The sequence below is a fragment of the Schistocerca piceifrons genome, chromosome 3 (genome assembly GCF_021461385.2).
Source record: "Schistocerca piceifrons isolate TAMUIC-IGC-003096 chromosome 3, iqSchPice1.1, whole genome shotgun sequence".
Classification (NCBI taxonomy): domain Eukaryota; kingdom Metazoa; phylum Arthropoda; class Insecta; order Orthoptera; family Acrididae; genus Schistocerca; species Schistocerca piceifrons.
This window is the reverse complement of record NC_060140.1, coordinates 454,333,641-454,477,819: the sequence shown is the minus strand read 5'-3', so window position 1 is coordinate 454,477,819 and position 144,179 is coordinate 454,333,641.

Here is a 144,179-nt window from a genome sequence, read left to right as displayed (position 1 = left end):
ATGGTGCGAGATCGGGGCTGTAGGGTGCATGAGGAAGAACAGTCCACTGAAGTTTTGTGAGCTCCTCTCGGGTGCGAAGACTTGTGTGAGGTCTTGCGTTGTCATGAAGAAGGAGAAGTTCGTTCAGATTTTTGTGCCTACGAACACGCTGAAGTCGTTTCTTCAAATTCTGAAGATTAGCACAATACACTTCAGAGTTGATCGTTTGACCATGGGGAAGGACATCGAACAGAATAACCCCTTCAGCGTCCCAGAAGACTGTAACCATGACTTTACCGGCTGAGGGTATGGCTTTAAACTTTTTCTTGGTAGCGGAGTGGGTGTGGCGCCACTCCATTGATTGCCGTTTTGTTTCAGGTTCGAAGTGATGAACCCATTTTTCATCGCCTGTAACAATCTTTGACAAGAAATTGTCACCCTCAGCCACATGACGAGCAAGCAATTCCGCACAGATGGTTCTCCTTTGCTCTTTATGGTGTTCGGTTAGACAACGAGGGACCCAGCGGGAACAAACCTTTGAATATCCCAACTGGTGAACAATTGTGACAGCACTACCAACAGAGATGTCAAGTTGAGCACTGAGTTGTTTGATGGTGATCCGTCGATCATCTCGAACGAGTGTGTTCGCACTCTCCGCCATTGCAGGAGTCACAGCTGTGCACGGCCGGCCCGCACGCGGGAGATCAGACAGTCTTGCTTGACCTTGCGGCGATGATGACACACGCTTTGCCCAACGACTCACCGTGCGTTTGTCCACCGCCAGATCACCGTAGACATTCTGCAAGCGCCTATGAATATCTGAGATGCCCTGGTTTTCCGCCAAAAGAAACTCGATCACTGCCCGTTGTTTGCAACGCACATCCGTTACAGACGCCATTTTAACAGCTCTGTACAGCGCTGCCATCTGTCGGAAGTCAATGAAACTATACGAGACGAAGCGGGAATTCGTATTTACGTTAGTGACTCAGTTGTGGGTAATTCTTGTTGTTAGTTTGCCCAACGTGACATTTTTATAGAAAAGAAAAAAAAACACTATAAGAACACAAAATTCCACATATGTAACTGTATTATACTCAAATTATGTCTATTTACTTTTATGAAAATGCTGTGTTAAGGAGATTTTCATGGTATCGGTAAGAGGGGATCATTAAAGGTAGTTGAATTCACGTTAGGGAAAAAAACTGATTACTTTTATGGTTTTAAAGGAAGAAAAGTTAAGTACATTTATTTTTACTTGTCAAAATTAGCTAATCTTGAGATATTTATCAAGACTCTGGGTCGTTGTCATTAAGTACCATAGCGCTGTCCTCTGCGCCGATGTTCCCATATAAAATTTGCGTAAGGTCTTTAAGACTGTCACTTCATTAATGTGGGAGCTGGTAGGGGGGGCGGGGCTTGTTACAGAGAAACACTTTTAAGTTATATTTGATTATATTTCGGCTAAATATTACATGAAACTTACACGTTTAAATGCCTCGTCACAAAATATATTCCTACACTACGAAGAAACAAAAGGGAATAGAGATCGATCTTTTTGCAAAAGAACACATATTGCAGTTATATTCTCAATCCTTATTAATTAACTGCAGAGTCTTTGTTATTTTTCTGCGATACTATTTATTTCGTTACGACGTCAGTTTTGGTATTTTTGGGAAGTTATTCAATATCATTTTTATCACGTTATCTCGCGTACCGCCACGTCGTTACTGTTACTTCCGTGTTACTTAGATTTACTCACACCCTTATTCTGTACTCATTCCGTTCAACAGATAATGTAATTTTTCCTCACTTTCACTGAGGATAGCAATGTAATCAACCAATCTTATCATTTCACATGGAATTAGAATCCAACACGTGAACCTTTCTTTTACATACGTTATTGCTTCGTCAGTGTTTACACTGAACAGTAGGGGTGAAAGAATACATACCTGTCTTACAACCATTTTAATCCGCAAAGACTGTTCTTGATTTTCAATTCTTGTTGTTCCCTTTTGGTTCTGTACGTATTGTATACTGCCCGTCTTTCCTTATTGCTTACCACTATTTTTCTCAGAATTTCAAATAACTGGCACCGGTTTACATTGTCGAACGCTTTTTGTAAGTGGGCACATCCAACGATCGTGTCCTGATTTCTCGTTAGTCTAATTTCGATTATAAACCGCAACGTCAGAACGCCTCTTTGTGACATTACCTTCACTAAAGCCAAACTATCATCTAGCAGATCCTTAATTTTCTTTTCCATTCATCTGTATATTATTCTTATCAGCTAGTTGGATACATGAGCACTTAAGCTGATTGTACTGTAATTCTCGCACTCGTCGGTACTTAACATCTTTGAAATTGTGTGGATGATGATCCTGCGAAAGTCTGATGGTATATCGCCAATCTGATACATTCTACATCGCCAGTGTGATTAGTGGTTTTGTTGCCACTCCCCACAAACGTTTTTGGAATTCCAATGGAACATTAACTATCCCTTCGGCTTTAATTGATCTTATGCCGTCCAAAGCTATTTTAATTCTGACTTTAATACTGGATCCCCTATCTTTTCCCTGTCCACTCCTGTTCCTTCTTCCGCCAGGTGACTTGACAAATTCCCCATCTCACAGAGGACATGAATGTACTGTTTCCACCCATGCGCTTTGCGCCTCAGGGACAAATAGTTGGATTCGCATTGCGCCCTTAATGTTACCATCCTTTGCCGGCTGGAGTGGCTGAGCGGTTCTAGGCGCTACAGTTTGGAACCGCGCGACCGCTACGGTCGCAGGTTCGAATCCTGCCTCGGTCATGGACGTGTGTGACGTCCTTAGGTTAGTTAGGTTTAAGTAGTTCTAAGTTCTAGGGGACTGATGGCCACAGCAGTTAAGTCCCATAGTGCTCAGAGCCATTTGAACCATTTACCATCCTTTCTTTTAATTTCGCCGAAGGTTGTTCTGGCTGTTCTGTACGCGAAGTCAATTGCTCGGACATCAATTGTATTCAGTTTCCTTACATTTCTCATGCAGCCGTTTGGCCTTAGTTTTCCTGCATTTTATTTCGTCCAATGTGTTTTTTATTTCTGTATTCGCTATTGCCCCGAACGTTTTTAAAGATGTCCATTCCTGTTCAGCTGAACTGCCCACTGAACAATTCATTATCGCAACAGAGAACTTCAAGCGTGGATCTTCATTCTTCAGTACTTCCGGATCTTATTTCTTTTCGCATTGATTCTACCTAACTAGTCTCTTAAACCTCAGCCTACTGATCAGCATTATTAAATTGTGATCTGAGTCTATATGTGCTCCTGCGTACTCATAATCCAGCACCAGATTTCGGAATCTCTACCAAGACCAGATATAATTTAACTGGAATCCTCCCGTATCTCCTTTGCCTGGTGAGCTACCCAGCTACCATCAACTCAGGACAGAGTAGTAGTCGCGCCCCATCCGATACCCTCCGCTGACCCGCATCTACGAGTAGCTACCGGCGTCACTGGCTATTCTCTTGCTGAGAGCCCGCGAAGTACTTGTACACGACTACGGCCAACTTGTGCAAGGTTGCTGGGTGATTTTCTGAGTCCCTGTCTACGACGTCAACAAGAGCGCCTTGGTATCTTGCTACCCATGTTGCTGGCCACTGGGACACACGTACAATGTCAGCGGAGCATTCTACAACGTAGCAGCCCGCTACGTGCACAGACCCACCTAGCGACGGCCAACTTATCCTCAACCAGTTACTGTCGGCGGTAGAAAGAGACAACTTTATCCGTGAATAATAAATGTGCATACTGTTAACAAAATTTTACTAGTTCCTCCAGGCACTCAGCAGGTCCTCACGACTGCACTAAGCTCCATGCCTTCATGCAAATTGTAGAGGCCACATCTCTGGCACTATAATATCCTATTATAAGCAAATGACCAAATAATAATTCAAGAAAATGAAGACAATTTTCAAAGAGCTGTTTATCATTTTAATTTGTTGGCTTCCAAACATAAAAAGAAAATCTCCACCAATAAATCAAAGTGATGGCATTCAAGGGAAAATCACCTATAAGATCTAAAACTGTAATAAATAATCTAATATTTAAAAAGTAACCCACTTTCAGTATCTTGCCTGACACAAAGCTTCGCCCATGAGATTGAGAACTAGATCATAAAATTTAGCACAATCTGTAGAATAATTACAAATACGCTACAAAAGGAAGTCATGAAAGAGACAATGCTGAAGGTTTACAAATTCGTGGCAGTGCATACAACACTCCAGGGTTATGAAAACTGGGCTCCCACACAGAAGGATATTGACTGGATCGAGGCTGCAGAAACGAGATTTTTCCGTTGTGTTAAAGTGTGCACCAGAGAAGATCGCTTCTGAAATTAAGACATTAGGAATGAATTACAAGGTGATTCCATGCACAACAAGGAGACCTAAATACAAAAGCTGTTTGGAACATATAGATTGAGTTCCTGAAAATAGTTTAAGCGGTAGTTTAAACAATGTTCGGTAAAAAATGAATCTGAATCCTTTAATCTACAGCCTCTATGGTGTTGTTGGTGCTTAGTACAGTTTCATCTTCCAGTCTGTCCAATAGAAATATCAAAAGGCCACAAATATACGTCAGACCTTGTAAGGAAATGTCTACAATTAACCGTACAGAATGAAATAACTACGAAACTATAGTGTGCAGAAGAAATTAAGCAAGTTGAGCAACAACAACTACAACTTCAATATAGGAAGAACATCGAATTCTTAGTCATGAAAAATTAAGCAGGTTGAGCAACAACAACTACAACTTCAGTATAGGAAGAACATAGAATTCTTAGTCATAAAAAATCTTAAAACAAGGACAGAAATCGGTAACGTAATTTTGATTGTAGTGCTGTTAAATAAAACACGTTCTACAAAGAAAATGGAAAAACCATAGAAAGATCCAACAGTTAAATATAATGATCAAGCTAAGCAGTTAGTAAACAAGAGTTTCAGTATTGGTCAGAATAAGTTGGGAATTGTATTCTTCAAGTTAGTCCTACGGCTCCACAGCCATATGGCTTCCCAAACTCCAAAAACCAGAAGTGCCAATACGTCGAGGGTTTTATGCAATAATGGAATCAGAGCACAATATTGCTAAGAGAATCGACATCACCATGACGAAAAAACTGTTCATTTGTTTACTAAATCTAACTCTTCCTAATGCTTCATTTCCCCTTGAAGTATAGTTTTTTCTTCATGATGATGTACACTCCTGGAAATTGAAATAAGAACACCGTGAATTCATTGTCCCAGGAAGGGGAAACTTTATTGACACATTCCTGGGGTCAGATACATCACATGATCACACTGACAGAACCACAGGCACATAGACAAAGGCAACAGAGCATGCACAATGTCGGCACTAGTACAGTGTATATCCACCTTTCGCAGCAATGCAGGCTGCTATTCTCCCATGGAGACGATCATAGAGATGCTGGATGTAGTCCTGTGGAACGGCTTGCCATGCCATTTCCACCTGGCGCCTCAGTTGGACCAGCGTTCGTGCTGGATGTGCAGACCGCGTGAGACGACGCTTCATCCAGTCCCAAACATGCTCAATGGGGGACAGATCCGGAGATCTTGCTGGCCAGGGTAGTTGACTTACACCTTCCAAAGCACTTTGGGTGGCACGGGATACATGCGGACGTGCATTGTCCTGTTGGAACAGCAAGTTCCCTTGCCGGTCTAGGAATGGTAGAACGATGGGTTCGATGACGGTTTGGATGTACCGTGCACTATTCAGTGTCCCCTCGACGATCACCAGTGGTGTACGGCCAGTGTAGGAGATCGCTCCCCACACCATGATGCCGGGTGTTGGCCCTGTGTGCCTCGGTCGTATGCAGTCCTGATTGTGGCGCTCACCTGCACGGCGCCAAACACACATACGACCATCATTGGCACCAAGGCAGAAGCGACTCTCATCGCTGAAGACGACACGTCTCCATTCGTCCCTGCATTCACGCCTGTCGCGACACCACTGGAGGCGGGCTGCACGATGTTGGGGCGTGAGCGGAAGACGGCCTAACGGTGTGCGGGACCGTAGCCCAGCTTCATGGAGACGGTTGCGAATGGTCCTCGCCGATACCCCAGGAGCAACAGTGTCCCTAATTTGTTGGGAAGTGGCGGTGCGGTCCCCTACGGCACTGCGTAGGATCCTACGGTCTTGGCGTGCATCCGTGCGTCGCTGCGGTCCGGTCCCAGGTCGACGGGCACGTGCACCTTCCGCCGACCACTGGCGACAACATCGATGTACTGTGGAGACCTCACGCCCCACGTGTTGAGCAATTCGGCGGTACGTCCACCCGGCCTCCCGCATGCCCAGTGTACGCCCTCGCTCAAAGTCCGTCAACTGCACATACGGTTCACGTCCACGCTGTCGCGGCATGCTACCAGTGTTAAAGACTGCGATGGAGCTCCGTATGCCACGGCAAACTGGCTGACACTGACGGCGGCGGTGCACAAATGCTGCGCAGCTAGCGCCATTCCACGACCAACACCGCGGTTCCTGGTGTGTCCGCTGTGCCGTGCGTGTGATCATTGCTTGTACAGCCCTCTCGCAGTGTCCGGAGCAAGTATGGTGGGTCTGACACACCGGTGTCAATGTGTTCTTTTTTCCATTTCCAGGAGTGTATATCTTCTGAGCAGTATTGTGCAGCTTTGCTTCTATTGCACATACAACTAATCGGATTGACACTTTTGGTCTGACTGTCAACAAATGCAAAATTACCCTTTTTCGATGTACACAACGTAATCTAAAGCTTTCCTGCGAAAGACTCTAAAAAAATTATATCACAATAATTGTATCTGCATAGCGTTAGTCAGAGAAACAGCAAAGCATATGTTGGTACAGAAGGTTGTGCGTTAAATAGAAATTATTGTACGTCTACATCATACTCTGCAAGCCACCTAACAGTGGTGTGGCGGAAGGTACTTTTGCTGCCAGTATTTGATCCCCACTTCCCTTCTCCCCTCGCGAATGGGGCGTGTGATTAATGGTTGTCGGTAAGCACCTCTATTAGCTCTAATTTCTGGAATTATTTCGTCGTTGTTGTTTCGTGAGTTTTATGTGGGCGTAAGTAATATGTAGCCTAGCTCTTCCTGAAAAGTGTTCTCGCGAAATTTCAATAGTAAACATTTATGTGATCTACAACACACCTCTTGCAGCATCTTCCACTGGAGTTTGTCGAGCATTTCTTTCACTCTCTCGCGCCGATTAAATGATCCTGTGTAGAAATTTTGTCTGTCTCTTCTATCAGTCCTACCAGCTAAGGGTCCCATGCTTCTGAACAGTACTCAAGAATGGGTCGAACAGACGCCTTGTAAGTCACTTCCTTCGTGGATGAGTTGCATTTCCTTGAGATTCTTCCTTTGAATCTCAGTCCAGCATCTGCTTATCGTACTAATTGTTTTATGTGGTCAGTCTACTTAAAGGCCGAGCGGTTCTAGGCGTTTCAGTACGGAACCGCGCGACTGCTACGGTCGCAGGTTCGAATCCTGCCTCGGACATGGATGTGTGTGGTGTACTTAGGTTAGTTAGGTTTAATTGGTTCTAAGTTCTAGGCGACTGATGACCTCAGAAGTTAAGTTGCATAGTGCTCAGAACCATTTGAACGATTTTTTTGGACTGATGACCTCATATGTTAAGTCCCATAGTGCTCAGAGCCATCTGAACCATCTCCTTGAATTCGCTCTGTATTGTTGCTCCTTGATATTTTACGGTAAGTACATTTTTCCTGCACTTTGTCGTCAATAGTATAGCGGTACCATAGTGGATTTCGTATCCTATGTAGGCATAAATGTTACATTTATTCATGTTCATGGTTATCTGCCAGAGTCTGCAACGTTCATCAAACCTCAGCTTGTCATTCTGCAAATCGATGCTGGTTTCTGGCGTTGCTACTTTCCTATAGACAGCCGCATACCAGTCTTAAAGAGCTTCAGACATTTTCTTATAGAACATTTATTACACTGTAAACAGTAATGGTCCTGTCACACTTTCTTCGTGTACTATGGATATTTTCCTGTGATAAGACAGTCATCTGTTGTTATTTGGAGAGAGAAGTTTGATCGCGAATCGCGCTTAAAGGACAACCTCACGGCAACCGGCGAGCCGCCTCAGCCAGGCAGCGGGAGAGAGCGGGATGGAAGACGGCGGCGAGCGTGTGGTGAGGCACACTCGACTGAAATATCCAGAGAAGTCGGCGGTAGCAGTGCACTGTTTGTCCGAGAAAAACGAGATGGATTATGAGGGCAGAGCACTGTTTGTCCGAGAAAAACGAGATGGATTATGAGGGTACGAAGATCCTGGCTCAGACCTCTAAATATTGGGACAGCTTTATAAGGGAGACTATCGAAAGTCGCACCAGGGAAGATCTTATCAACTGAGATTGCGGCTACAATCTCAGCAAGGCTTGGGACCCGGCACTGAATGAAATTAAGAAGACCCTCAGCAAGAAGTTCGAACTGGCGACCAGGGCGGACGTAGCAAGCACGTCGACGCTACGACATATCCGACGCCCACTTCTTCGCGCCCCCAGGCGCGCGGGCGCGGGCGCGGACGGCGAAGAGAGCGGCCCGCGGGTGGAGGGGATTTAAATCGGCCGCCGCCTTCAGGTGCTCAGTTCACGCACGCACGCACAACACGTACATTACGAGTTGCGATGTCGAGGCGGGAGGACGTGTTTGACGATCGAGTGAAGGGTGTGGCGGATCGCTGCCCGGCGGGGTCAGCTCAGGCGACTGAGTTGCTCCCGTCGGCGGCCCCATCCTGCCCCCCACTTATTGCGAACCGGCGCCGACTACCTAACACTGACTTGGATATCTCTTCTGGCGACGTTTCTCGCTCTCAGGAGCGCATGGTCGTGTGAATGCAAAAGCTTGCTCATGGGGGTGACTACCATGGTCGTGAGGATGATGTAGCAGCCGTGCTTGCATACTGCAGGATCCGGAAGGCTGCTGCACTGCAGGGCACGGGGCGACAAGAGGCATGTGAGCCGGTGGGGGCCTCACCAGGAGCAGTCTGCGTCCCTGGCGACGGCGGTCTCACTGGGTGCGCCACAGGAGCCGGCCATCCAAGAGGTCGGTTCGCTCCTGGTTGCCCCTACGGCCCTGCGACAGCCAGTTTCTGCCCCGCCCTGCGCAAAGGGCACTACCGCGGTCTGGGCGGGTGCAAAGAGCTCAAGAGAACGCCGTGATCGCAGGTGACGACGAATTGCCATACGCAAATCTCACGGAGACAATTGCCGACGCTGACAGACGTGACGCTGACGATGCCCGTGCACTCCAGAAGCGCCGGGCTGACACGGCTGACGACTCTGACGTCCGCTCCCAAGCCTCCGACACTGCTCGGCCGTGGAAGAAGGCCCCTAAGGTCTCCCGCGGCACCGCTGCCGCCGCGGCCAAGCCGGCCGCGAAGACGACGCGCGCGAGGGAGCAACGCTCCACCACAGGGCAATAAATGGTTCAAATGGTTCTGAGCCCTATGGGACTTAACATCTGTGGTCATCAGTCCCCTAGAACTTAGCACTACTTAAACCTAACTAACCTAAGGACGTCACACACATCCATGCCCGAGGCAGGATTGGAACCTGCGACCGTAGCAGTCCCGCGGTTCCGGACTGAGCGCCTACAACCGCTAGACCACCGCGGCCGGTACCACAGGGCCTGCTCCCGTGCGCTACCCTGACGAGGACGGGTTCATCACCTCTGCCAGGCGGCACACGGCAAGGGTGGCTGTCCTACAGCCTGCACTGCCGCTGCCGACCGCCAACCACTGTCGGGAACTGCCGTGCAGTAATGGATGTCATCTGCCAAGATGGCCTCCACTGCTACACGCACCCGTCGGAACAAGTCAAGCTGTTGACGGTGGTGTTCCGCCGCCTCCCCCTCCAGTTAGGGGCGGATTTCCTCCATGAAGAACTGGAGGACATGGGCTTCGGCATCCGCCACATGGGGCTCATGAACTCCCCACGCACCCACCGCCCCATGCCGCTGTACCAGGTCGTTCTTGTCGACAACCTGGAGAATCGCAAGATCTTTGAGGTGTGGCGGGTAGGGCGGGTTAACGTCGAAGTGGAGCCACTGCGGGCCAAAGGCAAGAGGGCCCAGTGCTTCCCTTGCCAACAGCTCAACTACGTGTCTCGTTACTGCTCGATACAGGCGCGCTGCGTCAAGTGTGGGGCCCAGCATCAGAACAAGGAGTGCACAGTCCCACGCGAGGATAAACCGACGTGCTGCAACTGCAATGGCGCGCACGTCGCGAGCTACCGAGGTTGTCCGGCCTTCCAGCGTGGCCAACATCAGCACTGTGGCTGGGCTTCCTCTTCCCGCAAGGTACAGCCTGGCACCAGCTTCGCTGATGCCGCCAAGGGAGGGGCGTCCGCCCCCTCCCCCCAGCGGCCTGCTGCCACTGATAGCGCTGCACAGCAGCGGCCTGTCTCGTCTGAGGCTACTTCTGCCCCTGCACCCACGCCTACCGAACGAGCTGCCGCCCCATGCAGGCGCCGCCGACGGCTACACCGGACCGCCCCTGCGGCGGGACGGCTGACCACTGATGCCTCATTGGCACGGCAACAGTCCGCCCCTCAGACTGCGCCGCTGCGGCAACCGCCTCCTGCCGTCCCTCCCCAACCTGCTGTTCCTGCCATGGAGGCCGCCCCAAAGGCCCCCATGGCCCACGATGCGGCTTAGCTCCGTTCACTCCTGCGTTCTTTGAGCCAGCTGCTCGAGCAGCTCCCGGTGCTCGTCACCGCCGTCACGTCCGCCCTCCAGGCCGGCGTTGTTCCTGCTGCCCATCTGGATAATGTGCATGTCAATGGGCTCACAGTGTGCGGTTTTAACGCACGTGGCTTGGTTTCCCAACAAGGGGAATTCCACCAATTCCTACGTGATGAGGCAATAGATATTTGTCTCGTTTGCGAGACGTTCCTGAAACCTGGTGTGACCGTCTGCGTGGCGAACTACTGCTGCTACCGTGCCGACCAGCCCACCCATTGGGGTGCCACCGCCATTTACGTGAAGAGTTCTCTGAAGCATCACGGTATCAAGATGCCGCCTCTTGCTACAGTGGAGGCCACTGGGGTGGCTGTCACCACCACGGCGTGAGTCATTACCTTCGTCGCAGTCTACAGGCCGCTGAGGGGCCACCTCCTGGAGGCCGACTTCGACGCACTGCTGACGCTGCGTGGGAAGCTATTCATTGTGGGCGACTTGAACGCCAAGAGCCCGCAATGGAACTTACGCGTCACCAACGTCAGTCGGCGGCGCCTTCTTCGCGTCTCCACTGTCACGGCACTGTCGTCGTGGGTCCATATGACCACACCTTCTTTCCGAACAGAGGCCAGTCCGACGTGCTCGACATCGCCGTCCTGAAGGGCGTTGGGAACTTTACGTCGGCTACCATCCGGTGTGCCCTGTCCTCCGACCACCATCCGGTGATTTACGACGTGGACGTCGTCGACGCCTCCCTGCCGACTGACCGCCGCACCTTCCATGGCATTGACGAGGCCCGATTTCGGGCTGAACTGCTCGATCGCTTCGACGGTGCTCCCGACCTTGCCCTGAAGGGGGCCAATGTTGCGCTGGCCTCTTTCACGCTGTACACTCTCAGCGCTGTTGCAGCTGCGTCTCCCAGGCAGCCGGGGAGGCCTCGCGAGATGTCACGGCAGCTTCCGCCCCACATCTTGGAGGCTATCACGCCCAAGAACCGCCTTTTCCGTGAGTGGCAGCTCACTTGCCAGCCTGCGACCAAGCGCCTCCTCAATAGGGCACGGCACGACATCCAGGCTGCTATCGATGCACACCGGAACCGTGACTGGGCTGGCCTTGTGGCCACCCTGGACACGACCGATGGGAGTGCCTGGCGGACAGCCAAGCGCTTCCTCCGCCGCCATAGCGGGTTTCTCCGCTCCAAGTCGATGGCGAAGTTGTCTGTGCCCCAGACGCCAAGGCCAACGCCCTCGCCGACGTGTTAGCCGACAACTTCCGCCCCATCGTAGTTGTCTTCGATGCCGACCACGTTCATCTCGTAGAAGACGGATTTCCGGTTTTCATCGCCGCCAGGGCCGATGACGACGTGATCGCACCTATCACAGCGGCTGAGGTTGGACTCCAGCTCCGCCACCTCGACCCCAGGAAAGCGGGTGGCTCCGATGGCGTCACGAACCACCTCCTGAAGTTACTGCCGCCGGAACTACATCAATCGCTAGCGGACACCTTCAACTGCGTTCTCCACTCTGGGACCTTCCCTTCCGCGTGGAAACACGCGGAAGTGGTGACTATCCGCAAGGCCGGCAAGGATCCGCTCCGGCCAGGGCACTACCGGCCGATCAGCCTTCTCCCATCTCTCTCTAAGATCTTTGAGAGGCTGTACGTGGAGCGGCTGTTGCGCCACGTCACTGCCAAAGGGCTCATTCCGGAGGAGCAGTTCAGTTTCCGGATGGGCCACTCTACCACGCAACAGCTGCTTCGCCTCGTGGAACAGGCGATGCGGGCGCTGAAGACGCGGGAGTACCTTGGGGTGGTACTCCTCGACGTCTCCAAGGCGTTCGACTGCGTGTGGCACGAGGGCCTCCTGTAGAATCTCCTTGTAGACTAGGTCCCGACGTCACACGCCATTCTACTGCGGTCCTACCTCGCGGGCCGCACCTTCCACGTCCGGGCTGCCGGCGGCACCTCCACCGACGGGCCGATTCGTGCAGGGGTCGGTTCTCTGCCCGCTGTTGTACTCCTTGCACACCGCTGACGCACCGTGGGTGGCGGGCGTGGAGTTGGCTCTTTATGCCAACGACTTTGCGCTGTTCACCCGCAGCATGAACGTGGTCGCGATTTTCCGCCGTCTCCAACTAGTCTACGGCGTCCTGGGTGCGTGTTCCACGAAGTGGCGCCAAGAGCCAGGCGGTCGTCTTCACTCGGTGACGACGGCCTCCTGCCCTGCCGTCTGTCACGATCGCCGCGCGGGATTAGCCGAGCAGTCTCAGGCGCTGCAGTCATGGACTGTGCGGCTGATCCCGGCGGAGGTTCGAGTCCTCCCTCGGGCAAGGGTGTGTGTGTTTGTCTTTAGGATAATTTAGGTTAAGTAGTGTGTAAGCTTAGGGACTCATGACCTTAGCAGTTAAGTCCCATAAGATTTCACACACATTTGAACATTTTTTTGAACCTGTCACGATCTTGGGAGGCCCGATCCCGTGGTCGCCGTCCGGCAAATACCTCGGAGTGACGCTGGACAGGCATCTCACGTGGCTGCCGCACATCTGAGACATGAGGGGGCAAGCGATTGGGCGTCTCCGGGCCCTCTACCCGCTGCTGAACCCCGAATCTACCCTCCAACCTCGGCACGGCCTGACTGTGTACTTGGCCCCTGTCCGGCCAGTGCTAGAGGACGGCGCCATAGTGTGGGGGAATGCAGCCCCGTCGCACGTCGCGATGCTCCAGCGCGTCCTGAATCGGGCGCTCCGACTCGCCCTCCACAAGCCACCTTGTTACTCGGCGAGGCTCCTTCATGAGGAAGCGGGCGTCCCGGTGCTGAGGGATCGCTTCAGGCAGTCCGCCAGGGTGTTCTATGCCTCTGCCGAACACTCTGGCAGTCGCCTTATTCGTCGACTAGGACACCAAGTCCACCACAGGGCCCGCATATCGTGGTCGTGCGGTAGCGTTCTCGCTTCCCACGCCCGGGTTCCCGGGTTCGATTCCCGGCGGGGTCAGGGATTTTCTCTGCCTCGTGATGGCTGGGTGTTGTGTGCTGTCCTTAGGTTAGTCCCATAGTGCTCAGAGCCATTTGAACCATTCCACCACAGGCCGACCACGCATTGGCCTGATCTGCTGCGCGAGTAGTTTCTTCCGCAGCCCCGAAGCCACTTTTGACGAAGCGTCCGCTCCCAAGCGGGCGCTCACATAGGCCAATCCCGCCCATGAGGCCAGTAATCGTTCTTGAGGTCCACACAGGAACAGCAGCTTCGCTGCTTTGCCTGTTTCACTCCTGGCAGATGTCACCAGAGATTTGCAGTGCAGTGCAGTGCAGGAGCTCAGTTCGTCAGCGCACCTGACGATGGTGACATGTCTGATCGCCGAAATGTTGTGGCCGTTGGACACTATGAACCAGCAGTATACTCATGGACTGTTCGAGCAGTATAATTCTTGACCACAAAACATGTTTTAATGTTTCCACTTGCAAGGGAGATATTATAAACGAGCTGACCATCTGGTAAAGGGCTCACGGTTTTCCTCCTTACTTACTTACAGTACTGTTCAGAGAGAAGTCGGATGATATGTGATAAACTTTCATCAACATTGTATATAGCAAAGGACACTGAATTGTTTGCATGTCGTCCATCGCTTGCGACACCGTTTTCAATTTAAAGTTAAATATGTCATTCTTCTTATTTGTAACAAAAACTATTAATGTTATTTTTCTTGAATTTTTGTATAGTATTACGAGAACGCAGCATCATTTAGGCACCCTATAAGCGACGTGTGGGCAGGACCCAACATTTGGCGACGAGTATCCGCCGAACCCAGTGCCTGATGGCCACGAAATTTTCGTTGAAACTGTGCTGGCGCCTTAATTCTCTCTTTGCCTTTCCTTTGCAGGGGCGCTTCTATGCTTTAACAATTTCTTGTGGTTTTTTCTGATCAGTGTTTTCAGCTGGGCGTTGCAGAATATTGCGTGATTTAGCTTGCTTGCCTTGTCTGTTTATTGCATTTGTGTCTTCCAAAATGCCAACCCCATCCATCCAGCCCCCTCGGACGCCACAGCCACATCCATTAGATGCCACACAGCTAATGCAGATGTTTCAGTTCCAGACGCAACTGATCTCCACGCTATTCAACACCGCGCAGCAGCTAGCTGGCCAATGCCGCATGCACGATGGAACAAGCACCGCCTACTACAGCTGCTACACCACCTTTTCGACCGTTTCGTGAACCAGGAGAGGAACGGCACGAAGGGCTGTCCCAGGTTGTGGTCTACCTCCTAGCTCACAACGTCACAGGTACTGTCAAACTTCCATATCTGTTATCAACCATAGGAAGTGCAGTGTTCCGCCTCATTCGGAACCTCTTTCCTAACGCCACTCCGAGTGAACTTAGTTATGAACAGGTGGTAGAGTCGTTAACTGACTATTATGAACAATATCTGAATGTGGTAGCAGCTGGGTATTAATTCTTTAATTGCTAAAACTGTCAGAACAAACTTATCGCGAGTGGGTAACAGATTTGCAAGGTATGAGAAGGAAATGCTAATTCAAATGTGCTTGCAGAGCTTTATATTCAGATGTTGTGTGGCTTAATGCGATCGTGTACACTGTACCTGACGTCAAACTAAGAGAACAGATTTTGAATCAACCCAGTCAATCATTTCAGAAGGTAGTGCTAAAAGTATATCAGTACGATTCAGGTGCCTTGTCGGCTCATATATCTGAGCGGCCATCTATTCCTCAGGTTGAGTCCCTTGCTTGCGATCGCCCCATTCCGCACCGGCGGCATGCGTTAGTCACGCTGAGTAAACTACGCTACTCGTCGCATAAGGAGTTCGCTAAACAGGTGGTTACACAGGCGAACAGAATTAAGTCTTGCCCTCGGTGATATTCGCAGCACAAACGCCAAGACTGCCCCTCCCGTCGTCATGACCCACGGTAGCCCCATTAATAGGACCTTAAGAAGCGAGGTAGTGCTAAAAGTATATCAGTACGATTCAGGTGCCTTGTCGGCTCATATATCTGAGCGGCCATCTATTCCTCAGGTTGAGTCCCTTGCTTGCGATCGCCCCATTCCGCACCGGCGGCATGCGTTAGTCACGCTGAGTAAACTACGCTACTCGTCGCATAAGGAGTTCGCTAAACAGGTGGTTACACAGGCGAACAGAATTAAGTCTTGCCCTCGGTGATATTCACAGCACAAACGCCAAGACTGCCCCTCCCGACAAGCTCAGTGATACGCTTTTGGTAGGAAAGGAGATGTACAATCGGTATGTTTGCAACGGAACAAGTATAAGAATTTGGCCGACTCAGATAAATCCAGTCGCAAGGCCCATGTCAATAATGCAGCATATTCCCATCCTGCAACATACATTAGCAAACCTAGCAAGTGTGCAGTTTCTTCAGTGATACGCCAGTCAAAGATACTTTGTGTTCATTTACTAATTTGTGGGAGACGTGTGAAATTTTGGTTGGACATGGGTGCCTCTGTTACACTGCTCTATCGTCACACACATGTACAGTTAGGCTCCCCACGCCCGTCTAAATCTAGCATGCAACTGAAGTCTTATAATGGACAAGACATTCCCGTTCTCGGAAAATGTACATTTCCTCCATGTATCGCTCGCATACGTGAACAGCGACTTATACAGTGCTACAATCACGCGACTGTGAGAAGATATTTGGTGTTGATGCTTTTGATTTGTTTGGCTTTAACATTCAGGACAATGTGTTGTCAGTGTTTGCATTCAATGCAAAAGACAGTTTGCTAAAAGAATTACCGGAACTCTTTTCTGAAGGTTTAGGCAAAGCTAACAATTTTGTTGCACATATTACTATGAAAGACAGTGCTCTTCCGAAATTTTGCCGGGCCAGAACTGTTCGCATTGCATTACGGGACAAAGTCGCTGCTGAACCTAAGGAATTGCAAGAGTTATTGGACCTGTATACCTAGTCAATGGGCAAGTCCACTAGGTTTGCGCCCAAACCCTCAGGTCGCATTCGAATCTATGTTGACTTTAAGTCTACAGTCAACCCACAAACTGTCATTGATACTTATCTATTGCCACACACACAGGATCTCATTGACAGATTAGGCACTGGACGCTACTTTTCAATAATTGATTTGCGCGACCCAAATCTTCAAATACCACTCGTTGAAGAATATCGAAAGGTGTATGTTGTGAATACTCATCTGGGCTTGCTAAATATTTACATTTGACTTTTGGCTGTGCTTCCGCACCCGCCATTTTCCAACGGTATTTGGAAGAGCTGACTGCGCAAGTACCAAACTGTTCAAGGTATTTGGATGACATTCTCGTAGCAGGTCGTACACCTGAAGAACATATTGCAAATTTACGAGCTTGGTTTCGGTGTTATCTGATGCAGGACTAAAGTGTACACCAGATAAGTGTAATTTTTTTTTTTGAGCCTGAATTGCAGTATCTTGGTCATGTCATAAACAGTCAAGGTTTACATCCTCTTCAATTGCATTTGTTAGCCATACAAGACTTGCCAGTAGCTCGCAGCATCACAGAATTGCAGTCGGATTTTGGGAAAATGGACTATTATGCTCGTTTCATACCGAATGCTGCACAAATGCCAGATCCCTTGCATCGCTAGCATCGCAAGAATGTCCACTTTGTTTGGAGAGATGAGTGCCAAATAGCTTCTCAAAAACTTAAAGATGCATTGCTTAGTGATCGATGCTTAGTTCACTTTGATCCGGACAAACAGTTGTACTTCAAGTTTACGCTTCCTCTTACACACAGAATTGGTCATAAAGACAGGCGTATTGCTTTCGCATCAAAAGTACTGTCAAAAGCTCAGTGTAGCTATACACAGATTGAAATAGAAGCATTGGCTATTGTGTGTGGTGTCACCAAATTCCACCACAATTTGTAAGAGAGAAAATTCTATTTAGCAACGGATCACAAGCCTTGCAGTCCTGGTTCCATCCGACGAAACCTGTTCCTGTACGAACTAGCCAAAAATTGCAAAGATGGGCTTTGTTGTTGTCTCAATACCAGTACGAGATTGTGTATCGTCCGACAGCTCAACCTGGTAATGCGGACACACTTTCACGCCTTACGATTGGCCCTAACGCAGAGTTTGATGCTTCTCCTGCATCTTGCTGTCACATCAAAGTTCTGGATCTCAAATGCTTCAGTCTTTACCGCTGAACTATGTGAAAATTTCACTGGCCACGGAAGCCGATTCAGATTTGAACATTTTGCTAACATACATTTGCACATCTTGGCCTCATTCTTTGAATAGCGTAAAGAACTCTGCAGTGCGCCGATACTTTTCACGTCGGCATAGTCTCACTGTACAGAAGGGTGCAATTGTTGTTCAGGTTTTGTCCTCTATTTTTTGCCTCGAAGCTTTACCTGAAGTAATAGTGTCAGACAACGGCCTTCACTTCAAGTCAAATGAATCTGTAACATTACGAGAACGCAATGGCGTACACCATCTAACAAGTGCGCCGTTCCATCCTCAGTGAAACGGCGAAGCGGAACGTTTTGTTAGAACCTTCAAGATGGCCAAACATCGCTCCCCACACCAGGGACCAAGCATTCCAACTGTTTCTCGGCTCATATAGTTCGCACCCATGACATGGACCATCGCCGGCGGAATTGCTTCACGGCCGTCGCCATCGGACACTGCTCCACCTGCTCCACCCTCACCAGCATCTGGCGCCGAAGGAAGGCTGCGAATATCGCTTCGAACCGCATGATATTGTCTTTTACAGGGTTTCTAGCGGCTGCAGACGGTGGGCGCGAGGCAAGATCGTCCGTCGACTTTGCGCTTGCATATATCGTACTTCTGGTCCTGATGGCCGACGTCTAAATCAACTTCGCCTCTCTCATTTACCCGATGATCTTTCAGTCTTTCTTCCCCAGATTCACGGGTCCAGCCCCCAGAAGGTGTCCTCACGATATCGCGAGCAACCCGATGGAGCCTTTGCCTCCTCCACTGTCTCTCGCCCTACCGATGGAGCTGAACCCACGCACACGGCAGCAGTCGCCGCCTTCTTCATCTGGTTCGTGACATCAGGATGTGGACGCGTACCCTTCTGGACTTTTCCGGAGGACGTTTCTACCAGAGTGCATACCGGATGGCGGGGTATGGCCTTAAGCTTGACGTCCCCTGCAGCCACAGCATCTAGCCCGACTGAGCCGTGGTAAAAATTGCTGTTTTGAAGAGCGAGCCACAGTGCTTATTGTGAAGCAGTCGCCCTCCATTTCTGGCGGTGGCGCCGCTGTGGCAATCGCAGCTTTGCTGTCTACCTATGGTGGGAAAGGGGAAAGGTTGCCTGTTCACTTCCATTTAAGGGGCGCTATGAGCTCACCAGTGGGTCACTCTGGGTCAGTCTCTCGTCCCCAGCTTGCTAGTCTGTCTCTCGTCCGCATTTGTTAGGCAGTCAGTGTCTGTCTGTCGTTCGGATCAACCTTTAAAGCCGACAATATGAGAGTCTTTCCACTCCGCCAGTAAGAGAACTCAGCGAGTGGTCACCCCGTCGGGGCTTAGTTCCTGCATCTGAGTCTGCGCGTTAGGCCGCCAGTGTGCTCGAGTTTGCCCAGGCAGTGGAAATTGGCGGTTGGATCGATCGGTTGGTCGGTCGCGCGCTGAGACACAAGATGACTTGTCCATCTTGAGCGTCGGCGCATGTGAGGTCGCCACGTGAGTCCAGTGGGCTGCAGCGTATAGCGAGAGGTAGTGACTTCGCGGTCGACACAAGAGCAACAGGAGTCGACCCACGACATCAGTCTGGCCGGTGCGAGCTGCGACGCCGTGAGACGGGAGATCAGCGCGCCTTCCTACGCCCGTTGAAGCGGGTGGCAGCGGTCGGTTCGGGATAGAGATTTGGGGGTGCTGCTCCAAGTCTTCACGAGATATCGCAGTTTATTAGAAGTTAAATGATTGGTGATATGTTGTTTGATTTACTCTTGTTAAATTCTACTTGTTTCCTTGTCACCAGTCGTTTTGCTTTGCACCATTCTTCGCACTATTCTTCTCCGTTTTCCCACTCGCAAAAAAGTGGTTGTTTATAGATTGGGTGGTCCGTTTTTCCTTTGTGGAGTAGGGGCGGGTTAGAGCAACCTGCAGTTCGGGTTGTTCGGTAATCTCCCTATCAGTATACCTTACGTTAGTAGCTGCCTCTGTCATGTTTGTCGTATTTGGTGTGTTAACGAATTTATTGCTTGGAGTGTAACGGCCTAATACTCTAAATATGTTTTGATCTTTGGAGCTTCGATATTATTGCCTATGATCTTGAGAGGCGGTATCTGTGTACTGTAGAGCATCTTAACTATTGTTTGGTCAACTTTGTAGAATTTTATTTAAGATTGCATTTCATGGCCTTTTATTTAAATGATCATTGTAGTATATAAAGTTGCCACCCTTTCACTGTAAGACTTTTCTTAGAAGTTAAAATCAAGTTGCACCTTCGGTGGCAAGGTTAATATTTTAATTGTTAGTGTTTTGTACCATTTCCATCCCTCCTACGGGGGGTGTATACATTGTGTGCTTGGGTAAATTGTTAAAACTCTGAGTTTAAAGTTATCTGGTGTGTTGCAGATTTGCACCAGTGTGGTCTTTCAGAGGCTGTTGTGAGCGGTCGTAACTACGGCCGTGTCAAAAGGGAACGGCAAGGTTCTCTGCCCGAAAGCTCATAGAGTCAAAACGTATTTCTTTCTGCCTCTGAATAAATTGAAACTGTGATATTTAGAGGGTGCTTTCTGATTATAATTTTAAATCTGTTTCTTTATAAAAAAATGTTTTTAGGCGCTATTAAAGTGAATAAAATTCCCATTTGTTAAAAGGAATTTGGTTATGATTTCATCAGTTACTCCCTGGCAACTACTTCCATGCTTACATAGTGTGATTAAATGTGTTAATGTCCTTGATGAATCGCTAGTAAATAAAATAAATTTTTAAGAATATTCTTTGAAAATAAATCACAGTTGACCGACGTTGGACCCACACTCCTGCCTCCCCGTAGTTGCACTCCCTACACGACGACAGTCCGTCGTTTGTGGAAGGGAAAGGGGTGGGGTGCGGAATGTTCTGGCGTAATCACAAGCGTCGGGGCGAAGACGAAGACCGCAAGACCAGATATAGCGGTGAGACGAAGTCAGCCAATAGGCCACTGACAAGGACTGCACCATAACAGGAGCGCCCTCTAACCGAAGAGAATATAAGCGCCGCTCCTGCCAGACTCGGCTGGACAGTATTAGGACAGTATTCGACCGGCACTCCAATAGCAGTTATGAGTAATCCACAAACTGTGTGACAAACTTCAAACTTGCATGAACATTTCGTATAGCAGAGGACTCTGAATTGTTTGCATGTGGCCCATCGGTTGCAACACGGTCTTCAATTTCAAGTATTGTCATTCTTCTTATTTTTAATAAAAACTATTAAAGTATTTTGCTTGAATGGTTGTATAGCATTCCCAGAACGCAGTATCCCTTAGGCACTCTATAAGCCATGAGTGGGCAGGACCCCACGTATGAACCCAAAATTATTAACAATATTCTCAGTAAAAAGACTGAAGATGCAAGCCAGATGCTTACTGTACGCCGTGAACAACGTAGATAGACAGGAAAGGAAATCGAGCAGTTCATATTTTACAATTAAATTTTGTAATACGTTAAGGAACAATAGGTAGCCTGGCTTTAGTTCGAAAGATAAACGAACGAGCACGATGAAAAGTAGTGTTTATAAGATCATCGGCAAAGAATATCAGTCCTCCTGTGTAGGACAGACTCGGAGGTAAATCTATACTAGGCTAAAAGAACACCATAAAATCTGAAGATTAAATAAACCAGAATCATCCTTTGACGAATATTGCTTAAACAAAATCGACAGACGCGTAATAGATGTGAAATCTACGCACAGACGGATATGGTGCAAAGCTAACACAGATAGGAATATTAAAAAAAAAAAAACAGAAATGTGTATCTCCACATTTGCTACTGAGTGAGCAGACTCAACTCAGTTATTCACCTCATTTAGAGAATGGTACAACCTCTGACTGATTTCCAGTTACTCTGTTAATAAAAACGAGCAACACTGATAGAGCATACACTTCCAAATCTTTTGATATTTCAAGAAGCAGTTTCGACAACACACGATGAAAGAAAAGATAAAGTTCATCTACAAGTAGTTGAAATAAATAACTGAGACACACGAAGGTTCAAAACAGCTGAGTACTCGTCACAATTAAAAACGTATACGTGTTGGAACCACACTATAAATAAGAACATACAAAGACGGACATTATAAAACCACGACCATGCAGACTTGGGAAATGGGTAGTACTGTCGTCACGTTACAATAAAACGCTAGAGGAAAAGTACGAGTATAGCGACATTATGAAAGGAATTCTTCGTTGCGTTGCGCCAGCACCGAGCAATCGATCAGCAGGTGGGCGTTCCCGTCGTAAATAATCAGTGTGCCGGTACTGGGAACCTGAGCGGGAAGTGGAGTACAGTACTTATCGTTAATTAATGCAGCGGAACCTCTGTTTACTGTCGTGCTTTAGGCTTCAAATGGTTCAAGTGGCTCTAAGAGCTATGGAACTTAACATCTGAGGTCATCAGTCCCCTAGCCTTAGAACTACTTAAACCTAACTAAGGACATCACACGCATCCACTCCCGAGGCAGGATTCGAAACTGTGACCGTAGCAACAGCGCTGTTCCAGACTGAAGAGCATAGAACCGCTCGGACACAGTGGCTAGAGCCTTAGGTTTCGGAAACCCATTCGGATTTGTCATGTAATGGGTCGTTTTTCACTTCATGCCAGAAAGAAGTGACGAAGTTTCGCATGACATGCAATGTGCAGTATGTAAATCACTCATCAGTAAAAATATCTGTTGGTATTGTCTTTATTCTGAAGACTGGTCTGAGTCAGCTCTCCATCCGTAATCTATCCTGTGTAGGCCTATTCATCACCGAGTAACTACTGCAAACTACATCTTTTTCTATGACCTTATTGTATTCTTGCCTTGGTGTCCCTCTACAATGTTCACAGCCCTCGCTCCCCTGTATTACCAAATTGAAAATTTCCTGATGCGTTAAGAAGTGTCGAATCTACTAATCTCTTTCTTTAGTCAAGTTCCACAGTTTTCCCCCAATTAGATTCAGTATCTTATCATTGCATATTAGATGTAACCAGCCAATGTTCACCATACTTCTGCAGCACCACATTTCTAAAGTTTCTATTGTCTTCTTGTCCGAATTACTTATAGCCCATATTTCAGTTTCACACAATCTTACATTACCGAAAACACTTCCTAACCCTTAACTTAAATTAAATGTTAACAACTTCATCTTTTTCAGAAATAGTATCCTTACTGCAGCAAGAATGCATTTTACATTCTCTTCACTTCCGCCACCACCTGTAGTTTTACAGACCAAATAGCAGAAAGCTTCAACCACCTTTAGTTTCTCACATCTTAGTCTGTTTCACTCGTTATGCCGGGATTTAATGCTGCTACATTTCATTACTCTTTTTCTACTTTTTTATGTTAGTCTTACAACTACTTTTCAATAGTAGCCATTTCTTTCAAATACTTTACCTAGTCGTTTGCCGTCGCTGTCACAACTGTGATGTCATTAGCAAACCCCAAAATTTTCATTCCTTCTCTCTGAACGTCAATACCCTTACGAAATTGTTGGCTGCTTCCTTTTGTTGCTCACTCAATGAAGAGATTGGATAAGAGTTGCGATGGGCTACATCCTGGTCTCACTCCCTTCTCAACCACTGCTTCCCTTTAATGTCCTTCGACTCTCACAAATGCAGTCTGGTTTATATACAAGCTGTAAATAGCCTTTTGCTTCCTGTATTTTATAACTCCCTGCTTCATAATTTCAAAGAGTGCTTTCAACTTTCTTTAAATGTACAATCGCTATAAACGTCCATTTACCTTTCTTTAAACTGTATTTTAAGATGAGTAATAGGGTTGGTGTTGCCTCTCGTACTTCTACATTTCTCCACAATCCAATCCATCTTTCCCATGATCAGCTTCTACCAGTTTTTTTCCAATTCTTCTGTAAATATTAGGCTGGTTAATAAATTCATAGTGTGTTTGTTTTGCATGCTGGTATTCTGTTGGCTGTGGGTTCATTTTTCACTTGTTATTTTTCATTTGTGGTTCAGGTTGCTATTTGGATCTACATATTTTCCTTTAGTTGTCTGGAGATAGTGAGTGACACTGTGGATGCTAGAAAATTGAGTGCGAAATCGAGAAATCGGAATATTGTCGACATATTCCTCTGTTTCAGTTCAACAGAGGAGTGGATGCAGCAGTGGCCGTCACAGCCATTTGAACCGTGCATGCAGATAACGCCACTGGACAGAGCACGACAAGAAAATGGTTTTCTCGTTCTCAGCAGAATCATTTTCACATTAGAGACTCTAGAGGTTCAGAAAGACCGTTGGGTTTGAAGAAGATCGGTTAAACGCACTAGTCCACAACGATCCAAGTCAGTGCACTCGAAAACTGGCACGTGTCAGCTGAGATCATTCCACCATCGTGCGATATTTGCACGCAATTGGGAAGCTTCTAGAATCGAGCGAATGGTTACCGCATGCTCTAATCCAAAATCAAAAAAGTCGTTGGGTGGCCATATATGTATCTATCCTTGCTCGTTATCAGTTGGCTAGTGAACAACACCGACCGTTCTTAACCTGTAACGTTACTGTTCACGAGCAGTCGTGTCTTTACGCTAACAGAGGGAAAAGAAAGGACTGGTTGGGCCAAAACAAAGCAGCAACTTGTAGTGGAAAGACATGCACACATCCACAGGAGATAATGCATCTGGTGGAACAGCGAAGGTGTGATGTACTACGAATTGATTCACCGAGATGTTACGTTCGATGCTGACATTTACTGTCGACAACTGAGACGTCTTGCAGACGCAGTCCGATAGTAACGACCAGGAAGACAGCGCGAAGTAAGGGTACTCCACTATAATGCTCGTCCGCGTTCTGCTAGAATGACAAAAAACACTAAAAATGGGAAGGTATTCCGCGTATGCCTCACTCGCCTGACCTTGCGCCCTCAGATTTTCACCTTTTGCACGTGAATTCTACACTCGCGGAATCGAAAAATTATGCCAGCGTTCGCACGCTGTTGTAAATATATAGGAGAATATGTTACTGATGCGTAAAATCTCTGCTATATGTGTCTGTTGTGTTTATTAAATTAATGGGAAACGATACGAACTTACGCACCAACTCAATAGTTCGTCTCAGCATTTTGCGACTATGCGTGTTAAACTGATGGTTCCGTGATATTCTCACATGATAAACCAAATGCATTCCAAATCAGAAAGAAGAGTCGTAAATAAAGTACAACACATTACACTGAAAGCATGTTTATTACGAATACCAGAGTACAACCACAACAGAACAGAGCTGAACTGAGCTCAAGGACGGAGAGATTTGCTGTTTATATCAATATCGAGTATCCCAAAATAAACAACCGTAGTAACTTCGGAGAACTTTCCATATCTGATAAATTCTGCATATGAAATATCTGCCGATCACCGGGCTGAATTTGACGATCCGTAGACACCAGCCAACGACGTTAGCCGCTACACCACATGCAGGCAACACAGGACGACGTATTGCTTCCTCTCCTGGACATACAGCAACCCACTGTTTATGAAGTCCCATCCTAACTGAAAACCTCCTTCAAGAATGAGGAACCATCGAAAAGACAATCCCAATTTATAAACAGAACATTGTATAAGGAGACCTATGATCTGATGAGTTGCATGGATGCAAACTCTACGTTGAAAGGGAAAACGAGATGGCGCATATTCAAATAAAGATAGGAAATTACCTTTTGATGGATGATATGGAACAACAGCCAGCTATATAAGTAGGCTGTTTAGGTTGTTATGCTGGTAACGCCACATAGCGCTCTATATGAAAATCACTGTGCTGTGTGAAGTCTGTAGCTGGTTTGCATTGTTGGAATATTCGCTATTTTGAGAGCAGACGATCTGGACGAGTGTCCATCAGAAACAGTAAATTTGTAAGACTGGATGTCATGAACATATATATATATATATATATATATATATATATATATATATATATATATATGTTATGACTTTTGAATATTATTAAGGTAAATACGTTGTTTGTTCTGTACCAAAATCTTTCATTAGCTACCTATGTCTATCAGTAATTAGTGCCTTCAATAATTAGAATCTTTTATTTAGTTGACAGTATTGGCGCTCGCTGTACTGCAGTAGTTCGAGTAACGAAGAATTTTGTGAGGTAAGTGATTCATGAAAGGTATAGGTTATTGTTAGTGAGGGCCATACTTTTGTAGGGATGATTGTAAGTCAAATTGCGTTGCGTTAAAAATATTGTGTCTGAGTTTAGTGTTGATCAGAATTAGTAAAGAGCGAAATGTCTTAGTACGTTCAGTTCTGCTCAGTTGTTTGAAAATCAAATAACGTAGAGGTTTTCCAGCACAGGAAAATATAAATTTTCCTAAGGGGATGTTTCACATGTCGACCCTTAGCCGAGGATACATCACTGGAATCTTTTGAATTTTTCTTGTAGTTTGTGTAATTAGTGTAGATTTTGTTTATTGCTAGAGGGTAATTTAGAGAGAATTTCCTTTGTAGTCGTAGTTTTTCGTTGTTGTACAGTAAAAAAGTTGTGGCATGCACGTAGATTTGCACCAAGTATTTCTCAGCTGCGCTTGCAATTACATATTATTTTCAGTGATATGTTAATATGTTATCTTATTTTTGCTCTTCAAATTGTGCTTTTCTTGTTATCGTGTGAAATACGTAATAATTATGGCGTGTGAAAACGTAGCACTAGGTTCCGAAGTAAATTGAGAAATGATAGTGACGACGAGCTTAGCTTATCAGCACCACCGTGTAATGAATTAACAGACATTCAAAGTAGTAATTTGGTAATTGTGTATAGGGAAGTGGAGCGGGTGGCAGATAATGGTGTAGCCAGTGAAACAATTAGTGAACAGGGAAGCATTATCGATCGATAGGTCAGCAACAGCTCGCCTCAGGAATCTGAAATGACAGGACACAATCTTGCAAATGCTGTATATTCAGGTTTTGCGTCCTCACCGTTTTCTCAAACAAGTCAAGAGACATTTTCTGCTTTCCAAACTGCGAATATTGCCGGTTCAAATTCACTGAGGAATATGTTTCAGACACTAGTGCATTGTTATTACAGTTAATGTAACAAACTGGACAAAGGCTTCAAAAGTTAGACACAGTGGAACAAAATCTTGAAAAGTTAGACAGGATGGAACAAAATCTTCAAAAGTTAGACAACACGCTTGAACAAAGACGTGAAGGTTTAACTGCTGAGTTACTTAAAATCGAATCGAAATGCCAAAAAGTCTGTAATGACGTAAAAACACAAATTTCTGAGCATTTCCTACCTATTTTTGCGCGTCATGAAAATGCATTACAGAATCAAGAAGCAGCCATAATACAACTGCAAACTACTGTTCATGAAAATCACGACGCCTTGCAAACTAAAACTGACTCAGTTGCATCTACCGATTCGGTTACGCTACGTGCAAAAACTCAAGAAAACTTAAAGGACACAGTAGATACGGTTTCAACACAAATGGACACTCTGAAACTTGGTTCAGAAAAACACACTGAGGAAATCAGTTCATTATCGGAGAAAGTAGCCGAACTTTCGGATCAGTTCTTTAACATATCTGTAAGGTAGATGATGATCTGAATGACACAAGACCCGTAGCCTTCACTGACACAGAAGAGAGCGAACAAATTAAGAAATATAAACAAAATCATAATCAAAATAATACACAACTCAAAAGAGAAATCCGGGAAGTACAAGATCAATTCGCACAAGTAACACAAGAATTACATATTTCAGAGGACTTTCGCACTCCAACACGTGAAGAGGGACTTAGAAATACGGAAAAGCCACAAAATAATAACACAGGGCATTTCGGAAATTATGAAAGAAATTGGCAAGGTGCACCGAATTTTGAGATGGAACCGCCGACACGACGTAACAAATCCGAAAGTAGAGTCGTAAATAAAGTACAACACTTTGCACTGAAAGCATGTTTCTTGCGAATACCAAAGCACAACCAAAACAGAACAGAGCCGAACTGAGCTCCAGGACAGAGAGATCTGCTGTTTATATCAATATCCAGTATTCCAAAATAGACAACCATAGTAACTTCGAAGATCTTTCCAAATCCGATAAATACTGCATATGAAATAACTGCCGATCACTGGGCTGAATTTGACGACCTGTAGACACCAGCCAACGACGCTAGCCGCTACACCACATTACAGGCAACACAGGACGGCGTATTGCTTCCTCTCCTAGACAAACAGCAACCCACTGCTTATGAAGTCCCATCCTAACTGAAAACCGCCTTCAAGAATGAGGAACCATCGAAAAGACAATTACAATTTATAAACAGAACATTGTATAAGGAAACCTATGATCTGATGAGTTGCATGGATGCAAACTCTACGTTGAAAGCGAAAACGAGACGGCGCATATTCAAATAAAGATAGGGAATTACCTTTTGATGGATGATATGGAACAACAGCCAGCTATGTAAGTAGACGGTTTAGGTTTTTATGTTGGTAACGCCACGTAGCGCTCTATATGAAAATCACTGTGCTGTGTGAAGTCTGTGGCTGGTTTGCATTGTTGGAATATTCGCTATTGTAGTGTTGGGCAGTTGGATGTGAACAGCGCGTAGCGTTGCGCAGTTGGAGGTGAGCCACCAGCAGTGGTGGATGTGGGGAGAGAGATGGCAGAATTTTGAGAGCGGACGATCTGGACATGTGCCCGTCAGAACGAGTAAATTTGTATTACTCTATATCGCGAACTGATATATATACGATGACTATTGAATATTATTAAGGTAAATACATTGTTTGTTCTCTATCAAAATCTTTCATTAGCTACCTATGCCTATCAGTAATTAGTGCCTTCAGTAGTTACAATCTTTTATTTAGCTGACAGTATTGGGTCTCGCTGTACTGCATTAGTTCGAGTAACGAAGATTTTTGTGAGGTAAGTGACTCATGAAAGGTATACGTTATTGTTAGAAAGGGCCATTTTCTGTAGGGATTATTGAAAGTCAGATTGCGTTGCGCTAAAAATATTGTGTCTCAATTTAGTGTTGATCAGAATAAGTAAAGAGCAAAATGTCTGAGTACGTTCAGTTCTGCTCAGCTGTTTGAAAATCAAATAACGTAGAGGTTTTCCAGCACAGAAGAATATAAATTTTCCTAAGGGGATTTTTCACTGTCTACAACTTCAAGAACAATGCAGGGTTAACACCATGTAAAGGCCCAGTTTCGGATAAAATCTGGGAGTTAAATGGGCATGCCAAATCTAGCACCAGCCCGAGCTGATTAAAATCATTTGTGAAGGAACTGACACATACCCTCTAACGATTAAGCATTAAGAGTCTAGGATAGGGTCGCTATATTAACATAGAGTTCCTCTGCACGCATACTTAAAAGAAAAGAAGACGCTGTTTTGATCTACATAAATTTTAACTTTTGCATTCACTGTGTGTACAGTAGCTTATCGAGTCCTTCAGTGCAACCACCTCGATACCGCTGTCGGCAATGGGAAGCTTCGTCCTCTAGTCCATCAACTTATCTTTACAGCAAACTTACTGACTTAATACTTATTAACAACGCACGCCAAGTTGTCGAACTAGTTTCCGTGCCATAACCGGAACAGGTTATTCCTATTTTCACTTAACTATTCGAAGCGAGATACATTACTAGTTGATTAATTGAGCTCCATTTTTGATTTACTAAAAGTTATTTCACGTCAATCCATAGGACGCACACACACAAACACACACACACACACACATGAGCACGTGCGCACTCTTGCACCCACGCACACACGCACACACACACCCGGAAGAGCGTCTGCAAATACAGTAAACCTTAACTCTTTAAAATGTCGAGGAAATTAACTAAGAAAACAGTGGACAAAACAAACTACTGCTGCATTTACAACAACAGTCACTTTCCATAATTTATAGATTACTATTTTAATGTATTTTATGATTCAAAATGGGTGACTCAAAACACTTTTGTTTCACAGCATAAGATTCTATATTATCCCCCATAATTCTAAAGGACAAACGTCAGAAAACTCTGGTATTCTTCTAGGAAGGCTGAAGTGGTTGTAATACGATTCGAATATTGTTACGAAATACCAACTATCCGTTCAGTGGACAGTACCCATGTCCTGAATCAGATATCCTCAGCCCATAACCTAATAAAAGATTGTATGTCATGAGATATTATCTCGACATCTTCGACCAACTACGTTCCCTCATTTTCTCCGAGTGTCCGTTCTGGCTAGCACCAAGACCTCGGTAGTAAAATTCAGGCTAATCAGGCATCCAGCATCTGTTAGATCTTCCGCACTTAGTTTCTCTGCCTCGAAAAGTGCTCAGACTATGAGCAATGGCGTTAAAGCATTCAGACAATACTATTCTCCTGTGAGAAGCTTATGGTATTCCCAGTTCACTGTAGATTGTGCATCCCAAGTTTAGAGAGCGGCGATTCCACGCATGTCAGCTATTTCGTAGCCGCAGTAGATGCGGCTACAGAATAATCCCGTAAATGTCGCACTGTTTTGTGACTACCTAATTAAGTTCCGCATTACTGACATGCAGATATTGATATCTTGGCATAGATCAAAACCAACCAAAGAATAAAGACCAATGTTAATTTTCTCGTACACCTAAGGAAACTGAAAAAGCTGAGCATATGACAACGCAGAATTTCAGGAAACTGCGGAAACAAGCCACCTTATTCCATTCATTGTTTTGTCGGTTCATTTACTTTTCCTTATGTAAAAATTGCTTCAAATTACATCTTACTTTTGAACCGTGGTCGATTTCCTTAAAGCTTTAGAATCATCTTATGTTGTACTTTGATTACATTACTCAAATTGCTTACTTACTTCAGTTAATCACAAGCACAACAAAAGTACTTAATGCAAAGAGCAAAGACATAAGTAGAGTCACAAAATTAAAGAGAAAAGGAGCATAGAAATAAACGCTTAGGCTCAGTAGTGTAAGGTACTTAAACAGGACACCCAGATGAAACGAAGTTTGAATTCAAAAATTTATTACATAAAACATTTACAAAATTAATTAAGAGCTGAAACTCATGAAATTAAATCATTATAATATTACATTCAACCAATAATTCTAGTTACCAAAGCAACCAGCTACAGACCCTCGCTGAACACCAGCGCTGGCAGCTGAGAACAGTTTGCAACAGTATAGACAGGAATTTCTATAAAACACATAAAATAAAACAATTATAACACATAAAAAAATTTCAGTAGCCCTCCTAGTTTTGAAATCCACTCGGGCTTGAAACTACAATGCTGGAAAAAAGATGTTGACTTTGATCCGATGATGGCCGAAGATGGTGATGCTACCAGAGCGACATCTGTGTCCACCCTCGAACAGTGAATGCTAACAGACGAAAGGCTCATTGTGGTGAAAATGTGTGAAATAAGCAGGCAACTATGTCACGGAGACGCACTCGTGCTTCCTACACCCAACTGGGAGAGTTTGAAAGGGGTCGAACTGTAACCTTCCTGGTGGCAGGTTTGTCCTTTTGTAGAACTACCGTACTAGTTTGCACGAGCTGCGTCAGTTGTGCAACGACGCTGATATCAATGCTCACGTGAACATTCTCACACCCATAGACGAGACGTTGGAAGTCTACGAAGCACAGACACCCGCCAGGATCATCGTATTACAGGGCAACAATGGAATATCGTACAGCTGCCGTAGCACAGATAAGAGGGCTTATGAGTCGAGACGTGTCAACACCAGCTATTGCGTACCGGTTATTAGCAGTGGAACTACAGGAACTCCCACCTCTAGCCCGTCTTCTGTGCACGCCACAGCATCGACGTGCACGGCTCGACTGGTGCCGTCAGATGATCATCTGGAAGTGGGAAAGGCGTGCTGTGGTCTTCAGCAATGAGAGCAGATTCTGCACGCACACAAGTGATGCCCGCTTGTGCGTACGACATAGACCTGGACATGGTTGTCTTGCAGAGTGTATTCTTCCGAGACACACTGGTTCCATCCCAGGCCGGGGGTGCGGTAACCTACAACTCCCGTTCACCTTTGGTGTTTCTGGAGGGGATGCTAACTAACACTGGGTAAGTACAGAACGTCACTAGGCTTGTTTCTTCCGTCCTTACAACAGGAAGACAGTGTGTTTTTCCAACGGGCTAATGCTTGCCCCCACAATGCCCGTAAACCTCAACGTGCTCTGCAAGATGTGTAGTAAATTCCCTGGCCAGCAGATCTCCGCTTTGTCTCCAATGGAGCATGTGTGGGATATGCTGGAGCGACACGTGATTCGTGCGACTCGTCAACCAACAATTCTTACAGAATTACGTGAGCAGGAGAAGCAGGTGTGGCATAAAGTTTCCTATGGCAGTATTCGCCACCCGTACAATTGACTGGATGCCACTCAGCGGCTGCATTGCTGCCCGTGGAGTCTACACCACATACTAACGTGGGAGTTTAAGCTTGGGTCGATACTTGGAACCTCAGAACCGCCTGTGCTATTGATCTGTAAATGTAATCATTTCATGTACTTCGTATGAACTGTTGCTAAAATAAATTATGAGTTAATTCGAAACCTCTAAAAGGATGTAATAATTTTTTTCCGGAATTGTATATGCGACTTTAAAACCACAAACCCATAAATAACTCCATAACTCACTCCAGATAAATCACATATATTTCCCATACGTGCAGAGATTATCACCAGCTTAAAAAAGTTATCTATAAACAAATAAACTTTAAACCCTCGCTGCTGAGTGCAGCACTTAAAATTAACAGATGGGCTGTAAAATTTTAAGTAGCTACACAAATTCCTAGTGGCTCTGTTCTGAAACAGATTACGAGTAAGCACAGACTTGAATTAAATAAGCCAGAATACGCTTTAAATTAACGACAGATAAATAAAACTGCACACGGTTTGACACAGCTACTTCATGATTTCATCAGGAAATCAGTAATGCTGCAGAAGCAGCACAACATGGTGCCGTAACATTACACGAGGGGAAGTTGCTGACATCTCTTTACAGCTGAAGCGTAACACTGACGACGTTAAGGGAAAGTACCACTTTCAGTCTCACGGTGAAGGCAAGAAATCATTTACATGTAAAATGGTGAACGTAGACACATTTTTAAGTTTAACAATGAACGATTGCGTAACTAAGTATTTCATGGCAAATCGTCTTATTTTGTTTGTTTCGCTTTAAAATATAGCTAACTGTCATCATTACAATGTTTCAGCTCATTTATTAAATAGTTTCGCAACACATGTAACAGCATATGTCAGTCTCCACTCGTAGTAGAGTCTATATGACGGGCAAAAGCACAGACTCTTGTTCTCTCCGAAATCACACGGAAAACAGTTCCGTATATTACCTCAAGAACTCATGTGGCTTTTTCATTGTCTTGAAGTGATACTTCATGTTTTAAGCTCTTCAACGCAATACTATCTTCAGCGATGTCTTATGCTTTGGATCTTCAAACAATTCTTCCCTATTTATACTCAGGGCTCTTCTCTTGTTTTCTTCAATATTCCTTAACACTTACGAAATCCTCAGTGTCAAATTTCGAAATTAGTTTTATTCGAAATATCAATGAAATTTGTAATAATACCGAAGCAATAATGTTACAGGAAGTTCTGAGTTCTTCTCGTCTTTGTATGTAACTACTGCGTACTCATTCTCCATAAAGTGTTTCTACGGTCTTCATAACCTAGTTCACTAATCACCGTTCCCAAAACTGTCTTCCTCAAAATAATTCATTTTTACACTGACTAACTCCCCATTAATGACCGTTAGTTAACACATATCTCCTGACCAAGAGTGACTCAATAGTTTCAATTCTCTTCTCTAAATTTTGCTATCAGATCGTTAATGTGAAGGAAACATCTCCTCCTTACAAAATACAACAGATTTTCCACTAATAATCAGGCATATCACCTCTGTCCATCGTAACATTTGTGAGTACCATCTTAGATTGACGCTACTCCATTTGCCACTTCTGCACTTACAATACGTTATTGTTGTTGTGATCTTCAGTCCGAAGACTGGTTTGATGCAGCATTCCATGCTACTCCATTCTGTGCAAGCCTCTTAGTCCCCGAGTATCTACTGTTACCTACGTCTTTCTGAATCTTCTTACTGTATTCATCTCTTGGTCTCCGTTTACGGTTTTGACACCCACATCTCCCTCTAGTACTAAATTAGTGATCCCTTGATATCTCAACGTTGTACTACCAACCGATATCTTCCTCCAGTGAGGTTGTGCCATAATTTCCTTCCTTCGCTGTTCTATTCATTACCACCTCATTAGTGACATGATCTGCCCATCTAATCACATTTCAAAAGCTTCTACTCGCTTCTTGGATAACCCGTTTATCGTTCCTATTTCCTTCCATAAGTGGCTTCACTCCATATCATACTTCCAGGAAATGCTTCCCGGCAGTGATATATAAAATGTAGACTGGTAACGGCAAGGAAAGCATTCCTGAGGAAGAGAAATTTGTTGACGTACTTTGGCTGTCATCATTTCCTTTGCATCCCAAATATCAAAACTCATCTACTGCTTTATGTTTTTCTTTTTCTAATCTAGTTCCCTCAGCGTCACCTGATTTAGTTCGACTGCATTCCATTATCCTTGTTTTGCTTTTGTTGATGTTCATCTTATATCATCACTTCAAGATACTGTTCATTCCGTTCAGTAACAGATACTTTGGAGATAGCATGCTCCTCAATGCTCCTAAACTCTGCATATCTCAACGAAAGAAAGACAAAACAATCTTTGTGCTTATCGCATTGTAGTTACTGCAGTGCTGTTGTGATGTCTGAACGTCGATGATACAGAATATTCTCTCCGAATTCCAGGCATTGCCGGCGAATACATCCGATGTCAAATCCTCTGATGACGGTGTCCTAGAACACACTTCTGGCACCAATTTAGAGAAGGGCAGAGTGGAGACACGTCTGTGTCAATTCAGGGTAGCTGTTGGTAATCTGTGAAACGTCATCAGTGCTTGTAAAACAATCATGCATTCACAATATTTACAAGTCGTCTTTCCCCCACAACAGCCTCGGACGTCGTCCATTCTCCTGAGTGTTGGAATCCAGATAATGTCTGTCCCAACGCCCAGGAGAAAATGTTGTATACCCGGGCGCGACGGTTTGCTTGCGAACAGGTGCGGCCTTTGGCTAGCGCAAAGTGATGTCTCCAGGCTGCTTAAGTGTCCTCGGTGCCACTTCATACCGTGTGATTGTAGCTGTGTTGGTAGATACGTGGTCGGTTGGATTCCTCCCTACCATCCGGTAAGTTTCAACAGCCGGGACACGTGAATGTTGAAAAGGGAGAAGCCCTGTGGTTGTCTTCCACGCTGAAGTTTAGTGCTTGCAGCACCCTGTCGAGTTATGTTGTTAGAAGACAATCAGTTTCTCCATCAACTGATGACAGGCGTGAGTAGCATGAAATTCACCAGGTGAACACAATCATCTCGAGTACAATGTTGGCTAATTCAACTACTGCGTTGGAACATCTAGGACAGCATGAGACCTCCTTATACTCTTAAATTCACTTAACAAGCTGTTACAGTGCGCGCAGAATGCCGTGGCCCTAGATGTACAGACGCCAGGAGACACATGAGTGAGAGTGGTAGTGGTTACTGACAGGCGTTTTAGGCGAAATGCTGAGCGCTGGAGGCAAAGTGCCGTTTTAAACTGAAGCCTACACTCATATTTTCTGTAAATATTAAGTGGGGGCCCTCCACGCCCACACAGGCATGATATTGTTGTTGTTGTAGTCTTCAGTCATAAGACTGGTTTCATGCAGCTCTCCATGCTACTCTATCCTGTGCAAGCTTTTTCATCTCCCAGTACCTACTGCAACCTACATCCTTCTGAATCTGCTTAGTGTATTCCTCTCTTGGTCTCCCTCTACGATTTTTACCCTCCACGCTGCCCTCCAATACTAAATTGGTGATCCCTTGATGCCTCAGAACATGTCCTACCAACCGATCCCTTCTTCTGGTCAAGTTGTGCCACAAACTTCTCTTCTCCCCAATCCTATTCAATACTTCCTCATTAGTTATGTGATCTACCCATCTAATCTTCAGCATTCTTCTGTAGCACCACATTTCGAAAGCATCTATTCTCTTCTTGTCCAAACTATTTATCGTCCATGTTTCACTTCCATACATGGCAACACTCCATACAAATACTTTCAGAAATGACTTCCTGACACTTAAATCAATACTGGATGTTAACAAATTTCTCTTCTTCAGAAACGCTTTCCTTGCCATTGCCAGACTACATTTTATATCCTCTCTACTTCGCCATCATCAGTTATTTTGCTCCCCAAATAGCAAAACTCCTTTACTACTTTCAGTGCCTCATTTCCTAATCTAATTCCCTCAGCATCACCCGACTTAATTAGACTACATTCCATTATTCTCGTTTTGCTTTTGTTGATGTTTATCTTATATCCTCCTCTCAAGACACTGTCCATTCCATTCAACTGCTCTTCCAAGCCCTTTGCTGTCTCTGACAGAATTACAATATCATCGGCGAACCTCAAAGTTTTTATTTCTTCTCCATGAATTTTAATACCTACTCCGAAATTTTCTTTCGTTTCCTTTACTGCTTGCTCAATATACAGATTGAACAACATCGGGGAGAGGCTACAACCCTGTCTTACTCCCTTCCCAACCATTGCTTCCCTTTCATGTCCCTCGACTCTTATAACTGCATCTGGTTTCTGTACAAATTGTAAATAGCCTTTCGCTCCCAGTATTTTACCCCTGCCACCTTTAGAATTTGAAAGAGAGTATGCCAGTCAACATTGTCAAAAGCTTTCTCTAAGTCGACAAATGCTACAAACGTAGGTTTGCCTTTCCTTAATCTTTCTTCTAAGATAAGTCGTAAGGTCAGTATTGCCTCACGTGTTCTAGTGTTTCTACGGAATCCAAACTGATCTTCCCCGAGGTTGGCTTCTACTAGTTTTTCCATTCGTCTGTAAATAATTTGTGTTAGTATTTTGCAGCTGTGACTTATTAAACTGATAGTTCGGTAATTTTCACATCTGTCAACACATGCTTTCTTTGGGATTGGAATTATTATATTCTTCTTGAAGTCTGAGGGTATTTCGCCTGTTTCATACATCTTGCTCACAAGATGGTAGAGTTTCGTCAGGACTGGCTCTCCCAAGGCCGTCAGTAGTTCCAATGGAATATTGTCTACTCCGGGGGCCTTGTTTCGACTCAGGTCTTTCAGTGCTCTGTCAAACTCGTCACGCAGTATCATATCTCCCATTTTATCTTCATCTACATCCTCTTCCATTTCCATAATATTGTCCTCAAGTACATCGCCCTTGTATAGACCCTCTATATACTCCTTCCACCTTTCTGCTTTCCCTTCTTTGCTTAGAACTGGGTTCCCATCTGAACTCTTGATATACATACAAGTCGTTCTCTTACCTCCAAAAGTCTCTTTAATTTTCCTGTAGGCAGTATCTATCTTACCCCTAGTGAGATAGGCCTCTACATCCTTACATTTGTCCTCTAGCCATCCCTGCTTAGCCATTTTGCACTTCCTGTCGATCTCATTTTTGGGACGTTTGTATTCCTTTTTGCCTGCTTCATTTACTGCATTTTATATTTTCTCCTTTCATCAATTAAATTCAATATTTCTTCTGTTGCCCAAGGATTTCTACTAGCCCTCGTCTTTTTACCTACTTGATCCTCTGCTGCCTTCACTACTTCATCCCTCAAAGCTGCCCATTCTTCTTCTACTGTATTTATTTCCCCCATTCCTGTCAATTGCTCCCTTATGCTCTCCCTGAATCTCTGTTCAACCTCTAGTTCTTTTAGTTTATCCAGATCCCATCTCCTTAAATTCCCACCTTTTTGCAGTTTCTTCAGTTTTAATCTACAGGTCATAACCAATGGATTGTGGTGAGAGTCCACATTTGCCCCTGGAAATGTCTTACAATTTAAAACCTGATTCCTAAATCTCTGTCTTACCATTATATAATCTGTCTGATACCTTTTAGTATCTCCAGGGTTCTTCCATGAATACATTCTTCTTTCATGATTCTTAAACCAAGTGTTAGTTATGATTATGTTGTGCTCTGTGCAAAATTCTACCAGGCGGCTTCCTCTTTCATTTCTGTCCCCCAATCCATATTCACCTACTATGTTTCCTTCTCTCCCTTTTCCTACACTTGAATTCCAGTCACCCATGACTATTAAATTTTCGTCTCCCTTCACAATCTGAATAATTTCTTTTATTTCATCATACATTTCTTCAATTTCTTTGTCATCGGCAGGGTTAGTTGGCATATAAACTTGTACTACTGTAGTAGGTGTGGGCTTCGTATCTATCTTGGCCACAATCATGCGTTCACTATGCTGTTTGTAGTAGCTTACCCGCATTCCTATTTTCCTATTCATTATTAAACCTACTCCTGCATTACTCCTATTTGATTTTGTGTTTATAACCCTGTAGTCACCTGACCAGAAGTCTCGTTCCTCCTGCCATCGAACTTCACTAATTCCCACTATATCTAACTCCAACCTATCCATTTCCCTTTTTAAATTTTCTAACCTACCTGCCCGATTAAGGGATCTGACATTCCACGCTCCGATCCGTAGAACGCCAGTTTTCTTTCTCCTGATAACGACATCCTCTTGAGTAGTCCCCGCCCGGAGATCCGATTGGTGGACTATTTTACCTCCGGAATATTTTACCCAAGAGGACGCCAACATCATGTAATCATACAGTAAAGCTGCATGCCCTCGGGAAAAATTACGGCTGTAGTTTCCCCTTGCTTTCAGCCGTTCGCAGTACCAGCACAGCAAGGCCGTTTTGGTTATTGTTACAAGGCCAGATCAGTCAATCATCCAGACTGTTGCCCTTGCAACTACTGAAAAGGCTGCTGCCCCTCTTCAGGAACCACACGTTTGTCTGGCCTCTCAACAGATACCCCTCCGTTGTGGTTGCACCTACGGTACGGCTATCTGTATCGCTGAGGCACGCAAGCCTCCCCACCAACGGCAAGGTCCATGGTTCATGGGGTGAAAGATCTACTGCCACCTCTACTTTGGATAGTATCTAAAAGGAATTTCGCCAGAAATGCAGCGATTTATTTTCGTGTTGCTTGTTAAACATTTGTAACTTCCAGAGAAGAATCATACGAGACGAACTTTGAGTATACCCTACAAATTTCTTAAAATTTGCTTCTTTTGCTGAAACACAGCGGAGATTACACATTCTCACCCTACTAACACATTGTGCAGATGCAGTTGCAAAAGAATTGTGAAGAAGCGGTTTGTTAAATTTATTAATTGAGGAACTGAGGAAAAGTAAGGCCAGTAGCTTATGAAAAAGCACATTATCAGTACAAAATAAACGTATAATGTCTTTACTTATGTTGTTCCAAAACCGTAACATTTATCATTTCATCTGCTATCGATGGTCCTTAAAAACAGCATTCTTTCATCGAAAATGTCTATAGTTAGTCGAATAACAAGCTGGAAAATGAGTTTTTGCATAGTAACCATGGCGCAAAATAGTCTCCTCTTTGCGTGCTATTATTTGTTATTTATGAAATACGAGGAATGTTGTGGATATATCACTCTCCCTGTCGCTGGCGTGGCACGATTGCAAATGAGTATGAGGCGTCAGTTCAGTTTTCTCGAGATCAGTGACAGATAGAGAACTCCACTCAATTCTAAAAATTGCAGGGTGTGCACCTCGATTTTGTCGTCGTTGACCGACCGAAAACTTTTAGACACTGTGTAATGTAACTACAACAACATGTAACTTACCTACAACAAAAATGTCACTTACCTACAACAAATGTAGCCTATGTTCGTCTGTGGAAGTTTACTCCATAAGAAACCTGATCTATAAGTAATCGGAATCTAGCGTGCATAACACTGTGTGTGTGCGCTGTATGAGTGGCAGTTTCACTGTCATTTACAACCATTCGTTACATGAAAGACTTAAAACTAACATTTAGATAAGCGATCTGACTATGTATTTGAATATGAAAAGCTGCAGGAACAAATGAACCTGTAACAATGAATACCTAACCTATCTGACTGCGCTTTTGAACAAGAATTTACAAGTCATACAGAGTCTGGCTTGTGCAACGGAATTTACTTGTTTAGAATACATGACATATGTGGTGTGTCAGTGTCTCTGATTTGGCCCTAAGTTTGCACTCACCTCTTTAGATGACAGCCTTTTTCCTTGTGGTTTACAGCAATTGGCAACAGCATGCAGCAGCAGCGGCTAAAGCTTATGGTTACTAAGAATGAATTTAATAAAAAGGAGTTTGCTTGGGTCCTGTTAACTACTAAATAACAAGTGAGAAGGGATTTCATGAATTAAGTCTATTTAGAAACTTCATAAATCATCATGACCAACAATAGTTTGACAAGTGGTGAAATGCCTGACAATGGCTTTATAATAATCGATAGTGGCTGGGTGGTAGATTAACAAATTCTTTCAATGTTTCATTAACATTTAATAACCACAGCATTTTTCTGATTTAGATGTGGAGAATAATTATTGTTATTTTGAGGATAAGAAGGCTCCATTAACTGACAAGGAAAACATGACATTATTGCAAACACGGACTAACAATCACGAGCCTAACTCTGCAACAGCACTTTACACTACGATTGCGAATTTTACCTTGAATTCCATCTTCGAGCGTAGTCAAGTCGTCTAAATCTCTCCTGGCCACATGAAAGCATTCAGGCTTTGAGTGTGGTAAGATCTACCATTACCGACGTGAGGGCAGCGTGACATATCTTCTTTCTTGAAGGCCTTGACCAACACTACTGACTCATCCCATAACAACGCTTAGAATCGCGCTCCCATATTTCGGTCTCAGAATGTTACTGTCAATATCTAAGTGCTTATTTATTTCCAGTCTTGCACAATGCAAAGAACAGCCTTAAGTTGGCTACATTGTTTACGATATTCAATTTAATAGTTAATCAATGTAGTTGAGAGTTCTGACACATTCCTTACAATTGTCAGCCTCCACTTCCAAACAAACGAATGAACTCACCCTGCGCTTTGGACGAAAATTGGTCACTGTGCATCGGCCACACTATCCTACAAGGGCTATAACAGCTGTGTGGGTTCCTTGCTACATGTTCTTGTGTAACAGATGGAGTTTGTTGCACCATGTCTTACAAACTATCTGGCTCTGAGACCGTAAACAGACGCAATGTAAGGATCTGGGGCTCTGAGAATTCCCTTTTAGCGTAGAAATTGTGTGCTACGGTCCAGTAGTAAACTTGTGGTGCGGTCTGGTTTATGACTTTTTGGAGCATCATTCTTGTTTGCAGAGGCATCAGGAATCTTGACTGTTTATGTGGACTTTTTGGAACTGTCTGTATTTCCACAGGTTGAAGAAATGCAACCTAACATCTCGCTACAGTAAGATGGTGTTCCTCCTCATTCCTCCACGATCGTTGGAACGGCTTTGGAAGACACATTTGCAGGTCGATGGATTATCAGAGGAGGCCAACTTTAATACCCTTGAGCTATACTTGCATAATCGAACTGGAGTTTCTTTTTAGTCTTTGTGAAGGGTGCTTTCTCCAGCACGTCTGTGAGGCACCTGGAGGAACTACGATTTCACATCGCAGCAGCAACTGCACACATTGCTGAGGACGTGCTAAGCTGGAGATGGAAATAAATGGAATAAAACTCACATATCCTGCACACAAACTTAATGCCTAATACAACTTTAGATGTGTATCAACATTATGCCGCAAAACCACGCCTTCCTACCTATCCTCATTTCTGAATTATAGGTGTACTATTGTACTTCTAAAACACATTCGTCACATTCGTCAACGTCTGAAACATGGTCCGTGCCGTGTTTACTGGAATGTAGATAATATTTTCCCTGTTGATATTAGTTGACTGACGAGCAAGAAGTAACTAATATTGGATGTCTTTTGTTCCAGCTGGGGAAAGACACGATTTGTTTCAGAAGTCTGGAAAAGAGAAAACATATCGTACTTGCCCCTTCCCCCCTCCCCCTTCCAGAGAATTAAAATCAGCAGATGAAACGCCTGCTGTAGGACTACGAATTTTTCCGTTCAGGGAAGACGATTTCTCATCCTAAATATGTATGGCTAACTGCTGTGAATCACCATCAGCTCCTGTGATAGGTGAACGTGAAACCGTTACACATTCTGTAGATGAGGAAGTATCGTATAGTGAACAGCACCAGCAGGCATCTTGTTAGCTTTTAGGACTCTGGCCTTCTAGGTACTGGGTTCGTAAAAACTGAGTTAGTGACACTCAAGAACTGCTTATGAGTTCAACGAACTACCTATGACTCTTACTAATATGTGGTGGACACGAAATGTTCACCATTAACAGAAGGGGCTCGAGAGATAGAAATATGACTTCAGATCAAATAGGTAGATTTGTATTAACGTAACAGTGTACAAGAGTGTTTATAAAACAAGGGTGCTCAATAAGGCTTATAAAATGTCTTATATGTTTAGCTACCACTCCTTTTCCACACTATCTAACCCCCTATAATTAAAAAACCCAAACTCCTCCGATTTGTTCACAAGCTCAAACGACGCTGACATGCGCAAGAGGCGTTATCCATGGGTGTGAGTTACACCAATACTCTTAAATCCACCCATTCCTGGAAGACTGGGGGGTTAATATCACGTGAAAGTAGGGTGATGTTGCTGAGATTCCTCTACCACTCCATTGCACACTTAAGGTTCGTTATCTGTACTGTCGTAGGAAGAGTGAAAAACTGTACTATAACCCGCCTATGTAAAAAAAACAAAAAACAAAAAAAACTATCTGGTTCGTAGGGTTAACGGTCTCATATAACGAGCATAATCTGTTATGCAGAAATCGATGGTAAACAAGACCTGTTAGCTTGTTTAGTAAAGTGAGTGGCATTGGGTGTCGATCAGCAATGATTATTTCCCGCAATAAAGCGAACTTAATGACTTGCTTCACACGTGATTACCGTGCCCGTAACGTATTCAAACTGTTGTGTTATGATGTTGGCGTAGAACATTCATGAGCTCATTGAATTTCAGTGTAAAGTTGTCATCCAATGCTCACAGAATGCAAGGTTTTACTCTAGACGTCCCTAGTATAAGTTCCATTGCAACTTTACTCCATCAATGGTGAATAACAAGAAGACATTAGGTCCCTGAGATCAATGTCATTTTTTATTTTGGCGTACTCCAGTCGCTGAGGAATGAAATTAATAGAAAGTGCAGGGAAGCTAAGACGAAATGGCTGCAGGAGAAATGTGAAGATATCGAAAGAGAATTGGTTGTCGTAAGGACAGACTCAATAAACAGGAAAGTCAAAACAACTTTCGGTGACATTAAAAGCAGAGTTGATGAGAAATCCACTGTTAAATGTAGAGGAGATAGTGGAGAGGTGGAAAGAATACATTGAAAGCCTCTTTGAGGGGGAAGATACGTCTGATGTGATAGCAGAAGAAACAAAACTCGATTTAGGAGAGATAGGGGATCCAGTACTAGAATCAGAATTTAAATAAGAACTTGGAGGATTTAAGATCAAATAAGGCAGAGGGGATAGATAACATTGCATCATAATTTCTAAAATCATTTGGGGAAGTGGCAACCAAGCGAGTATTCACGTTGGTGTGTAGCATATATGAGAGCTTTAGGGAGAGACGTGTAATATACAGTATGTACAAGAGTCAAGAGGGAATAAGAAAAGTAGATGACCAAAAACGAAATGCCCGTACTAAAAAAGGTGTAAGACAAGGATGTAGCCTTTCGCCCCTACTGTTCAATCTGTACATCTAGGAAGCAATGATGGAAGTAAAAGAAAGGTTCAGGGGTGAAATTAAAATTCAAGGTGAAAGGATATCAATGATACGATTCGCTGATGGCTTTGCTATCCTGAGTGAATGTGAAGAAGAATTACATGATCTGCTGAACGGAACGAACAATCTAACGAATACAGAGTTTGGATTGAGAGTAAATCGAAGAAAGACGAAGGTAATGAGAAGTAGCACAAATGAGAACAGCGAGAAACTTAATGGTCACTTGATGGTCACGAAGTAAATGAAGTTAAGGAATTCAGCTATCTAGGCAGTAAAATAACCAATGAAGGACTGAGCAAGGAAAACATCAAAAGCAGAGCAGCAATAGCAAAAAGGCCATTCCTGGCCAGGAGAAGTCTACTAACATCAAATATCGAATTTAATTTGAGGAAGAAATTTCTGAGAATGTACTTTAAATGTACCTCTGGAGTACAGCATTTTATAGTAGTGAAACATAAACTGTGGTAAAATCGGAACAGAACCGAAGCATTTGACATGTGGTGCTACAGACGAATGTTGAAAATTAGGTGGACTGATAAGGTAAGGAATGAGGAAGTTCTGCGCAGAATCGGAGAGGAAAGAAATATGTGGAAAACACTGATAACGTGAAGGGACAGGATGATAGGACATCTGTTAAGTCAGGAGGGAATGACTTCCAGCGTACTAGCCGGTGACGGCAAAAACTGTAGAGGAGGACAGAGATTGGAATACATTTAGCAAATACTTGAGGACATAAGTTGGAAATGCTAATCTGAGTAGATGAGTTAGGTATAGGAGAGGAAGAGGGTTAGCACAGGAGAAGATTTCGTGGCGGGCCGAAAAAGAAAAAAAAAAAAAGAGAAAAAACTACAGCGCACAGCATTTCGCTTTTTCTAACTTTTCCTTTCTGTTCTTTTCACAGTGTCCTCCAAAACATTACTATGTCCAAGAACCGTTGAAATCATAAGAACTCTGTTTTTATCCACAAGTCAAAAATTCTGACACCGTTATCGTTTTCTCCTCCAGATATTTCCCTCTTCTTCAGCTTTTTCTTCACAATATTCTTTGGAAGTTCTGCATTGCTTGGACGATTTGTTCCACAGACCAGCATATTTTTATCTAACAACTTGGGCGCTAGAAAAATGCTTGTACAGAATTTGTCGGTATACAGAATGCAACCTTTTTCAAAAGAAGCTCACACATTTTCATAGTGATAGCCTCATCGCGACCTGCACCTTGTAGCTCGTCGTCTTTCCCTTGATAGATACGCAAGGCAAGAGCGAAACCTTCCTCTCTACAAATTTGGTACAGTTTTACAACATGTTTATGAGATGCGGATATACGGCCTAAAAATCAGTCTTTCTTTCCATGGAACCATAGATTTGTCAGTTGCCACATCTCTTCCAGACCTTAGAGCTATTTAAAAGTTGCTCTGTAGTTATTCAACTAATACCCGTACTTTGTAAGTCCTGTCGTTTACATTTCTAGAGACATTATTATCAACAAAATACCAGCAAACAACTATAGAAATCGGTTACAAGGCATAGTGGTTTCTATTACTTTATTTTTCGTACAGTGGATTCTCTGACCAATAAAGTAAATTTCTGGGACCTCATTTAACTCCATAATTAGTATAATGCCAAAAAATATGTCTATTTTTATGACAGACGTCAACGTAATTGGATAGTAGCGATATTGTTTTGCCTGACATTTTGACAGTTTCTATGGTACATGTTTGATTGTTTGCAAAACCATAATGTTATATGTGTCTTGTGTCTTGAACTTTTTGTAAGCGTCGGAATGAATGTCAAAATTGGTGGGAATAATAACTTTTGAATTCCAGTTAAATGTCACTTTTGTTACATATTGTTCATCAGGTTTCCAAATTGGGGTACGACTTTCATCAAAACCATTTTTATAATCAGAATTACATACAGTATCATGAACTTCATCAGAATACGAGTTATTATCACTTACATTTGAACCCGAAGAGACTCTTTAATCTTGGGTCTTGTAAGCTGGATCTTCGTCAGATGCAGGGGGGATGTCATCGTGTCTGGAGTTACTTTTACTTAGGTAGTAGCAGAGATGCAAGCGCAGTCCCTTATCATCTAATGAAGTACTACATTTTCGTTTCCCAGTTTCTGGCAGCCCAGAAGTAGAAGGATCTATTTTTTTTAGCTAAACATACAATGAAACGTGATTACAACTTGTGCCAGGCATAGCTACTGTAGAAGATAAACGATCATCTCATAACCGTGAATAATATTTTGTTACATACCTTAAAGCAACTATTCTTATCTCCTAGCACTAAAAAATGTCACTGTTGGTATTACAAAGCAGCTATTCTTCCCTGCTGACACGAACACGTGACGGTGTGTTTATTTTGATCTTCAGCGAACATGGTACAAATGGCTCTAAACGCAATGGGACTTAACATCTGAGGTCATCAGTCCCTTAGTCTTAAAACTACGTAAATGTAACTAACCTAAGGACATAACACACACTCAAGCCCGAGGCAGGATTCGAACCTGCGAACGTAGCGGTCACGCGGTTCCAGACTGAAGCGCCTAGAACCGCTCGGCCACACCGGCCGGCTGTTATTATCAAGATAAAAATAATACATATTGTGACCAAATAGGCATTTTAAACTTTAACTTAATGTCTGTGAATGACGAAAAACTCTCTAATTCTTTTCGTTTCAAATCACATATTACACATTTTCTAAACCTTAGACTGCAATTTGTACCATCTGAGGAAGAACTACTATTTTTTGGATTCAAAGCACAATTTGCACATTTTTCGTGCACATTCAAAACATATTGCACGTCTATCCTGCTGGCAAGGATCTTTAATCTTCTCTTCAGTTTCACAGGCCAAAAACTACAGGTTTTTCCGTTTTCAAAACTCTCATCAGGAGCCCGAAGTTGTGGATGTTCTACATCTGGTATATGCAACATGCGTCTGGTTAAAACAATAAGTTCCCTTGGCGGACTTTTTTGTCCACAGTTTGCGTGTCATAAGAGGATATGTTAGCGGCTTTGCTAACAATTTCAAAAGTGAAGGCGTGTTATGCCTGGGGACTTCTTGAAGGACTGGTATAGGGTAAAAGCGTTTACTACGCAGGCAGTGTCTACCAGAGCGAAAAAAATCACTACAGGCGATCGTGTTATACTTCGACTGAGGTATAAGAACCACATCTTTGATACAGGGAATCCACACGGCCTTTTGTTACAATGTGGAAAGAGATAATCTCTGGTTTACCACTCTCTGGATGCATACCGGAGATCACGATTACAGCTTTGCTCTTCTTCGAAATGTAACAGAACATTGACATCTCTTCCGTGAAGCCGGAGACAGCAGCCTTCTCGAGTCGCCCCCTTTGAGGAAGAAAGTTATTGGAAATTTCTGGTTTATTCTTCTTAAGAAGATGATGAACCAGTTATACGGACCAAACTCATATCGCTGTCACATTTCTATGAGTTTCTTCTATTTGTCTCACCAGTCTCATCACAGCTTCAGTTGGTATTTTCAGCCATTTATCTTCATTTGATAAATTGAAACTCTCACTCCTTCTTCCACAGAAGATGTATACGTTATCAATGTACTGAATTTTTCCACCTGTCAGAGACATTGTTTTTATGTCATATTTCGCCTATTTCTTGTGCATGTACAAGAAGGAAGCTGCAACGCCATCTGAACGTTACCAGCACCTCATCCACACTCACTGTAGCTCCCAAGGTAATAAATTGTAGACTGTTTCCAAAAAAAAAGGGCTATAAATCTTTGAAACTACTGCAGCTGGATCTACTTTCTTCTTTCAAAGAGCAGCCAAAAGAAACAACGTCTTATTTATTATCATGGTACATCTAAACATATCACGTCCTATGCTATCAGTTGCAAAGAGACACTCTAGAGACTCATTTTCTGATTTGAAAATCGGTGTATACGTAAGAAGACAGATGAATGTTTTTAGCTCGGTTATGTCAAGATCATGAGTATAAGTCAGTCCCTCATGCTGTTCATAATGTGTTCTCATTTTAGATATTTCTGTTTTTGTCCATGTGATTATTTCTGACGGGATATTTTCAGAAACCAGAAGTTCCCATACGGTTTCTATTTCTGAATTTTTTCCAAACTACTACCCAGTAATTGAAGTTCTTACATTCAACGTAAGTTGTTCCTTCCTCCACTTGAGACACTTATTTTTTCTGGAAAAGTATGTGTGAGAGTCATTATTCCTACATATACAGTATTTTCATTATCGCTGACATTACCACTACCATTAACAGTCCTTTATGTTCCAACTCTTGCTCATAATCTAAACTATGACTGCTTTCAATTTAAAACGGTTCCTTCACGTCACTCTTATTGTTTAGACACTCAGCAAGCCAAGCCTGAAGACAGACATCAAAATTTGCATCATTTCACTTAAAATTGTTCATTTACATGGTCTTGCTACCACCATTTCTGTAATGAATGTACCTGAAGATAAATTTCCTTTTTACACCATATTTGAAGTTAAAGAAATAAAAATTGATTTCAATATACAGAAAACAAACTACCTAAGAGAAGTTACGTAACTGCGGTGCCACGGTCTCACAGACTGTTTCACACAACCATGTGGAAACTAACAATGGCAGACACACAAGGTCTTAACTGCACGATCTCCACATTCAGGTTGAAAGGCAGGTGGAGGGTGGAGGTTGTAGCTAATTACTTCAACAAAGGGAAACGATAAGAAGTTGGTGTCAGTCTACGAGACTGCTGCATGTCAGTTAAGGGTTAGTGTCCAACAATAAGTGACCTGTTTTCTGTAGCTGCTACCGTTAAAAGAGCGCAGCAGAACCATTGGGACACAGGGTGACCTGAGAAATTGAAAACGAGAATGAAAAACTGTAATCATGTCACAGATGGGCCAACGGAGGTAATGACATATTTCAATTATTTATCTCAGGGTGAATAAATATATATTTTGGTGCCTTTAACAGATTAGAATTTGACGTACTAATCACCTCCGCAAATTTGGGATGTCGCCGGAATTTATGGCGATGGGCTGGAAAGAATTGCATCCGAACATGTGGTGGGCCGAGCCGTAGGGACCGTGTTAAGGATATGACAATGTTGCACAAAGCGAAAGATTTCATTCAATGATAATTAGTAAAGGCGGTCGAATCAAGCACAGAAATATGGGTATCACTCCACACATTGATATATTAATGAAAGGAAACTTTCAAGGAACTTATAACGGCGCATGGATACAACAGTGGAAATCGGAAACAAGGAAGATCACGAGATTTTAAGGGGCTAAGTAAGTGAATAAATGTCAAAAATTATTTTTTTAATATTTGTCTAAAGATATTCTCTGTAGTTTCTTAAACAAGAACAAGTTGAGAAAACTATACCATAGAAAACCCCAAAATTAGAGGAACTTCGAAGTGTCTGCACACATGACGACACCCTATGAGCTTTTAGTCCCTACTGTCATACCGACACTAGATTATTATAGCATTAAGTACATGGTACGGATCAAAACCAAATGAGCGTTTCAGCAAATGTTTATGGTAACGGCTACCAAAAACCGTTCTTGTATTACTAAAAACTTTGAAAATAGGTATGGTGCTTGCCCTGCTATGTTTCAGTGTTGGTGCAATGCCAAGAATTATGATTATGGAATTTCACTGGAGTGACTGGTGTACTAAATATGCAATTGACTTTAATTGCCATTGACAGCTAGAGACTCATCAAAGCAGAGATTGCAATGTTGGAAACCACCAGTGAAACCAGAATAAGAATAAATAGTCTAACAAAGAAAAGGGAATGAGAACAACACCAGAAACAAGGTGAATACCCACCTGGGATGCATTAGCGTTAAGCAGGGTAGCCAGAGAAACAAGTTTTAACTTTAACTTGAATTTACCAGTTCACCTTTTGGTGTTCTCGTATTCTTCGATTAAAAACTATTAAGAATAGAGGACTGAAATTTTGTTATACTGCATTAAAACATTCTTAACAAAAAGCTGACTTAAATATGAAAATTAAAGAATTTTTAAAAATCTGAGTTAATTAGTGATGTTTTTGATAATCATTATTAAAATCTATTATCCATACTTTACGACGGCAACATATTTTCAAACGTGTTCTTGAAACAGAATAGAGGAAAAACTTCTGGAAAAAAGAATCAATTTTCTATTCTATTTTGTTTGGAGATATGGTGTACATAAGCTGTACATAAATAATTAACATGCTTTATTTCACTTGCAATACAGAATACAATTAAGAAAAATGTGTAAGACCAAAAGCTTTGGTTGATCCATCATATTGTTATCAAAAGATCTACTAAAAAGTTGGAAAGCATTACATGCGCTTACAACTTTTATTCCTTAAGCTATACGATTTAGGAAACTGACAAATGTTTCAAAATTTCACTTTTGTTAACGAACCAGCCCCTTGCTGAATAGGTGTCACGTACGTATTGTGCAAATTGAAGGCTGTGGCTTCTGAGCCAAGTTTCGGCTCTTCGTAGACGCATGTGGAATCCACCGTGTTAAAACTGGGTCCCATTGGTATTAAATTTCCCACTACGTGTAATATATAAGAATTCACTACACCAACATTCGTTTATTTATTTCCTTACCTGAATAGAATTCATTTTGAACAAAGCTGTCGTAGTACTTGATTACCAATAATGAATTTTCAGAAAGGAAGCCCTTGTCGTTTACCTCTCTGCGGAAACGGGTCCTTATACCATAAGTAAACGGGATGACCGTGCTTTCTTTTCAGTACTTCCATAACAGAACTTCATGTCATTTCTAGTGAAGTGCTGAGATGACCTGTTTTACAGAGTTTTACGACATGACACGTTGCATCATATTCTCCTCGTCAACAGTCGTGTACGTCGGTTGCCGTCTCCAGCCAGTACGTCTTAGAAGCGTCACAACTGCGCTTTACTTTCTCAGTCTTCTGCTCATTGATTAAAACGCTTTTAAAGTTGACGTACTCCTGTTAGAAGTCTTTCTTCAGCTGGTTATCTTGAAAGCTGCCATCCACTGGTTCTGACCAAGGTTTTCGAGAGGTTCCCCTTGGTTGTAAGGCAAGTGCCAGGACTGTAAATCTCTTCCCAATTATTCCCATTAGAAATTTCCCATTTCACCTGGCATTTTGCTAAAAAGTCCCTATATCTTCAGTGGGTCACTACTCTAAAATCCCTTTCTACCTCTAAGAACGGGAAAGGAAAAGAAATTAAAAACATAGAGTACAGGTTTCAAATTCATGGTATGTCACATTCATACAATTCATTACACGTTACCTTTCCAGTTGCACACTGCGAGACTTTGCCCACTTGCTGTAGGGTTGACTCGGTGGTGATGGAAGCTGTAGAGGGATATCGTATGATGTAAGTAAACGTGTCCTTAAAAAATAATTATTGGTCAGCTCGAATTTGCATATGTGTATGCATATTTGCAAGTGGAACAGGAAAGGAAACGGGTGGTAGCGATGCAAGGTACCCACCACGACGTACTATACGTTGACTTGTGGAGAATTGATGTGGATGTAGACGTAGATAACACTACTAAGAACTAGTCAAATAGTCTTCACTTCGCCTGGTCTCACTTCATTGTGTTTCTGTTAATGAATATGATAACTGTTCAGTGCCAGTAATATGACCACCTGACAAAACCCTGAATGTTGTCGCCAAGGCTAAATGCGTGCTTGTATTGATGCGTTGTGCCTTACAGAATGACGAGGTCACCCATGGACTGCCATGAAAAGATTCCCCATACGATAACGTTCCCTCCTCCGACCTACCCTGCGGAAGATTGTCTCAAGGTGTTGTAAGTAGGCTGTTTAGGTTTTTATGTTGGTAACGCCACGTAGTGCTCTGTATGAAAATCGGTGACTGCGCTGTGTTCAGTCTGTGGCTGGTTGGACTCATTGTTGGAATGTTCGCTTGTGTAGTGTTAGGCAGTTGGCTGTTAACAGCGCGTAGCGTTGGGCAGCTGGAGGTGACCCGCCAGCAGTGGTGGATGTGGGAAGAGAGATGCCAGAGTTTTGACAGATTACGATGTGAGCACGATATGGACGTGTGTCCGTCAGGAAAAGGAAATCTGCTTAATTGTATGTCACAAAATATATATAACGACTTTTGAACTCTATTAAGGTTCAAATGGCTCTGAACACTATGGGACTTAACACCTATGGTCATCAGTCCCCTAGAACTTAGAACTACTTAAACCTAACTAACCTAAGGACAGCACACAACACCCAGTCATCACGAGGCAGAGAAAATCCCTGACCCCGCCGGGAATCGAACCCGGGAACCCGGGCGCGGGAAGCGAGAACGCTACCGCAAGACCACGAGCTGCGGACAACTCTATTAAGGTAAATACATTGTTCGTTCTCTATCAAAATCTTTCATTTGCTAACTGTGCTTACCAGTAGTTAATGCCTTCAGTAGTCAGAATCTTTTATTTAGCTGGCAGTATTGGCGCTCGATTGCGTTGCGCTAAAAATATTGTGTCAGTTTAGTGATGACCAGTATACGTAAAGAGGAAACTGCCTGAGTATGTTGAGTTTTACACAGCTGTTTCTGTATAAAATGACGTAGAAGTTTCCTAGCACAGTCACTCTTAATTTTTCAAAGGGAACGTTTCAGTGTTTGCTTTCAGATGTTTCATGCCGCACACGTCAACGGCCATCTGTTCAGTGAGGCATAAAACGTGATTCGTCTGCAAAGGCCACCTGTCGCCATTCGGTGGACATCCAGTCGAGGTACTGGCGTGTTCACTACAGCCTTTGTCAACAATAAGCAGCAGTCAGCACGGGTGCATAAACCAGGCGCCTGCTGCAGAGGCTCAGACGCAGCAGTTTTGACGAGGTGGTCGTTGAGGAGACACTGTTGGTAGCCCCTTAGTTCATCTGGGGGGTCAGTTGCTCAACATTTGCACGTCTGTTCGCCCGTACACGTCTGCGCAGCCATCGTTCACCCTTGTCATCTATGGCCGATGGTGCACCACAGGTGCCTCGGCGCAGGTTTAGGATAGTGCCGTTATTTTGCCGTACACGTTATACTGACTCTAACCACGGCAGCACACGGACAGTTTACAACCATAGTCGTTTCCGAAATGCATGCACCTCCACTGCTAGTGCTGCCTTCTGCCGTCTGTGAATGTTTATCGCTCATTGACGCCGAAGATAGGCGTCGCTCATGGAGAGGAGCCACTTTCAGTGGCGATTGGGATGGATTTCAGTTGGGTGCTATGATTCACGATATGATTACTTCATATGTACGTAGAAACGTGAAGAGTTCGTTATGTATTCTTCGTGTTTAAGACGTCATCCGTTCGAAAAGTTCCGGGACTGATGTTGCACCTGGCGTATAAGCGACGTCAGCGCAGTTACTACGATATCAGCCTGAACTAACAACTGTAAACAACCAGTCAATTGTGAGCAGACAGTGTCAAGCAGTAGACGTATTGAGAGGGCACAGCCCTCCACGAACTGTTGGAGACTGATAAAAAACACCCGCGACAGAGCGCGCTTGTTCTGTGTTACTGTGACAGTGGCCGCGTCTGTCCTAGCTCAGCCGTTAGAGAGCTAACAATGGCTGAGCTTAAGTGGAGCTGCGAACCGAAGAGCCTGCAGGCAGCACCGATATATAGCGGCATGTCTGGAACGGAGGCGTTGACGGACACAGTCGGCATCAGAAACACTTGTGTTCTGTCCCCTAGCTTTCGTAACGCTTGCTGGCTGCAAAAACTCGTTCAAAATCTTTATACACATTCTGTATCTCTCCATCTTCTTCATGCAACGCCAGCACGTATACCTAAACTAACGCTTGCTGGCTGGCAAAAACTCGTTCAAAATCTTTATACACATTCTGTATCTCTCCATCTTCTTCATGCAACGCCAGCACGTATACCTAAACTATCGTTGTTGGTGTTGGTTTCCTGTCAACCCTGATGAGAACAACACTATCACTGAACTGTTCACAATAACTCACTCCATGCCCCTCTTTCCTATTCATAAGGAAACATACTCCCGTTATTCCCATTACCATACACTTGTCTGACCAGGCAACATTGTCACTGATCTCCACTGTATATAGACTGGGGCTTAGAATTTACCTTTTCAGATTTTCTAGCATTTCTATCAAGTTCAAACTTCTGACATTGTACGCCTCGTCTCATAGAACGTTACGCTTTTGGTGGTTATTCCGTCTTTTTCTCATGGTCACCTTCACCTTGACAATCCTCTACCGGAGATCCGAATTGAAGAATGGTCTGAATTCTTTTGCCAATGGAGAAATAATTATGACATTTATTTAGTTACAGACCACATATCCTGTGAAGATACAATATGTCTCTTATATCAGTGGTATCAATTGCCTTCTGTATCCTAATGTTGTTGATCACTGCTGACTATTCCGCCTTTTATATCGGTTTCCAATCCCAGGGGCAAGAGAATCCTCTGAACCTCTACCCGTCCCTCCGCCCTCTTTGACAGGGTTATTGGCAGAACGCGGGTGACTTCCTATGCGGAAATCTTTGGCCAGCGTCGATTATTTTCATTAAAAATTCAAGCAGTCACGATTTACGGACCAGGGGCCCAAGACGTTTAATTGCCAGTCAAAGACGCTAGTACAGTCTGGAACCGCGTAACCACTACGGTCGCAGGTTCGAATCCTGCTTCGGGCATGGATGTGTGTGATGTCCTTAGGTTAGTTAGGTTTGAGTAATTTTAAGTTCTAGGGAGCTGATGACCTCAGAAGTTAAGTCCCATCGTGCTCAGAGCCATTTGAACCAAAGATGCTAGATCACGACTGCCTTACTATTCATAAACGCTATCCATAGACCATGGCTACGTGCCTTTAATCTGAGCAGTGTTTTTAAAGATATTTAGCTTTAAAGATATAGCGTATAAAATATAACGGAAAAGTTAACATCTCGGAACGCATAGCTTGATTTTCATAACGAAGTGTCTGTGGATAGGGCACAATGAGCAATATCGAGAGACACTAATGTAAGTTTGTTAAACTATATAAGTTTGAACTACACTGCGTAACATGCATTCTGAGCCACAAAAACCTATTACTTAAACAACACAAATATTGCTACCAGATAATGGTAAGAGTAACTATATACGTTTGTGTTATGTTCTTTTTATTTTATTACTAACTTTTTTGTAATGAAACAAGGGAAAGTAGTCCCAGCAGGGACAAATTCATTAATACTAAGGAAGATACTTATGTAAAATATATGTATATGTAAAGTAGCATTTAGTGTTTTAAATATTCCAGAAAATGAGAAATCGTTCATTTGGCTAGTGGTTCAGCGACATCATAAATAGGCGGCCATCAACTTTATCAGGAATTAGCACTTAATCCGTTGCAGTCTCTTCTGGACGGTTGTCTGAGTCGATCGTGCGTGTGCAGCAACGACCAAATCCCGTTTAGTTTAAGTGGTGAACTTTTATGGGCAGTGATTTTGAAACTTGTTGTTTTCCAATCCAGTACCGCGAAATACACTCCTGGAAATTGAAATAAGAACACCGTGAATTCATTGTCCCAGGAAGGGGAAACTTTATTGACACATTCCTGGGGTCAGATACATCACATGATCACATTGACAGAACCACAGGCACATAGACACAGGCAACAGAGCCGGCCGAAGTGGCCGTGCGGTTAAAGGCGCTGCAGTCTGGAATCGCAAGACCGCTACGGTCGCAGGTTCGAATCCTGCCTCGGGCATGGATGTTTGTGATGTCCTTAGGTTAGTTAGGTTTAACTAGTTCTAAGTTCTAGGGGACTAATGACCTCAGCAGTTGAGTCCCATAGAGCTCAGAGCCATTTGAACCATTTGAACAGGCAACAGAGCATGCACAATGTCGGCACTAGTACTGTGTATATCCACCTTTCGCAGCAATGCAGGCTGCTATTCTCCCATGGAGACGATCGTAGAGATGCTGGATGTAGCCCTGTGGAACGGCTTGCCATGCCATTTCCACCTGGCGCCTCAGTTGGACCAGCGTTCGTGCTGGACGTGCAGACCGCTTAAGACGACGCTTCATCCAGTCCCAAACATGCTCAATGGGGGACAGATCCGTAGATCTTGCTGGCCAGGGTAGTTGACTTACATCTTCTAGAGCACGTTGGGTGGCACGGGATACATGCGGACGTGCATTGTCCTGTTGGAACAGCAAGTTCCCTTGCCGGTCTACGAATGGTAGAACGATGGGTTCGATGACGGTTTGGATGTACCGTGCACTATTCAGTGTCCTCTCGACGATCACCAGTGGTGTATGGCCAGTGTAGGAGATCGCTCCCCACACCATGATGCCGGGTGTTGGCCCTGTGTGCCTCGGTTGTATGCAGTCCTGATTGTGGCGCTCACCTGCACGGCGCCAAACACGCATACGACCATCATTGGCACCAAGGCAGAAGCGACTCTCATCGCTGAAGACGACACTTCTCCATTCGTCCCTCCATTCACGCCTGTCGCGACACCACTAGAGGCGGGCTGCACGATGTTGGGGCGCGAGCGGAAGACGGCCTAACGGTGTGCGGGACCGTAGCCCAGCTTCATGGAGACGGTTGCGAATGGTCCTCGCCGATACCCCAGGAGCAACAGTGTCTTTAATTTGCTGGGAAGTGGCGGTGCGGTCCCCTACGGCACTGCGTAGGATCCTACGGTCTTGGCGTGCATCCGTGCGTCGCTGCGGTCCGGGCCCAGGTCGACGGGCACGTGCACCTTCCGCCGACCACTGGCGACAACATCGATGTACTGTGGAGACCTCACGCCCCACGTGTTGAGCAATTCGGCGGTACGTCCACCCGGCCTCCCGCATGCCCACTATACGCCCTCGCTCAAAGTCCGTCAACTGCACATACGGTTCACATCCACGTTGTCGCGGCATGCTACCAGTGTTAAAGACTGCGATGGAGCTCCGTATGCCACGGCAAACTGGCTGACACTGACGGCGGCGGTGCACAAATGCTGCGCAGCTAGCGCCATTCGACGGCCAACACCGCGGTTCCTGGTGTGTCCGCTGTGCCGTGCGTGTGATCATTGCTTGTACAGCCCTCTCGCAGTGTCCGGAGCAAGTATGGTGGGTCTGACACACCGGTGTCAATGTGTTCTTTTTCCATTTCCAGGAGTGTATTTAGAATGTGTTCACCAAGTGCCGTTGGCTGGCACATAAATATATTTTTCCAAAAGGTAAACTTTAAAATTGTTTGCAAACCGTCTAATGACTGGCACTTGTATTTAATGCCTCCAGTACGGCTTAACTCTGAGAATATTTTTCACCAGTGATAGGCTGTGGACTTCGTCGTATTTTTACGTCAGTTAAATACTAAATTCATTTTATGATTGATTGCTGACTTGCAATTACTGAGATTGATTGCGCATTGGGTTGCTTTAGGTTTAAGATTTGATCTCCGAAGAATTTTTCCGAACAGTTTGGAAATTTTAGGTGGGATAGCTGCTAGGTTAATTATGACCTCACTACTTAGTGATATTTGAGATGTGTGTGTGTCAGTTGATGTGACAATGCTCCAGAAGTGAAAAAAAAACGCCAGTTACTGTTAAAACTACGAACATTGGGAGTAGAGTTGTGATCTGCTCACCGCAATAATGTCGCAGTGTGACCAAAATGTGTGAAAACAGTTGTGTCCCGAATCACAATGGAGCAACATCTCTATATCAAGTGCAGAAGACATTCCACAGTATGTATCAGACGGAGAAAGAGGTGTGTGTAAAATTTGTCCGGTACACATTGATTCCTAGGCAAGAGCAACGATACAAAGATCTGACGCGACTTCCTTGAAACGAAAAACGCGGACAGTGCCTCCCTGGAAAAGAAATCATCACGGATGAAAACACTTGGTGTTACCGATACGAGTCGCAAATAAAGGTGTAGAAATCAGCATGAAGGGTCAACGCTTTCACGATGTAACTGACATTGAATCCAATGTGACGCGTGCGTTGAACAACATCGCAAAGTAGGAAGTTTCTAACAGTTCCACAAGGTCGTAAGCACGTTCAGTGGTTTGTAGCCAAGTCTGGGGACACTATGCAGAACACCTGAAGCATAAAAAGCACCATCTTAGCCGCTCTCTACATTTTTATTAATCCAGTGTCGAAAAATTTTTGACTTAAAAATTCCCAACATGTAATGTGTAGTTGTAGTTTATGCCATACGGTTACATAATATGTTAATTTGCTTTTGTGGGCATCTGGCGTTTTGCTTATTCGGTATATGGCGTGGTTTTTGTTGGAGCATACAACACTGGCACAAATTCTTAACTACAGATGGCCTACGACATTAACTGACAAATACAATCTGTAATGAGTTTCAGAAACGGTAGGGGAAGCTGTCCAAGTCATCCGAATGAAACATTCTTAACGAAATAGTTACACATATATTTCAATAACAATTATACACATAGATTTACATACATCGCCTGTTTATACATAGTAATTATTCACATTTATAGAGACGAAAAGATTCTTAAAATTCAAAGTGTAATTTGCACTCGCAACACACAGTTCAAAACGAACTGATCAAATAGCTACACGATAAACAGGATACAAAGCGGGTAAAGGGAATGCATGGAGTTACAAAAATATCCGTCTCTGCCGGGAGACGCGAGTCGAACTGGAGCTCAATCCTTCTCGTGTAACACTTGGGGCTCTGATTGAACTCCAGGGGGCGCGTCTTGCGGCAAAGAGAAGGGCTCGGTCAGCATCCTGTAGTTGTCAACTGCGGCTACGGGAACTTTTCCCGAGATGAGCGAGTCACTGATACGCTTAAAGTCTGTCGTCTTTCACAGTAAGGAGTGAGTGAGCACTAACATCGACACTATACGTAACACAGGTAGTTATAAACACATAAGTCTCATGGATGTCTATAATAAAACTGTTTGTGGATACTAAAGGGTTTAAATTTCCTCGGTTTAGCTTCCGTCACACAATAGTAATACAGGTACACAAAAACAATTTCCTTTCTCCACGAGAAAAAGCACTAAATTACTCTCCATCTTTTTAGCCTAATCCTGTGAAATATTACAGAGCGCGTTGGTAGAAGAGCAAGATACGATATCGTAATGTACTTGCCCATCGTAGGAGTTGTCACACACAGATCAATCACAATAATACTGCGTGCAGCTACAAAGACAAGTAGTTATGGATCTCGCTAACGGAACGTCTCACCGAACATTAATGTGATAGTCAAAATCGAACCGTGTAATACAAAGATATTGTCAAAAGGATTTGAATTAGTTGGGGCTGGCTAATTCTTTTTCTTACTAGAGTAACAACGGAACATAAATGCCGGAATTCTTAAATGTATGTGAGTCTGTCTAGACCTTAGAGTACCAAAAGCATTCTTTGCAAAGAGAGGAACTACGTTGTTGGCTTAGCCTCTGAAAAAGAATCTATCGAAGAGGATAGCACCACGATACAATCACACACATTGAACGCATTTCAAACACTTTTGATGTGGAGATTTTTGTTACAATTGTTCTTGTACTTTTAGACTTGTAGTTCACTACGTACGAAAATAAATCTTTGTTCACTGTGTTACACTTTACACTTTTTTGCGACATTGACAATTAAATCGTTGGAGCAGTCAGTCAGTCCGGAACGAAGACTCTGGAAACAAGACCTCTAGGGCGAAGGAGGTATTTTGAAACTCCGTGTTCGACCACTCAGCATCCGCTCTCCTTTGGAGTCTGCAAGCCGACCTGAAACATGGAAAAGAAATAAGTTTATACAGCGTGTCAACTTATTAAATCACGAAAAGACATCTAAGCATCTTAATTCGTAATACTTCCGCTCCCATTACGTTTTTAGAGTATTACAATAAAGATAGATGAAAATCGGTGAAAAAGTAACATCGACAGCTTAAACAGTATCTTGCAATGAGTTATAACAAGTAGAGAAAATGTAAATGTGTGTGGATGTAGGTCTGTAGATTATACAGATTACAGTTCGTGATTTTTTTTGGCATTTATTGCTAGAAACGCTTTTGAATCAACACGATGGTCGTTGAGGATTTTCATGGATCCAGAAGCTGCATCTTGTAAGAGTCACGTTTAGTTGTGAACAGTGAAAGTCATTTTGTTTCAGTTGCAGATATAAAAGGAAATGTCCTGACTGATTCTCTGGCTCATAACGGTGCAGACAAAACCGCTAAGTAGAAAAACCTGAAATTTAGAGACATTGATGACTTACACTGTAGGTTCCATTTAAAAAGGGAGTTTTTCGAAATATCAGTCCAAGGGGGCGAAAGAGAGCATGGCACGTTTTTCTCCAAATATCGCTATTAAAGAAATTTCAAAGCTAGAACTACGAAAATTTGTATTTGGTTTATAGGTCTGAAATTTGAAACATATACGTGTTTCAGCAGATTTTGGAAATTCAGGACCTCAGTGGGTGAAATATGGGATCAAAAATTTTATGAAAATATTTCTAAAGCTAAATCTTGATAACTGGTATTTTACTTAACGGTTAGAAATAAAGAATTATGTGTTGAAGGAAGTACAGAGGAAATATATGACTATATAAAAGCTAATGTGAAAATCATAGCAACAGAGGTGTTGGGTAAAAAAGTTAGCAACCACAACCGTGCAGCAGAGTGGTGGTCAGAGGAACCAGAGGTCCTCGTTAGAGAAAAACGAAATGCATTCCTTCAGTGGTTGAATGATAAATCAGAAGAAACAAGGTCAATATACAAGGAAAAGAAGAATGAAAAGATGAAAAAAATAAGGATGGCAAAAAATGAAGCATGGGAAAGAACATGTGCCAAGGTGAATAGCAAATTAGGATTTGGGAGAGCAAAAGAAGCATGGTTAGTATTGAAAAGACTTCGACAGGATACAAAAAGCAAAACTAATCTCCAGCTGATAACACAAAAGGAATGGGAAGAGTATTTCCAAAAATTATTAAATGAGGACAGAAAAGAATATCCAGAAGAAGGAACAGGGGCAGATAAAGGACATGAAGATGATGAGATCCAGATTTTAGAAAGTGAAGTACTTCAGGCGTTGAGAACAGGAAAGAATGGTAAATCACGGGGACCAGGCAATATCAGTCTGGAGTGTCTGAAATATGGTGGTGACAAAATTGTGAAACTGATAACACAGCTCTTCAACAAAATGATACATGGAGATTCAATACCCGACGAGATGAAGCTAGGTTACATTAATACAATATTTAAGAAAGGGGATCGCAAAATTTGTTCAAACTATCGAGGAATTTGTGTTACAAACACATTAATGAGAATTTTTGCGAAAGTAGTTAAAAACAAACTGGAAAAAAATTTTAGAACCCAAGAAGAACAATGTGGATACACGGCTGGGAGATCATGTGTAGACCATATTTTCACATTACGACAGATTTTGGAGAAACATATGGAAAAATCAAAAAATATAGGATTAATTTTCATAGATCTAGAAAAAGCGTATGATACTGTTCCAAGAAAATTACTTTGGAGAGCACTACATATGGCAAACATAAACCCTTCCTTGATTAAAATAATACAACAGATGTATAAAGATAACATTTGCCAAGTTAAAGTTGGTAATAAACTTTCACAGAAATTTTGAACAAGCAATGGCCTTTTACAGGGCTGTCCCATGTCACCATCATTATTTAAAATCTATATAGATATTAGCCTTAGAACATGGTCTCGTAAATGTAATAGTATGGGATTAGAAATAAGAGATGGAGTGTACCTACATCATTTATTATTTGCTGATGATCAAGTAGTCGTAGCACAAGATGGGGAGGATACTAACTATATGTGCAATCAACTAGCAGTAGCATACAAAACTTGGGGTTTGAAGATTAATTACCAAAGAACAGAATACTTGACTAATGATTCAGATGAGCCATACATTGAAGGAATGAAAATCAAAGAGATAAACACTTTCTGTTATTTGAGATCCATTTTAGAAATCGAGGGAAAATCAGAGTCAGAAATCAATAAAAGAATTAGTAGCGGACGGAGGGTCATTGGGTTGATAACTCAGTCTTACGGAGCAGGAATGTAATGAGCAGAACTAAAAAATTAATATACAAATCCATATTAGAGAGTGTGTTTCTGTATGGAACGGAGACCTGGACAATTAACATGAAGCACATTAAAAAATTACAAGCTCTAGAGATGGACTTTTGGAGAAGATCGGCAAGAATCTCCAGGAAAGAAAAGATAAGGAACACCGAAGTAATAAGGAGAATGGAAATAAAAGAAAGAATATATGACGTAATGGATAGGAAGAAATTACAGTGGTACGGGCATGTACGACGAATGGAGAAAACCAGAATACCAAAATTGGTACTAGAATGGGAACCGGAGGGGAGAAGAAGAAGAGGACGACCTATGACCACCTGGCTCCAAAATTTACAGCACACAATGAGGAGAATGGACGCAGAGGAAGAGGACACACAAGATCGAAACACCTGGAGAAATATTTTGAGAGTATAGTTTAAGAACGTTTATTGTTTGTATTGGAATTTCCAAGTAAATTATTATGTTGGAGACAAGCCTCTGTAATGAGGAAAAGCTCAAAAATAATAATAAAATAATAATGTGTTAGGCGGCATAGTTGCTATGGAAATAATACCACAAAAACTTAGAAGACATCGTTAACAAAAACCTCCGACTTTAGCTACCACAATCGATTTTTTGCCAGAAGCGCATTTGCAAAAGATCATGCGTCTAAGGCCTTAAATAGTGTATAGAGGTTTGAAAGTGATGCAGTTCGTGAACTAAAACAAAGAAAGCTACTTAAGAGCTGCCGCGATAAATTGGTTTTATCAAAGTTGCATAGGAAAAGAAGCGATATTTAATACATTAATTTTTCATTAGCCCTAATATCTTCTACGTAAATAAAAATGTAAATCTCTATTTATACAATACCGTGTACCAGCGAACGTTCTTGACCGATTGCTTTGAAACCTTCACACAGCTTTCTTGAGTAGTATGCTATATGTATTCAAAGTATATGTGTACAAAAATATACGTATTCCAATGCAACGTCGTGTTAAAATTTTGAAGCATTCTGTCAAAAATTGCCGCAGATTAACAGTTTCTGTGCAAGCACAATGTGGATATTCGTTTCTTCAGAAGCTCTAATTTCCAAAAATGATTCAATGATTGTTTGAAATTTTGACAAATCATTGCATTCGAATACTGACGTGTTTTTATATCATTCTGGAAGGCTATCTGCTGTATATGTAATAAAATGGGAAACGTTACAAAAATGTAAATGTGGATGGGTTCAGAATCTTAATCTCCAAATCTTCTTCACCGATTACTCTGAAATTTGACACAACGTTGAATTCTAAAATGATTACAATACTAGTAGCGAATCTGAATTTTGAAATATCAATAAATAAGACTCAAGGTCAGAGGGAGGAGGGAAGAGGAGATAGGTGTGTGAGAGGAAACAGACTTAGAAAACGGGAACTAGGAAATGTACAGAGAAAGGGGCCAGGGAGAGATAGAGAGAGAGAGGGAGAGGGGGAGAAGATGCACAAAGAGTGAGGAGTTGATGTACTGAGAGAGGGAGGGAGGGGAGCAGGAGGAGACAGAGGAAGGGAGGAGTAAATGGACATGGAGAGGGGGACGAGGTGAGGGGCAAAAAGAGGGTGAGGGAGAAGGAGATAGACCAAGAAAGGGGGAGGGGGGAGAGCTGGATAGACTGGGGAGAGAAGGAAATCAGAACGTACACTCATCAAGAAAAGTTTTGCATCACCTCGGTTCCGGAGTTCCGGCACCTATACAGAAAATTGGAAGAGGGATCAACATAAACATCATTTCCGCCCTTTTTATTGCTCATGAAAACCACACATTGCATGTTGTACCACCATACAGCGAGACCTTCAGTGGTGGTGGTTCAGATTGCTGTACACTCTGGTACCTCCAATACCCAGTAACACGTCCTCTTGCACTGATGCATGCCTATATTCGTCGTGGTATACTATCCACAAGTTCATCAAGGCACTGTTGGACCAGATTGTCCCACTCCTCAACGGCGATTCGGAGTAGATCCCTCAGAGTGATTGGTGGGTCACGTCGTCCATAAACAGCCCTTTTCAATATATCCCACTCATGTCCGATAGATTTCATGTCTGAAGAGCAGACTGGCCACTCTAGTCGAGCGATGTCGTTATCCTGAAGGAAGTTATTCACAAGATGTGCACTATGGGGGCACGAACTGTCGTCCATGAATACGAGTGCCTCGACAATATACTGCCGTTATGGTTGCACTGTCGGTCGGAGGATCTCATTCATGTATAGTACAGCCGTTATGGCGCCTTCCATGACCACCAGCGTCGTACGTCGACCCCACATAATGCCACCCCAAAACAGCAGGGAAGCTCCACCTTGCTGCACTCGCTGGACAGTGTGCCTAAGGCGTTCAGCCTGACCGGGTTGCCTCCTAAAACGTCTCCGACGATTGTCTGGTTGAAGGCATATGCGACACTCATCGATGAAGAGAACGTGATGCCAATCTTGAGCGTTCCATCCGGCACGTTGTTGGGCCCATCTGTACCGCACTGATTGGTGTAGAAGTTGCAAAGATCGAACTCACCATGGACGTCCGGAGTGAAGTTGCGCATCATGCAGCCTATTGCCCACAGTTTGAGTCGTAACACGACGTCCTGTAGCTGCAGGAAAAGCATTATTCAACATGATGGCATGTTTGACAGGTTTCCTCCGAGCCATAATCCGTAGATAGCGGTTATCCACTGCAGTAGTACCCCTTGGGCGGCCTGAGCGAGGCATGTCATCTACAGTTCCTGTCCCTATTTTCTCCATGTCCGAACAACATCGCTTTGGTTCACTCCGAGACGCCTGGACACTTCCCTTGTTGTGAGCCCTTCCTGGCACAAAGTAACAATGCGGACGAGATCGAACCGCGGTACTAACCGTCTAGCAATGGTTGAACTACAGAGGACACGAGCCGTATACCTCCTTCCTGGTGGACTGGAACTAATCGGCTGTCGGAACCCCTCCGTCTAATAGGCGTTGCTCATGTATGGTTGTTTACATTTTTGGGCGGGTTTAGTGACATCTCTGAACCGTCTAAGGGACTGTGTCTGTGATACAATATCCACAGTGAACGTCTGTCTTCAGGAGTTCTGGGAACCGGCGTGATGCAAAACGTTTTTTGATGTGTGTATAACCAGTTCCCATACATATTAGAAACGTGTGCTTTCACGTTTCTTACTTTTCCATTTAAGTAAACTGAGCCACATCAAGGCGTGGCCAGGTGCAGCTAGTATGTTCATAAAATGTTTTCTGTTGTTACTACACACACCTAACTGAAGCAGAGGGCGCTAAACCAGTAGTGTAATATGTATGAGTTTTACCGTTCTTCTGAATTTGTCACTAGTTGTTGTCCCTCAACGGAAAACTGCTACAAGTAGCGAAATGCAAGAAGACCTGCAGGGGGTGGTTACTCAGCTCCCACAGTTGACCTTAAACTTAAATAAGGTGTGTACAAGTAGCACAGATAGGTTGAACGCCCCATTATTGTTACATTAGCCTATTAGCGAACAATAGCGTGAATCAGAAACGATATCTAGAAGTATTTGCCAGGAGACACCTAAAATGGAACGACTGCATAATAGTAGAGGAAATGTTTTCGTAGCAGCGAATATCTGCTACCTGCGGCTTTATGTTGGAATGACAATATTGAAAGTTTGTGTCGGGCCGGAACTCGATACGGATTTCGCGCTTTACGCGCGTGGTCACCGTAACAGCTTCAGCCGTCCAAGCACGAATCACAGCCAGACCCAATCTTCCATACGCCGTCGGTCATGAGTCACAATCTGCACTCTTACTGTTCGTATATTCTCGTCCAGGAAGGATGCAATTATTTATATAGAGTATAGAACTTACTATTGGCGAATAAACATCAAATAGCATTTGGCCTGTAATTGAGAGCCGGCAGAAGTGGCCGTGCGGTTAAAGGCGCTGCAGTCTGGAACCGCAAGACCGCTACGGTGGCTGGTTCGAATCCTGCCTCGGGCATAGATGTTTGTGATGTCCTTAGGTTAGTTAGGTGTAACTAGTTTTAAGTTCTAGGGGACTAATGACCTCAGCAGTTGAGTCCCATAGTGCTCAGAGCCATTTTTTTTTTTTTTTTTTTTTTGTAATTGAGAAAACTGTCATGATGATCTCTCCATCAGCAAAAGATTCCGAAATAGTCCCTTATTCGTCTCTGCGGGAGGGGACTGCCAATGGGGACGTGACCATGAGGAAAAGATTCAATAATCAACGAAAGGGTAACGTTCTACGAGTCGAGTGTGGAATGTCAGAAGCTTGAACGTGGTAGGGAAAGGCTCAATCTAGATATAGCAGGGTCAATGAAGGGTAATGGAAAGAAGACAAGGATTTCTGGTCAGATAAGTATAGGGTAATATCAACAGCAGTAGAAAATGGTGTAACGGGAGTACGTTTCATTATGAATAGGAAGTTAGGGCAAAAGAGTGTTACTGAGAATGGTTTAGTGATAGGGTTGTTCTCATCAGAATCAACACCAAACTAAAACCGACAACGATAGTTCAGGTATACATGCCAACGTTGTAAGCTGAAGATGAAGAGATAGAGAAATTGTATGAAGATATTGAAAGGGTAATACAGTATGTAAAGGGGGTGAAAATCTAATAGTCATGGAAGACTGAAATGCAGTTGTAGAGGAAAGAGTAGAAGAACAGTTCGCAGGAGAATGTGGCCTTGTGTCAGGAAATGAGAGAGGAGAAAGACTGATTGAGTTCTGTAATAAATTTCAGCTCGTGATAGTGAATACTCTTTTGAAGAATCAAAAGAGGAGGAATTATACTTCAAAAATGCCGGGTGATACGGGAAGTTTTCAGCTACACTACATCATGGTCAGAAAGAGATTCCGAAATCAGATAGTGGAGTGTAAGGCGTACTCAGAACCAGCTACAGACTCAGAACACAACATACACACGTGATCAAAAGTACCCGGACATCCCCAAAAAACACACGTTTTTCATATTAGGGGCATTGTGCTGCCACCTACTGCCAGGTACCGCATATAACCGACCTCAGTAATCGTTAGACATCGAGGTAGAGCACGAAGGGGCGCTCCGTGGAACTCACAGACTTCGAACGTGGTCAGGTGATTGGGTGTCATTTGTGTCATACGCGAGATTTCCACACTCCTAAACGTCCCTAGATCCACTGTTTCCGATGTGATAGTGAAGTGGAAGCGAGAAGGGATACGTATAGCACAAAAGCGTACAGGTCGACCTCTTCTGTTGACTGACAGAGACCACCAAAAGTTGGAGAGGGTCGTAACGTGTAATAGCCAGACATCTATCCAGACCATCACACAGGAATTCCAAACTGCATCAGGATCCACTGCAAGTACTATGACAGTTAGGCGGGAGGTGAGAAAACGGGGATTTCGTGGTCGAGGGGCTGCTCATAACCCAGACATCACGCCGGTAAATGCCAAACGACGCCTCGCGTGGTGAAAGAAGCGTAAACATTGGACGATTGAACAGTGGGAAAACGTTGTGTGGAGTGACAAATCACGGTATACAACGTGGCGATCTGATGGCATGGTGTCTGTAAGGCGAAAGCCCGGTAAACGTCATCTGCCAGCGTGTGATGTGTCAGCAGTAAAATTCGGAGCCGTGGTGTTACGGTGTGGTCGTGGTTTCATGGAGGGGGCTTGCACCACTTGTTGTTCTGCGTGGCACTATCGTAACACAGGTCTACATAGATGTTTTAAGCACCTTCTTGCTTTCCAATGTTGAAGAACAATTCTGGGCTGGCGACTGCATCTTTCAACACGATCGGGCAACTACTCATAATGCACTGCCTGCGGCGGAGTGGTTACATGACAATAATGTGTGTATAACCAGTTCCCATACATATTAGAAACGTGTGCTTTCACGTTTCTTACTTTTCCATTTAAGTAAACTGAGCCACATCAAGGCGTGGCCAGGTGCAGCTAGTATGTTCATAAAATGTTTTCTGTTGTTACTACACACACCTAACTGAAGCAGAGGGCGCTAAACCAGTAGTGTAATATGTATGAGTTTTACCGTTCTTCTGAATTTGTCACTAGTTGTTGTCCCTCAACGGAAGACTGCTACAAGTAGCGAAATGCAAGAAGACCTGCAGGGGGTGGTTACTCAGCTCCCACAGTTGACCTTAAACTTAAATAAGGTGTGTACAAGTAGCACAGATAAGTTGAACGCCCCATTATTGTTACATTAGCCTATTAGCGAACAATAGCGTGAATCAGAAACGATATCTAGAAGTATTTGCCAGGAGACACCTAAAATGGAACGACTGCATAATAGTAGAGGAAATGTTTTCGTAGCAGCGAATATCTGCTACCTGCGGCTTTATGTTGGAATGACAATATTGAAAGTTTGTGTCGGGCCGGAACTCGATACGGATTTCGCGCTTTACGCGCGTGGTCACCGTAACAACTTCAGCCGTCCAAGCACGAATCACAGCCAGACCCAATCTTCCATACGCCGTCGGTCATGAGTCACAATCTGCACTCTTACTGTTCGTATATTCTCGTCCAGGAAGGATGCAATTATTTATATAGAGTATAGAACTTACTATTGGCGAATAAACATCAAATAGCATTTGGCCTGTAATTGAGAGCCGGCAGAAGTGGCCGTGCGGTTAAACGCGCTGCAGTCTGGAACCGCAAGACCGCTACGGTGGCTGGTTCGAATCCTGCCTCGGGCATAGATGTTTGTGATGTCCTTAGGTTAGTTAGGTGTAACTAGTTTTAAGTTCTAGGGGACTAATGACCTCAGCAGTTGAGTCCCATAGTGCTCAGAGCCATTTTTTTTTTTTTTTTTTTTTGTAATTGAGAAAACTGTCATGATGATCTCTCCATCAGCAAAAGATTCCGAAATAGTCCCTTATTCGTCTCTGCGGGAGGGGACTGCCAATGGGGACGTGACCATGAGGAAAAGATTCAATAATCAACGAAAGGGTAACGTTCTACGAGTCGAGTGTGGAATGTCAGAAGCTTGAACGTGGTAGGGAAAGGCTCAATCTAGATATAGCAGGGTCAATGAAGGGTAATGGAAAGAAGACAAGGATTTCTGGTCAGATAAGTATAGGGTAATATCAACAGCAGTAGAAAATGGTGTAACGGGAGTACGTTTCATTATGAATAGGAAGTTAGGGCAAAAGAGTGTTACTGAGAATGGTTTAGTGATAGGGTTGTTCTCATCAGAATCAACACCAAACTAAAACCGACAACGATAGTTCAGGTATACATGCCAACGTTGTAAGCTGAAGATGAAGAGATAGAGAAATTGTATGAAGATATTGAAAGGGTAATACAGTATGTAAAGGGGGTGAAAATCTAATAGTCATGGAAGACTGAAATGCAGTTGTAGAGGAAAGAGTAGAAGAACAGTTCGCAGGAGAATGTGGCCTTGTGTCAGGAAATGAGAGAGGAGAAAGACTGATTGAGTTCTGTAATAAATTTCAGCTCGTGATAGTGAATACTCTTTTGAAGAATCAAAAGAGGAGGAATTATACTTCAAAAATGCCGGGTGATACGGGAAGTTTTCAGCTACACTACATCATGGTCAGAAAGAGATTCCGAAATCAGATAGTGGAGTGTAAGGCGTACTCAGAACCAGCTACAGACTCAGAACACAACATACACACGTGATCAAAAGTACCCGGACATCCCCAAAAAACACACGTTTTTCATATTAGGGGCATTGTGCTGCCACCTACTGCCAGGTACCGCATATAACCGACCTCAGTAATCGTTAGACATCGAGGTAGAGCACGAAGGGGCGCTCCGTGGAACTCACAGACTTCGAACGTGGTCAGGTGATTGGGTGTCATTTGTGTCATACGCGAGATTTCCACACTCCTAAACGTCCCTAGATCCACTGTTTCCGATGTGATAGTGAAGTGGAAGCGAGAAGGGATACGTATAGCACAAAAGCGTACAGGTCGACCTCTTCTGTTGACTGACAGAGACCACCAAAAGTTGGAGAGGGTCGTAACGTGTAATAGCCAGACATCTATCCAGACCATCACACAGGAATTCCAAACTGCATCAGGATCCACTGCAAGTACTATGACAGTTAGGCGGGAGGTGAGAAAACGGGGATTTCGTGGTCGAGGGGCTGCTCATAACCCAGACATCACGCCGGTAAATGCCAAACGACGCCTCGCGTGGTGAAAGAAGCGTAAACATTGGACGATTGAACAGTGGGAAAACGTTGTGTGGAGTGACAAATCACGGTATACAACGTGGCGATCTGATGGCATGGTGTCTGTAAGGCGAAAGCCCGGTAAACGTCATCTGCCAGCGTGTGATGTGTCAGCAGTAAAATTCGGAGCCGTGGTGTTACGGTGTGGTCGTGGTTTCATGGAGGGGGCTTGCACCACTTGTTGTTCTGCGTGGCACTATCGTAACACAGGTCTACATAGATGTTTTAAGCACCTTCTTGCTTTCCAATGTTGAAGAACAATTCTGGGCTGGCGACTGCATCTTTCAACACGATCGGGCAACTACTCATAATGCACTGCCTGCGGCGGAGTGGTTACATGACAATAACATTTCTGTAATGGACTGGCCTGCACAGAGTCCCGACCTGAATCCTATAGAACGCCTTTGTGATGTATAGGAACGCCGACTTCGTGCCAGGCCTCACCGACCGACATTGATACCTCTTCGCAGTGCAGTACTCCTTGAAGAATGGCCTGCCATTCCCCAACAAACCTTACAGCACCTTATTGAAGGTATACCTGCGAGAGTGGAGGCTGTTAGCAAGGTTAAGAGTGGACCAAAAAAATACTGAATTCCAACATTACTGATGGAGGACGCCACGAACTTGTAAGTCATTTTCATCCAGGTGTCCAGATACTTTGATCACATAGTGTAGTAGTGATGAAGACAGGGCTGAAATTTAAGACGTTAGTCAGGAAGAATCAATATACAAAAAAGTGGGATACAAAAGTACTAAGAAATGACGAGATACAAGTTCTCTAAGGCTATAGATATAGCAACAAGGAATAGCTCAGTAGGCAGTACAGGTGAAGAGGAATGGACGTCTTTAAAAGGGGTCATCACAGAAGTTCGAAAGAAAACCATATGTACAAAGAAGGTAACTGCGAAGAAACAATGGGTAGCAGAAGAGATATTTCAGTTGATCGATGAAAGCAGGAAGTACGAAAAGGTTCCTGGAAACTCAGGAATACAGAAATGCAAGTTCTTAGAAATGAAATAACTAGGAAATCCTGGGAAGCTAAAACTAAATCACTGTATGTAAAACTTGAAGAAATCGAAAAAGAAATGATTGTCGGAAGGACGGACTCAGCATACAGGAAAGTCAAACTAACCATCGGTGACATTAAAAGCAAGGGAGGTGACATTAAGAGTGGAACTGGCAATTCCGCTGTTGAATGCAGAGGAGAGAGCGAATAGGTGGAAAGGGTACATGGAAGGCCTCTATGAGTGGGGAGATATGTCTTATGTGATAGAAGAAGAAACAGGAGTCGATTTGGGAGAGATGGGACATTCAATATTAAATCAGAAATTATAAGAGTTTTGGAGGACTAAAGATCATATAAGGCAGAAGGGATGGATAACAGTCCATCAGAATTTCGAAAATCATTGGGGGAGGTGGCAATAAAACGACTGTTCACGTTGGTGTGTAGAATGTGTCAGTCTGGCATCTTACGATATGACTTTCGGAAAAATATGATCGACACAACACCGAAGACCGCAACAGCTGACAAGCGCGACAATTATCGCACAATCAGCTTACCAGCTCATGCATCCAAGTTGCTGGCAAGAGTAATATACAGAACAATGGAAAAGAAAATTGAGGATGTGCTGGATGACAGTCAGTTTAGCTTTAGAAAAGGTAAAGGTACGAAAGAGGCAATTCTGACGTTGCGGTTGATAATGGAAGCAACACTAAAGAGAAATGAAGACACGTTCATAGGATTTGTCGACCTAGAAAAAGACGTTCGACAATTTAAAATGGTGCAAGATGTTCGAAATTCTGAGAAAAATAGTGGTAAGCCTTAGGGAGAGACGGGTAATATACAGTATGTACAAGAGGCAAGAGGAAATAATACGAGTGAACGACCAAGAATAGAGTGCTGGGGTTAAAAATGGTGTAAGACAACGATGTAGTCTTTCACCCCTACTGTTCAATCTGTACCCCTAATAAGCAATGATGAAAATAAAAAAAAAGGTTCAGGAGTGGAATTAAAATTCAAGGCACAAGGATATCTATGATACGATTCGCTAATGACATTGCCATCCTGAATGGAAGTCAGGAAGAATTACATGACCTGCTGAATGGGATGAACAACCGATTGAGTACAGGATACAGACTGAGAGTAAATCGCAGAATGACGAAAGTAATGAGAAGTAGCAGAAATGGGAACAGCGAGAAACTTAACATCAGAATTGATGGCCACGATATAGGTGAAGTTAAGGAATTCTGCTACCTAGGCAGTAAAATAATTAGTGACGGACAGAGATATGACATCAAAAGCAGACTATCAATGCCAATAAGGACATTCCTGGCCAAGAGAAATCTATTAGCGTCAAACTTAGGCCACAATGTGAGGAAGAAATTTCTGATAATGTACGTCTGCAGTACAGCGTTGTATGGTAGTGGAACATGTACTGTGGGAAAACCGGAACAGACGAGAATCGAAGCATTGGTCGAGAATTAGGTAAACTGAATGAGAAGCTGGAGAGGAAACTAATATATGGAAAACACTGATACGGAGAAGGGATAGGATGAAGGGATATCTGTTAAGACATGAGGGAATGACTTCCGTGGTACTAGAGGGAGCTGTAGAGGGCCTAAACTGTAGAGGAAGAGAGAGATTGGAATTCATCCAGGAAATTGTTGAGGAGGTAGGTTGTAAGTGCTACTCTGAAACGTAGGGTTTGGGAGGCCGCATCAAACCAGACAGAAGATAAAAAAAGTGCTTTGTTATTTGCTAAAAAGTACGATGCTAAGTTACTTTGGATATGCATGCATGCATCATTGTACTTCTTAATAACACAGGCACTGCTGTTGGTATTTATTCGCAATACCAGGCCCTCGATTGTAAGTAAATATGTCCTTCTTGGATGGGAATGTACATTAAATTCGAGAACAAATTCTGTGACATGGATGACGACGTATGGAAGTTTGGATCTGTCCACGATTCATGTCCGGATAGTCGAAACACTTAAAGCGACCGCTCGTGTGATGCGGGAAAGTCCGGTTGGAGTCGCAGTCCGGTACAAATTTTCATTGTTCTCATTCCAATATACAGTCGAAGATGGATCATATTCGCAATTGCGAATACATTTCCTGTATTTCTTGATGGTTGTAGTCACTGCAGTGCCTCTTCCCACAGAGAAGCATGCATATCCAGGGCAAAATTGCATTGTATTGCTTAGTAACAGGGGCATTGCAGTTTCGTAAATAATACTAGTTGCAGGAAATGTACATTCTAGGCTGCAATATCTTAATGACATATAATTATGCCACGAAAGATATAGCTTACAAAACTCTCGTCCAGTCAATTCTTCAGTACTTCAATCTTTCGCCGGTACTGAAAGCAGAGGAGATAGGGATGATATAAAGAAGATTAGCATACTTCGTCCTGGGTTCGTTTCATTAAAGTGATTACCAGGTGCTATAAGAAATGTGGTTTACAACACGGAGCAGTTTGCTATAAAATTGAAACAGCGTACACTCCGGTGAGAATCTGACAACATATTACTTCCTCCTACATACGTTTCGTTGCATAATCGTGGCAGAAAAATAATAGATATTTAAGTTCAACTATCACTGGGAACCACTATTCCTGCTTATTATTCGTGAATAATATAGGTAAGGGTGAGATGAATGCAGCACCCAAAGTACTCTCTACACTTCAGTGTAAAGATGATCCCCGAGAGTGGCTGTAAATTTATATATAGGTGATGTCATGCAATGGTCGAGTGGCCAAATCTGGGAAATCCAATATAGTAGAAACTCAATAACCAACTAACAGGCTAACGAGATCGGCTAACTAAATTAGAAAACTGTCAAGAAATAAACCGTTAGAGGTTATCTTGTCAATTAATATTGTCAGTAATCGAATAAAAATTGCTGTTTGTGTGCTAGAGGTACACAACAAATACAGAGAGAAACCGGCGCCAAATGCACAGCCTTTCGCGTAGCGTCTCCAAGTTCCAGGCAGCAACCTCCAGAAGGCGCTCACGAATACTGCCCTCTTCCTGCTTCCGCGTCACTTCGTCCAGCGGGTCGTATAATTCTGCCAGCAGTATGAACAGCCAATACTGAACGCTGTCAACCTCAGACTGCTATATTTCCGCTCAGTATTGGCATATCCGAGAATCCTTCTGCTAACAGGCACCAAAACACGAGGCGCCACAGAAATTCAGACAGCTGTGGAATAGCAGTTCCACAGTTCAGTTCACGGTCTCCAGCCAGCTCAGTACAGTACTCTCAAGACTACCTTCCGACATAGCGCTCGCTATTTACCGAATAACTAGATTATCGAAGGTGTCTCCACAGTTACAGTCAGTTACAGTGACCATACCATAGACTGGTTAGAGACAGGAAAGTTATATCGATTTATTTAGTTTTAGGACTCAAATGTCAGGCATCAAACTGAACCAAACTTAAACAGCATAACATACGCATAAATAAATGTAGTCTGTTATATCTTAATGTAATGCCATATTTTTGATCAACTGCGCCCTATGAAACGAGTGTTAAGTAACCAGAGTGCAATGGCCACCTTAGTGAACTATAGAAGTGGATGTCAGGGATGAAATATTAGGAGCATTCAGGTACTAAGAGCGGTGTTCAAAAGAAAATGTACAAAACAATACAGTCAGCATAAATGATTTTTTTATTCAAAAATAATTACCAGAGGCCTGAGTGCAATTATTCCACGGTTTCAAGAGCCTGTTCCAGAAATTCTGTGACGTGACAGGGACCTGTCCTTCACTGTGTCTTTCAGTTCGTCGTCTGAGTCGAAGTGCTTACCTTTTCGATGCTTTTTTAGCGGACCAAACACATGAAAGTTTCAGAGTGACATATCCTTCTTGTAGGACGGAAGCTCAAGCTGCTCCGAAATGAACTTGGCCATCACAGTTTGTGTGACACTGGAGATGTGTGCATGCGCAGTATCGTGAAACAAAATCACTCCCTCCTCGAGCATCCCAGGCCGTTTGCTCTTGATGGACTTGCGTGAGCTACAGAGAGTCTCACAGTACGCGTCACTGTTAATGGTTTTTTTGTGCTCGAGGAATTCGATGGGTATCGGACTTCGGACGTCGAAAAGGACGGTGAGCGTCACCTTGCCCGCTGAGGGCACAGCTTTCAATTTTTTAGAGGGCTGTGACGACGAGTACTTCCGCTGTCTAGTTCTCTCATTACATCCTCTCAAAGCGGCATCAGAAAATTTCTGCCGGTTTCATTGTTACAACGTTTCGTATCATTTCATCTGAATACGCTTTATACAGGGTGAAGCGAAATTCACGCACTCGGGCCTCGCAGCGCGAATCCTCAGATTCCAGCGGTAAAAACATGTCTGTCATAAAATTTCATCCGGAGAGTGTATCCGGCCGAAAAAGTACATTAAAGAGTTGTAATCTGGCAACACTGTAACCACATGTATGGAAACTATCACTGTCAGTACGCGAGACTCGTGCTGTGCAGTTGGTGCAGTGGGTAGAGTTTTGGGTTAGGGTGCAGGAGATCGATGGATCGATCCTGGGTTGAAGCATACGTTTTTTACTAGGTAAATGTAGTCAGGTAGTATTGGAATTTTATTCGTCAATAGCGATTGCAGCGAGTCATCTAGAAAAACATGTGCACTTACATAGCCGTGCGAGGTAGCCGCGTGGTCTCAGGCGCATTGTCACGGTCACGTCGGAGGTTCGAGTCCTCCCTTGGGCATGGGCGTGTGTGTGTGTGTGTGTGTGTGTGTGTGTGTGTGTGTGTGTGTGTGTATGTGTGTGTGTGTGTGTGTTTTGTCCATAGCTTAAGTTAGTTTAGGTTAGATTAGTAGTGTGTAGGCTTAGGGACCGAATGCCTCAGTAGTTTGGTCTTATAAGACCTTACCACAAATATCCAAATTTTTGCACTTACATACTACAGTCGTAGAAATGGAAGATTGGTCAGCTTTGAAAGAGGCCCTTTCCACGTCATGGGCGTGAATTTATCGCACCTCTTCATCTACTCTATGCGAAACTTGTTTTCTTTGTATCCTCCTCCAGCGGCCCCGTAGATTAGTACTAACTAACATTTTTGCCTCGTTCAGGGGCATGACATTTCGTTAGGGCCTTGAGTTACCAGTAGGACTAGCAACCTGCTTTGCGAATAATATCCAAACTCGCTTACTATTTGACTGTGTTATCACCATGGTCCCACTAATTATGCCATTCGACACTGAATCTGGTGACTGCATGCTGTTTAGTACGTATCTCATGTATTATTATTAATCTATCGATGAGATTTTGGAAACATCACGTCTGTTAGCGTTAGGGAAACAGTGTAACTCGAAACCGAACATTTCACAGTTAGCGATGTCGGGATGCATCATGCAGGACAATATCTGTCAGAGGGGTAATGCACGTTAGGTGGCAGAGGGCGCAGGACTGACGGCGTGTTAATACTGTATACGATGTCCACCAACCAGGGACTAGTCGCGAGCAGAGTAACGCACCCGTGACAGACTCCAATGAATACACGTATCGAATATTCTCATTGTAAACCTCTAAACTAGTTTTGCAGACGTATGGCATACACAAACGATGAATATGTGGTTGTGCTTTGGTCCTTGGTGCATCTGATAACGGGGCGGGTGTTGCCGCTCGTGAATATGCTGCTAGATATCCTCGTCGACGCCATAGAGATAAAAATGTGCTTCGTCGTCTGGAGCTGCACCTTCGGGAGTCGGGTTCTCTGCTTCTACCACTGCGCGACAGAGGCCGTCCACTGACTCGCCGTACTCCAGCCACTGAGGAAGCTATACTGGAGGTCATACACCAAGAACCTCAGTGAAGTACCCAGAGCGTAGCAAGGTAGCTGTGTGTCTCACAATGCACGGTCGTTAACATGTTGCACGAGCATGGGCTGTACCCCTATCATCATGCTTCCTGCATACCGCCATAAGAATTTGGACAGAACATTTCCTGGGAAACTGCCCGGATGTGAAGGTCCAGTTGGATTGACACTACGTTCAAGTGACCAAAATACCCTGGATTTCTTCCTGTAGGGCACCTGAAGGAGCACGTGTACTCAACTCTGTCGACGAATGCGGAATAAGTGGTAGCGCATGTTCACGCAGCTCTTGTTACTGTGGATGTAGCTCTTCTGCGAATGGTCCAGACCTGTATGATCCGACGGGTTGCGCAATGTATGGACGTGAATGGAGGTTGCCTTAAGCATCTGTTGTTCTGAGGAAGACGTATTTTGTTGTGAAGGTCTTGCGGTCATTAATATGGACATTATTATTGTCACTGGTTGCTAAAGTGCGACATCTGAACGCTCATGTTACGTGTAGTGTAAATGACAAGTAGATCTACATCTACATCTACATTTATACTCCGCAAGCCACCCAACAGTGTGTGGCGGAGGGCACTTTACGTGCCACTGTCATTACCTCCCTTTTCTGTTCCAGTTGCGTATGGTTTGCGGGAAGAACGAATGTCTGAAAGCCTCGGTGCGCGCTCGAATCTCTCTAATTTTACATTCGTGATCTCCTCGCGAGGTATAAGTAGGGGGAAGCAATATATTCGATACCTCATCCAGAAACGCACCCTCTCGAAACCTGGCGAGCAAGCTACACCACGATGCAGAGTGCCTCTCTTGCAGAGTCTGCCACTTGAGTTTGCTAAACATCTCCGTAAGGCTATCACGGTTACCAAATAACCCTGTGACGAAACGCGCCGCTCTTCTTTGGATCTTCTCCATCTACTCCGTCAACCCGATCTGGTACAGATCCCACACTGATGAGCAATACTCAAGTATAGGTCGAACGAGTGTTTTGTAAGCCACCTCCTTTGTCGATGGACTACATTTTCTAAGGACTCTCCCAATGAATCTCAACCTGGTACCCGCCTTACCAACAATTAATTTTATGTGATCATTGCACTTCAAATCGTTCCGCACGCATACTCCCAGATATTTTACAGAAGTAACTGCTACCAGTGCTTGTTCCGCTATCATATACTCATACAATAAAGGATCCTTCTTTCTATGTATTAACAATACATTACATTTATCTATGTTAAGGGTCACTTGCCACCCCCTGCACCAAGTGCCTTTCCGCTGCAGATCTTCCTGCATTTCGCTACAATTTTCTGATGCCGCAACTTCTCTGTATACTACAGCATCATCCGCGAAAAGTCGCATGGAACTTCCGACACTATCTACTAGGTCAAATGAATTGTGAAAAGCAATGGTCCCATAACACTCCTCTGTGGCACGCCAGAGGTTACCTTAGCGTCTGTAGACGTCTCTCCATTCATAAAAACATGCTGTGTTCTGTTTGCTAAAAACTCTTCAATCCAGCCACACAGCTGGTCTGATATTCCGTAGCTCTTACTTTGTTTATCAGGAGACAGTGCGGAACTGTATCGAACGCCTTCTGGAAGTCAAGGACAATAGCGTCTACCTGGGAGCCTGTATATAATATTTTATGGGTCTCATGAACAAATAAAGCGAGTTGGGTCTCACACGATGGCTGTTTCCGGAATCCATGTTGATTCCTACAGAGTAGATTCTGGGTTTCCAAAAACGACACGATACGCGAGCAAAAAACATGTTCTAAAATTCTACAACAGATCGACGTCAGAGGTATAGGTCTATAGTTTTGCGCATCTGCTCGACGACCCTTCTTGAAGACTGGGACTACCTGTGCTCTTTTCCAATCATTTGGAACCTTCCGTTCCTCTAGAGACTTGCAGTACACGGCTGTTAGAAGGGGGGCAAGTTCTTTCGCGCACTCTGTGTAGAATCGAATTGGTATCCCGTCAGGTCCAGTGGACTCTCCTCTGTTGAGTGATTCCAGTTGCTTTTCTATTCCTTGGACACTTATTTTTTTGTCAGCCATTTTTTCGTTTGTGCGAGGGTTTAGAGAAGGAACTGCAGTGCGGTCTTCCTCTGTGAAACAGCTTTGGAAAAAGGTGTTTAGTATTTCAGCTTTACGCGAGTCATCCTCTGTTTCAACGCCATCATCATCCCGGAGTGTCTGTATATGCTGTTTCGAGCCACTTACTGATTTAACGTAAGACCAGAACTTCCTAGGATTTTCTGTCAAGTCGGTACACAGAATTTTACTTTCGAATGTTGTGTTATTGTACTGTGCTATCATCTTTAGCATGTCGAAAATGACATTGTTTTTGTAGTTATTCTGCACTACGACAGGTCATTTGTTTCGACTGTCTATTTCTTATTTGTCTAAGCACGCATTTGTTATGTTACGTTACAAAATGTTGTACATTTAGGATACGTATGACCTAAGAAACGGTGTATATTACAGTATGAAATGTCAGGATGAAATTAGCCATAAAAAAATGAACCTCAACCCAGCATCGAACCCTCGACCTCCTACTTGTTAAACCAAAACTCTATCCACTGTACCAACTATACAGCATACTTTACCTGTCCTGACAGAGACAGTTGCGATACATGTGGTTGCAGTGTTGCAAGATTGCCACTCTTTAATGTCCATTTTATGCCGGGTGTACTCGCCGGACAAGATTTTGTGACAGACATTTTTTTATCGCTGGCACGTGAGGAGTCGCGCTGCGAAGCACGAGTGCGCGAATTTCGCTTCATCCTGTATATCCACAACAAAGACTTTCAGTTTAGTTTTCACAGTATATTTTTCTCTTTAGAAGAATAATTTCGTCTCCTGGAGCTACGTAATGGCAAACGTTTCCGCCTCCCTGCAATTTTGTCTGTTACCTCAACTGAACTTTTCTTTAGATGGGACAATTCAGTGGAACAGAAAATTGCGCACGTGTTGTCGTCTGCTTTCCCCGCTAGCTACGTGTACAAGCACACGTCACCCTCGTAACACGCTTAGTAATTGAACCAAATGAAATGAATTAAAATTTGTGCTGCGGTTGGGATTCGAACTATGGTCTTTCTGCTTACTAGACGAAAATCCCAACAGTTACACCACCACAACACTTAGACAAACACTGCTGCACGAACAACTCAAGTTGAGTGCCCTCCCCAACAAACACTTCAATTCATATCTTCAGCTTATTTTCCCTTGCATTGTCACTACTGCCACGGCCATCCGGCATTGGGATGGCACACCAGCGTTGCACGTAATGGGAAAATCCTGTACCATAGGTGATCTTATAGATCTTATAATTATAGTTTTCCCTGAGACATTTAGGTCTCTTCTTTATCTACGACAATGACTGAATCAGAAGAAACGAATTAAAATTTGTGCTGCTGCTGGGACTCGAACCTAATACAGCAATACGACCACGTGTCGAAAAGGGTTTACCCATCACGTGCAACGCTAGGGTGCTGTTCCAGTGCCGGAGAGTCCTGGCAGTACTGACAATGGAAGGGAAAATAAGCTGAAGATATGAAGCTTGTGCTCGGGAGGACACTCAACTTGGGTAGTCCACTCAGAAGTGTCAACCACGGTGTTGTGGCGTTGTAATGGTTAGCATTTCTGCCTGGGAAGCTAGAAGACGCGGGGTCGTGTCCTGACTGAAACACAGATTCTAATTCATTTATTCTCATTCAGTCATTATCGTAGATAAAGAAGAGACGTAAATGTCACAGGGAAAAATATAATCATAAGATCTATGCCCTCACTAATATTGCGGTATAAGCACACTGACTGCAAAAGATGACACAGGCCACCGAAAATTTCTTTTTAAAAACTATTTTTTTACTTTTATAGCTGATCTGTATAGATTTTTATGACCTGAATCCAAAACAAGCCTTAGTTTTTTGTATCACCCATAGTTTTCGGGCAATATACTTTTTATTATATAGTATAAAAATCCTATGCTATATGGTAAACGGTGAAATTAATGAAACGCTTTGTTACAACATAAGCGTGGCTTGTATTTACAGTAAGCTACTTAAAACAATGATATGTGTTAATAGAGGTTTCACTTATCAGCTGGAATTGGTTTGTAATTTCTTTCTGCTGTTTCTTTGAAGCTTCTTGTGTAGGTTGCTGAACTTCTCGGTGAAGTGACCAACAGTAGCCCCCTATCATGTTCGTGTTCCAGCAGCCTTGGTAGCGTTTTTCCATCACTTTAATCTCCTGGTTAAAACACTCTCCTTGTTCCTCACTAACATCTCCCATATTGTCCGGGAAGTTAGGTGACTGTTCAAAAAGTGAACTATGATGCACATTAAACATCGTGAAGTTTTAAACTTCTTTAACATTGTAGCTATAATGGAAACATATTCTGGGTCTTTTTTTTCCTTTTTGGACCATTCTCTCAGATCTTCAAAACAAACTTAACATGCCATATGCGGCGCCAAAGATTATCTACATTACCAAGTTTAAATCCAAAGTATGATAGATAAACCTTTTTCACAAAGTCTGTAATGTTTATTTGGTGTTTTTTAATCACAAATTCACCACAATCATAACAAAAGAAACACGATTAGTCATTGTACTGAGAACATGTACAGGAATCTTGAAAGTGAGGTTAGGTTGACAGTAAACAAAACACCTTTTGTTAACACTAAAATAGAATCGACCTTATTAACAGAATCTTCCGTCGGTTCTTGGTAGAACAACATTATAATAATAAATGAAAAGCACCAGTTTGCTTTTGTTCTACAATATTACTTTTAATGCTAACCGGTTTTCGGCTTACAAGGCCATCTTCAGACATTTACTGAGTATTATCACCAAAGAAGTTAAATGTTAGCAGACAACATGGGAAGAGAAGTAACACATCTAGAGTGAAGTAGATACAGACAGTAAATAACATCTTTGCAATGAAATAGTAAAAACTGAACAGTGCATAAATATCAATGGAGTTGACAGGTAAACCTTTAGCACAAAATAGGAATAGCATGCCTACATAACAGTTTCTATTAATAAACAAAACTAATAAAATAAGATAAAACTAGTACTAGCCAAGGCTGCATCAAGAGGCATGAAATATGTAGAGTGATACACAACCAATTGAAAAGGAGAGACGGTTGTCAATGTAAATACAGAATACATAAGGAACTGTCCATGTTTAACTCCCCTTGTAGTTGTCTCATGAAATACTGTTCATATTTTACTTTGCTCTTTTATTTAATGAAATCTTGTACACAGCCACTGCTTTGATTATAATATTAATGTAAAAATGCAGTACCACCACACACTCAAACTTTAGGTACCCTCAAACACCTCAGTTTTCCTGCATTTATTAATTTCTGTTTATCTTATTGATATTGCTTAAGTTCCTTATGTATTCTGTATTGACATTGACAACTGTCTCTCCTTTTTAATTGGTTGTGTATCACTCTACATGTTTCATACCTCTTGATGCAGCCTTGGCTGGTACTAATTTTATCTTATTTTATCAGTTTTGTTTATTAATACAAACTGTTATGCAGGCATGCTATTCCTATTTTGTGCTAAAGGTTTTCCTGTCAACTCCATTGATATTTATGTACTATTCAGTTTTTACTATTTCATTGCGAAGATGTTACTTACTGTCTGTTTCTACTTCACTCTAGATGTGTTACTTCTCTTCCAATGTTGTCTGCTAACATTTAACTTCTTTGGTGATAATACTCAGTAAATGTCTGAAGATGGCCTTGTAAGCCGAAAACCGGTTAGCAATAAAAGTAATATTGTAGTCGAAGTCATCGATCTTCGACTACTCTGAAGCAGCTTGCCACGAATCTCCCACGTGTGCCAACCTCTTCATCTCAGAGTAGCACCTACAACCTGTGTCCTCAATTATTTGCTTGACGTATACCAATCTCTCTTCCTCTACATTTTTCCTGTCTAGTCCCATATAAGTTATCCTCTGATCTCTTAACAGATGTCCTACCTCCCTGTCCCTTCTTCTTTCAGTGTTTTCCACACATTCCTTTCCTGTTCAGTCCTCTGCAGAACTCCATCATTCCTTGCCTTATGAGACCACTTAATTTTCAATATTCATTTGTAGCACCATATCTCCAATGCTTCGATTCTCTTCTGTTCTGGGTTTCCCTCAGTCCATGTCTCACTGCCGTACAATGCTGTGCTCGAAACGTAAATTTTCAGAAACTTCTTCCTCAAATTAACGGCAAGTTTGATATTAGTAGACTTTTCTCGGCCAGCAATGCTCATTTTGCCACTGCTAGTGTGCATTCGGTGTCTTCCTTCCACTGTACTTCATGGGTTATTTTGCTGCCTAGATAGCAGAATTTCTTCGTTGATTTTGTGATCGTCAATCCTCACTTCTGGTTCTTCACATTACTTTCGTCTTTCTTCGATTAACTCTCAGTTCATATTCTGTACTCATTTGACTGTTTATTCCATTCAATACACCTTGTAATTCTTCTTAACTTTCACTAAGGACAGCAATGTTATCAATGAATCTTATCGTTGATATCTTTTCACCATTAATTTTAATTCCACTCTTGAACCTTTTTTTCCCACCATCGCTTCTCGGATATATACATTCAACATTAGTGGCGGAAGATTACATCCCAATATTACACCCTTTTGAATCCGAAGATATATTTTTCAATCTTGCACTCATACTTCTCTTATTGTACATGTTGTATATTACCCATATCTCCCTGTTGCTTACCACTATTTTCCTTAGAATTTCGAACACTCTTCCATCATTTCACATTATCGAACGCTTTATTGCGGTCGACAAATTCTATGATTGTGTCTTTTCTTTTTTTAACTTTCTTCCATTTTCAACCGCAATGTCAGAACTGACTCTCTGGTGTATTTGCCTTTCCTAAAGTCAAACTGATTATCATCTAACACATCCTCAATTTTTCCCGTTCTTCTGTATATTATTCCTGTTAGCAACTTGGATGCATGATATGTTAAGCTGACTGTGAGAGAATTCTCGCACTTGTCTGTTCCTACAGTCTTCGGAATTGTGTGAATGATGTTTTTTCCGACGGTCAGTTGGTATATTGCCAGACATTCTATATACCAAATTGAATAGTCGTTTTGTTGCAACTTCCCTCGACGATTTTAGGAATACTGATGAAAGGGTATGCATCCCTTCTGCCCTATTTAATCACAATTCTTCAAAAACTCTTTTAAATTCCGATTTTAATACTGGATTTCCTACCTCTTCTACATCGACTCGTGTTCCTATTTTGTGACATCAGACCAGTCTGCCCCACACAGAGACGTTCAATGTACTGTTTCCATCTATCCGCTCTCTCATCTCCAGTGGAATTTCTGTTGCACTGTAAATGTTGCCTCGCATGCTTTTAATTTCACTGAAGGTTGATTTGACTTTTCTATATGCTGAGCCAGTCCTTCCGACAGTAATTTCTTTATCTATTTCTTTAAACTTTTCATGCAGCCATTTCGCCTTAGCTTCCTACAGTTCCTACTTTTTTGAATTCTTAAGTGACTTGTATTTCTGCATTCCTGAGTTTCCTTACAGATTTTTGTACCAACTTCTTTCATCGATCTACCGAATTATTTCTTTTGTTACCTAGGCTCCTTCGCAGCTACCTTCTATGTATCTATGATTTTCTTTCCAACTTCTGTGCTTGCTCTTTTTAGAGTCCCATTCCTCTTCAACTGAAGTGTTTACTGAGCTATTTCTTACGGTGATATCTATAGCCTTACAGAAGTTAAAACGTATCTCTTCATTCCTTAGAACTTCCGTATGCCGATTCTTTGGATATTGATTCTTCTTCTCTTTCAGGCTACGCTTCATCACTACTAAATTGTGATCTGAGTCTGTATCTGCTGCTGGGTACGCCTTAAAATCCAGTGTTTGGTTTCAGAATCTTGCCTGGCCCAGATATAATCTAACTGAAATCTTTCCGTATGTCCCGGCCTTTTCCAAATATACGTCCTCCTCTTTTCTTGAACAGAGTATTCGCTATTACGAGCTGTAATTTTTTGCAGAACTCAGTCTTTCTCCTCTCCATTCCTAGTACAATGCCCATATTCTAAGTAGCCCTGACTCCTACTCCTTCCTCGAAAAGGGCATTCCAGTGCCCCATGACTACTATACTTTATTTCTCTCTACGTACTGAATTACCCGCACATTATCGTCATATATTTTCGCTATTTGTTTATTTTCAGCTTGCGACGTCGGCACATTATCACACAGTTAGCGCTGTCGGTGATGGTTTTCTGTCGATTCTGATGAGAAATATCCTATTACTAATCGGTTCACAGTTACATATTCTCTTCCTTACCTTCCTATTCATAAAGAATCCTACTCCAGTTATACCATTTTCTGCTGATATTGTTACTACTCTGCCTGGTGTTACCAGATATTTTTGTCTCGTTTCCATTTCGCTTCACTGACACCCACTACACCTAGATAGAGATTTTCTAGTTATTCTACCACTTTCAAACTTCTGACATTGCACGCCCCGACTCGTAGAACTTTATGCTCCCCTTGACTATTGGATCTTTTTCTCATGGTCAACTCCCCTTGGCAGTCTTCTCCCGAAGAACGGAATGGCAGACTATTACGGAATCTTTTGCCATTGGGGAGAGCACGATGACACTTTTTCAGTTATAAACTACACTTCCTGTGGATAAACATTAACTGTGTTTAATGCAGTGGATTTCATTGCCTTCGGCATCCTCATGCCCTTGGTTATTGCTTATTCTTCTACCTTCAAGGGCAGTTTCCACCACAAGGGCTAATGAGTGTCCTGCACCTGTGTACGCTGCTGCGCACTCTTTGAAAGGCTTTGGCAGACTAACGGTGACTGCTCATGCCGGAAGTCCTTTACGAAACTGGAACTGATCGTCTCCCAGTGGGATAAATGTGTTAACACGGATGGTGATTACTTAGAATTGAACTATTCCATGGTTCAGTTATAGCAGGTTCAAATGGTTCAAATAGCTCTGAGCACTATGGGACTCAACTTCTGAGGTCATCAGTCCTCTAGAACTTAGAACTACTTAAACCTTACTAACCTAAGGACATCACACACATCCACGCCTGCGGCAGGATAGAACCTGCGACCATAGCGGTCGCGCGGTTCCAGACTGTAGCGCCTAGAACAGCTCGGCCACTCCGGCCGGCTGTAGCAGGTGTTCGGTTTTCATTTGACTGCTCCTCATAGATTCATACGTTTAAACGGTTGTTCCAAATATTATGAGGATGCCTTATGAGATCGAGTATTCAGCAGGCCAGTCGAGCTGTGACAGGTACTTTGAATCTTCGTCAAAAATGTAAGGTATGCGTGCAGTTCTGTGAACACGTTGACATTTGTGAAGATAAGAGTATGTCTTCAGCCTACTTAACTTGAGAAAGTAGAAGTAAAAGCGTCTGAAGTGCAAATCGCCGCTTATATCCACAACTACCGGAAAGAGTGGGTCATACCGATAATAAATGGTTCAAATGGCTCTGAGCACTATGGGACTTAACATCTGAGGTCATCAGTCCCCTAGAACTTAGAACTACTTAAACCTAACTAACCTAAGGGCACCACACACATCCATGCCCCAGGCAGGAATCGAACCTGCGACCGTAGCGGTCACGCGGTTCTAGACTGAAGCGCCTAGAACCGCACGGCCACACCGGCCGGCCACCTATAGTAAAACAACGCCCCAAAACATCATAGAAAACCTTGTGCCTGAAGTACACAGGCCACACCCATCGGTTTAAAAGCCTCATTGGGACGCCCCTAATAATTCGAAAAGGGACAAAATCGCGATTCGCCGGGCCACAGAATACCCCTGAGATCAGATAACACACTGTGTCCGTGCTGTTTCCCCCACTGCTCATGCAAGGCATTGTGTGCCACCGTGAACAATGGCCTTTTCCGTCGTATCCGCCTCTATCTGCTTCTTCTTCCCGTCCCAATTTTCACTCAGAAAAGCTTTAAGGCTCACATGAATGTACTGACCGCAGCAATTTCTGACAGTTAAAGTATTTTAACAGTCTTGATTGCAATCCATACAAATTATAAATGTGTCTATATGTTTGTATGTTCGATATCTCCTCCTAAACCAGTCGATCTATTTGAACCAGTCTTGCTACATCCATTACTTTCAGTCTGGAAAGAACCACAGTGTTTGGTTTCAAAGGGGTGGGGTGGGAGTGAAAAAAGCGTTGCTTAGGATGCGCAAATAGGTAGACTATATGCATGAAGTATTTGACAGTGAGAACACTTAGTGACTTGCAACAAACTTTAGGCATTATTTTAAAGGTTTACGAGTCTTTTTGTTCCTCTCACTTCCCATAAAATGATGAGAGGAAAGAAGATTAGAGTTTACTACATTTTAGCTTTTCATCAGGCGTGGCCTTTTAATTTATTTCTTCCTTAATAATAACTGTAATCGAAACACGTTTCGCAGACATTACTCACATATACCATTAAAGGTACCTGCAAATATATATTATTGTAGGACACGTAATTTAGGAAGTATGAGGTCATAAACACAGTGTGTGAAAGGCTGCTGTATCGAGCATGACGTCTTAATTTTATACTTTCTTATGGTTTGCAGTCAGTGTCCACATATATACCACTGGAAGTACTTGCAAAATTATCTTATTGTACGGCCCATAGTTCAGGAGATATGGCGTCATAAACATTGGATTGCGTGAAAACTATAAAGAATCAGTGAACTCCTGTTAGGGTGGGGATGATAACGGGGAGAGAGAAGGGAGGATACTTAGATGGGCATACAGTGAAGGGGAAGTAAGGGTGGGATTCAGATATGGGGGAGGGAGAGATGAAAAGAGAGCGGGTGAGAGTCTCGAGGTCAACCAATACGAAGTGGATCAAATACATACCTGGGCAACACCAGGTAATAATTAAAATTACAATTTGCTTGTTACCAGTTTTTGATCAACAACCATCTTCAGAGTATATTTACTAAGGAATTAGTATCTACACACAATATTAGTGTGGTCGGAAGATGGTTGTTAATCAACCGTAACAGACAACCTGCAATTTTAAATTCTTATTGCGATCAAGACTGTTATATTGTAGAAAAAATAATACAGATTGCCGTATCTGCTTGACCCGACCGTATGAGGTCTTACAAATTCCTTTCGGGGTTGAAAGCTATTGTCACTGACCAGTCACGAATTCGTCTCCAGTCCATGTCGGTTAGAACATTTTTACAACCACAGTTCTTAGGTCGTGTTATGTGGATTTGAAGGGAACACAGCAGATAAGTTGGTCAGTCAGCATTGGTACGCCGATAAATCGGGCTATTTCATTCACGGTGTGATCTAACACTTCACTGTCTTAACTTAGGTCAGCTGCTGCAGGCCACGTGACCGCTTAGTACAACTCTCATACAATGTATAGCGCTATAAAGCTCTTCTCATTTTTGACTAATATATTTTCTCCTGGGATCTTGTAAGTCGCATGCGTAGTCTAAATAAAACATGGATTAAGTGTAAAACTCTTCATTACACGGCCTTACTGTCGAAATAATTACAAATAAGGGAAAGACGTGTAAAAGTTCATGCACGTCATTAGTGGTTACCTTGCAGTGAAACAGAAAGTTTAAGGAGCTAACAGAGGGGGGGGGGGAAAGAATCAAGTTATTCCTGCCTTTCCCTATGAAATCTTACAGGAGGACACTTCTTTTATAGAAGGAATTTCTTCTTAACAGGACTTATTTCATGTTTCGCGGAGACTATGATCGTAAATTCTAGACGCTCTGAGATTGACCTTCTCGTGTTCTTGTGATAAGTGGCAGAAAACGAATTAAATCGTCGCACATGATATGAGAAAATTGGCAGTGAAACGGCTGTCTGAGCCCAGTGCAATATCCTGGCATCAAAATTGCGTGACAAGATGAGACGACGAGGGGTACGAGATTGCTGGATGGCGAAGCGTTCGTGCAGACGGAAGACACTTGATTCTCGGAGCGGGAGTGGCAATGCCGAGATTCCAAGCCCTCCTTCGGGACACCGGAACGAGATGCGCGCGCACCCTCTGTATGGACTTCACCCTCGCTAATTTGTGTTAATAGAGGATACAAGAGCAGGAGGAACTGAATATGAAACTCAACAGGATATGTGATCCTTTTAGCGGTGCAAATTTAAGTTTCTTATCAACTTGCAAATCTGGTTTGATACTGACCACGCGAAATTCTAGTAATATAAACAGAGCACCTTTTATGTCAGAACTGTAGCTTCATCAGCGTACTCAGAATAGTTCTAAATCTTGCTGTAGTTTTCTTTCATAAAACCGTTCCTATAAAAATACTTTTCTTTCAGTTTACTGTACGAACTACGTTATACGAATATCTGTCATAATTTCTTTTTCCGTATAAGCACGCGCCCTTACTGTAAGGAATATAAGTACTTGAACCTGTGCCGTGTATCCTGATGTGCACTGATGCGAAAAACTAAGGACTAAAATAACTTTCGCATGATGTGCCACTGCAAAGTGACACAACTCGATGGAACTTGGATAATAAATTGAAATAACTATCGCACAGAAGGTAGCAGAAAGAAATACGCAATGATATGAGCAGAATGATACATACGTTCACAGAGGATAATTACAATGAAGTACTGCGATTCATGACGGCCCTTTGGACACTACAAAGAGCGGGATATGGTTCTTAACAGGGTGTGTGACCACCACGGCTGCTTTGCAACGTGCTCTCGAAAAATGGTTCAAATGGCTCTAAGCACTGTGGGACTTAACATCTGAGGTCAGCAGTCCCCTAGACTTAGAACTACTTAAATCTAACTAACCGAAGGTCATGACACACATCCATGCCAGAGGCACGATTCGAACCTGTGACCGTAGCAGCAGCGCGGTTCCGGACTGAAGCGCCTAGAACCGGTCGGCCACAGCGGTCAGCCAACGCGCTCTCATGCTGGCCGCAGTGCTGGTAAGGAGTTCCTGTGGTAGTGTCTTCCATCACCCAAGAGCACGCTTGGCAAATCCTGAATGGTCGTTTGTGCATGTGGACGTGCTGTAATACGTCTCTCCAAAGCATCCTACAAGTGCTCGATGAGGGGAGGGAGGGGGGGGGAGGTGAGGAGAGTAGGACACTTCATTCACAGAATATCCTCTGGTTCCAAGAGTTCCTCCACCTACGCTTTTCGATGCGGTCGTGTACTGTCACCTATAAAAATGAAGTCATGGCTGAATGCACCCATGTAAAGACATACATTAGGACGAAGAAGCGTACTGTGTCACAATAACGTTGACCGGTGAGTGTACTGTGTTCAAAGGTTCGGAAGCCAATATGCCCCATGCTGTCCCGGATCGTAATACCTGATGAAGGGTCCCTACATGAGCCTTTCCTTCATTTTGCTTGATATTTAACTTAATGTACCCACCTTTGGCACCTCAGTTCCGGTCCCAAAATATAAACTACATTAAAAAAAAGACTTAGTGGCTGGATGTGTCTATAAAGGCCACTAGGTATATTAACTTTATTTCAGTTCATATTTTACTAACGTTTTGGTAATTATAGGAGCCCCACACGTGTGTTCAATAAATTTATGTCGAATAAGTGACTATATTCATCATTTTCTCCACTCACCTAATAAATGAAAAGCCTGAATAAGAGTGTACAACACAAATTTCAGTATCTAGACCCGTGTGAGTAAAAGTAGTGTGCTATTGTGGCAGAATAACTAACCCTATAAAGCACGTTACCACGTAGCAAAGAGGTGTTTGTTCGCCTTGGATGAACCTCGTGCACATATTGGCACCACACAATGGGGAACTCTCTGGGCACTTCTAGAGGAACGAAACGCGTTGCTTCCAAAAGAGTTCGCTAGGCATTGTTTCGGGAGACGCAAGGTGGGCGACACTGACCAAGTATGAGTGTGCCTTTTCATGGTTAATTCACTATCATATTTTTGTATATTTCAGCTGCAGTGAAAATTAGCGTCTTGCTCTCATCGCTAATTGCTTGTTGAGCGGTATATGGAATTTTTCTGGTTAATTTCGGAACATTATAATCAGTTGCATTTGGCCACGCATACAAGCCAAAGATGTGGACTCGTGATGTATCTTCTCAGTTCAGTCTGATTTAGTTCGTTGGTGATCTGACGAGCATAATATAATTGAAACTTCCTGGCAGATTAAAAGTGTGTGCCCGACCGAGACTCGATCTTGGGACCTTTGCCTTTCGCGGGCAAGTGCTCTACCATCTGAGCTACCCAAGCACGACTCACGCCCCGTCCTCTCAGCTTTACTTCTGCCAGTACCTGGTCTCCTACCTTCCGAACTTAACAGAAGCTCTCCTGCGAAACTTGCAGAACTAGCACTCCTGAAAGAAAGGATATTGTGGAGACATGGCTTAGCCACAGCCTGGGGGATGTATCACTCTGCAGCGGAGTGTGCGCTGATACGATCATTTCTTTCAGGAGTGCTAGTTCTGCAAGGTTCGCAGAAGAGCTTCTGTTAAGTTTCGAAGGTAGGAGACCAGGTACTGGCAGAAGTAAATTTGTGAGGACGGGGCATGAATCGTGCTTGGGTAGCTCAGATGATAGAGCACTTTCCCGCGAAAGGCAAAGGTCCCGAGTTCGAGTCTCGGTCCTGCACACAGTTTTAATCTGCCTGGAAGTTTCATATCTCCGCACACTCCGCTGATGAGTGAGAGTCTCATTCTGCATAATATAAATGAACAGAGTTCTCAAGCATCGCTAATTTCTATTTCAGTTCGCATTCTAGTCTCCAAATCGCGTAGGTGGGATACTACTCGAAATCCCAGAACTTTTCAGGAACCTAGGGCAAGGAAAGGACGGTGATCCCAGGATTAAGACCATTAACTGCTGAGTGGGAAGCAGGTGGGCGGTCATCTCATGCATAAGACCCGGACAGTTGTCATGAGGCTGCGTCAGGCTTTTTCTGGTCAGTTTTCACAGTCAGATCGTCCATTCTGTGTTCCAGTACTTACATCATACGGAGGTTGGAGAGCATCTAGGTGTCAGCAAACTATTGTTAATTTTACGGGACATGTGTCTTTGCCTTCTGTATACAAAGATGTCCGGCGAATGGTGAGTGCGTCTAAAGTCTGCAGAAGAGCAAAACCAAATTCTAGCCACTAGGGAAACTTATTCTGTAGATAAGTGGTACATCCATTATATTGGTCCTTTGCCATGCACTCGCGATAGTAACCGGCATGTACTCATGGTGGTGGACACCTCCATCATGCTTCTTTTGGTCAATTCCTAGTCTCAATGCTACGACTCTTATTATTATTCGATATCTCTCGAGGATAATTTCCATCTTAGGTCCACCAAGGTATTTGATCAGCGATAATGCCCGGCTTTTAAATCTAAGGGCTTGAGGAGATTTTGTTTTGAGCAACCTATTCATCACATCTCAATTACCCCCAATCATGTTTTTCAGAAAGTGTTAATCGATATTTGAAAGAAGCTCTTACTGCCTTCCATAGTAACTTTCTGGGTGAGTAGGAACGCTCCGTTGAGTGACTTAATTTTGCCTTTAGTATGGTCCAACATGAGTCACTGAAAGCAGCCCCTCTTCCTTGGTGTTGGACTATCAAGTTAATTCTCCTCTGGCCAATCTGTGGTCAGTTAACGATTTTCTACCAGAGCATATTGGCGCTAAGGTACTGTAGGAGAACCAAAGAAAGACGTGTCGAAATATTCAGCCGGCGAATCAGAGGTCGGTCGAGTACTGTATTCAGGGGCGTAGGGTGTTTAGGTGTAAGGTAGGCGATCGGGTTTTTGTGCGCAACACCAATGTTAATGAGAAAGGCGTGAAAGGCTAACTCTCATTAATTGCTTAGCCGAATTCCCGAAAGAATGAACTTGGTGCTTCCCTATTCACTGTGCTTTCACAAAGGACCTGTGCTATTTTGCACCCACTTATAGTCCCCTGCCATGCATATTTATTAAGGCTACTTCTGGACTAATGGTATGGAACCGACTATTAACACACGCCTTAGTATGTTCTAGTTTTACTGCCGTGAGGGCCACGATTTGCAGAAGGCGATGCCGCTCCGATCGGGTGCAAGGAGGCTCGGAACAGAGCCAACTAATGGTTAGTAGCTCACATAATCGAGAGTTAGGTAAATCGCTTTATACTTATTTGCAAAATTGTCTCTCAAATGGCTGTCTCTCTGAACGGTTAATATCTTAAGATTTTTAATAAAATCGTAAATCTCTTTCAATTAAAGTATGGTGGAATCACTGATAATTTAATATTTAAAGTCACAGTACTTAATTGGAAGTTGCCTTGAAAGCACATTTTGGGTGTTCCTTAAATGGTTGGTTTTCTTAAATGGTAATTACATTTTCTTAAATAAAATTTCCTGTTGATTGTTTATTGCTAAACATTCTGCACGCATCTTAAATTTTAATGGGTTTGAAAACACATGTTTGGGGAGTCTCTTAAATTGCTTTTTCTTTAGTGGTTAACACTTCTTTTAGGATTGGGTAATTGTAAACTTTTCTCAATCGGTTCAGTAGGCCATTAGTTTACGCTACGTTTTTTTTATTTAATTTTTTTTTAAATCTTGTTACTAGATTTCTTAAATTACCTCAAAGGTTTTCTTATTGAATCATTTTGTTTCTTGTTTAAATAGAATGTGTAAACTCAAGGGTGAAGATGTTTTCTCCAAACCTTGTCTAGCCGTTTCACGTTCCCTTGGTCATGATTCTAAAAGTTCTTATTACGTTTTGATTGGCCATGTCGAAGACTCTTATTACTCTTCGGGCTGTGATGCCAGTGTTATACCTATACTTCTAATTCTCAATTAATATTAGTTCATGTCTAACAGAAAATTGCATTGTCTTTGAAGAGCTCTCGATTAGAATATGAATTTTTCCTCTGCAAAGGTGATTACTCTACGTATTCTTACGAACTGACAAGGCATTCTTGTGATAATGACACCTACACTGAAGAGTGATGGCGATGTGAAAATCTGTTAATAAGAACCTAAACCTTTTTCAGACTCGATTGAGTCAAATGGTGGAAGCGAAAATAGGAATTTTAAAATCAACCCTAGGACAACTGTGAAGAAAATAGTCTAAATAGACCCTGCTCGCTAGAGTTAATTTTTATAGAAAATTTGATCAAAGTGATACATTCAAGTGTGTTCTACCTCATATAGTATAATGTTACGTAGTACATTTTAGAACAGTACCAGAATTTTTGAGACAATATCACAAGTAGGAAGGTTTCCTGCCAGCTTATTGTCTCGACATATTTCAAATGCAAATCAAGTGTATGACTTGATCACGAAGCAGGGCCCCACTTTTACTGTCCATCATTCTCTATCCAACTGACTCACGCGTTCACGAGCTGGTTGGGTAATTTGAGTCGAGGCTCCACTGTGTTTGTACCACATACCTGAACGAGTATTGAACGGAATATTTTGAACAACATAATACGTGTGTGTGTGTTTGTTATGAACACTGTATAGCATAGTCTAGCAAATGGGGACAAAAGCTCATTAACCAATAACTGGTGGACCCCGACCAAAAATTTACTGCCTTTGTGTTGACAGGTCATCCGTCACAGCTGTGGCATGCGGATCTTAGACAGCAATATTATCTCACTGCACGTCTGATTTCATGTCTTTCAACTTAGCTGTTTGCACAGCAGGGTTCATCTCTTCAGACAGCTGCATTCACCCACCTATATCACAACCGAGATTAAGTATCATCACCACTGAGACAGATTGAATACAGGATGCAAACAATATCTGTTAGTAACGTAACACAATAGTGCAGAGGAAATCTAGATGAACAGTTACTTGATACAGGATACTTGTGATGCATAAAAAAAGCAAAATATCCCAAACGGACTTGCAAAATCCATTTATGCTACAACGCATGGGCGCCACGCGAGATTTTCAATATTCTCTGTCTCCTTTCGTGCAACTATGAATCCTAGAGAACAGATGAATATAATTTTTTGTAGGAAATTCCATGTAGTTTAATTTTGTCCTAGGATACGTTTTCGCTCCAGGCAGCGGTTTCAGAGTTCTTTAAGAAAAACCTACATATGTCACCTTCATTCGAGCTCCTCTCCACCTCCCCCCCCCCCCCCCCCCTCCTCAGTACCAACCACCATTTACCCTCAACCACTCCACCACTCCCTATCCGCAACCCCTTCTTTACTATGTTGTTCAAGACAGTCCATCTTAACCACTGCACAAAAATTTAAAAATTTACGGCTACCTGAATTACTTCACGTACTTCTCCTTTCTTCGGTCTTCATGGACTGGGCTATTACACCTGTCGATTGGTCGTGAACTCACGAACTGAAGTTTGTGTAAATTTTACTTCAGAATAAAATGAATTTTACACCATAGCATTAACGATTAAACAGTTTTGATTGTCTGGTTTTCTTACTGAGAAAGTACTGTGCTTGTAATCAAACTTCACATAACGTTCACAGAATGCTTTTATCGTTCATTATCATGGAAAGTTAAAATTAATAATAGTAACTAATTAGCCAAGTAAAGTCGAATATGAAAATAATTCATGTTTTAGCACATTTTTATAAAATGATACGAGTCCAATGAACACCATGCTAAACCTCCTGACCAGTTAGGGGGTGATGGTATGTTTGAATATGACTTCGTACATTTTTATTGAATAATTCGAAAATCGCGAATACGTGTCCGAGTACAAAATTAAACTGTACTAAATATTCTACGAAAAGGTACTACTCTTTTTTCTATATTACTAATAGTTTGTGCGAAGTGAAACAAGACGCTCATGCGATTTAAGCGCTATGGCCTCTTGTAGACCAATTCGAGAATGTTTCTTGTCTTGATAGACCACAAGCGTCCCACATCGATTTGTTCGTCTCGACTTACTCTGTATCACTTTGGTATGCTGTAAAACATGCAAAAACTGTAAAGCTTGTAAAACGTATAGAAGATAATCAGCTAACCGTGGCCTCCAAACTGCGGGGAAACTTTGTCAATGAAACAACTGTAGTACGATTCTGCTCTTGTGACTCGTACAGTTATCCTGCTAGAAGATATCATCGTCATTGTGGAGGACATCGAGTGTGATGGGATGTAGGTTGTTCGAAATAAAGTCCACGTAGCCCAAAGTTGTAATGGTGCCTTACATTACTACGACAGGTCCCCTAGAAGCCCAGGTCAACATCCCCTATAGCATAATACTACCGCCACAGGCTTGTATCAATGGTGCAGTGCACGTTTGGACCAGCCGTTCTCTTTGATGACGCGATATCCCAACGTGACTATCGACTAGGGTGACAAGAACGAGATTCACCCGACCAGCAGGCACATTACCATTGACCAACGGTCCAATCTCAATGTTGTCGTACCCACTGCGATCATAACTGAGAAAGTAGTTGAGTGAACAACCGGGCACTTAGGAATCATCTTCTACACAACTCCATGTTCAATAAAATGCGCTGGACGGTGTGCTCACAAACACTTGTGCCTGCTGCTGCACTGCACTTTCTAGTCGAATCTCCTGCCAATCCTCGCTTGGACACCCAATAGTTCACAGCTCACTCGTGGTTTCAATAGCCTTGAACCGCTTTCCATAGACGCTCACGACAGTAGCACGTGAACAGCCAGAGAGTTTCTCAGTTTCTGCAACGTTTGTCGCCAGGACCCGGGCAATAAAAATGTGCGCTTTCGCCAAAGTCACTTACGTCAGTGGATTTACGAATTTTCGGCCAGTGTCGTTGATAAAATAATTTCCTAATCGTATCCACACTGCTTATTTACGTACACTAGAGAATTCGGCAATAATTTCTTGAGTATGTATGTAAATTAGGTATACGTCCTCATCTCCCTCCAGTCTCCTCCTCTCTCATCTCTTTAGCCATCACCATCTCTTTCCATTGCTTGCCCCCCTGACCAATCCATCTCGTCCTATCCATCTCTCCATCCCCTCCTGCTGTCTTCCCCTGTTCACCTACCCCCTCTATATGTCCGTTTCCTGCCGGCTGGAGTGGCCGAGAGGTTCTAAGCGCTACAGTCTGGAACCGCGCGACCTCTATGGTCGCTGGTTCGAATCCTGCCTAGGGCATGGATGTTTGTGATGTCCTTAGGTTAGTTAGGTTTAAGTAGTTCTAAATTCTAGGGGACTAATGACCTCTGAAGTTAAGTCCCACAGTCCTAATTTGAACCATTTTGTCCGATTCCTACTCCCTTTCCTATCTCCCGCCCCCCCCCCCCCCCCCCCACCACTTCGCTGACTTTGACTTTGAGCTTAGTTTTGGTTACTGCAAATGAACCTTGTTTAGAAACCGAAATAGCTTAAAATGAATGTGGAAATTGGTTGCGAGCTCTGGTACACGGGGTGTGATACTTCTTGTGTAAGTATACTCTGCTATTTAGTTAAAAGTGATTGTGAGAAAGAAAACAAACCTCATATTTTCACAGTATTGTATAGCATTTTCTTTTTCGCTCTCAGTTAATATGAAAACTTTTAATAGTTGTTTAAAAGAAATATAGGCCATTCACATTTGAAGGCTATCGTTTCAAAACTTTAACTAAATCGGTCCAGAACATTTCAAGATCATTGCTAAAATATTTACCCTCCTATATCGTACACTAACGAAAAGGTATGTAGTCTATGAGCGTCCAGACTCGGCTGCTGATTAACTTTCGAATCAAAATCATCAGCAATGGTGACCGAAGACTCCGCCATAAGAATTCACCCGCATTCAACCAACGGCTTGGTCAAAGAGGGCGGAGGAGCACACACAGGTTCAGGGCTCTCTCCTACCCTTTGGGTGGGAAACCGCCCATAAAGCTGGAAGAATCAGCGGTGATAAACAAGGCAGTGGAAACGACTGCATTAAAACATATCATGTGTATCCATAGAACATACGGCCTGTAATGGGAAAACTGCCATGATGACCTCTCCATCGTCAAAAGATTCCGGACTAGTCGCCGATTTGGATCTTCGGGATAGGATTACCAAGGTCGAGGCGACCTTGGGAAAAAGATTCAATAACATTTCCAAGGGTAACATGCTACAAGTCGGGGTGTGGAATGTCAACAGTTTGAACGTGGTAGAGACGCTATAAAATTTGTAAAAGGAAGTGCTAAGCCTCAACGTTAATATAGTGGGAGTCTGTCAAGAAAATAGGAAGAACTGAACGACTTTAGGTCATATAAGAATAGGGTAATATCAACAATGGCAAAAAATCTACGTCTGGAGTGGGATTCTTTATTAATAGAAAGAGAGTGAGACTGTAAGCAGATAAGTGATAGCGTGGCTCTCATCAGAATCGACAGCAAAGAAACATAGACTTCGCAAGCCAAATATTAAGAGATAGGGAAAGTGTGTGATGATAGTGAAGCATTAAGTAAGTATGTACAGGGAGATGAAGATCTAATAGTCATGGGGGATTGAAATGTGATTGTGCAGAAAGAAGGAAAGGAAAGCGTTACGAAAGAAAATGGGCTTGAATCTACGAATGACAGAGGAGATAAAGGAATTGAGTTCTACAATAAATGTCAGCGACTAATAGTGAGTACTCTGTTCCAGAATCGTAAGAAGAGGCGGTATCCTTGGAAAACGATGGGAGATACATAAAAATTTCTTGTAGAGTACATCATGGTCAGGCAGATTTCCGAAATCAGATACTGTATTTTAAGGTGTACCCTGGAGCAGATATAGGCTCAGACCACAATTTAGTAGTGATGTAGAGTGGACTGAAGTTTAAGACAACAGTCAGGAATAATCCATGCGCAAAGAAGTGGGGTACAGAAGTACTAAGGAATGAAGAGATACGCTTGAAGTTCTCTAAGGCTATAGTTACTGAGATAATGAACAGTTCAGAAGGCAGTTAAGTTGAAGAGGGAAGAACATCTTTAAAAAGGACAATCACAGAAGTTGGAAAGAAAAATGTTCAGGTAAATTCAGGAACAAAGAACTACAATTCATTTAGGAATGAAATAAATAGGTAATGCAGGGAAGCTATGACGAAATGGCTCCATGAAGAATGTGAAGAAATCGAAAAAGCCATGTTGTGGAAGGACTGATTCTTCATATGGAAAAGGCAAAAGCAAGGATGATAACATTAAGAGTGCAATGGGAATTCCACAGCTAAATGCAGAGGTGAGTGCGGATAGGTGGAAAGAGAAGGCCTCCTTGAGGGGGCAGACACGTCTGATGACGTGATAGAAGGAGAAACAGGATATAACATAGAAGTAATAGGCAATCCAGTATTAGAATGAGAATTTAAAAGAGCTATGGAAGACTTACGATCGAATAAGGCCGAAGGGATAGAAAACATTTTATTAAAAGTTTTAAAATCACTGGGGAAGTGGCTACAAAACCAATATTGACCTTGTTGTGTAGAATGTATGAGTTTGGCGATATATCGCCTGACTTTCGGAAAAGCACCGTACAAACAGTTCCGAAGACTGCAAGAGTCCAAAAGTGCACAACTATCACACAAATAGCTTAACACCCCATTAATCCAAATTTCTGACAAGAATAATGTACATAAAAATAGAAAAGAGAATTGAGGATGCGTTAGACAACGATCAGTTTTCCTTTGGAGAGGTAAAGACCCCAGAGAGCCAGTTATGACGTTATTGTTGATAATGGAAGCAAGACTAAAGGCAAATCAGGACACGTTTATAGGATTTGTCACCTGGAACAAGGGTTCTACAATGAAAAATTGTGCAAGATGTTGGGAATTCTGAGGAAAATTAGGGTAAGCTGTAGGGAAAAACGGGTAATATGTAATATGCACAGGAGCCAAGACGGAACGTAAGAGTGGAAGACCAAGAACGATACCTTCTGTTTGAAAAAAGTTAAGACAAGGATGTAGCCTTTCGTCTCTAGTTTTCAATCTATGCCTCAAAGAAGTAATGACAGAAATAAAACCTTCAGGAGTGGAAATACAGTTCATGGTATAAGGTTATCAATGATGAGATTCGCTGATGACATTACAATCCTGAGTGAAGGTGAAGAAGAATTACAATGGAAAGAACAGTCTAACGAGCAGGGAAATGGATTGAGAGTATACTGAAGAAAGACGACAGTAATGAGACGTAGCAGAAAAGCAGTGAGGGACATTACATTAGAATTGGTGATCACGAAGTAAATCAAGTTAACGAATTCTCCTACCTATGCAGCAACGGGTGGAGCAAGGCGGACATATAAAGCGCACTAGCACTGGCAAAAAGGGCATTACTGGCCAAGAGAAGTCTACTAGTATCAGTTGTAGTCTTTAATTTGTAGTCCTTGAGAGAAGTCTGTGTCGCTGATGGCGAGTTTGGACGGCGGATGTAAGGGGTCTTCCTGTCATTGCGGAAGTAGGATTAGCAATGGCACGCGATAGGAGCCGTATTGTCCATGGGCCGTCGGTGCTGTTACACGCCGATACATCGCCTGCGACAGTACCCCGCGTCTGGTACCTTCGCAAGAACTGCAGGCATTGTGATTATTCGAACGGCGAGCATCTCGAGCTTGTAGTGCAACACTTAAGACTATAAAATTATTTTAGACATCTGTCACTGCTTATTCTCGGTGTCAGTATTTGCAAGCTGTGTGCAATTAGGCTCAGGTATGTTCAAACTCGAACCCACATACTGCTGTCTGTCCGTGTTTGGAGGTGTGTGTCTGTGTTTTGCTTAGCATAATCCTGTTACACGAGAAACAAACAAGTATTTATTGAAACTGTTTCAATAAACTTAATCGATAACTTCGTTGTTGTGTGTTAAATGCTATCTCTGATGAAACTTAAAGTTTTGAGAGCCCGATCGTGAATCCTAATATTGGATAGTCTGTCCTGCGTTGCACTACGTTGCAGATAAATCAATTTACTTATTTAGATTGTAGAACCAGTCGTTTTTCATTTATGGACATTGTTACCCCTTTCTTAAATCTCACGAGTATTTACTGGCTTGAAGGTCCAAAGTAGTCTCGCATGCATGGTCTTGCTTTCAGTTAAGATAACTGTCACTGCTAAAGAGCTCAAGTTGCATTCCTCCTAGAAAAACTGGCTTAATAATATCCCCTTTCCTTTTTTAACTGCCTGTGTGCTCTGCAATCAACTTTCAGTGCTACAGCAGAGTGTTTAAATTAGGGGTGGACTGTTAACAAAAGGAATGAGTTCCTTGGAGAACCGGAGAAGAAAAAACTACAGCGGAAACACTGTCAAGAAGAAAAGCAGGGTGACGGGCCCTCTGTTAAGTCATCACAGATTAACATCCATGGCAGCAGAGGGAGCTGTAGAGTGTAAAATCTGTAGAGTAATACAGAGCTTGGAATACATCCACCAAACACTTCAGGCAGCAAGTGCTACTCTGAGATGAAGAGATTGACACAGGACAGGAATTCTTGGCGGGCCGCTTCAAACCATTCCGAAGACAGACTACTAAAAGAAAAAATGTTTTGGCTCACTAGCGTACATTGCTTTCCAGATTCAAGGAACACCATTTCTCTACTCCCACATCTAGATAATAACTGTTGAAATGGATTTTCATGTACAGAGAGTACAGCGTTACTCGGCTGAGACATTAGAAGAGAGAGGTTGGCACGCCCATCGCGCCGCCGCATTACCCCCGGGAAAGATCCCCAAACATCGTGTGATACAGGCTGAAAGGACCTGAAGCCGTCCTTTAGCTACTACATCGAGGGATGAAGTCACGACCTCCAGCTTCACCGCAACGACTACCCCCGTGACTGACCCACCTAATAATACAGGTCATTAGTCTTTCAGCCTAATGTTTAGAGATTATACTGGTTCCTTGCATGTGACGTTGACAAATCAAACGTTAAATATCTTTGCATGTTGTTCAAACACATTCATGTACTTGAAACAGTTCAAAACCTTATATGGAGGCTGCAGAGGTAGGTTTAATTTCATTACGCCTGAGGTCTGCGGCTTTGTGCGAAACAGGTCTTCAAAGAGACAGGAAATTAAATTTTTATCTTTCCGCTGAGAGCCACGAGAGAATTTATTTTTCTCGAGACGTTGTATTTCTTTTGAATCGTAAAACTATGCTGATTCTCGGCAGCAGTTCGGCTGCTGCGACAAAAATGAATATAACACACTAATTGCAACTACGGCAAAACCAGCCTTCCTTTTAGTCTTCTGATAGGTTTGATGTGGCCAACCAAAACTTCCAAACCTGTCATAATCTGTTCATCTCTAGTATTTGCATCACACGTCCTCAACTGTTTCTGGGAAGTATTTCAGTCTTCCCCTACAGCTTCTTTTCCCTATACTCGTCCTGCTAACCCAGGTAGTTATTCCCGGATGAGTTGACACTTGCCTTCTCATCCTACACCTTCATTTTACCAGTTTTCTTCAAATGTTTCTTACCACGTCGATTCTGCGGAGAACACATTTTTTATTGTATCAGTCCATCTGTTTTTCGACATCTACGTACATCTACATAAATACTCCGGAAGCCCCCACACGGTGTGGGGCGGAAGCTACTGTGCGCCACTACCTGTCATTTTATTTCCTGTTCCACTCGCAAATAGGGGGAAGAATATCGACTGTCTGTATGCCACCGTATGAGCCTTAACTTCTCGTATCATATCTTCGCTGTCCTTAAGCGCAACGTATGTTGGCGGCAGTAGAATTATTCGGCAGTCAGCTTTAAATGCCGGTTCTCTAAATTTTCTCAGTAGTAGGGAAAAGAACGTCGCCTTGCCTCCAGGGATTGACATCTGAGTTCCCGAAGCATCTCCTTAACACTTGAGTTTTGTTGAAATCTACCGATAACAAATCTAGCAGCCCGCTTCTGAGCTGCTTCGATGTCTTCCTTCAATACGACCTCATACGGATCCCGAACACTTCAGCACCATTCAAGAATAGGTCGCACTAGCCTCCTATATGCAGTCTCCTTTACAGGTATACCACTCTTTGCTAAAGTTCCACCAATAAACCGAAGTCGACGATTCGCCTTCCCTACCACAGTTCTCATATGCTCGTTCCACTTCATATCGCTTTGCAGTGTTACTCCCAGATATTTAAACGACTTGACTATGTAAAGCAGGGCACTAGTAATACTGGATCCGAGCATTACAGCTTTGATCTTCCTATTGATCCACATTAACTTACATTTTTCCACATTTAGAGTTAGCTACCATTCATCACATCAATTCGAAAATTTGTCTAAGTTGTCTTGTATCTTCCTACAATCACAACGTTCTTCTACAGCAGTGCATGTTAATCACTTCGATCCCCTTCTTTCTTGGTTTTCCCATAGTCCGTGGATAACAGTCATATAATTACTCCAAGTGTAAATTCTTTCTTAAATTAAGGTCGATATTTGATACTGTAACGTGTTTCAGCCACGAATGCCCTTTTCGCCTATACCAAGCTCCTTTTTATATCCCACTAGCTACGTCTGTCACGTGTTATTTTGTTTCCAAGATAACAGAATACCTTTATTTCATCGATTTCACGATAACTAATCTTGATGTCAAGTTTATCGGTAATCGAGTTTCCGTTACTCCTCATTATTCTTGTCTTTCATCGATTTACTCTCAGACCCCATTCTGTGCTTGTGAGACTGAACATTCTATTCAACACATGCTGTTTTTTTTCCCATTTTCATTTTTTTTCACGTTCACTGTCGTTGGCAGTGCCCTTAGCAAATCATATCATTGATATACTTTACCCTGAATTTTAATTCCACTCTCTTAATTTTCATTTCTGTTATTCCTCGTTTGATATACAGACTGAAAACTGAGCGAAGGACTATGTTCCTCTCTTACATCCTCTGTAATTCCGACACTTCTATCTCATTTTTAACCTCTTGGTTCTTGTACCTGTCATATACTATCCGTCTTTCCACACACCTTACACCTGTTTTCTTCAGTTTTTTGAGCTTCTTAACTATTTTACTTCGTCAAATGCATTTTCTAGTTCCACGAATCATATAACGTATCTTTATTTTCCTTAAGTCTATCTTAAATTATCAAGAGCCACGAAATAACAGCCTCTTTGGTTATTTAACTCTCTTAAAGCAAAACTGTTGGTCACTCAGTTTTCTTTTACAGTCTTTCGTACGTTATTCTTATCAGCAAGTTAGATCCATTTTCCGTGAAACTCATTGTACGACCATTTTCGAATTAAATGTGCCTTTTCTATGTTCGGGGCTGTATGATATTTTGCCGGAAGTCTGATGATGTACCTCCATAGATTCTACAGATAAATTTGAATAGTCGTTTGGTTGTTGGTTTCTCCAATAAGCTTAAGAATTCCGAATGAATATTATATATGCCTTCCGCCTTATTTCATCTCAAGTCTTCCGAAGTGCTGTTTAGCTCTAGTATTGAATTCCCTGTACCTTACATATCGACCCCCATTTTTTATTTTGTTACATCTTAAGACACTTACTTGAAACAGGCAAGTGTACTCTTTCCAATATCTACTTTTTCCTCTACCTTGAATAGTGGAAGTCCAATTGTACTCTTAATACGACATGTTTGCTTTTAATTTTACGGAAGATTCTCTTGTCTCTTCTTTAGAGCATTGTCATATTCCTTGAAGTGGTAGCCGCTAATAATCGTATACTCTGTGGCTTGATACTAAATTATGATGAAGTCACAAGTCGTTTCATAAAACAGCTTTCCATTCCGCTATTTGACGCTACCAGTTTCAATCTTCACTCACATTGTTTTACAATAGTTATTTTAACACGAATATTCTTATTTCCTCTAAGCTTCGTTGACTGGCTAGTAATTGACATTTTGCTTACGCTCTCGAAGTGCTGCTTTTAGCTACAAACACACACACACACACACACACACACACACACATATATGTTTTTCCCAATGTGTTCGCCTGTATATATTCGACACACACTCCCTCCTTTCTGCTCCATCTCCTCCTCCCTCCTACCTTCTCCCCCCGCCCTCACCACCATCCCCAATTGGCACATTTCTTCGTCCTGTAATAAATCACTCAATTGTTGCCGCTGTTGATGATCCTATAATACAGACTGACCTTGTAATTAAACTACCATGCTGCAATCTGTATCTGGACGATGATTCTCTGTAGTGCGTATATCGCTTCTAATCGTGATACCTTCACATGCCATTTCCGACAGTAAATACGAGAAGATGAAAGTGGCTTCACTTAATTTTCCTCTGTAAGACTCAATAGTAAGGCGTTCAGGCGAGGTATTATTGCACCACTTTGTTTATTGTTTTAGAAACCACAAATAGTAGCGTTTAGTTTATATAAATATATATTTTGAGTTTCTTTTATGAAATTACGAACTAATGGATTTAAATTCTATAATAATCCTTGACCACGATGCTACATCCCAGAAGTCTAACTAAACCAGATGAAAGTAGAAACAAGGACATTACAGCACGAAGCTAACACTACCATCTGTCATGTAACAGAGTGACACCTGACACAGTGCTTTGTGGAAATCCAGTTACGTTGGACACACGTATTGTGAACGGGCCACATTAGAAATTCATGGGGTCAGGGACAAAATTTCTTAGTTTTCGATGAAGACTTCTGTTTTTGATTTAAATCGTACCTAATTTTCTTCATTTTACTTAGTTCAAAGTGTATCCATTCAATTTTTCAGGGTTAGAAAAATAGCATCTACGACTGTCAGAACCACTCAATTCAATACCAGCTAGAAATACCCTTATTTATAGCAGTGGTCATAGCTACCTCATAGGTAGTCATACACTTCGAACTTCCAGTTACAGAAATCTCACATTACCATAGCATCTTTGGGGATTGGCAAATTTGCCCAATAAAAGAGGATGATTTATTTTCCAACTGGGGCTACTTTGAGTTTTATGTTAGTCAAATCTGTCTAGAGGAGTTGCATAGCACTCTGAAGTTACTGTTTTATTCTTAACAATGTAATGGGTACACGGCTTCACTCCGCTCAAAACACTGACCGAAACCTTTGTGGGATACGAAATCGATTCCACCATTTTTGACGCAGGGATAGTGGATGTCATCCATTGATGTGATTACTGTTTTGTTTCATACGTAAAGTTTGAACTCAAATCAAAACACTAGCGGAAAGTATCTACACGAGATCAGTAGTGTTCTATTTAAAATTATCAAAACATTTCTGAGAAAATCGACTTCATATTTGCAGATGTGGCAATAGTCTTGCAGAAAGCCTTCACAATGTCAATTCTACGATTAAAACTTGCGGCACTCCAGTTGCTGATATTCCCCAGAGTCTGGTTAATTATCGGTGAAATGGGGAAAACAGGTTGTCGTTGTTTCATTGAAGACATTGACATTCTTGAATATCTTATGATATGTCGAAATTTGTGTTGAGCCCGCATTAGAAATTTGATCCTTTCCATTCGTGGGCCGTGTGCTAGTAGGGTGTACATTTCATGACAGTACAGTTCAATGCATAAAATCTCCACAGTGTAGTCAGATACACTTTCTCATGCATCAAGCAAAATGTTTCCGTAAGGAGCAGTATCTGTGTAGTCCATCTATCCATTGTAGACACCTTCATGTATAAGTTGTACTGTGACTAAGGAAGTCTACAAACATTACATTCCTCACCGTTTGGAAAACATCTAGGGCAGACCAATTGGTGACAGACATCAATCTGCAACACGATGCTCTAAGCAAGGTGTCAGCAGGCATATACAAGGTGGAAGAATGGCCAACAAAAGTGAATAAAGTAGTATCGGAAAAGGGTGTAGTAAAGTCTGGCACAGAAATACGAGTAAAGTCGTTTCCTGAGATGAAAAGTAGTAAAACAAAAATTGATAGTCAAACCTGCTATAAGAATAGTAATGGTGTCACACCAATATTAGATTCACCTAAACGTCATGGAAAGCAAGACTGTTTCAACTGACTCTCAATTAAGGAATGGTTTGAGGATTTAAATATGGGAACAAGTACCAACTTTGCACGTAAATTTCCTACGTTAAAGCCAAGGAGAAATTTACATCCTGTTATTTTTTGAAACACTTTGAACGAGTACTATGCAGTGCCTGGGGCAGCTAAAGGACGCACTATTTGTGACTGACCCCCTTGAAGGGAAGTGGCTTAAATGGGGGATTATATACACGCATCCGATCAGCAGTTAGGAACTGTTGTGTAAAGAGCATCAAAGAAATCGTGAAAAACTACAGAAGAATGGCTATAACTTGTAAAATAGAAGAAACATAGTCAATCACCGCACTGAATTGTATGAAAATGAAAGTTTTTAATAAACGAATGTGCATGGAATATTACTTTACTTTCTAGTGAGCCTATCACGGAAATATTTTTATAGTTAAGAGGGTAGGAAATTTGAAATTTTGTAGACATTTTACTGGTTTAAGGAGGGAACAATGTCTTTAAGTTCGTTCGGGGTGGAAGCAAGCCAGCAGTGATCAAGGATGATTTCTCCACATAAAGTGCAATGTTTACCAGCGCAGCACACTTAGTCTCACAGCTAAGACAAAGATTTTTGGGTTTAATTAGGCAAATGAAATGTGTCTAGCTGTGAGGTCTACGTCTAGTCCTATATACGTAATGATGCTCGACATAACTGTTATGCTATGCTTCTGCAGATCACACAAATGGCTGTGACCCATAAAACGGTATAATAATATTGTTATATTCAGTAATATACAGACGTTCACAAACATGAGATTTTGGGTTAGAAGAAAAATGAGGTGAAAAGAATAGCTAGCATATATACAGAGATTGCTGCTGACATCAAATGTAATGAGAAATCAGTGGATAATTGCTGTTATTATGGCGTATAGTTATTCTGGAATGCTTCACATTGGATATGTTATTGAGACCGCACAGTGTACTAATACTGCAGACGAAAACGAATTCCGAACTCAAAATCATTAATAGTACTACCAGTGTGACACATTACTAATTTGCATGGAAGTTTCTGTGTCTGCTAGACTCGTGGAGGAATGATACCTAATGCATAGTTATCAACCAAGTATGTGTTAATCACTGTAGTTTAAAAACATGACCCCTAACGTTTAGCACAAGAAAGAAAGAAAGAATAAAGATGTAAAAAATCCGTAATATTGTAGGTCGGAAATTTGCTTACCTATTAAGGCATAAGTGAAGATGTGTTCATTGGTATTAAAGGATAAGGTTGAGCGAATTAGGCACCAAGCAATTAATCGTTAACCCAAGGATCACACATTTATTGCAGATGTATGAAAACATTGCTTAACTGTACACATATGCCGAAGATACTGGAATTACCAGACGCTCTATCAGGACAGGAATGAAAGGGATTGTTAACATGGCATGTTTATGCTTCAGTAGAAGTATGTTGGGTGTATATGAAACCGCTATCACATCTGTCTGTAGCGGAACAGCAAAACATTACATTTATGTTTTAATTATAAGCAAAGTGGTGTACAAAACTTATACTAACAGTTGACAAAGTACCTATAATGACATTTGCCTGATATGGATCATTAGATGCACTGCCGGGTATGAACAATGCAAAGTAGCACAGTCAGTACATATCAGTTGTGTGCACTCACAACATAGAGCTCCATACACAGGTGGAAATAGCTTTATGTAAAGGTGTATCCATAGTACGGATAACTTATGGTGAACCAGATAAGTTCATTATTATAGTCTAATAACCAGTATTTTATGAAAATAATTGAAAGGCTTACCACCAAAAAAATTTCGCTAAGCACTTTCGTTTGTTAAATTTTGTAGAAAGAAAGTTGTTTTGTAAGGTTATTCAACGCTTAGTACCTATATCACTCAGATCAGGTGGGAATGTGTAGTGTGCAGAAACTTCACAAAGTACTACGTTCCTGAAGAGTTGGACGAGATTAGGTGAGGCAGAGCTACTTTTGTCAGTGATGTTATTTATCTGCTAGAATCAAAGCAGTTAATTACACTAAATAATTTTGTTAATTTTTTCCGTTGCATTGTCCTGAACGAGATCAGAGACGAGCATAACCCTCATCCACTGTAACGGTCTGATAACGCCAATCTTGGAAAACCCATATCTGACAGCCCCGCAGAAGACGTCGCTGGAGTTGCCTGTATCACTGTTTTTAATTATTCTACACTGTTTAAAAAGGCCAATGCAGTATTTTAACTGTATCATATATAATTATACTGTAAAATGAATCACTGTATGTCGATCTGCAAAGACATTCACAGCTTTAAACATATTATCGTTTATTGTGCCAGAAAATATTTTTATATATTGTGTGATTTACAGTGAATATCACAGAATCTCAAGATTTATTTTTCGTCATGTATAGTAAAAAGTGTTGTTGAATTTTCAAATTATTTTGAAATGAGAATCGCAAAGCTGCTAATGAATAGCTCTATAATTTTATGTAATGTGAAAGGATTTTATCCAAAATCAAAGTACTTTCAACCAGTGATATGCAGTGAATTATTCCAACACAAATTCAGATCTTTCCTATTTTACGAAAACTCTAAAACAGTACACTCTGTGTTTAAACTTCAGTAACTTCTAAATTCAAAATTAACACGTCAGCTGAAAAAGCTCATAATGGAATGTCGTTGGAAGCGTAAAGGCAGATAATCGATATGCGGCTCCATTGTTACAGCAAACTGATATATAGGAAAGAATTTTCTGCAGCTTCAGCTACAATTTCAATTATCCCATGAGCTTAATTCTACAAGAGGCCCGCAAGAACCTTTACGCTGTACCAAGACAGTGCGCCTACTCAGCCAGCAGCCGACAATACAGATGTGCTGTGCAAGCAACAGACCAAACTGCGGACAACAGAGATGGGAGGGCAGTACTCCGCCCGTGCAACCAGGCGTCAACCCGAGCGCAACCAGAGGTCACTGTACCCACGGGCCTATCCTCCGTCGGCCACGTGACAGAAAATAGCACCACCAGCATCATGGACCATGAGCAGTATTTAGGCTGGTTCTTCGTCCATGATGAGCCAGCCGACGCCAGGCGACGATTACAATAGAATTCACACAAACGGCACCACGCTCTAGAGCCACTGCCCCCTCGACGTCGCCGCCCATGCCAAATCTCCCATTCAGCAGCAACCAGCTCGGCCTCTACACCCAAGAGACGTTGCCTCTGATTTCATGACCAACAGGAAGACTCTACAATATTTCTCTTATTATTCATTGGCGCTACGCTGGACCTCATATTTTTTCCGTCTCTTCAGGTCCTTAATGGTTTTTCATCATCTCGCCCCTTTAACTCGAACGCATTACATACAGACATAGGACATAGAAACCCGTGGTCAACGGATCGCTGGCACGGTAGCTAAATGTGTTCGGTCAGAGGGTTAGCTACTCTCTAACATAAAAAAACTGAGTGAACGGATCAACATTCAACTTGAACGGGTATCATGGGACGTACAGAACGAACAAATGCAACGAACAAAATGAGTCAAAAAAAGGAGCAGTGGCTTTGATCAGTAATTAAAACGTCCTCGGTCGCAGGTTGACAACCCGTCACGGCTTAAACTTTTATTAATATTGAGCCTAAGACTTCCAGCATAAGAAGTCACCCTCATTCTACCAACGCCCTTATCAAAGAGGGCGGAGGCGCGGATAGAGGTTCAGGGCACTCTCTTGTCTTTGGAGTGAGAAACTGCCGCTAAAGGAGTGAGAATCAGCAATAATCAACAGCATGAGGATACAAAAAGCTATAGAAACCACTGCATTAAGTACACATAACGTGGATCTGCAGAACATCTGACCTGTAATTGAAAGAGTGTTACGATGATCTCTCCATTGGCAAAAGATTCCAGAATGGTCCCCCATTCGGATATACGGAAGGGGACTGAAAAATGGGAGATGACCATGAGAAAAAGGTTGAATAACCAATGAAAGAGTATTGTTCAACGAGTCGGGGTGTGGAATGTTAGAAGCTTGAACGTGGTAGGAAAGCTAGAAAATCTCAAAAGTGAAATACAAATTTCACTCTACATACAGTAGGGGTCAGTGACGTGAAATGGAAAGAAGGCAAGGATTTATGGTCAGATGTGTGTAGGGTAATATCAACAGCAAAGTAGGATTCGTTATGAATTGGAAGGAAGGACAGAGAGTGTGTTCCTGCGAACAGTTCAGTGATAGGTTTGTTCTTGTCAGAATCGACAGCAAACCAACACCGACAACTATAGTTCAGGTACCCATGCCGACGTGGCAAGCTGAAGATGACGAGACAGAGAAAGTACATGAGGATACTGAAAGGGTAATATAGTACGTAAAGGGAGATCAAAAAATACAGGAAAAATGTGAAAAAATCGAAAAAGAAGTGACTGTCGGAAGAACTTACTGAGCGTATAGGAAAGTCAAAAGAACCTTCGGTGAAATTAAAAGCAAAGGGTGGTAACACTAAGAATCCAACTGGAATTCCGCCGTTAAATGCGCAGATGAGAACGGCTAGGTGGAATGAGTACACTGAAGACCTCTATAAGTGGTATGATTTTTCTGATGTGACAGACGAAGAAACGGAAGTCGATTTAGAAGATAGAGGATCCTTGACCATCTGCGTAAGCATAAGCAAATTTAATGACTGCTGTGGATATCGTGTCTGACATTATACTTTCACTTCTACTTCGTGTATCCTAGCAGAACAAGCTCAAGGCTCCTTATTTGGTGGAGAAACAAAAGTATCACATTTGTGTGAATAATGACATGCTAGAATGAGGAGAACCTAAAACGTCAATAAAAGCGAGATGTTCCATAATTACATTGAACCACAAGACGATGGAGGTCAAAATATCCTGTAACAAGTCAAGCACGCACTAGAGGCAAGAGCGAAAAGAACTGCACAATTAGAGAAGTTGTGACTAATGCGTTAATGCCAGTTTTTAATTTAAGCTAATAGTTGAACATCATGGTCGCTTTGTGAACTCATTGGAATACGAAATAAGAAACCCATAACAATTGGAATAATAGTCTGCAGGAGATATAGCTTATAGCGTCCCAGTAGCCATTGTCATAGGTTTGAGGAAAAGTTCCTACTTCACTTTTCTATTTGCAACTTCGGTTTTTATAACTTCGGCCATGTAGGTTTTATGAGACGAAGTAGTCTTAAGGAGGGAAGAAACAGTGTGAGCGTATGCGAGCAAGAGAGCTGCACCGGGACCGGAGTAAGCTGCGAGCTTAAAAATCCAATAAGCTCTTTGCTTCGAGAATACTCGTCCCAGTGTGGTGACAAAGTTCAAAAACATTTGACAGTCAGATGCACAGCTTTGTGCTGTCGCAACGAATGTCTGGGAATTCTACATTATTTGTGGCATACAGAATGTGGGCCGGTTTCGAAACCTTTCAGATATTCTGAGCCGGCACCTTACAACTAGGTTTTCAAGATGACAGCTGCTCTGAAATTCTGAGTAGACGCTAAACCCTCCTCTCTAAGCAAAAGGCCAAGTTTCCACAAGCCACCCATAGGAGTTACCTACTACTCGCGAATTCTCCCTCGCTGCAATAGCTTCACTTCCCTCGAAGAGGAAAAAAGGTGGGAAAGCCGTTCACACTTTCAAAACTTTTCAACGCAGTTCGCCTCGTATGTCAGCCAAATCAGTGAAGTTCACTGCTCGCTGTAGTGGTGCATATTCTATTGGAGTTATGAAAAGTTGTCTCACAGGGTAAGAACTCTTGCATAATGAAAGAATGAATATGCTACAGTTTCAAATTTCAGCTGATAAAATCGAGTCATGCTACAGTTTAAGATTACGGTTGATAAAATCATCGAGTCACAAAATAATGATAGTACCTACGACGAAACCTAGTGTAAGCGTAGTTTGTAAGAGGGAGAAACTCAAATGGCTACTTTAGGTTTCAACATTTGGGATGCTTGTGGGAAACTATTTGTGATAGACAAAGCTTTCATTGAACTTCCAATGAAATCATCACTGATGTTTTTGCAAACACGTAACATATATGTAAAAGGCTGGAGGTGACCGTTTTTCAAGTATTCTGCCGAGAATCGTTTCGGATAAGTACCATAAAAACGGCATAGTGTGATGGATAGAAGCGAGAGGTGCTTTTTCTCTGATGGGAATGAGTGTTTCTGTTATACTGTCAGGAGTACAGTTTTGAACATGGCTGTGATTCAGCAACTGTACACTAGTTTCAACCAAGGATTAAATGGCCAACAGGTTGCACATTAATGTTAGGTACGTTGACCTAGGTTTCGATTCCTTCTTGGAATGGTTTCATTAGAATTAAATGTTGCTAAATCGTAGAATTACGTTGCTAAAAAGCAGTATTCAGAATCTGGAGCGGATAGGGTCCTGTCAAAATTAAAATATAACGTTGTAGCCTTTGCCACGTGTGCCCATCTGGGAACAACAACTCACAGGAGCATAGCTGGTCCAAATTCTGATTATTGTTTTTAAGCAATGTAATTTTACACTTTAGCAACATTTCATTCTGACGAAGACAACCCTAGTAGGTGTTGAAACCTATGTCAATGTACCTACAGTTTATGTGCAATTGATTGGCTGTTTAACCCTATGTTGAAACTGTCAAGAGTTTTAAGATCGAGGAGATCTTGGATGCACTTGTTGCGTTGATAGGACAGTAAGTCAGACAGAGTATGCGGGAATCTCTGTGCTTGATTTCACGATGGCAGTGTAGCTGCATAAAATTTGGGAAATATCATGATGATAGTGTTCATTGCTAACTTTCATCGGGATGTCCTTGCAGTACAACTCGCTACAGTCAAAAGTTAAGTGTAGTAATGAGAGTACAAGTTCTATTTTAAGCTCATTAATTCAGCAGTCCGACAATAAACAGCAGCAACGGCCTAATGATTCGGCTGCGTTCTGCTTGAAAACGCGTTTTGATGCGGTAAGACTGTCGTTCCATTGCGATTATCGTGGTCTGTCGGCTCACGAAATAGATATCGTACGTCAATTACTACACAAGTCAAATAGTCTAATCCTGCCTCGAGCATGGGCGTGTGTGATATCCTTAGGTTAGTTAGGTTTAAGTAGTTCTAAGTTCTATGTGACTGATGACCTCAGATGTTAAGTCCGATAGTGCTCAGAGCCATTTGAACCATTTAAAATATTGTAGGGACAAAAACATTCAAATCCACATTATCTTTAGTCAACATTCAAAATGGCTCTGAGCACTATGGGACTTAACTTCTGAGGTCATCAGTCCCCTAGAACTTAGAACTACTTAAACCTATCTAACCTAATGACATCACAAACATCCACTCCCGAGGCAGGATTTGAACCTGCGACCGTAGCGAGTCAACCTTCCTTCATAGTAAAAATCCACCGCCGAGAATAGAGTAAGTGCACAAAGCGGTTGACGGCACCGTTAATATGCATGAATTGTTGTCTGACAAAAGGAATTGTAATTATTGGTTGCAAACTCCGGTTGTATTACCTCTAAATGTGTTGAACCAATACTTTCATGAGTAATTCATGCGATTTCACTTCTGGGTTTTTCGTGTTGGTGGAGTATCTCATTTAGGTCTGGACACGAGAAAACATTCCCAAAACGTAAGTCTGATGTATCTTGTGATTCTTCATTGCTGACATCATTAGCACAGTGGAACAAACAGCTGCTCGACTTCCACCTGTAGCTGCTGAAGAAGTTCGTCGCGAAACCTGCAGAGCTCTAACCAAAACAAAGCTGATGAAACCGAACATTTCCTACAGGGAAAGGGCCGCCATACCGGAGGTAAGAGAAGATCCAGACATAGTAAAACTACCTGCAGACAAGAGCAACGCAACAGTGATTCTATCCCGACAGGATTATGCTGAGAAGATGCGGGGCCTACTTGGTGAAAGCACATACCGCAAGATTGACACCGATCCTACCAAGATGGTCGAGAGGAAGAGTCTGGCGTTTCTCAAGGATTCCGGCTTCCCTGACGAGATTACCAAGAAACTACGCCCGAGGGTTGCTGCTCGTTCTAGACTTTACGGACTGCCGAAGGTGCGCAAGGAATCGATTCCGTTACGTCCCATTGTCAGCAATATTGGTGCCCCAACGTACCTTCTCGCCAAGCACCTCAAACAACTGCTTAGCCCTTGCGTTGGGAGACGTAAACCACAAATTTGACGAAGAGACCATCAACCTTTTGAGACATGTTCTGACATCAACTTACTTCTTATTTGACGGTGATTACTACGAAAAGACAGAAGGAGTAGCATGGTGAGTCCACTCCCAGCCGTTGTCACAAATATGTACATGGGACATTTCGAGGAGGAAGCTCTTGAATCAGCACATCTAAAACCCACCTGTTTCTTTAGATATGTGGATGATAGCTTCGTTATCTGGTCACATGGAAGAGATAAACTGGCAGACTTCCTCACACATCTCAACTCCACACACGAGAATATTAAGTTCACCATGGAGTTCGAAACAGATGGGATGCTCCCTTTCCTAGATGTATTATTTAGAAGACGAGCTGACGGAACTTTGGGCCACAGCGCGTATAGGAAAAAGACGCACACCGATTTGTACCTACATGCGGATAGCTGCCACCACCCGGCACAAAAGAATGGCGTGCTCAAAACTCTTGTACGCAGAGCTCACACCATCTCAAACAGGAACAGTCTCCAACAAGAATTGGACCATCTGAAGACCGTGTTTCGGAGGAACGGTTACAAGGAAGGGCAAATTCGGAAGGCTCTACATCCCACATCTGCAGCACCGGCGGAAACTGAGGATGAACTTCAGGAGGAGGCGGCCTCAGCTATTATTCCGTTTTATGGGGCCTTATCCGGAAAAATTGGACGCATTTTACGTAAACACCAAGTGAAAACCATCTTCCGTCCTCCAAGCAAAACAAAGAGCCTTCCTGGTAGTGTCAAGGACAACATTGGTCTACGTAAATCAGCGGTTTACAAGATACCTTGCCAGTGCGGCAGTGTATACATAGGTCAGACCATTCGTACCTTTGAGGACCGCTGCCGAGAACATCAACGGCACACTAGACTGCAACAGCCCAGTAAGTCCGCAATCGCTAAGCATTGGCTGTCGGAACTCCACAGCATGGATTATGACCAAACCAAAGTCCTGACACATACTTCCAAATACTGGGACTATGAAATCATAGAAGCCATAGAGATTAGAGTAAGGGAGCCACAACTAAATCGTGACAGAGGTTACATCCTTAGCAACGCGTGGGAACCCGCGATCACCCAGATGAAGAAGAAAAAAGATGTTTCCCAGAGTGTACCGATTTCGGGGGAGGAGGGAAGAATAATGAGAAAGGTGCCGGCAGACCCTCCCGAACGAGAAGACCTAGGGGGCAGCGCCCAGACGGCAGGAGAACGGACGCTGTACCTGGACCGGGCGCGGGGCGCCGACCGCACCGACTCATAGGAAGCGCCTGAGGGAGGAGGGGAATTGTCCTATATATAGACGGCGCCGGCCCACCGCTGGTCAGTACACCAGCGCACCTGATGATGGCAACATGGTCGATTACCGAAATATTGTGTCCTATGCTCACTCATACCAGGCAGTTAACCCGAGATTTATTTCGTCTGATGTATCTTAATTGAGCAATCAAAGCATATCGGGTTAAAGACTGCATTAAGCTTTAACACTGAACATTGTGGCTATTGCGACAACACGCACCAGTTAGTAATGACTTTCTCGATGGATTTTCTCAAATTAATCGACATTACACTGAAGCACAACTGATTATCATCAGTATAATGTAACTATTATCTGCGGAGGGAGATTAACAATTTCGCCCAATGGCTAATCCTGATGCAGTCTAATTTTCTCCACATCGACTTTGTAGTTGGATATACATGGCATTGTTAGCTGTATGTCAGACACGGGTGAAACTATCGTACTGAATTTGAAGCAAACCTTCAGGCACCAAAAATGGAAATGACAGCACTGATATGTGATACTCGCAACATAGTGGTCTGTGATGTGTTCTCGGTTTGCACGTTTTTCTCTTTTTTTATGTTGATCTCCAGTTACGAGCTTTGTGAAAACATAATTTCTACGCATTTAGTGAGCTGTTCGTCGTTAAATGGTCGGTACGCAGCCCGTGAACTATGAAGTGCACTGTTTTGGCCAGTGGAGGAAGGATGAAAATGGAGTGGCAATCAGAGTATGACATTGTACGGTCCTTCTTTGAAAGTCCACACTTTCACGTCGCTGGTAAAACGATAGCCACTGTGGAATAGATGTTGGTCTGAAATGTAGGGCGGATTTTTGACAAGTTTCACTAACGACTTTCAGAAAGATTTATGCTACAGTTACTATGATTTGCCTCAGTGAAATAATTAATGAGTCTCGTACTTCTTTGCAGTACAATGATGGTCGTCCGAAGAAGTTGCTATACTGTCTCTTAACTAGGCAGTTACTGCAGCTCTGAACAAGCGGATCTTCTCTAGATGGGAAATACCAGTATACTCTGATCGTGGTTTTCTATCAAGAGACAGAAGCAGTGCTAACGCTTCTGCCACATCGAGCGCAGACGTGTTCGTGAAGAGCGAAGCCAACGTTTAGTCACACAGCTGCAATGTTAAGATGCAATGAAGACCCGACATCACCCATTCGAGGACTAAGGACAAGAAATTGCCTCATATCAAAGAATATCAAGGTACTGTAACCTATCAAATTGTGGCATTTCATTTAGTTACCGTAAGATTACATTTGAGTGAACGCGAAATTCACTTCGTGTTCGTATAGTGCTGAAAGTTACTTGAGGTATGGATGTTGGGATGGCTGCAGAAGACCCAAGTTGGTACCAATAAGCGCGATTTCGTATTTGTGTCACGCTAGCCTCCATTATGCGTTATTGCTAACACACTCTGCCAATGTACAAGCGTAACCAAACACCTAAAATAGAGTTTGCATGAACATAAATAACTATTCACTTAAAATATTTGTATATGTCAGTTGCTAATATAGTCATACTGTTTTCCTGTTATTCATGGTTGTAAACGAGTGTTAGTTTGAAGACAGAAAGAATTCGACGTATCCTTGTTTTTTTATAAATAAATTAAGAACAGATTGTGCACTATTTTACTGACGGCGAGTGGCAACAGCATCAAAGGAATAATGACCTTGAAGATATTGAGACACACATACACACAAATCACTTATAGTAGTATGAAGTGAAGTAGAATTAACTGTTGGGGAATATTTGTGGTGAAAGAATGGACAAGTGATTACGAATCTTAGACATTTTGATTGAGAACAAATGTACAAATATTTTACGAGAAGAATCCAGTCAATCAATTTGTTTAAAATCACAGAAGCTTGGGTATGGTGATAACAAAGTCGCCTGTTAGTCTGGACTGTGGTACGTTACGTTTTGTGGCAGTAATTACGAGTGATCAGGCATTGGGGCAGTAGATTGATTTGTGAGAACGGACATGTTTCAGTACCGTTACATAGCGGATGCGCTGTAACGGCTATACAGGGTGAGGCACTAATTATTGCCACCAAGAATAACCCTGAAAGTGTGATTGGAGCTGAAAGGTTTGAGGGTAAAAAGTTGCATGGGACAACGGGATCATAATATGACGTTGGTTTTTGTAGCTAGCGGGGGTGGCTTCAGAAATACGAAGACCATATTTTTTTTCTTTTAATGGGATGCTATAGTTAGGTACTTACTTTCTGAGAGCGGCTATCGAGACGAATCCAATGACGTGTAACACTAAGGTCTTTGAAGGTTAATGAAGATCACAAAGGTGGCAAGAATGTCCATTTTCAGAAGGTATTCGAAGTGATCACCATTGGTATCAACGCAGTGCTGCAAATTTTCATATCTGGATTGAGAGATATTCCTTACATCGGCACTTGAAGAAGCACATGCTCTGACAATTGTCTCTCGCATATCTTCAGGTGTAGTCCTATCGTCTTTATAAACAATGTCTTTTACGAATCCCCACAAGAAAAAATCTAGGGGCGTCAAGTCTGGCGAACGAGCCGGCCACGACACATCTCCTCTGCGTCCAATCCACCGTTTTGGGAATTGTCTCTGCAACTCATTTCTAGCTATCAGCGAAAAATGTGCCGGACACCCATCGTGTTGACACCACATTCTCTTTCTGGTTCTTAAAAGCATTTCTTCCAATAACAGACCTAATGTTTCTTCCAGGAATGTGGTGTACTTCCTACCATTATGATTTCCTTCAATGAAATAAGGACCTAAAATTCTGTCCTCCCGAATCCCACCCCATAAATTCACTGACCACGGTTTTTGGTGTGCAACTTCCCGCGGCCAACATGGGTTTTCAGTTGCCCATTAATGCATCTTATGCAAATTAACATTTCCATCGTTCGCGAATGTAGCCTCGTCAGTAAATAAAATCAAATTAATAAATGCATCGTCCCACTGAATCTGAAGTTGAGCCCTTCGGAAGAATTATATGCGACGCACACAATCCGTACCAGTTAATTCTCGGTGGAGTCTGATACGGTAATGATGATATTTATCGCTATGCAAAACACATACACCACTACTCTGGCTTATGCCAGATTCCCTTGCTATTTGACGCGAACTAACACCGGGATTTCGAACCACAGTGGCAAGAGTAGCAATTTCCGTTTCCTCGTTACTAACTTTCCTTCGCCGGATATGTTTCCTGTGCGTTAATGATCGAGTTGTTCTAAGTTTATCATACACATATGTAAGTGTATGACGTGTAGGATGAGTACTTTGAGGATATCTTTCAGCGTATAAGTGTCTAGCTCTCACTGAATTTCGTTGGCACTCTCCGTAAATGAGAAGTATATGGACTTGTTCCTCGAAGAAATACATCATTTACATTCGCTTGATTCGACTGAACTAGTGTTACCGTTACTATTAAAAAAATAGTATTGTATTGCGAAATCGTTGAATGGTATTTCCATGTCAAAGGCACATTAGATGGAACCGCCGTATTCGGGTAATATTTACTATTTGCACGATGTACGAGAGATAATTGTCAGAGCATATGCTTCGATTAGTGCCGAAGTGATAAGGAATACCACTCAATCCATGATAAGAAGATTGCAGCACTGCATAGATACCAATGGACATCACTTCGAATGCCTTCCGTAAATGAACGTTCATGCCACCTTTTTGACCTTCGTTGAACTTCAAAGAACTTACTGTTATACGTCATTGGATTCGCCTCAATTGATCATAAAATAAGTATCAAACTACAGCATCACATTTAAAAAAAACAATGTTGACCTTCATAACTCTGACGCGATCCCACCTAGCAACAAAAAACCAACGTCATACTATGGCCCCCGTTGCCCCATGCAACACTTGTCCCACAAACTTTTCAGCTACTATCATTATTTCAGAGTTATTCTAGGTGGCAATAGATAGTGACTCACCCTGTATATGAAAAGTGCGTGCACAAAATCGCAGTGTGGGGTGGTCTTGGTGCTCGGTTCCCATTTGAGCAAGGAACATGAAGTAAAAAGTTTTTATTAGGCCGGACGAGTAGCCATTTGTAAACCATTCAAAATTTGTCTACATCAATAAAATTCTCCAACAGTTGTGTAACTAAGATGTTTTTGTTTTAATTTTATTTTGAAGACAACTAGTTTTGGCATTCCACTATGCCATCTTCAGGCCTCATATGCATCTCTCAAGATAAGCGATAGCTGCTACCAAGTCTTCGAATGAAGCAATTGTAAAATGGTTTGGAAATTCACAAAATCGGGGCGTACATGGCACCGTATGGCATTATCGTTTATCTTGAGAGATGCATATGTGGCCTGAAGATAGTATAGTGGAATTGCGAGACTGGTTGCCGTCAAAATAATGTAAAAAAGACATCTTAGTTACACGGCTGTTAGAGAAATTTATTGATATTTACATTTAACCACCTGATGTCCCCTGTCCATGATGGATTATCATGGATATTCGAACTATTGTCTTACTGTAACTATGTTATAGCTATTAGGAAAAGTTTGAACGACGAACCTAAACAGATGTCCAGAAAATTGTGCGAATCGTTTAAATGCTTTTGCACAAATTTTTAACTAGGCTGAAATTAATGCTCAGCCAGTGGCATCTTTTGTATATGCACCGTTCGGATTTTACATGCAAAAACAGTCACTCATCAATCACTCCGGACTGGATGAAACTGATTGTGCAAATTTGGTCCAGCAATAAATTTAGTCCACCAATATATCGTACCTTGGTATAACATAATTTTAAATGTCTGACAAAAATCTTACTTCTTTTGGATTTCATGACCGAAAGACACGTTTCTCTGGGAGGTGAAAGAATCGGTTTTTCACGGAGGCAGATAAATGGATAAATTCAAAATATTTTCTTATTCCCTAATCTTCATCCATCGTCAAGATACTATGGTTTAAAGTCTAACTAAAATAGCATCTAAAATTAGTTCCTATGTGAAGTGAATGGCAGAAACGGGTAAAGTGATTCAAATAAACAAAAAATACTTTAAATTCAAAACTCAGCTTCAAAAATCTAGTTTTATCCGTATTATACGTGCACAAAATACGTTTCTTATAATTTTTCTTACGCGTGCCTCTTCTATGTTTCAAACTTGTGCGAATATGCTTGAAATTCGTAAGAAAGTACACAAATAGATGTAATTCATGGTCGCCCTGTTGTTTTGTGAAAGCTTTATCCGTTGCACGATATTGCTGTCTGAAGTTGCACATAAAATGCATGTAAAATCCCTTCTTATGCGAATCGCAAGTGATGTGACGGTTTATCCCATTAGCGCCCATTGTTCTCGATTGAGGACAATCGATTTTTCCGTTAGTATTACCATGTATGCTACTTCAAACTAACTATGTGCTTCCGTTGTGGCAGTTTGAGGTGTCTTTCGACGGTGGCTACTATTGTTATATCTCTGCGTTAGTTACTCAAGGCTATTAACAAGAGTGTCGTGTTTTAGTAAAACCTGCTGGTTATTTCCATTTTTATTAGTATGGCTACGTAGAAGGCAAGAGTACTGTCATTTTCTTTCTGCTGCGTAATTTAATACTATAACAATGTTCGGTGCTAGTGATGGCCAAAATTATTTATTGCATTTTGTGTTCCCGCTCCTGAGAATTTGCTGTCTTCATTTGAGAACACTGGTCACTTCCATGGTAAATGTTATGGTTTTCGGTCTCTTCAGATTTCTTTTTCATGGCTTACCTCACGTTTAAAACTGTTGAAGAGCAGTAGAATGTCAATTTTCTGAAGGGAAAGAAGCAGATAAGGTCACTCTACCTCCAGATGTAGATGAGCAGATGAGGAAAGTATTGTAGATTACTTGTTAGGAATAACCTGTGCAAGGGATATTACAGGTACTACTGAAATTTTACATCAAAGTAACAGCGAGAACATTCCTCATTTGTTTCCTGAAGAAGTCCACAAAGAGCAAGTTAAACGACGTAATCAAGTCACGAAATTTTCATTTCCTGACTTATGGAAGTAAGCTTCTTATCTGTCGGATGAACTGAAAGCAAAGTTGTATGGTGTTACTCACATACAGGTTTTCTGAAGAAATCTTTTGAGAAGAAATTGGAAGCTTGATTGTAGAGGAATCTGAACGATAGGGAGTTCACTATAAAGTTCACTATAAAATTTGAGTACTTCTTGTTGTTCTTTACTGGCTATCATAAATTGTTCAGTGAAAGAGGTTATTGGTCTCAGGATAACGATACTTGTTTTCAGATATGAAAGATACAGTGAGTCGTAAAAGTTATCTTCAACTGATGTCTATATCACATTTCAGTAGTAATTGGATTGCATTGGATTGGATTGTTTGGGGAAAAAATCAAACAGCGAGATCATCGGTCTCATCGTAATAGGGAAGGAAGGGAAAAGGAAGTCGGCCGTGCCCTTTCAAAGGAACCATCCCGGCATTTGCCTGGAGTGATTTAGGGAAATCATGGAAAACCTAGATCAGGACTGCCGGACGCGGGATTGAACCGTCAGTAGTAATAAAAAGGTCAATCAAAAATTAAAGTGACAAATCTTTCAAAATAAGATCACTAGCAGAGACTTTGGTACAAAATTTTCAAAGCTGAGGAGTTTTTCAGGAAAATGATTGCGAAACCCCATGGACATCTCCCTATGGAGCAGTTTCTCAGACTCAACCTCAAACTCTTTGAATATTAACTGTGGCCCTCATGTGGTTCTGGCTGCTGCTGTTACAACTTTTTACTATGTTATGACAAGGATCAGAAGGATGAAAATTAGGATCTAATACTGGATTTCGAAGTAGTTTAGAAAATGTTGTCCTACTGATGAGTTGAACAGTTACAAAGTATTTTTGTACAATTATAATTATTTTACTAGTCATCGCCTGTTCTTCCGACTAAAGGAATTAGGATTATGTGCAAGTGGAACCTAAAGGAAAACAGAACGAGGAAGTGCCCATATCACGAAATGATTTAATGAAAATTAAGGGACAGATAGTTTGATAGAGAGAAGGAAATAGGGGTCGAAAATGGAATGATAAAATGTGTGTTGCCTCATCAACTAATTTTGATACTATGCTCCAAAACACCAAAGTCCATCGTTCAAATTCATCACAGAACATACACATCAGTGTTCCACAACCACATGCATTGAACACCTACAGAAATTTCATGGTAGGCGTCGAACTTCACTATTGACTAACAGAGACATATACAATTGCAGTGGTTGGTAAAAATTGGTACTGGTGACCTGGCTTTCAAGGAGTGCAATGAAGGAACTTCTCTTTCAGTGAAAGAATTCACAAATCAGATTGCCAGAAATACCTGAAAAAAGGTTTTGAAATCAGGTCAACTAAGGGAAGACCAACAAAACTCGTCTCCTCTTCCTTTACTAATGTACCAGGTATATATTATGACCAGGAACTTCACAACGCCCAGAAGTGTGAGAAGCAAGGATGATTCCAGTTTTAGAACCATAAAGGAAAACCTAGAACATATTATAGGAAGTGTAATCTTTAATCTATGTCTGATGCTTTCCCAAATATCATACCAGGCCTTAACAAAATTTTGGATTTGAAATTTTTTGGATTAAACCTTTTGTAAATATAAGAGATTGTAATATACATAATAATTTTGAAATGTTATTCTGAGTTTATTATTACAAATTTCCTTATCCCATATCATTTTTCTAGTGAGCACTCTAATGACATAACAACTTCCAAGTTATCAGTGCAGAATCGGAAATGCTGCTATCGTAAAAAGGCGAATTGCGCTGGGCAGAGGTAGGAATGTAGAAGAGGGGAACTAGGTTTACGACTTATCTGGCAGCTTCAAGAACATTTAAATTAAAACATCTTCAAATATCAGCTTTTCTAGTAGCCAACCTTACGTACACAGTTTAGTAACTTCTATTAGCTGCAAGGTGTTGACACAACTGCTCCCATTAATTTATAGGGTGAAGTCCCTGACCCTGTGACCAAAACCAAGGAGATTCGCTACTTATAGTAAACAATACGTAATATATGGCTGAGGAGCATACAAGTAACAGCTAAAGATGTTTCACCCCTCGTGTAAGAAGAAGAGACACATAGTTAAGTGCTTCTAGAAAGTAGGACGTATCTACAGAAGAAAGTACGTCAGAGGGGGTATGTATGCACCCTAAACTCTAATGACACGCTGTGACATAGTGCGCAACATGACATATTTTATGTTGGATGACATGATGGGATGTTTCATAGTAAACGACATGAGGTCAAGTAAAGTAACATGGTACATGACCTCATGTAACGTGTTACTCCATTTGACATGATACACAGTATTACACTACATGGATAGCAATACTAAAATGTAGAAAAGCGTGAATATGTTAAAATGTTTTCATTTAAATGTCTCTGAAGATGACAAATAGTCGGAAAGCCTGTTCTCTTCTTTTACATTCCTGACTCTCTCCAGGAAATATTCGCCTTTTTGTGCTACGACAGTAGAATTTCTTATTCTCGTTCACTTCTGCATCAACTATTTGTCACCATCCTTTGCAGTGTTTTGACAGAAAAGTGTAAAAAATTTTAGCTCAATGCATGAGACTTGATCATAATTTTTATTTGTTAGTAACTGAAATTAGTTCGTTACCCAAATACGCTTATCAGTCAAACGCAGTGACCACTGCCTACCGCAACGTTGGATACCGCCTGGTGCCGTTGCGGGCACGTGACACGGTAATAGGAGTATGTAAACAGACACGGACGGGCCATCATCATAGCGAAGATATGGGCTGGAATAGGGAAACCGATTGATATAAGTGACTTTGACAAAGGGCAGTTATTACTACGCAGAGCCCATGAACAAATATCTTCAAAACGTTGAAGCTGGTCGAATGTTCACGTGCTACTGTCGCGAGCATTTATGGAAAGAGATAGAAGGACAGAGAAACTACCACTAGGCGCTAAATGGTTGAAGGCCGACGATTCTTCACAGAATGTGGATTTCGGTGGTATAGCTGTTCCATAAGGTAGGACAAATGGTGATGTGTGGCATCTCTGAAGAAAGGGCACAATGGTGGTGCAGGCACAAGTATTTCAGAGCACACTGCTCACCGTACATTGTTGAACATGGAGATCCGCAGCAGACCACTCCTGAGTGATCACAGGTTAACCTAACGAAATCGTCAGTTACGATTACACTGGCTCGGGACCATCGGGATTCCACTACCTATCAATGTAAACGTGTCATCTCTTCGGGTGAATCACAGTTCTGTTACACTAGGTCGATGGTCGTCTCCACAAACACCGTTATCGAGGTGAACCTCAGTTCGAAACAAGCAGGACCCAGGCTGGTGGGAGCAGTATTATGTTATGGGAGGCGTTCTCCTGCACTTGCATAGGATCTGTGGTAGTAATGGAAGACACCCTCACAGCTGCGAACCATCTGCATCGTTTTATACTTGATACCTCCCCGACGGTGATGTCACCATTCAGTAGTATAATGTTACGTGTCTCGGATCCATAACCCAGCTACAGTCGTTTGAAGAGCATTATCGTGAGCTCATTCTGATGTCTCGGCAGTCATACTCACTTGATGTAAATCGTATGGAACCCATCTTGGTAGATATCGGGCATCATCACCGGGTAAGAAAATCAGCGGCTCGTTATTTACGTGAATTACGTGAACTTTGTGTAGATATCTGATGCCACATACCTCCACAAACCTGTCGGATCCCTGCTACGCAGAATCAGCGATGTATTTAGTTCGAAAGACGGTCAAACAGGCTATTAAGTGGGTGGTCATGGCATTTCAGCTCATCAGTTTTCTTTACACTGCTATTGTTAAAAGAATTATACCAGCCACAATAAAGCGAGGGAGAGAAACGTGCAGTCGGCTCAAGAAAAGATACTGTGCCACGTACCGTTAACCAAATTTGTGCAGCGTACACTATTATCAGTCGTACTTATCAGGAGAAAGTTTAAAGCTAGTGGCGTCTCCGGTGTTAGTAACTGACAATTATTATTTGTGTTATACAGCCATTAACTTCAGACCTCGGTGTCTGCTAGGTTTACAATTATCTTTTAAACTGGTGACACAGCTGGTGAATACATGACATTCTGCCATCGCTTGCCCTACGGATCACTTGCTCTTCTAATTCCTGTCATGGAACAGCAAAAGAATGAACTTAGAAGTTGCTAAATGAGCACAGTTAGTGAAAGTCTGGGTTTTGTTGACTAAATGAAAAGTTGGATGACCTTACTAGGTAGATAAGTTTCTTTCCATTCTCACTGAAGTTTTACGTGACTGTGGAGGACCTATAAATTAAAAGTATTAAGAATTAATGTCATCTAATACAACTCTGAAGTTAAATTGTGGTAAAGGTTGCACACTGCCTGTTGTGTTACCAACAAATGAGATAATGTGATTTTGGCATAGGACACTGTGATTTGTGAAAGGGACATTTTATGACTGTGCAGTATTATTGAATGTTTATTTGACCAATTTTTCTGTTCGTCTCGGAATTATGTGTAGTAATGTAATATTCTCGCCTGTCACCGTACCACCCGTCGTGCCACAAGCATGGGTCACCTTTATTTTTATATCGGAAAATAATTTCTAATCTGTAAATATGATTGGCATGAAATTACGCTCAATTTGCATCGAATAAGCTATAAATAGGACCATTTTCATGAGAGTCTTTTTCATATATAAGTACTGACGTGTTGGAACTATAATCACCTCTGTAGGGCGTTACACATAGGGATCGTACCATGAGATAACATTAGTCTTATGTTAGCACAGTAATATACTTGTCTGTGTGAGTAATATATGAACTGCATTACAACCATATGAAGATCTGTTCAATAGTCTTCAACATTCAGCTTTTGGAGTGCTATTTAGAGATTTTCTTGAAATTTGCATAAAATTTAAGATAATTATGTCAGAATTGGAAATAGGAACTGTAGGGCATTTAGCTGTCAATCTGAAAAATTCAGTCAAAGAAAACCGTAAACATTAAATCAAAAGATTAAAGTATTTGGAACAAACATTTGACGATACTGATAAATTAACCCAAATATATATGCAGTATTGTTCATAATTTTTTTTTAATTTGTGTGAGAATTTTCTCACACCAACGATACATTTGTATCAGGGGTAACCACGAGCTCTAGAGACTGTCAATGTGCATCGTATTTAAATGGACATATGAAGTGCAGTGGTTGTTAGTAGTTCTAGTTAAGAATTCAATGTCAATTTGTAAAAGAAACTTCCTGATCCTATCCCAAGTTTAATAATTTTTGAACAGTAAACTAAAATAAATGCACTTATGAATGGAATCCGCTCTAGATTTTCTTTTCAATGTACAAGGAGACCCTGTGACGCCTAACCATTTGCAATGCGAGAAAAAGACAGCTGCTAATAGGCAGTCAGAAGGTAAAGGTGCTTGTCGAGCTCCGTATCATCGTAGTGATGTTGAGAATCCAGAATAAATGCGACCAGTGTTAAAATAGGAAGTGGGAGCGGCAGATGATTCCATTACTTAAGCTGTGGAATGCAAGACTTTCCATTCTAATATTGGTGGCAACACTGGGTATGGCCTATGGCGTCAACGAATGGCTTGTGACGATAACTGGCACCCATACTGAGACATGAGTCCATCAGTCTTCCGGAACCTCATCCCAACAGCAGCCGCTCTAACAAGTACACCTTCAGTGCAAAGAAGGTTCTACGTATATTAACCGTTTACTAGAACTATCAGAGAACTCAGTCAGCATTTCAAAATATGTGAGGCTGGTTTGCAAGATATTGCGGCTATACTAATTTACTTAAATTGTTACTTAGGCAAATAACTGTATTTCCATTCAAGTGAATTTAAGTAACAAGTTTGAGTCTACGAAGTTTGCGATTACACCAAAAGTTAGTTGTCGTGAACACTGTAAGAACACAATGTTAAATGCTCTCTCAGAGACAAACAGACGTTAAGACACCGAATACTTGCATTTATTTATTTTTAATTTAAATTTGTTGGCAATATTCTGAAGTGATTATTGACATGTTCACGTCTGTGGTCAGACTGAAAATTAGAATTTGCCTTAGTAGCGAATATGCTACAATTAAATTAATGTTACCTTATCCATCATTTGTTTGAGTTTCCAGAGAGCTGAACGTACAACATACAATTACTTTAGTTTAAATGAATGTCATTTTATTCAGGCAAATAATGAAGATAAACGTGATTTTCGGAATTTAATTACATCCATGTGTCCTTCAGAGGCATTGAATAAAATTTCGTGAACAATCTTAGTGGTATTAGATTAATTTTCATGTGAAATCTTATACTTAAGTGGCCACAGCTCTCACTGAGGTTAACTGCTGTTGCGGCCGCTGATTATAGCCATAAATGTACAGAAGTTGTGCGTAAGTTATCCATGGTGCTATTGACTGCGATGACTTATGCATTGTTCTATCATCGATTGATAGTATAGAGTGGCTTATTAATTTAGGAGGAACAGCAATTAGAATTTCAGTAGATATTTTGTAGCCTAAAAGGCGAGACTGTTTTAGTTTTTCTAGTGCAGAAATACATATAGGTCCTACTGGGTGGGGCAGAGTCTCATCAGACGCAGGACAGGCGGCCATCTTTCGTGACTTAGTCAGGGGTCTGGCCTCAGAGGCAAGAAACCACTGGATGCTCCAGGAAAGTTTGTAGTGCAAGGCCAAAGACTCTGTTAACTCTCTCCAAGGCAGAAAAAATTCTTCACTTAGCACAGTCCTGTCATTTAATGTGGCAGTAAGTGAACAGATACGTAGGCTACAGTCTCTTTGTAGTTAGAAATAGGAACAGTAACACGATATGGAAAACAGGGTTGCATTTCAAGTACGAGTTCATGATGGATTTATACACACGTGTCATCTAAATATACTTGGTGGCTGTGTGTGGCATTACTGTCGAAAAGAAGTGATGAACGTTTCGGTTACATATTTATATGATAGAATTTAATGGAAAAATACCAGTGTGCAACAGGTGTTATGTGCTATCTAGTAATAGAAAAACTGTTGATTTTTCTGGGAAAAGTGGGTCAGGTTGATATATAGGATATAGATAATCACGGATACAGATTTAGTCAGGATGAAGGGAGTTATGGTAACAGCAGGATAAACAGGATGGGATGAAATAACTGCAGGAACAGAGGCAACAGATTTCATGGATCGTTTAGAAGAGGATGCCATCAAGATCTGCAGGAGTAAAGGGGGGGAAACGATACTCTACTTCAAATGGGATCCAAAGTGAAGTTGGTCAGATTAGAGGACCCAGCTGAAATTTGTTTCAGAACCCTAAAGATAGTAAAATAAACAGTCATCAAGCGAAGTTGACATAGTTTAGAAGAAGACAAAGTACTTATGAATACACAAGGATGAAAATGCATAGGAACTGCGAGTAAATGGAAGGGACAAAGGACACAAAGGCATATTTGACATATTTAGCCAAAACGTACTGCTACTGGAAGGCCGACCCTCAGTGAATTTGAAATAATTAATGGAAGAATGGAAAAGGAGGCACTTTCTATTGCTCGGAAGCTACAGAAATTCAAAATCACCAATGGGGGCACCATAACGCGGTTTTAGAAGAACACAGAGCATTAAACTTCTTGAAGCACTGTAGATTACTGCGTAACTGAATAACCACATGGGCTCTCTCTATGAAATTGAATTATATCTGTCTTGTGAATGTGGCTGTGTCAGATGTTTTGACAGGAATATCAGTAACATATCTACCAAGGAGTGACATAAGCTAAGAGGATTCATGTCTGAAAATGTACATAAGAGCATTAGAAGGAGAAAAGTAAATCAAATATATCTCTAACAGTACATGTGGAGTGGAAGGGGTGGATGAAATACGGACACGGTGAGAGCAGACCTGTGAGGGAAAGACAATAAACTTCCCAAGTACTATTGGGTTCTTGATAAAGTACAGTTTGGTAAATAATTGGAAGGTGTGTTGGCCTAAAGCGCATACAGAAACAATCAGTGACTATCTTCATTTTAGATATGGACATCTGTTGGTATGAAATGTATATAAAAGCCTACAAATATGAATAGAATAAGAGTGAGGACGCCTGATACATGGCAAAATGCTAAAGCAAGGTGGCCCTTCATCAGCTCTTCCCTAATTGTACAGGAAATTTTAATTACATATCTTTAGTATTTGAGATTGTCTCAAAGTGTGTGAGGTTCTTCAACCCACTGTGACAAGGAGCTGGGAAGGCAATATTGGGATAAATGGAAGGGGATTATTTTATGAAACAAGAAAAACCAAAAAGCATATTATCATTTAAGAGCCCTTAGTTAATACTAAATGAACGAAAAGAAGGTATGGTCAAATTTGGCATACATCTCATCTTACCACCCTCCACATAACCCTACACAAGGTACACACACAAGATATACGGCATACGTAAGATATATTGCAAGAAGAAAATACTCTGTAGTTGAATTCTGTAGAAAATTTGGAACATGTACTCAACAGTGTCAAACATGAAACCTCTAGTTTCCTCCACATTGAACTACACTCCTGGAAATTGAAATAAGAACACCGTGAATTCATTGTCCCAGGAAGGGGAAACTTTATTGACACATTCCTGGGGTCAGATACATCACATGATCACACTGACAGAACCACAGGCACATAGACACAGGCAACAGAGCATGCACAATGTCGGCACTAGTACAGTGTATATCCACCTTTCGCAGCAATGCAGGCTGCTATTCTCCCATGGAGACGATCGTAGAGATGCTGGATGTAGTCCTGTGGAACGGCTTGCCATGCCATTTCCACCTGGCGCCTCAGTTGGACCAGCGTTCGTGCTGGACGTGCAGACCGCGTGAGACGACGCTTCATCCAGTCCCAAACATGCTCAATGGGGGACAGATCCGGAGATCTTGCTGACCAGGGTAGTTAACTTACACCTTCTAGAGCACGTTGGGTGGCACGGGATACATGCGGACGTGCATTGTCCTGTTGGAACAGCAAGTTCCCTTGCCGGTCTAGGAATGGTAGAACGATGGGTTCGATGACGGTTTGGATGTACCGTGCACTATTCAGTGTCCCCTCGACGATCACCAGTGGTGTACGGCCAGTGTAGGAGATCGCTCCCCACACCATGATGCCAGGTGTTGGCCCTGTGTGCCTCGGTCGTATGCAGTCCTGATTGTGGCGCTCACCTGCACGGCGCCAAACACGCATACGACCATCATTGGCACCAAGGCAGAAGCGACTCTCATCGCTGAAGACGACACGTCTCCATTCGTCCCTCCATTCACGCCTGTCGCGACACCACTGGAGGCGGGCTGCACGATGTTGGGGCGTGAGCGGAAGACGGCCTAAAGGTGTGTGGGATCGTAGCCCAGCTTCATGGAGACGGTTGCGAATGGTCCTCGCCGATACCCCAGGAGCAACAGTGTCCCTAATTTGCTGGGAAGTGGCGGTGCGGTCCCCTACGGCACTGCGTAGGATCCTACGGTCTTGGCGTGCATCCGTGCGTCGCTGCGGTCCGGTCTTAGGTCGATGGGCACGTGCACCTTCCGCCGACCACTGGCGACAACATCGATGTACTGTGGAGACCTCACGCCCCACGTGTTGAGCAATTCGGCGGTACGTCCACCCGGCCTCCCGCATGCCCACTATACGCCCTCGCTCAAAGTCCGTCAACTGCACATACGGTTCACGTCCACGCTGTCGCGGCATGCTACCAGTGTTAAAGACTGCGATGGAGCTCCGTATGCCACGGCAAACTGGCTGACACTGACGGTGGCGGTGCACAAATGCTGCGCAGCTAGCGCCATTCGACGGCCAACACCGCGGTTCCTGGTGTGTCCGCTGTGCCGTGCGTGTGATCATTGCTTGTACAGCCCTCTCGCAGTGTCCGGAGCAAGTATGGTGGGTCTGACACACCGGTGTCAATGTGTTCTTTTTTCCATTTCCAGGAGTGTATTTTGGGTCAGAAGCTCCCAAGTTTAATGGAAGTAGATGTATCTCGTCCTTCAAAGACAGATATGAAATTGGAGAAAAATTTGGAACAGGAACAATGGAATGGGAAAAGAATGTAGCAGCTAGAAACAGGAAGCATAATGAAATGATTTTGCTTCAGTAAAAACTTACAAAAAATGCAAAGAAATACGTTCTGAGATTTCCAAACTCTTTTATGTCTGTAAGAGACCTTTTCAGATGGAAAGTAGTTCAAACCCTGATGTCCATCATCCGATTCATCCAAAATCAAAAATTAATAAGGGCTAATGAATGTGGTGGACCTCATTCTGTGCAAGTGCACAATGAATATGATGAAAGTACGAATTGGGGTAAATAATTGGAGAAACAGAGAGGATGAAAATAGAAAGTTGGATCCTGGAAAATAATACGGCTGTAACTGGGAATTCTGATAAAGAAAGATCAGTATTTTTGTATCACAGTTTAACTAACAGAAGTAAAATGAATAACACAGTTATTAATTTTGGAAAACTGGTTTTCTGATTGTTAATAGTAACTAGTTGGGACACAATAATAAATTAAAGTGTAAGGTGTTTAATGATATTCATGTAGGTGATTAAAAATGTTTCAAATGGCTCTGAGCACTATGGGACTTAGCATCTGAGGTCATTAGTCCCCTGGAACTTACAACTACTTAAACCTAACTAACCTAAGCACATCACGCACATCTGTGCCCGAGGCAGGATTCGAACTTGCGACTGTAGTGGTCGCGCGGTTTCAGACTGTAGCGCCTAGAACCGCTCGGCCACTACGGCCGGCCTTGTAGGTGATTACATTGTGATTTTGAGAGGTAAATTTGTTCCAGTCCTCTTATTAATATGTTGCATATTTTCTTGATGTTTGAAGCAATAACTGCCTTAGAAATAAATGTTTAGGATTTTGATTCAGAAAATTTTTGGAATGAATTAGTATAGAAAGTAATATACTGTGTACATCCTTATATTTGCAATTTCAGGATGGTACTAAATGTATTACTTTCATAACTGTTGTTCCGTTAAGTTTCTTCCATTATGCAGAAAGATTGAAATTCATAATTATGTAGTCTACCTGGTTTACTTAAGATTTTCATGGGGTATTTTCAAATTTGTTTCAATTTCTGTTTGCTTAGTACAAATTTTGTTACTTTAAATTTGAATATAAATGATTAATATATCTTTTGCCAAGTTAGATTTCAAATCAACAATCTTTTCTGAGCAATTGTTGTATTTTAGGATCAGGGAACATGTGAAGATGCTATATTTAAAAAATTGCAATTGCGTAATATGTGAGTTATCCAGGACATTAACGTCATGTGCTTAGCAATTTATGACTTGTCTTACACAAGTCATGAAAACTCTAAGAAACTGGATGGCATATGTGGTGTAACAGTGAGTCATGTTTCATTTTTTTATCGTAGTATTAATAGAACAAAGTGCCTTTAAATGAATGTGTGCATCATCTGTAGTGGCAAACTTTGATTAATGATCATATGCTGCATGAAAGTTACTCTAAATACGAATGCTGTTATGGATACTCAAGTGCCATGAAGACATCAACTGGCACAACCTTATATCAGCTTAACCTAGATTCGAGATGTCATTGCCAGGTGGAATTGCTAAAGTACTTTGCCAATGCACAAGTGTAATCAAAGATCTACAATAGAATTTGCATGGATGTAAATAATTATGTATTTCTCATATTGACAAATGTTGATTGTTAGTATAATTGTACTGTTGTCTGTTCTGTTGCCCATTATTATAACTGAGTGTTCCTTTAAAGAAAGAGGATTTGAATCATTGTTGTGGTTATATATAAATTAAAAATAGACAGTTGGTGCACTATTCTACTGTTAGAGAATGGCAACTCTGTCAAAGGGGGAAAAGAGTTCAGACATTTTGGCACAATTCACAGAGTACTTGCTGTAATAAGGTGAGAAATGTAACTACTTGTCAGTGGGTATCTATAATGAAAGTATGCGAAAGTAATTTCTGATTTGGGCATTTGGAATATGAAAAATGCGCAGATGTTAACAAGAATCAAACCAAGGAAACTGTTAAAATCCACAGTAGGCTGGGAAAAAGTGGTAACAAATTATCTTATATTCTGGATGGATTGCAGTTTGTGTTGTGTCATTAACTATGAATTAACAAACTTTTGGGCAGTGGACTGATTTGAAAGAAAAGACTTATTTCATCGCTTTTAATCAAGTATTTAATGTCTCTCTTTTGGTAAATTATGTCTCTGTGCCCGAAAATTTCGTATGAATTTTTTTCTGATAATACTTGAAATTGTTAACTGCTGTTCTGTTGTTGATGGGTGACATATGGGACGTCATGTGTTACTGACTCAGCCTTACAATGTAATTGAGGAGCCACTGACTCCACGAGAACTAAGAATGGCTGGGAGAGCAGTGTGCTAGTACCAAACTCCTCCAGACCCACATTTGATGATGTCATTTGGGGAAGTATGACATGGTGATCATATAGCACTAATGAGCCTTCTGAGGGTGGTCAGATGGAGATTAGCTTAACAGTAACTGAAACTAATTCCAGTTTACCTACATATATTAAATTGTTGCGATTAATAGCAAATAAAAGAAGGGCAGCAACAGTTATAATAGAGCAATGGGATTAAATGTGCAATCAGTGAGACTACAGGTGTTGTGCCATTTACTGTTTATTAATTTGCGAGGTGTACAGAGTGATAAGTTGTATTTAACATGTGGAAATTTAAAATGTGGTGGTTGTTTCATTAATAATTGACAGTGTTTTGTGTTAAACAAAAATTAACATAGGAACTTGGTTTTTACTTAGTGGTACTCGTAAGACTTTAAGATTATCTTCTAAATAGGTTACAGGTCTACTGAATATGAAACATACAGTTATCACTTGCTTTTCTTAGTTTAAAAGCTATCGCTGATTTATGTACAAGAATTAATTTAAAAGTTGTTAAATCAGGATGGTTAATTAATAAATTCTACATTTTATTCAGTAAATGAAACATTACACTTTCTTACTAATTTGCAAAGTGTTACAAAACTTTAATGATAAAGGACCTACAAATTAGAAAGACATAGAATTAATCTCCTTTTATGTGTGGTAAATGTTGAATACTAGCGACTGTTGTACTGTCGTAAGAGAGTCCTGAATTTTGGCTTTGGTGATTGTGATTTGGGGAAGAGACATTTTAGGGCAGTACATTAATACTGGGTATTTATTACAACAAATATTTTATGTTGTTCTTGACGTTATGTGTAGTAAAGTAAGATTCGAACCGATCACTATACTGATCCTTCATATTACAGGCTTTATGCTGGTGGACTTTATTTTGTAATCAACATTTAATTCTAATTTATAAATAACTTTGGCAGAGAATTATGTTCATTTTGCATGGACTAAACTATTAACAGGACCATTTCCATATTACTTTTTTCTATATAACAATGCTGATCTTTTGAAGTCATAGCTATAATTGTAAGACTAGGTGGGACATTATAGTAAGCCAGTCATACTAAAGATCACTCTACAGCCTGACCATGAACTGTGTATTTTAATGTGTTTGGAACAAGGAGTATTTTCATGCTTGCGTCTTGTGTATGAAAAAGACACACACCTGTTTATTTCAACGTTGTTACTTTATATGTAATTATACATCTTCATCATTTTTTTTCTTTAGTGTGGAAAGGAAAAAAGTATTGTGAAATATATTCACAGTACTTCATAAAATATTACAATGTTCTGATTTACACAATTTTAATGTGGCAACTAAATTAAATATTAGCTATGTTGTGCAGCTACAGTTAAATAAAATTACAAGAATCCTAAATTTCAATATACTTTTTTAATGCTGGAATAAAAGGAATGTCCTTTTCTGTAGTTATTTCAGTATCGTTTGCAGTCGATTCATTCAATCTAGTAAAATACAGAAATTTAGCTGCATTTGTGAAAGAGTAAATGTATTTTGTTTTGATATAAACATAGTAAACTAAAACTTGTTTCAGCGGATTCATGTTTCTTAAGTTGGAAAGCTCCAGGAATCACTACACTGGCGACAAAATGGTAAAACAAGAAATGAAAAAATTAGAACTGGCAATTGATTTTAAATATAACAGATTGACAGACTTAGTTTCTGAAGGCGAGTAATATTGTCTTATCTGTAATAGCACTGCACTTCTGAGAAAAAAAGTACTCAAATGAAGCATTAAAATGATGTGTACTGAAAATTTTATAAATTAATGAGCTTCAGCAACTCCTTCGTAATTGTGTATTAAGTTGTTCGGAATCACGATTGCGCTTGCAGCGGCAAATATAGTTGTTCAGCCACGCTTAATTTATTTAAAACTTGTTACCTCAGGAGACCATTTCGAAGTTGCTTCCTGGAAGTAATATAACTAGTGATGTCAAATGTTCCATAACTATTGAGGGATGAAATTTTTTGATAGTGTTTAGCAGACATCAAAATAACTGTTTTCGAATATAGGTGGTTTCCCTTCCCTGGATATTCTGTTTCAGTTGTATTTACAGCACTAGGCTCATTTTGGGGTCTATATTACATAAACTTCGTTTGAAAATTTATATTTGTTAGCTTCAGGCTGAAAGGTTTTGGTCATTCTCAGTGGCAATGTCGTTTTAAAGTTAAGAAGTCCATGGTTTGGAAGTATAAGAGATAATTGTAGGAGTCTAAACAGTACCGCGTAACACCCAAGAACAAAATGAAGTGTAAATGATGCTGAATAGAGATTTGTAATGGGTTATGGTGTTATCACAGTGACTGTCAAAATTCAAGCATATACTTCAGAGATTGTTTCATGGATCATACAACAGTACATTTATTGCAAACAAAGAAGTTAACTAAATATTTTGCAGTCTTACTAAATTCGTGTTGTTTATGCTCTGCAGAAATGTATTGCTGTGTGAAAAACATGTATACATATTTCCTAATGGTTTCCAACCTTTTCAATTTGCGAAATATAAAAATTTTCTGACTAAAATGATAGGTTCGTAAACCGGGACGTAATTCGTTAATGGTCTGTTGCTTGAAGATAGAGACTCCACTACTTCAGTGTGAAAATGCGCTCTTGTAACAAGATTACTTTCTTTGGATGTTTTCGTGTTTTCGCAATAATGGCATTCCTCTCTGTACCTCGGACGCTCGTTGCCAGTACAAGGCCTTTCATCTTTGTTTCTCGCTTCTGTGGGGGATAGGTACCTAAAGGGAACTGTTGTCTATCGTTACAGAGAGAAATAGCGGCACAGTCTGCGAAAAGATGTAGCTGTAGTTTTTATATATGATACAAATGAAACAGCTTTCCCCTTTTGCATGTTTATGGAAGACGATAACGATTCATCATATTATATTCGTGGCGAAGCATTCACAACAGTCAAATTCAGTAATATTTCCTCACTTACAAAATGGTTTTCCATTGCGGAGGAAGAACTTCACACATACCTCCATTTATTGGTTTTGTTTTTCGAAAAAGCTTTATCCACCCTTTGCTACTTTACGCATTTAGATAATGCACAGGTTTGATTAATTCATTAATCCTAAAACCTGCCAAATGAGTGAATATCGGTTTATTCTACATTAATATTTCATGTCTCGTCGCTGTTGTTTGTTACTTGATCGTTTTTCCCAAACTGTTTCATAACTGACGTAAACCAGAAACGGAAAGACTTATCAAACCGGAATAATTAATCCCCACCAATACATGAAATATGAATACCAGCGATTTGCAGTACTTAGCTATGTAGTTCTCAATATCCAATATTAAATAAGAAATTTCTATGAAATCATCTTTCGCTTGGTCTTAGGCGAGGGGGTGCATTGTGGGTCATAAGTACCGTCATAGAAACAGCCCTGGCAGAATTCACAAGAGGCAGACGAACATGTGCAAGGAACTACGGCAGGGGGTCAGTCTAGGTAAGTGATTTCAGAAAAGCCAACTCGGCAGAAACGCAGATTTTAACTCTAGGCTGTGCAGAAACAACACCGACTGCTTTTAGCGAGCTGTGTGTGGTCCGGGGGATGTGGCCTGTTTTGTCAAGGTCGCGGAAGAACTCCTGTTGTGGACGTTACAGCTGGCAGCCAGAATTCGGCGAAAATCACAGGCCGCTAGCATCTGAGAGAGTTAATTGAGAACCAAAGCATTTAGGACACATTTGAAGCTGTGAGACACTGCCACGTGCTCAGGAGCCGCAAGACAAAATGGTTAACGAACTATCATAACTGCTGTCATTTGTTAACCTTAACAATGTGGAAGTTGGAGTGAGAAACAGAGCCGTGGTCACAGAGGTTCAACCTTACCGGCCGATGCGCAAACAAAGGCGGAGAGAGGGAGACTGAAGGGGGGGTGGCTTAGTTTTGCAGGACAAGTATTGTGAAATTCACAACTTGTTAACCATTTGAATTAAGAGCAACGTAGGGAGAGTAATACCTTTAAAGACAGCTTCTCACTGATCAACATCCATAATGTTTCTCTCTCAACCTATCAAAATTACTTGGCACTAGGGAAACGCGGAGAATCTAGTCTTCCCTGTCAGCAGCGCAACGCAGAAAGTTACTTGGTAGGTTGACTTCTTCACCGACAGAGTTGATAGGTAAGACTCTCCTCAGCCAAGCACCAGCTCGGGCAGTGAACGACTGCGAGGCGACCCCTCACGCAGACTTCCCTTCGGCGGTTTGAGGCTCTAATCTGTCTAAGCTGATAGATGCAATGTACTGGTACAGAGCCACTGACTGATTCTGCAGCCACTTAGCCACCACTTGCGGATTATGATTACCGTGAGATGCAGCCATAATTGCCAGTCGAACCGCATGGAAAGTTGAGTCATGTTTCACGATGTACTGTAGTTACTCTTTTCATTCTGACATCGTTCCAACTTCGGCCATAGATGCACATGCGTACCCTTTTGTAGCGCTTTCATTCTTTATTCACAAACCTTCATCTAATACGGTGTTTTATCCAGATACACGTTCATCACTTGTCCAGTTTTGTCAAAGCACTAGTTTTATTCTTGTTAAGGATTGTTAGAACATCTATTTCGCATTCTTGTGGCATAAACTGAGTTGATTGAGACCTTCGTGTAGCTCTGTAGATGTCGAACTCCTTTTTCATTGTTTTGGTATCCAACAAAGTTTCACATTTTAAGCCACCAACTCCAGCAAATCCACAAAGACTTTTTTTTGTTTTGAGTTACCAGTCTTCAGACTGCTTTGATGCTGCCCACCAACCTCTTCATCTCAAAGCAGCCCCTGCAATGGACGTCCTCAATTAGCTTCTGGATGTATTGCAATTTTGCTATATACACTGCTGGCCACCGTAAATGCAACACCAAGAAAGACAAGAGGTAGCACAACAAAATTTATTTTGTCGATAACATGTTGACCAAGTATCAAATGATTACGTTTACAGACGTCTGTGACATGTGGTTCCTGCCAGAATCAGTAGCCAGAGTAGCCGCCATTGTTGGAGATCACCGCTGCCACACGTCTCGGCATTGAGTCAAAGAGACGTTGGATGTGTTCCTGGGGCACAGCAGCCCAAGCAGCTTCCACACGTTGCCAAAGATCATCTGGTGTGGCAGCTGGGGATGCAATCTGGGTCGCTCGTTGAGCAACCATGGACCACATGTTTTCTATCGGCGAAAGATCCGGAGAGCGAGCCGGACAGGGAAGCAATTCAATCTGGTTATTGACGAAGAACCTTTGGACAATGCGTGCCACGTGTGGTCGCGCATTATCCTGTTGAAATATGGCTGTGGCCGAGCTCTGAAGGTATGGAAGGACAACTGGCTCCAGCACCTCGGACATGTAGCGCCGGCTATTTAAAGTGGCGGCAATGCGTACTAGAGGCGTGCGAGAGTAATATCCAATACCGCCCCATACCATAATACCCGGTGCAAGACCAGTGTGGCGGTGCATAATGCAGCTGTCCAGCATCCTCTCTCCACAGTGTCTCCACACTCGAATCCGACCATCGTGGTGCTGCAGACAGAAGTGTGCCTCGTCAGTAAAGACAACGTTATTCCATTCTGCCGTCCACATCCGTCTGTCATCACACCACTGGCGACGGAGACGTCTGTGGTTCTGCGTCAATGGTAGACGAAGCAATGGACGTCTTGCGGACCGACCACTCTGCTGTAAACGGCGTCGAATGGTACGCGCAGACACTGGATGATGCGTTACAGACGCAATGTGCTGTGCTATGGTTCGGGATGTCACTGAGCGATCCGTCACTGCCATGCGCACAATTTGCCTATCAGCACGTGCAGTGGTGCACCGAGGTGAATGCGATCGACCACGTCGGTCCATCGTACCCTCCTGCATCCAACGGTCACATATCCGCATTACAGTTGTTTGGTTTCGTCCAACACGACTAGCGATTTCTCTGTATGATAATCCACAATCTCGGTAAGCCACTATCCTTCCTCTGTCGAACTCGGACACTTGATCAAACGATGTTCGCTGTTGTCTACGAGGCATAACTGATCGTCTTGTGAAACAACCACAAGGTAAACACACGTGCCGAACGTACATTCGTCGAAATCGCCAAGCCTTAAATGGCGCTGCGAGGTGGCGCCACAGGCGCGCGTGATGTGGGTCTGCGCTGATATTCTAATCAGTTGCGTATCTCATCGCTGCAAACCCATGGTGTAAATTTCACTTGATTCGGATGCTTCCTTCAGGATGTTGCATTTACGGTGGCCAGCAGTGCAGCTTTTACTCTCAAGTACCGTGAAAGTTATTCCCTGATGTCTTAACGGATGTCCTGTCATACTGTCTCTTCTTCTTGTCAGTGTTTTCGTTATATTCCTTTACTCGTCGCTTCTCTGCAGAACGTTATCATTACTTACCTTATCAGTCCACCTAATTTTTAACGTTCTTCTTTAACTCGGACAATTCGATATTCTTCTGGTTTTTAAACAGTCTATTGCTGTGCTCCAGACGTAGATTCTCCTAAATTTGTTCCTCAAATTAAGGTCTATATTTGATACCTACAGACTTAGCCAGGAATGCCCATTTTGCCAGTCCGTTTTTGTACCCTCCCTGATCCGTCCGTCGTGGGTTATTTTGCTGTCAGGAATTCCTTAACAACAACTACTTCGTGATCATCAATCCTGACGTTAAATTTCTTGCTGTTCTCATTTCTGCTACTTCTCATTGCTTTGGTATTTCTTCAGTTTACTCTCAATAGATCTTCTGTACTCAACAGACTCTGTTCATTCCATTAAACATATCCTGTAACTCTTCTTCACTTTCACTGAGGATAGCAAGATCATTAGCGAATCTTACCATTGATATCTTTCCACCCTGAATTTTAATTGCAATCTTAAACCTTTTATTTCTGTCATTACTTCTTTCCTGTTGTTGTACGTGTTGTATTTCCCGTCTCTCCATATAACTTACCACGGTTTTTCACAGAATTTCGAGCTTCCTGCTCCATTTGACACTGTCGAAATCTTTTTCCAGGTCGACAAATCCTACGAATATGTCTTAATTTTTCTTTAGCCTTGCTTCCTCTATCAACCGCAAATTCAGAATTGCCTGTCTGGTGACTTTTCCCTTCCTAAAGCCAAACTGGTCATTATCTAACCCATTATCAGTTTTGTTTTCGATTCTTCTGTATATTTTTCTTGTCAGCAACTCGGATGTACGAGCAGTTAAGCTGATTGTGCGATAATACTTGATCTTATCGGCACATGATCCTCGGAAGTGTATGATTGATGCTTTTCCGAAAGTCAAATGATATCTCCTCAGACCCATACATGCTACACATCATCATGAATAGATGTTTTGTTGGCACCTCCCCAAACGATTTTAGAAATGATGATGAAATATCTATTTTTACTGCCTTATTTGATCTTAAGTCTTCCAGAGCTCTTTTAAATTGTGGTTGTGATATTTCATCCCCTATCTTTTCCACGCTGACTCCTGTTTCCTCTTCTACTGCTTCATCAGTCTTCCACCTCAAGGAGGCCTTGACTATACTCTTTCCAACTGTTCACTCTCTCCTTTGCAATTATCAGTGGAATTCCCATTGCTCTCATGACGTTATCACCATTTCAATTTTCCCAGTGTTGTTTTGACTTTTCTCAATGCAGAGCCTGTCTTTCTGACTGTAATTTCTCTTTCGATTGCTTCATATTTTTCAAGCATTTTTTGTTAGCTTCCCTCCACTTATTATTTGTTCCATTCCTAAGTGACTTATGTTTCTGTGTTTCTTGGAGCATAGCTGTACTTCCTCCTTACATCGTCAACTGAGTGACAGCTTACATGTCACTTAATCGAATGGAGTTGCTGCTTATGGTACGTAAGTAATAGCAGGGGCAGTATGAGTTTCCAAGTTTTCAACTTACCTACTACCAACTATTTGCATTTACTAAAAATGCGATATGGAAGTAAGAAACCGCACCCTTTAGAGAATCCTGAAACTTTTTACCCGACTGCTCATTTGATTCTACAAAATCTATCGAATTCATTTCTTTGTACAACATTTTCTATAAGAAATGTTGTACATTATCTCCAACCTAACGAACTATTGCTTATCACTTGATAATTCTTGTAGTCGGACAATATGAAAGAGAATTGTAGGAAACAACCTGGCTTCAGTATGTCGTGCATAGTATACAACTAATAATCTTAGAGACATGAGGCCTTTTATACTTTTTATGTAGACAGCCGTTTGTGTATACGAGGTGCCTTTTCATATAGTGTTGGTAGTAGGCGGAAGCAACGGATCAATCGCTCTGCTAATTTGGGCAGTGTGTCAGTGTCCTTAGCGCTGTGGTAACGGGAAAGTCACACTGCTTCTCTTTCACAACCGGTCTATTAACACATATAAATATCCAAGACGGCTAGGAATATGTACAACAAGATTTCTTCGTCTACCAGGGATTTATTTATTTTACTATTTATTTTATTACATGTATCCTCATTCTGATGTGAGTTACCTGATTCGTACTCCTCCTAGCTTGTCATTATAATACTGTAAAATATCTCATGAAAAGGACAGAAAGCGTTATAGTGAAATAATACGCCCAGCGTATGACAATTTTTAGCATTTATTCCATCCGAAAGACAGCTGCAATCGTAGAGATTGAGTCCTAAATTGGAGGCTAATGACCATCAGCCTCAGCTGAATGAGGTTAACTTGTAGATCTGTACAAAATAGATCTAGACTCTTGCATCCACTACGAAGTTCACTCAAGCCCATCACTATTGCATTTTTAAAAAATATCATCTATACATTGATATTCTGTTATGTCATGGTGTCAGTCACTTCTTAAATTTTGAAAATCGACGGAGAATTTCGTCGAGCCCTCGAGTATATCTTAATTAAGCGGTACAACCACATTTACTTCTAACGGAGTTACTTGCTTCGGGCGACATGGACTATACTAAAATAATAAAATACAGGCGTTGTTTCATCTCACCACTGTGGAAACAATGTTGTCACACGTTGGCTTCCACAATCGTTGAACAGAACGACGTCCTGTACTTTATGTTTGAGGATACCTAATGTCGGATGAAAGTGTTAATGTCGTTGTATCGGATAAGTAAATCTTCTTCAATTTTAGTAGCTTTTTAACTCGTTCCTCATTTCATTGCTTATTTGTACTAGTTTCCCGTAATTTCGTTCATAATAAAGAATTTCTTACTTTCCATAAACGATTTTCATTCCTGCTTCTTCTGTTCTTTGATATAGAGAGCCAAACAGTCTCCATGCAACTGACGGTTCTTCGGGTAAGTTACCCTAGCACACATTTCGTTACGTTTTCTCAGTTTAGAAACCTGAAATCTTCCTGTAGGTGTACTGAGTAAAGTTAATATGATAGGGAATGCCATTGCCTGACGCTTCTTTCAGTTGTCAACTTCTCGTTATCCTGAAGATATCGCGTGGAGACAGTATAATTGATTTAGCTAATCTTCAAAATACTAAAATAATTGAATCGAGCCCTTGTTTCTAAAGAGCTGTTCGCACTTAGGTCAACAGAACTTTATCTGTTCGTTGTCTCATTTCTTCTAATCCTATTTTTTGTTCATCTTTCTTCTTTGCGTTTCTTATATGTCGGCCTCTAATGACCTCTTTGT